Source organism: Hyla sarda, chromosome 6, assembly GCF_029499605.1.
Source record: "Hyla sarda isolate aHylSar1 chromosome 6, aHylSar1.hap1, whole genome shotgun sequence".
NCBI lineage: Eukaryota > Metazoa > Chordata > Amphibia > Anura > Hylidae > Hyla > Hyla sarda.
The window spans coordinates 254,352,667-254,496,845 of NC_079194.1; the positions used below are offsets into that span (position 1 = coordinate 254,352,667).

At 42.9% G+C, this 144,179-nt stretch overlaps 3 protein-coding genes across 13 annotated transcripts in view; all 3 read left to right on the top strand.

Moving 5' to 3' along the window:
* The first annotated feature begins 22,758 nt into the window (after positions 1-22,758).
* Positions 22,759-40,391, top strand: LOC130276935 (galectin-12-like). Of its 3 annotated transcripts, none has more exons than XM_056526967.1 (9): positions 22,759-22,824; positions 26,918-27,006; positions 31,226-31,439; positions 32,558-32,677; positions 32,865-32,903; positions 33,658-33,684; positions 33,862-33,953; positions 35,543-35,705; positions 39,232-40,391. In XM_056526967.1, the coding sequence occupies exons 1-9, from the start codon at positions 22,780-22,782 to the stop codon at positions 39,376-39,378; spliced, it is 936 nt and encodes a 311-aa protein (XP_056382942.1). In that variant the 5' UTR covers positions 22,759-22,779; the 3' UTR covers positions 39,379-40,391. The 3 variants fall into 3 exon arrangements, with proteins under 3 accessions (XP_056382942.1, XP_056382943.1, XP_056382941.1); XM_056526968.1 differs by having other exon boundaries at positions 22,790-22,844; XM_056526966.1 differs by lacking the exon at positions 22,759-22,824 and adding an exon at positions 25,776-26,057.
* A 2,758-nt stretch (positions 40,392-43,149) lies between these two features.
* Positions 43,150-113,029, top strand: LOC130276936 (phospholipase A and acyltransferase 2-like). Of its 9 annotated transcripts, none has more exons than XM_056526971.1 (7): positions 43,150-43,273; positions 43,885-43,938; positions 81,018-81,122; positions 105,538-105,589; positions 109,179-109,278; positions 111,475-111,731; positions 112,571-113,029. In XM_056526971.1, the coding sequence occupies exons 4-7, from the start codon at positions 105,578-105,580 to the stop codon at positions 112,679-112,681; spliced, it is 480 nt and encodes a 159-aa protein (XP_056382946.1). In that variant the 5' UTR covers positions 43,150-43,273; positions 43,885-43,938; positions 81,018-81,122; positions 105,538-105,577; the 3' UTR covers positions 112,682-113,029. The 9 variants fall into 9 exon arrangements, with proteins under 9 accessions (XP_056382946.1, XP_056382947.1, XP_056382948.1 ...); XM_056526972.1 differs by having other exon boundaries at positions 81,018-81,110; XM_056526973.1 differs by lacking the exon at positions 81,018-81,122 and adding an exon at positions 103,647-103,835.
* Positions 113,030-136,001: 22,972 nt separating this feature from the next.
* LOC130277735 (phospholipase A and acyltransferase 4-like) overlaps positions 136,002-144,179 on the top strand; it is a 22,454-nt gene continuing 14,276 nt past the window's right edge. The window contains exons 1-3 of the mRNA XM_056528469.1: positions 136,002-136,084; positions 137,523-137,575; positions 142,361-142,460. Coding sequence (XP_056384444.1) covers positions 137,564-137,575; positions 142,361-142,460 — 112 coding nt within the window. The 5' untranslated portion in view covers positions 136,002-136,084; positions 137,523-137,563. The remainder of the gene's footprint in view (positions 136,085-137,522; positions 137,576-142,360; positions 142,461-144,179) is intronic.

Here is a 144,179-nt window from a genome sequence, read left to right on the forward strand (position 1 = left end):
GAATAAAGATAAGGTGTTATTTTTACAAAAAAATGCACTGCGTTGAAACGGAAGCCCCCAAAATTTTCAAAATGAAATTTTTTCTTCAATTTTGTCGCACAATGATTTTTATTTTCCGTTTCACCGTGGATTTTTTGGTAAAATGCCTAATGTCAATGCAAAGTAGAATTGGTGGCGCAAAAAATAAGCCATCATATGGAATTTTATGTGTTATGATTTTTAGAAGGTGATGAGGAAAAAATGAAAATGCAAAAACGGGAAAACACTGAGTCCTTAAGGGGTTAAGCATCTGCTTCCAACTCCTGCTTTTTTAAACTTCTGTTTTTAAAACGTCACACTTAAATCCTCAGCCACACTTTAGTCCACAAGCCACAGATTTATCCACAAGCAGTCTCAACCAGAGCAGGGAGGACAGAAACCTCCCGTGGAGCAGAAGGGCTTTATATAATAGCTGCCTTAGTTAAAAGAAGTTCTATGGTTGGTGCATGCGCTGAACGCTGTTGTTTGTTGTCAAGGGGGTGGGGCCAATCAGCTAAATAGTCATGTTGGAGGTTCTCCAAGCAAGCCCATTCTTGCTTGAAAAGAAAAGGCTTGAGATAATGTATTCCTGCCTTAGGGATGGAAATCGAGAAAAAAAACTATTTTTTTATATATATATCAACTGGCTCCAGAAAGTTAAACAAATTTGTATATTACTTCTATTAAAAAATCTTAATCCTTTCAGTACTTATGAGCTTCTGAAGTTAAGGTTGTTCTTTTCTGTCCAAGTGCTCTCTGATGACACATGTCTTCGGAAACGCCCAGTTTAGAAGAGGTTTGCTATGGGGATTTGCTTCTAAACTGGGCGTTTCCCAAGACACGTGTCATCAGAGAGGACTTAGACCGAAAAGAACAACCTTAACTTCAGAAGCTCATAAGTACTGAAAGGATTAAGATTTTTTTAATAGAAGTAATTTACAAATCTGTTTAACTTTCTGGAGCCAGTTGATATATAAAAAAAAGTTTTTTCCTGGATAACCCCTTTAAGGACTATCAACCATGACTAGTTGAGAGTGGCTCCACCTCTATGACTATTAACATATATTCAGCATAAAGCACGTGCTACAATCAAAGGATTTCCTTTACTAGTGTGGCTTCTATTAATACTTATAAGGACATGTTTAGAAAGCTATTTCCTTACACATGGATATACTCTTATGTGATTGGCTCTTTTTATACCAACGGATAGAAAAATATGTTGTGTGAAGGACCTTATTGAGTTACATATTTACTTAGCGTCAGACGACAGCCACGTTGTCAGTGTAAACAGCTGAGTTAATAATCATAATGTGGCAAGTAATGACAGATGGGAATTCTGGAAGATCAGGTGTATAGAACTTCAGAATGTATTCTGCACACAGTACAGTACAGAGAATACTACTCATATACATCCTAACAGAAGAATAAGGGAGTATTCTGCACACAGTAGAGTACAGAGAATACTACTCATATACATCCTAACAGAAGAATAATGGAGTATTCTGCACACAGTACAGTACAGAGAATACTACTCATATACATTCTAACAGAAGAATAAGGGAGTATTCTGCACACAGTACAGTACAGAGAATATTACTCATATACATCCTAACAGAAGAATAAGGGAGTATTCTGCACACAGTACAGTACAGAGAATACTACTCATATACATCCTAACAGAAGAATAAGGGAGTATTCTGCACACAGTACAGTACAGAGAATACTACTCATATACATCCTAACAGAAGAATAAGGGAGTATTCTGCACACAGTACAGTGCAGAGAATACTACTCATATACATCCTAACAGACGAATAAGGGAGTATTCTGCACACAGTACAGTACAGAGAATATTACTCATATACATCCTAACAGACAAATAAGGGAGTATTCTGCACACAGTACAGTACAGAGAATACTACTCATATACATCCTAACAGAAGAATAATGGAGTATTCTGCACACAGTACAGTGCAGAGAATACTACTCATATACATCCTAACAGAAGAATAAGGGAGTATTCTGCACACAGTACAGTACAGAGAATATTACTCATATACATCCTAACAGAAGAATAAGGGAGTATTCTGCACACAGTACAGTACAGAGAATACTACTCATATACATCCTAACAGAAGAATAAGGGAGTATTCTGCACACAGTACAGTACAGAGAATACTACTCATATACATCCTAACAGAAGAATTAGGGAGTATTCTGCACACAGTACAGTGCAGAGAATACTACTCATATACATCCTAACAGACGAATAAGGGAGTATTCTGCACACAGTACAGTACAGAGAATATTACTCATATACGTCCTAACAGACGAATAAGGGAGTATTCTGCACACAGTACAGTACAGAGAATACTACTCATATACATCCTAACAGAAGAATAAGGGAGTATTCTGCACACAGTACAGTACAGAGAATACTACTCATATACATCCTAACAGAAGAATAAGGGAGTATTCTGCACACAGTACAGTACAGAGAATACTACTCATATACATCCTAACAGACGAATAAGGGAGTATTCTGCACACAGTACAGTACAGAGAATACTACTCATATACATCCTAACAGAAGAATAAGGGAGTATTCTGCACACAGTACAGTACTGAGAATATTACTCATATACATCCTAACAGAAGAATAAGGGAGTATTCTGCACACAGTACAGTGCAGAGAATACTACTCATATACATCCTAACAGAAGAATAAGGGAGTATTCTGCACACAGTACAGTACAGAGAATACTACTCATATACATCTTAACAGACGAATAAGGGAGTATTCTGCACACAGTACAGTACAGAGAATACTACTCATATACATCCTAACAGAAGAATAAGGGAGTATTCTGCACACAGTACAGTACTGAGAATATTACTCATATACATCCTAACAGAAGAATAAGGGAGTATTCTGCACACAGTACAGTACAGAGAATACTACTCATATACATCCTAACAGACGAATAAGGGAGTATTCTGCACACAGTACAGTACAGAGAATACTACTCATATACATCCTAACAGAAGAATAAGGGAGTATTCTGCACACAGTACAGTACAGAGAATACTACTCATATACATCCTAACAGAAGAATAATGGAGTATTCTGCACACAGTACAGTACAGAGAATACTACTCATATACATTCTAACAGAAGAATAAAGGAGTATTCTGCACACAGTACAGTACAGAGAATATTACTCATATACATCCTAACAGAAGAATAAGGGAGTATTCTGCACACAGTACAGTACAGAGAATACTACTCATATACATCCTAACAGAAGAATAAGGGAGTATTCTGCACACAGTACAGTACAGAGAATACTACTCATATACATCCTAACAGAAGAATAAGGGAGTATTCTGCACACAGTACAGTGCAGAGAATACTACTCATATACATCCTAACAGACGAATAAGGGAGTATTCTGCACACAGTACAGTACAGAGAATATTACTCATATACATCCTAACAGACGAATAAGGGAGTATTCTGCACACAGTACAGTACAGAGAATACTACTCATATACATCCTAACAGAAGAATAATGGAGTATTCTGCACACAGTACAGTGCAGAGAATACTACTCATATACATCCTAACAGAAGAATAAGGGAGTATTCTGCACACAGTACAGTACAGAGAATATTACTCATATACATCCTAACAGAAGAATAAGGGAGTATTCTGCACACAGTACAGTACAGAGAATACTACTCATATACATCCTAACAGAAGAATAAGGGAGTATTCTGCACACAGTACAGTACAGAGAATACTACTCATATACATCCTAACAGAAGAATTAGGGAGTATTCTGCACACAGTACAGTGCAGAGAATACTACTCATATACATCCTAACAGACGAATAAGGGAGTATTCTGCACACAGTACAGTACAGAGAATATTACTCATATACATCCTAACAGACGAATAAGGGAGTATTCTGCACACAGTACAGTACAGAGAATACTACTCATATACATCCTAACAGAAGAATAAGGGAGTATTCTGCACACAGTACAGTACAGAGAATACTACTCATATACATCCTAACAGAAGAATAAGGGAGTATTCTGCACACAGTACAGTACAGAGAATACTACTCATATACATCCTAACAGACGAATAAGGGAGTATTCTGCACACAGTACAGTACAGAGAATACTACTCATATACATCCTAACAGAAGAATAAGGGAGTATTCTGCACACAGTACAGTACTGAGAATATTACTCATATACATCCTAACAGAAGAATAAGGGAGTATTCTGCACACAGTACAGTGCAGAGAATACTACTCATATACATCCTAACAGAAGAATAAGGGAGTATTCTGCACACAGTACAGTACAGAGAATACTACTCATATACATCTTAACAGACGAATAAGGGAGTATTCTGCACACAGTACAGTACAGAGAATACTACTCATATACATCCTAACAGAAGAATAAGGGAGTATTCTGCACACAGTACAGTACTGAGAATATTACTCATATACATCCTAACAGAAGAATAAGGGAGTATTCTGCACACAGTACAGTACAGAGAATACTACTCATATACATCCTAACAGATGAATAAGGGAGTATTCTGCACACAGTACAGTACAGAGAATACTACTCATATACATCCTAACAGAAGAATAAGGGAGTATTCTGCACACAGTACAGTACAGAGAATACTACTCATATACATCCTAACAGAAGAATAAGGGAGTATTCTGCACACAGTACAGTACAGAGAATACTACTCATATACATCCTAACAGAAGAATAAGGGAGTATTCTGCACACAGTACAGTACAGAGAATACTACTCATATACATCCTAACAGAAGAATAAGGGAGTATTCTGCACACAGTACAGTACAGAGAATACTACTCATATACATCCTAACAGACGAATAAGGGAGTATTCTGCACACAGTACAGTACAGAGAATACTACTCATATACATCCTAATAGAAGAATAAGGGAGTATTCTGCACACAGTACAGTACAGAGAATACTACTCATATACATCCTAATAGAAGAATAAGGGAGTATTCTGCACACAGTACAGTACAGAGAATACTACTCATATACATCCTAACAGACGAATAAGGGAGTATTCTGCACACAGTACAGTACAGAGAATACTACTCATATACATCCTAACAGAAGAATAAGGGAGTATTCTGCACACAGTACAGTACAGAGAATACTACTCATATACATCCTAACAGAAGAATAAGGGAGTATTCTGCACACAGTACAGTTCAGAGAATACTACTCATATACATCCTAACAGACGAATAAGGGAGTATTCTGCACACAGTACAGTACAGAGAATACTACTCATATACATCCTAACAGAAGAATAAGGGAGTATTCTGCACACAGTACAGTACAGAGAATACTACTCATATACATCCTAACAGAAGAATAAGGGAGTATTCTGCACACAGTACAGTTCAGAGAATACTACTCATATACATCCTAATAGACGAATAAGGGAGTATTCTGCACACAGTACAGTACAGAGAATACTACTCATATACATCCTAACAGAAGAATAAGGGAGTATTCTGCACACAGTACAGTACAGAGAATACTACTCATATACATCCTAACAGAAGAATAATGGAGTATTCTGCACACAGTACAGTACAGAGAATACTACTCATATACATCCTAACAGAAGAATAAGGGAGTATTCTGCACACAGTACAGTACAGAGAATATTACTCATATACATCCTAAGAGAAGAATAAGGGAGTATTCTGCACACAGTACAGTACAGAGAATATTACTCATATACATCCTAAGAGAAGAATAAGTGAGTATTCTGCACACAGTACAGTACAGAGAATACTACTCATATACATCCTAACAGAAGAATAAGGGAGTATTCTGCACACAGTACAGTACAGAGAATATTACTCATATACATCCTAACAGAAGAATAAGGGAGTATTCTGCACACAGTACAGTACAGAGAATACTACTCATATACATCCTAACAGAAGAATAAGGGAGTATTCTGCACACAGTACTGTGCAGAGAATACTACTCATATACATCCTAACAGACGAATAAGGGAGTATTCTGCACACAGTACAGTACAGAGAATATTACTCATATACATCCTAACAGACGAATAAGGGAGTATTCTGCACACAGTACAGTACAGAGAATACTACTCATATACATCCTAACAGAAGAATAATGGAGTATTCTGCACACAGTACAGTACAGAGAATACTACTCATATACATCCTAACAGAAGAATAAGGGAGTATTCTGCACACAGTACAGTACAGAGAATATTACTCATATACATCCTAACAGAAGAATAAGGGAGTATTCTGCACACAGTACAGTACAGAGAATACTACTCATATACATCCTAACAGACGAATAAGGGAGTATTCTGCACACAGTACAGTACAGAGAATACTACTCATATACATCCTAACAGAAGAATAAGGGAGTATTCTGCACACAGTACAGTACAGAGAATACTACTCATATACATCCTAACAGAAGAATAAGGGAGTATTCTGCACACAGTACAGTTCAGAGAATACTACTCATATACATCCTAATAGACGAATAAGGGAGTATTCTGCACACAGTACAGTACAGAGAATACTACTCATATACATCCTAACAGAAGAATAAGGGAGTATTCTGCACACAGTACAGTACAGAGAATACTACTCATATACATCCTAACAGAAGAATAATGGAGTATTCTGCACACAGTACAGTACAGAGAATACTACTCATATACATCCTAACAGAAGAATAAGGGAGTATTCTGCACACAGTACAGTACAGAGAATATTACTCATATACATCCTAAGAGAAGAATAAGGGAGTATTCTGCACACAGTACAGTACAGAGAATATTACTCATATACATCCTAACAGAAGAATAAGGGAGTATTCTGCACACAGTACAGTACAGAGAATACTACTCATATACATCCTAACAGAAGAATAAGGGAGTATTCTGCACACAGTACAGTACAGAGAATATTACTCATATACATCCTAACAGAAGAATAAGGGAGTATTCTGCACACAGTACAGTACAGAGAATACTACTCATATACATCCTAACAGAAGAATAAGGGAGTATTCTGCACACAGTACTGTGCAGAGAATACTACTCATATACATCCTAACAGACGAATAAGGGAGTATTCTGCACACAGTACAGTACAGAGAATATTACTCATATACATCCTAACAGACGAATAAGGGAGTATTCTGCACACAGTACAGTACAGAGAATACTACTCATATACATCCTAACAGAAGAATAATGGAGTATTCTGCACACAGTACAGTACAGAGAATACTACTCATATACATCCTAACAGAAGAATAAGGGAGTATTCTGCACACAGTACAGTACAGAGAATATTACTCATATACATCCTAACAGAAGAATAAGGGAGTATTCTGCACACAGTACAGTACAGAGAATACTACTCATATACATCCTAACAGAAGAATAAGGGAGTATTCTGCACACAGTACAGTACAGAGAATACTACTCATATACATCCTAACAGAAGAATAAGGGAGTATTCTGCACACAGTACAGTGCAGAGAATACTACTCATATACATCCTAACAGACGAATAAGGGAGTATTCTGCACACAGTACAGTACAGAGAATATTACTCATATACATCCTAACAGACGAATAAGGGAGTATTCTGCACACAGTACAGTACAGAGAATACTACTCATATACATCCTAACAGAAGAATAAGGGAGTATTCTGCACACAGTACAGTACAGAGAATACTACTCATATACATCCTAACAGAAGAATAAGGGAGTATTCTGCACACAGTACAGTACAGAGAATACTACTCATATACATCCTAACAGACGAATAAGGGAGTATTCTGCACACAGTACAGTACAGAGAATACTACTCATATACATCCTAACAGAAGAATAAGGGAGTATTCTGCACACAGTACAGTACTGAGAATATTACTCATATACATCCTAACAGAAGAATAAGGGAGTATTCTGCACACAGTACAGTGCAGAGAATACTACTCATATACATCCTAACAGAAGAATAAGGGAGTATTCTGCACACAGTACAGTACAGAGAATACTACTCATATACATCTTAACAGACGAATAAGGGAGTATTCTGCACACAGTACAGTACAGAGAATACTACTCATATACATCCTAACAGAAGAATAAGGGAGTATTCTGCACACAGTACAGTACTGAGAATATTACTCATATACATCCTAACAGAAGAATAAGGGAGTATTCTGCACACAGTACAGTGCAGAGAATACTACTCATATACATCCTAACAGAAGAATAAGGGAGTATTCTGCACACAGTACAGTACAGAGAATACTACTCATATACATCCTAACAGAAGAATAAGGGAGTAATTCTGCACACAGTACAGTACAGAGAATACTACTCATATACATCCTAACAGAAGAATAAGGGAGTATTCTGCACACAGTACAGTACAGAGAATACTACTCATATACATCCTAACAGACGAATAAGGGAGTATTCTGCACACAGTACAGTACAGAGAATACTACTCATATACATCCTAATAGAAGAATAAGGGAGTATTCTGCACACAGTACAGTACAGAGAATACTACTCATATACATCCTAATAGAAGAATAAGGGAGTATTCTGCACACAGTACAGTACAGAGAATACTACTCATATACATCCTAACAGACGAATAAGGGAGTATTCTGCACACAGTACAGTACAGAGAATACTACTCATATACATCCTAACAGAAGAATAAGGGAGTATTCTGCACACAGTACAGTACAGAGAATACTACTCATATACATCCTAACAGAAGAATAAGGGAGTTTTCTGCACACAGTACAGTTCAGAGAATACTACTCATATACATCCTAACAGAAGAATAAGGGAGTATTCTGCACACAGTACAGTACAGAGAATACTACTCATATACATCCTAACAGAAGAATAAGGGAGTATTCTGCACACAGTACAGTACAGAGAATACTACTCATATACATCCTAACAGAAGAATAAGGGAGTATTCTGCACACAGTACAGATCAGAGAATACTACTCATATACATCCTAATAGACGAATAAGGGAGTATTCTGCACACAGTACAGTACAGAGAATACTACTCATATACATCCTAACAGAAGAATAAGGGAGTATTCTGCACACAGTACAGTACAGAGAATATTACTCATATACATCCTAACAGAAGAATAAGGGAGTATTCTGCACACAGTACAGTACAGAGAATACTACTCATATACATCCTAACAGAAGAATAAGGGAGTATTCTGCACACAGTACAGTACTGAGAATATTACTCATATACATCATAACAGAAGAATAAGGGAGTATTCTGCACACAGTACAGTACAGAGAATACTACTCATATACATCCTAACAGAAGAATAAGGGAGTATTCTGCACACAGTACAGTACAGAGAATACTACTCATATACATCCTAACAGTAGAATAAGGGAGTATTCTGCACACAGTACAGTACAGAGAATACTACTCATATACATCCTAACAGAAGAATAAGGGAGTATTCTGCACACAGTACAGTACAGAGAATACTACTCATATACATCCTAACAGAAGAATAAGGGAGTATTCTGCACACAGTACAGTTCAGAGAATACTACTCATATACATCCTAACAGACGAATAAGGGAGTATTATGCACACAGTACAGTACAGAGAATACTACTCATATACATCCTAACAGAAGAATAAGGGAGTATTCTGCACACAGTACAGTACAGAGAATACTACTCATATACATCCTAACAGAAGAATAAGGGAGTATTCTGCACACAGTACAGTACAGAGAATATTACTCATATACATCCTAACAGAAGAATAAGGGAGTATTCTGCACACAGTACAGTACAGAGAATACTACTCATATACATCCTAACAGAAGAATAAGGGAGTATTCTGCACACAGTACAGTACTGAGAATATTACTCATATACATCCTAACAGAAGAATAAGGGAGTATTCTGCACACAGTACAGTACAGAGAATACTACTCATATATATCCTAACAGAAGAATAAGGGAGTATTCTGCACACAGTACAGTACAGAGAATACTACTCATATACATCCTAACAGAAGAATAAGGTAGTATTCTGCACACAGTACAGTACAGAGAATACTACTCATATACATCCTAACAGAAGAATAAGGGAGTATTCTGCACACAGTACAGTACAGAGAATACTACTCATATACATCCTAACAGAAGAATAAGGGAGTATTCTGCACACAGTACAGTACAAAGAATACTATTCATATACATCCTAACAGAAGAATAAGGGAGTATTCTGCACACAGTACAGTACAGAGAATACTACTCATATACATCCTAACAGAAGAATAAGGGAGTATTCTGCACACAGTACAGTACAGAGAATACTACTCATATACATCCTAACAGAAGAATAAGGGAGTATTCTGCACACAGTACAGTACAGAGAATACTACTCATATATATCCTAACAGAAGAATAAGGGAGTATTCTGCACACAGTACAGTTCAGAGAATACTACTCATATACATCCTAACAGACGAATAAGGGAGTATTCTGCACACAGTACAGTACAGAGAATACTACTCATAAACATCCTAACAGAAGAATAAGGGAGTATTCTGCACACAGTACAGTACAGACAATATTACTCATATACATCCTAACAGAAGAATAAGGGAGTATTCTGCACACAGTACAGTACAGAGTATACTTCTCATATACATCCTAACAGAAGAATAAGGGAGTATTCTGCACACAGTACAGTTCAGAGAATACTACTCATATACATCCTAACAGAAGAAAAAGGGAGTATTCTGCACACAGTACAGTACAGAGAATACTACTCATATACATCCTAACAGAAGAATAAGGGAGTATTCTGCACACAGTACAGTACAGAGAATACTACTCATATACATCCTAACAGAAGAATAAGGGAGTATTCTGCACACAGTACAGTACAGAGAATACTACTCATATACATCCTAACAGAAGAATAAGGGAGTATTCTGCACACAGTACAGTACTGAGAATATTACTCATATACATCCTAACAGAAGAATAAGGGAGTATTCTGCACACAGTACAGTACAGAGAATATTACTCATATACATCCTAACAGAAGAATAAGGGAGTATTCTGCACACAGTACAGTACAGAGAATACTACTCATATATATCCTAACAGAAGAATAAGGGAGTATTCTGCACACAGTACAGTACAGAGAATACTACTCATATACATCCTAACAGAAGAATAAGGTAGTATTCTGCACACAGTACAGTACAGAGAATACTACTCATATACATCCTAACAGAAGAATAAGGGAGTATTCTGCACACAGTACAGTACAGAGAATACTACTCATATACATCCTAACAGACGAATAAGGGAGTATTCTGCACACAGTACAGTACAGAGAATACTACTCATATACATCCTAACAGAAGAATAAGGTAGTATTCTGCACACAGTACAGTACAGAGAATACTACTCATATACATCCTAACAGAAGAATAAGGGAGTATTCTGCACACAGTACAGTACAGAGAATACTACTCATATACATCCTAACAGAAGAATAAGGGAGTATTCTGCACACAGTACAGTACAGAGAATACTACTCATATACATCCTAACAGACGAATAAGGGAGTATTCTGCACACAGTACAGTACAGAGAATACTACTCATATACATCCTAATAGAAGAATAAGGGAGTATTCTGCACACAGTACAGTACAGAGAATACTACTCATATACATCCTAATAGAAGAATAAGGGAGTATTCTGCACACAGTACAGTACAGAGAATACTACTCATATACATCCTAACAGACGAATAAGGGAGTATTCTGCACACAGTACAGTACAGAGAATACTACTCATATACATCCTAACAGAAGAATAAGGGAGTATTCTGCACACAGTACAGTACAGAGAATACTACTCATATACATCCTAACAGAAGAATAAGGGAGTATTCTGCACACAGTACAGTTCAGAGAATACTACTCATATACATCCTAACAGACGAATAAGGGAGTATTCTGCACACAGTACAGTACAGAGAATACTACTTATATACATCCTAACAGAAGAATAAGGGAGTATTCTGCACACAGTACAGTACAGAGAATACTACTCATATACATCCTAACAGAAGAATAAGGGAGTATTCTGCACACAGTACAGTTCAGAGAATACTACTCATATACATCCTAATAGACGAATAAGGGAGTATTCTGCACACAGTACAGTACAGAGAATACTACTCATATACATCCTAACAGAAGAATAAGGGAGTATTCTGCACACAGTACAGTACAGAGAATACTACTCATATACATCCTAACAGAAGAATAATGGAGTATTCTGCACACAGTACAGTACAGAGAATACTACTCATATACATCCTAACAGAAGAATAAGGGAGTATTCTGCACACAGTACAGTACAGAGAATATTACTCATATACATCCTAAGAGAAGAATAAGGGAGTATTCTGCACACAGTACAGTACAGAGAATATTACTCATATACATCCTAACAGAAGAATAAGGGAGTATTCTGCACACAGTACAGTACAGAGAATACTACTCATATACATCCTAACAGAAGAATAAGGGAGTATTCTGCACACAGTACAGTACAGAGAATATTACTCATATACATCCTAACAGAAGAATAAGGGAGTATTCTGCACACAGTACAGTACAGAGAATACTACTCATATACATCCTAACAGAAGAATAAGGGAGTATTCTGCACACAGTACTGTGCAGAGAATACTACTCATATACATCCTAACAGACGAATAAGGGAGTATTCTGCACACAGTACAGTACAGAGAATATTACTCATATACATCCTAACAGACGAATAAGGGAGTATTCTGCACACAGTACAGTACAGAGAATACTACTCATATACATCCTAACAGAAGAATAATGGAGTATTCTGCACACAGTACAGTACAGAGAATACTACTCATATACATCCTAACAGAAGAATAAGGGAGTATTCTGCACACAGTACAGTACAGAGAATATTACTCATATACATCCTAACAGAAGAATAAGGGAGTATTCTGCACACAGTACAGTACAGAGAATACTACTCATATACATCCTAACAGAAGAATAAGGGAGTATTCTGCACACAGTACAGTACAGAGAATACTACTCATATACATCCTAACAGAAGAATAAGGGAGTATTCTGCACACAGTACAGTGCAGAGAATACTACTCATATACATCCTAACAGACGAATAAGGGAGTATTCTGCACACAGTACAGTACAGAGAATATTACTCATATACATCCTAACAGAAGAATAAGGGAGTATTCTGCACACAGTACAGTACAGAGAATATTACTCATATACATCCTAACAGACGAATAAGGGAGTATTCTGCACACAGTACAGTACAGAGAATACTACTCATATACATCCTAACAGAAGAATAAGGGAGTATTCTGCACACAGTACAGTACAGAGAATACTACTCATATACATCCTAACAGAAGAATAAGGGAGTATTCTGCACACAGTACAGTACAGAGAATACTACTCATATACATCCTAACAGACGAATAAGGGAGTATTCTGCACACAGTACAGTACAGAGAATACTACTCATATACATCCTAACAGAAGAATAAGGGAGTATTCTGCACACAGTACAGTACTGAGAATATTACTCATATACATCCTAACAGAAGAATAAGGGAGTATTCTGCACACAGTACAGTGCAGAGAATACTACTCATATACATCCTAACAGAAGAATAAGGGAGTATTCTGCACACAGTACAGTACAGAGAATACTACTCATATAAATCTTAACAGACGAATAAGGGAGTATTCTGCACACAGTACAGTACAGAGAATACTACTCATATACATCCTAACAGAAGAATAAGGGAGTATTCTGCACACAGTACAGTACTGAGAATATTACTCATATACATCCTAACAGAAGAATAAGGGAGTATTCTGCACACAGTACAGTGCAGAGAATACTACTCATATACATCCTAACAGAAGAATAAGGGAGTATTCTGCACACAGTACAGTACAGAGAATACTACTCATATACATCCTAACAGAAGAATAAGGGAGTATTCTGCACACAGTACAGTACAGAGAATACTACTCATATACATCCTAACAGAAGAATAAGGGAGTATTCTGCACACAGTACAGTACAGAGAATACTACTCATATACATCCTAACAGACGAATAAGGGAGTATTCTGCACACAGTACAGTACAGAGAATACTACTCATATACATCCTAATAGAAGAATAAGGGAGTATTCTGCACACAGTACAGTACAGAGAATACTACTCATATACATCCTAATAGAAGAATAAGGGAGTATTCTGCACACAGTACAGTACAGAGAATACTACTCATTTACATCCTAACAGACGAATAAGGGAGTATTCTGCACACAGTACAGTACAGAGAATACTACTCATATACATCCTAACAGAAGAATAAGGGAGTATTCTGCACACAGTACAGTACAGAGAATACTACTCATATACATCCTAACAGAAGAATAAGGGAGTATTCTGCACACAGTACAGTTCAGAGAATACTACTCATATACATCCTAACAGACGAATAAGGGAGTATTCTGCACACAGTACAGTACAGAGAATACTATCATATACATCCTAACAGAAGAATAAGGGAGTATTCTGCACACAGTACAGTACAGAGAATACTACTCATATACATCCTAACAGAAGAATAAGGGAGTATTCTGCACACAGTACAGTTCAGAGAATACTACTCATATACATCCTAATAGACGAATAAGGGAGTATTCTGCACACAGTACAGTACAGAGAATACTACTCATATACATCCTAACAGAAGAATAAGGGAGTATTCTGCACACAGTACAGTACAGAGAATATTACTCATATACATCCTAACAGAAGAATAAGGGAGTATTCTGCACACAGTACAGTACAGAGAATACTACTCATATACATCCTAACAGAAGAATAAGGGAGTATTCTGCACACAGTACAGTACTGAGAATATTACTCATATACATCATAACAGAAGAATAAGGGAGTATTCTGCACACAGTACAGTACAGAGAATACTACTCATATACATCCTAACAGAAGAATAAGGGAGTATTCTGCACACAGTACAGTACAGAGAATACTACTCATATACATCCTAACAGTAGAATAAGGGAGTATTCTGCACACAGTACAGTACAGAGAATACTACTCATATACATCCTAACAGAAGAATAAGGGAGTATTCTGCACACAGTACAGTACAGAGAATACTACTCATATACATCCTAACAGAAGAATAAGGGAGTATTCTGCACACAGTACAGTTCAGAGAATACTACTCATATACATCCTAACAGACGAATAAGGGAGTATTATGCACACAGTACAGTACAGAGAATACTACTCATATACATCCTAACAGAAGAATAAGGGAGTATTCTGCACACAGTACAGTACAGAGAATACTACTCATATACATCCTAACAGAAGAATAAGGGAGTATTCTGCACACAGTACAGTACAGAGAATATTACTCATATACATCCTAACAGAAGAATAAGGGAGTATTCTGCACACAGTACAGTACAGAGAATACTACTCATATACATCCTAACAGAAGAATAAGGGAGTATTCTGCACACAGTACAGTTTTGAGAATATTACTCATATACATCCTAACAGAAGAATAAGGGAGTATTCTGCACACAGTACAGTACAGAGAATACTACTCATATATATCCTAACAGAAGAATAAGGGAGTATTCTGCACACAGTACAGTACAGAGAATACTACTCATATACATCCTAACAGAAGAATAAGGTAGTATTCTGCACACAGTACAGTACAGAGAATACTACTCATATACATCCTAACAGAAGAATAAGGGAGTATTCTGCACACAGTACAGTACAGAGAATACTACTCATATACATCCTAACAGAAGAATAAGGGAGTATTCTGCACACAGTACAGTACAGAGAATACTATTCATATACATCCTAACAGAAGAATAAGGGAGTATTCTGCACACAGTACAGTACAGAGAATACTACTCATATACATCCTAACAGAAGAATAAGGGAGTATTCTGCACACAGTACAGTACAGAGAATACTACTCATATACATCCTAACAGAAGAATAAGGGAGTATTCTGCACACAGTACAGTACAGAGAATACTACTCATATATATCCTAACAGAAGAATAAGGGAGTATTCTGCACACAGTACAGTTCAGAGAATACTACTCATATACATCCTAACAGACGAATAAGGGAGTATTCTGCACACAGTACAGTACAGAGAATACTACTCATATACATCCTAACAGAAGAATAAGGGAGTATTCTGCACACAGTACAGTACAGAGAATATTACTCATATACATCCTAACAGAAGAATAAGGGAGTATTCTGCACACAGTACAGTACAGAGTATACTTCTCATATACATCCTAACAGAAGAATAAGGGAGTATTCTGCACACAGTACAGTTCAGAGAATACTACTCATATACATCCTAACAGAAGAATAAGGGAGTATTCTGCACACAGTACAGTACAGTACAGAGAATACTACTCATATACATCCTAACAGAAGAATAAGGGAGTATTCTGCACACAGTACAGTACAGAGAATACTACTCATATACATCCTAACAGAAGAATAAGGGAGTATTCTGCACACAGTACAGTACAGAGAATACTACTCATATACATCCTAACAGAAGAATAAGGGAGTATTCTGCACACAGTACAGTACTGAGAATATTACTCATATACATCCTAACAGAAGAATAAGGGAGTATTCTGCACACAGTACAGTACAGAGAATATTACTCATATACATCCTAACAGAAGAATAAGGGAGTATTCTGCACACAGTACAGTACAGAGAATACTACTCATATATATCCTAACAGAAGAATAAGGGAGTATTCTGCACACAGTACAGTACAGAGAATACTACTCATATACATCCTAACAGAAGAATAAGGTAGTATTCTGCACACAGTACAGTACAGAGAATACTACTCATATACATCCTAACAGAAGAATAAGGGAGTATTCTGCACACAGTACAGTACAGAGAATACTACTCATATACATCCTAACAGACGAATAAGGGAGTATTCTGCACACAGTACAGTACAGAGAATACTACTCATATACATCCTAACAGAAGAATAAGGTAGTATTCTGCACACAGTACAGTACAGAGAATACTACTCATATACATCCTAACAGAAGAATAAGGGAGTATTCTGCACACAGTACAGTACTGAGAATATTACTCATATACATCCTAACAGACGAATAAGGGAGTCATTTTTGTCCTGGTTTTTGCAGGGGTTTACATTTTTGCAAAATCTGCAGCAGTTTTACCATATCTACAAAGATCTCAGCAAAAATAAAAATGTGTTAAAGGAAACCTGTAACCAGATTTTACTCTGTTGTTGACATGTTATATAGAGTAAAATAAGGTCCTCCTTGGCACCACTCTGCTCCCTCTGCTCACTGAAGTCTTCCTTAACCCCAAAAGCCATTCATGCCCAAGGATAGCGTGGCTTCTAAGCCTGCGGCAGATTTTAATGTGCGGAGGGAGCAGAGTGCTGATGTCAGCAGTACTAATCATTAGTGTTGAGCGGCATAGGCCATATTCGAATTCGCGAATATTCGCGAATATATGGATGAATATTCGTCGCATATTCGTTATATGCTCGTTTTATTTTCGCATATGCGAATATTCACGTATGCGAAAATTAGCATATGTGAATATTAACAAATACAAAATTAGCACACGCGAAAATTCGCATATGCGAAAATTAGCATACGCTAATTTTCGCATATGCAAATTTGCGTATGCCAGTCTCACACAGTAGTATTACAGCCTTCTTTACACCACACAAGCTGGAAGCAGAGAGGGGTGATCACTGTGATGTGTACTGTGAAGAAAAAAACAAAAAAACAAAAAAAAAAAACGAATATTCGTAATTACGAATATATAGCGCTATATTTGCGAAATTCGCGAATTCGCGAATATGCGATATTCGCGAATAATATTCGAATTGCGAATATTCGCGAGCAACACTACTAATCATGCCTGAGTGGGAGTTTGCAGTCTGGAGCGCAGTACCTACATGAGGATGCCGCATTCCCGAGGACTACCCTATGGCACAATATATTTTCAGCACTTTAGTGGATGTCAAGGTGGACATTGGGACCTGGTAAGAAGCCCTAAATATCTAATCCAAAATGTTGGGGAAGAGCAGACATGTCAATTCAGGAAAAAAACTTTTTTTTAATATATATATCAACTGGCTCCAGAAAGTTAAACATATTTGTAAATTACTTCTATTAAAATTTTTTAATCCTTTCAGTACTTAAGGGCTGCTGAAGTTGAGTTGTTCTTTTCTGTCAAAGTGCTCTCTGATGACACCTGTCTCGGGAACTGTCCAGAGTAGAAGCAAATCCCCATAGCAAACCTCTTCTGCCAACGGGTGTCGGGGCATGCTGGGTGTTGTAGTTTTACAACATCTGGAGGTCCGCAAGTTGTAGACCACTGTTAGACGAAGTTGTACTCACATATCCCCACCGCTCCGGACCGTCACCGCTCGTCACCGCTGCCCGGGATGTCGCCGTCCATCACTGTCGCTCCGGTAAGGCCTCTGGTAAGGACTCCCCGGGATCCTTGTTCTCTGCCGCTACGCACCCCGCTCCTATTGGATGACGGGACTGCGTGCGCGGCAACGTGATGACGTCGATGGAGAGCGTAGATGATGCAGAGGATCCCGAAGAGGACGCGTCGGAGCCTCGAGGACAGGTAAGTGACCATCACCGGAGCTCACGGGGCACCGTAAACGGCTATCTAGCGGCAGCTGATGCAGTCAGCGCTGCCGGATAGCCGTTTATGCGATTGCCCCGACATAAAAAAGCATAGTATGTTTATGCTGCCTTCAACATGCGATGGCCTCTGAGAAGACATCGCATGTTGAAATTATCGTATGTCGGGGCCATCGTAGGTCGAGGGGTCACTGTACAGAGAAGAGAAGCCCTACACATGTGCAAGATAATGAATGCCAGAGGAAGGAGATAGTCAAAGAGTATAGGTATAGGTAAGGAGCACAGACACGCAGGCGACACTGCACATGTGTCAAAGGACTGCCTGGAGTAAGATAGATGCTCCGATGCGCAGGCACCTTGGCATGAGTTAAACAGTGCATGCGCCAGAATTCACTGTCCAGCACAGCGCAAGCGTCATCACAAGCGCAGAGCATGTGAGGGCAGTGATGCCGAATCCCATCACTAGCCACTGACGTGGCATGAGCAGATTGGAGGGGGACAGAACACAGGATAGGATGGGGTCAAGATAAGTTATATAAACAGTGGAGAAGAACGCCGACGCAGTAGCCTTATGTCCCTTTGAGAAAGCTAGTCTCTACTAGCGAAACATCAGGGCAGGCAAACTGATTGATTTTTAGCACAGCATTGTATTCTCAGATTGCTGGAGAGAAGCCCTTTCTATCATAACGCTCATTACATAGTGCAAAAGGCAGATAGAGGGCATGATCTCTAAGAGGGACATTTATCAATGTTTGCTTATGTATTCTTTTTTTTTAGTAATTTTTTCCTTACTTTTTTTTTGCTTATGTGTGACTTATTTATCAACTGGTTTCAGCCTGTTGATAATTTTCTTTCACGTAAGCAATTTTTCCTTTTTTACTTTGGTAGTAGCTTATTCTGCTCCATGTTTGAGCTGGAGTAAATTTAGTAAATTTTTAACCTTGTTACGACTTTTATTTGCGCAGTTGCGACTGTCGCAGTTGAGAAATACCCGACTAAAGCAAATCCATTTTAAAAAATTTACTACGTAAGCAAGTTTGAATTTTCTTGCTTTTCTTGTTCTTCATGTAAATTGTCGCACGAAAACACACGTAGTCGCAGTTGCGACAATTTTGAGACAAATATAGTAAAGAACACCTGACTAAACCCATTGATAAATGTCCATGTAAGTTGTCAAGCAATAGCACCATCTAGTGGGCTTAAAAGAAGTTGGGGACAATACACTGACTAATTTTTTTAATCTTTTTATATATAAAAAATAATCTGTGTGTGTTTATTTAGGAATTTACCTTTTTTAGTGATATAATAAAGATAAGTTTTAGGGGTGGGCCTTACACAAGGGATTTGCTCCCCAAGAGGAATGGGTTTGTCCCCCTTTTTGGGGATTGGTGAATGAATTAAAGGAAATATTGTCCAATTTTTTTAGGGGGGGATATCAAAACTAAGTAGAGGAAAAATGGCACAGTTACCCATAGCAATGTATCAGATGTCTTCTTTTAATATTCTGATATCTCAGGGACTCTACCCCAAACTCCATCATTAAAATGTAAACCTTGCTGTTAACCTTAGGCCGTGTTCACAGGGCAAACTTTCTGCATGTCAGCATCAATTCTGCATTGTCATTCATTTTGGCTTCAATTCCGCATCTGTCCAGCATTTACGGAATTGACGCAGGATTGATGCAGAATTTCTGGATACTTTTTGCATGATTCCGCAACACAGTAAAAAGGTGGCCTTTTTTAAAGCTAAGTTTAAATTCCACACAAATTTCACATGTAATCCGCACGCACCATTTTGCACCGAAATGTAATCCCCATTGACTTCAATAGGAATCCGCAGCTGAAGTCCAGAAAATTAAAAGACCAGACTTTTACTGAACACGGAAAGTGGGATTTCCGCATCAAACATTCCCCAAAAGAAATTCTGCTGTGTGAATGACCTTGCACACTCTGCTCCATGCTGGGAGCTGTAGTATCTGCATTAATAGACAGATTGCACTGAGTGTAACTTCTGACACCCCCTGCATGGAGCAGAGTGTACTCCATGTTGGGAGTAGTAGTACCTGCAGTTAAGGAAAGATCACAGTGGATCTCACTCCTGACACCCGCTGTGATCCTCTGTATAATTTATAGATGCGGGGGGGGGGGGGGCGCTCTTCTATGGTCTCCTGCACTGATGTATATATACTCATATTCATATTTCCCACAGAGAGCTGTGATTGGCTGGAACCATCTGGCCAATCACAGCTCTCTTCGGGAAATATGAATAGGTGTGTATATGTACTTCAGTGTAGGAGACCATAGAAGAGCAGCCAGACGCATCTATACCTTATACAGGAGGATCGCAAAGCGCAATCTGTCTATTAGTGCAGGTACTACTACACCCATCATAGAACAGTGTGTTCCATGCTGGGAGTAGTAGTACTACCTAAAAAAATTTAAAAAATAAAGAAAAAAGTGGAAAACACACACACTACATTTTTATTATTGTCGACTATATTTTTAGGTCCCTGTCCGCCCACATAAATTGATCCCTGTTTTAAAAATTAGTAAAAATGTTGTGATAAAAAAGATACACTTCGTTAGATACAATTTTTTCCTTCACTACTGTATCTTTTTTTTTCTTTTTTTTTCTTCTAATGGTACCCTACGAAATTTTATTAAAAAAGGTATCTCCATCACTTTTTTGGACCACTGAAGTCCAAAAAAGAATAAAAACCGCCTGCAAAAACGCCAAAGTTAAAACCCACATATCGTTTTTCTTAGCGTTTTTTTCACTCCAATAGACTTCTATGGGAGAAAAAAGCCACGATTTTGACGAAAAAATCGCCAGTGGCTCAACATGCTGTGGTTTTGGAAAACCGCCAAGGAGCTGAAAAACGCTAAAAAACAGGATGCCAAAAGGATAAAGAAAAAAAAACGCCAAGTGTAATAAGAATTTTGCGATTTCTCATTGATTTACAGCTAACATCTGGCAGCAGCGTTTTTTGGCCAAAAAAAATAAAACGCCTTGCGGCAGAGTTGGGGTTTTTATTGGCATTTATCCCCCCCCCCCCAAAAAAAAAAAAAAAAACAAGTAGAAACTTAACCTTGCAGCTAGAGATGAGCGAACTTACAGTAAATTCGATTAGTCACAAACTTCTCGGCTCGGCAGTTGATTACTTATCCTGCGTAAATTAGTTCAGCCTTCAGGTGCTCCGGTGGGCTGGAAAAAGTGAATACATTCCTAAGAAAGAGTCTCCTAGGACTGTATCCACCTTTTCCAGCCCACCGGAGCACCTGAAAGCTGAACTAATTTATGCAGGAAAAGTCATCAACTGCCGAGCCGAGAAGTTCGTGACGAATCGAATTTACTGTAAATTCGCTCATCTCTACTTGCAGCTATGCGATGGTGTCTGCAGCTCTTAGCAGCAGCAAACAGAACTGACAGATTCCCTTTAAGGCACTTTCCTATGACATAATTATCTTAGTCTTGAGACAGAGTTCTGCGTTCTAAAAGAAGTGTACAGTGTACAGTCAGATCTAGGCTTTTGCCTTTTTAATAGCCGTCTGCAGAATGAGATAAATTGGGCTTTTCTATTAAAATATGTAACCAATAGATCACAGCTTGTGCCTGCTGCTGAGTCTAGTTTGGAACGTTATCTACAAGTGTCCAGCAGGAGAAGTGTTAAGTAAGAAGAAAAAAAAAAAAAGGAGTGGTTTGCAAGTACTTCCCCATGTGTGACTCAACCATTGCTTGATACAAGAAGATATGGATCCACTCTCCCTGCTGTTACGGCCGCCTGTCTTCTATCCGGTGTGTACGGGATAATCCTGGTATTGTCTGCCATATGTCATGCGTGTCTCTAGAGCTAGACGTGTGCAACTAGTAACCGGTGGGAAGGGTTAATAGTCTATTGTCAGAAATGCATTGTTTGCCATTGATAAGAGCCATATAAAGGCCTAGACCAGTGGTCTTCAACCTGCGGACCTCCAGATGTTGCAAAACTACAACTCCCAGCATGCCCGCACAGGCAAGTGGTCTTCAACCTGCGGACCTCCAGATGTTGCAAAACTACAACTCCCAGCATGCCTGGACAGCCAACGGCTGTCCAGGGAGTTGTAGTTTTGCAACATCTGGAGGTCCGCAAGTTGAAGACCACTGGAAGATAACACTTACAATATCTTTAATACTATTTAGAGATGAGCGAACTTACAGTAAATTTGATTTGTCACGAACTTCTCGGCTCGGCAGTTGATGACTTTTCCTGCATAAATTAGTTCAGCTAAGTCATCAACTGCTGAGCCGAGAAGTTCGTGACAAATCGAATTTGCTGTAAGTTTGCTCATCTCTATCCCTGGGCAAAAATAAAAATGGGGCCCATGACCAAAGATCACCATGTTGAATTGTGTTGCATCTCAGCTGAAGGCCATAACACATATGCATTATAGGGTCCAAATCTAAGCTATATAGGGGAAGATTTATGAAAACCTGTGCAAAGAATAATAAAAATAAAAATAAACATATATGGTATCGTCGCGTGCGGAAATGTCCAAACTATAAAAATATATCGTTAATTAAACCGCACGGTCAATGGCGTTTTTGGTCATGAAAAAATGAATAAAAAGCGATCAATAAGTCAGATCAATACAATAATTGTACCGCTGAAAACTTCAGAACACGGTGCAAAAAATGAGCCCTCATATCGGCCCATACGCGGAAAAATAAAAAAAGTTATAGGGGTCAGAAATGACAATTTTAAACGTATAAATTTTCCTGCATGTAGTTATGATTTTTTCCAGAAGTACGACAAAATCAAACCTATATAAGTAGGGGATCATTATAATCGTATGGACCTAGAGAATAAAGATAAGGTGTCATTTTTACCCAAAAATGTACTAACTTAGAAACGTAAGCCCCCAAAAATGACAAAACAACATTTTTTTATTTTCAATAATTTTTTTTCCGTTTCACCGTAGATTTTTGGGCAAAATGACTGACGTCATTACAAAGTAGAATTGGTGGCGCTAAAAATAAGCCATCATATGGATTTTTAGGTGCAAAATTGAAAGAGTTATGATTTTTTAAAGTCAAGGAGCAAAAAACTAAAGTGCAAAAACGGAAAAAACCCCAGTCCTTAAGGGGTTAAACGTTTTTTAAGGCATACCAAGTGACCAAAAATACGCAATCTCAGACTTTGGAATTTTTTTACGTGTACGGCATTGACGTGTGGTTTAAATAACATTATATTTTTATAGTTCGGACATTTATGCACGCAGCGATACCACATATGTTCCTTTTTTATTTTTGTTTACATATTATTATTTATTTTAATGGGAAAAGAGGGGATTCAAACTTTTAATAAGGAAAGTGTTAAATCCTATTTATCTTTTATATATGTATATATTTTTTTTGTCCATAAGGGACTATTATATGCAATCCTTGGCTTGCATACACTGTTCAAGGCTATGCAATAGCATATTATTGATCAGTGTTATAGGTGCTCTGCTGCTCCAGCATGGAGCAGCAGAGCGACTTAAGCCAGGTAAGAAGCCTCCCACTTCCTCTCAGCTGGTCGGGACGCTGCTATTTCACTGCGGCGGTCCCGAACAGCCCACGGAGATAACCAGCAACTGTTTTCTCCCGTTTTAGATGCCGCAATCAACTTTGATCGTGGTGTATAAAGGGTTAATACCTGACATCAGCCCGATCGGGGATGTCCGGTATTAGCCATGGGTCCTGGCTGCTTATAGCAACCAGGACCTGCCGGGTATGAAGGGAGCCTACATGGCCATCTTTAACGCTGGGCAAAAGGGCAGCTGCACTGGGCCCTATCATTCCTGGGGATCCAAAGCAGCTAGCTCTTTACCCCTAGTGGTGTCTCCAGAGAGGTGCAAGAGGGGGCCAAGGCCCCCCCTACATCAGGCTATGCCCCCCCCCCAATGTAAATGTGCTTAACTAAATTGATGCAGCTCATCCAGCTAGCCGAACCGCCTGCAAGCTGTCACTCTGCCCTGCCATGTTTTGCAGCGGCAGTGAAGTGACAGGCACCAGGCCGGCCGGTCCAAGATGCTTTTGTGGTATGGGGTGTGATACAAGGCAGATGGAATTATCCTAGGGGCAAATGGCATTAACCCCTTGTATTCGTGACGCCAGGGCGTGGTTTATCCTCTATACAATCCAAAAGTATACCACTGGATCCTGGGCTAGGCACAGGGGCAATAATGACTCAGACGCCAAGTTAGGTAGCTTTACTGAGTGACAGATGGCACAGTCTATACAGTCAGGCCCACGGAGGTGACCATTGACTTCAGAGACCTCAAGGGCTTGCTGGGACTTGCAGTGGTTTTGGACAATCTAGTGCAGGCCACGTTGACTTGACAGTAGATGACAGTGACGGACTAAGCTGTGTCTTTAGCTTACTTGTAGCGTATGGCTGCAGACTTGACTTGAGGCCACCTATGACTCCAGACACACTCTTAGGCTCGACTGCACCTCAGCAAAGACTCAGGAACTAAGAGCAAGAAGAGACTCCTCCCAGGGCTTTTATGGGGGAGACTCTGGTGGGGTCCCATTGGTCACCCTTAAGTCACCTGGTCACTGATACTTCCTGGATAACAATCACATGACAACTGATGATCATACAGTATGTTAACCTTTCATAAAGATGCAACATTTTTATATACATAACTTAGGGGATAATATACAATTACAGTAGAACAGATGCAGGGGACACTGTGAGGAGGCTGCCTGACAGGGCAGCAAGGGTACAGGGTAACAACTTCCATACTAGGCCACCACACTTTAAACTATAAGCGTGTCTTACTGACGCGCCTATAGTTAAATGCGGCGCTCGGCTTATTGACATAGCGAAGAGCCATTGGCTCCTTGCCCTGTCAATCACTCTTGTGATTGCCTGCAATATGCAGAAAACCAACAAGACACCCGAGTGTTGTTCCTCTGCACTCCGGCATGCAAGTGACGTCATCATTATGTGCCGAAGTGCAAACTGGAGAAGACAGGAAGAGAGAAGAGGCTGCGGGAGGTTGGTGAGTGTGTTTTTTGTTGTGTTCTGTTATACTACCTAAAGGGGGCTTTGCAATACTACCTAAAGGGGGCTTCTGTTATACTACCTAAAAGGGGCTGATGTTAAACTACCTATAGGGTACAACTGTTTATACTACCTAAAGGGGGTTTCTATTATACTAACTAAAGGAGGCTGCTGTTGTACTAACTAAAAGGGGCTGCCACTAGTAACATCTAAAGGGGCTTCTGTTTATACTACCTGAAAGGGGCTTCTGTTTATACTACCTGAAAGGGGCTTCTGTTTATACTACCTGAAAGGGGCTTCTGTTTATACTACCTGAAAGGGGCTTTTGTTTATACTACCTACAGGGGGCTGCGGTTTATACGACTAAAGGGGACTGCTGTTTATACAGTACGAATAAAGGGGACTGCTGTTTATACAGTACAAATAAAGGGGACTGCTGTTACATGACCTAAAGATAATTGCTTGCCCAGGGTTCAATCAAAATTAAAGACTGCCCTGGGATATACGTAAATATACGCTCGTGGTCGTTAAGGGGTTAAAGGGGTACTACGAAGAAGTGCTTAGACCATTCTGTCCTATACTGATGATGTGCAGTGGCCCGCACAGTCCTCTTCATGTGAAGTCTGTACACTCAGTCCAGAATTATTTATGAGCCATAATGATTGTGGGGGTCCAGTAGTTAGACCACCCTCTCTCCCACTATTCAGAAGATTGTAGAATATATTTTAGACATATCGTATAACTATAAGTTACTATTCAGATTCCGGAAAGGAGGGTCAGTTTTATTGTACATCATCTGACACTGTGTTATATGTGCAATTGTGTTACTTCTCATCATTATTTTATGTGATTATACAGGTTGTGCCTTATATATGCACAATATATGGGGGTCTACGAAGTGGACGAATGATCCTTGTACAAGGAAGTGTCGGCAGCAATGCTTCTAGGTATGAAGCTTACTGTACTCATCTTCTGTTTATGGTTTTAACCTTTTGCAAACCCTGTTTTCTCGTCTTTGTATCCAGGGCATATAGCTATCTCTGACTTACATTAAATTATATTTATCTTACTAGAGACAGGACTTCCTTTTCCTTGTGAGGCTTCTTGGTTGGTCATATGATGACTCCTGAGCCTTGTGATCCTGCAGTGGCTGCGGCTTGAAGCCCAGGGAGAATCCTCACGTGAAAGACTGCATTCCATCTCCCTGGAGAAGAAGCCTACTTAGTTTCCTTTGTACATACAAGGTTTTTCAGGTTTAGGTCCTTAAAGCTGAATTGTTGTACAGTGGTCTCTCACGTTGCAATATTAATTGGTTACAGGACGACCATTGTATGTTTAAACCATTGTATGTTGAGACCATAACTCTATGGAAACCTGGCAATTGGTTCTAAAGCCCCAAAATGTCACCCAAAAATAGGAAAAAGTGAGGATTAAAAAAAAATAAGTAGATAACTAATACATATAAAGCAAATCCTAACATAAAAAAGTAAGAAAGATCTGCTGGGAGCTGTAAATCACTGTCTATGTAGAGGACAGGAGCTTCTTCAGGGTCCTGTACAGTACATGCAATGTCCTAAAAAAGTTAAATGGAGCCGCCCCCACCTGGTGTCCAAAGGAGCAGCTAACTGTAACTGTGGCATAGGTAAAGAGTAGTACAGAACATGTAATACCTCCCTGTACTGTAGGGGGCGCTACCAGACACCAGTCAGTGCATACGCTTCAGTAATACAGGGGTTTTACCAGTAAAATGCCCATTCTGATTGGTCAGTTCTTCCAGCCATTGACATGTTTCACAGATCTGGACTGTCCATAGCAGTGTATGGTCAGTCTGATTTCAAGCTACAATGGTCCAGAAAAGACCATGGTATGTTAAAACTATTGTATGTTGAGGCCATTGTAAGTTGAGGGGTCACTGTATAAGTGAAATGTTCTGCAACTTTCTGATATACTTTCTGTTTTAACTCTCTGTGATATTATGTCATAGTCAGGATGGTGTTAATTAGGGATGTCCTGATACCATTTTCTTAAGACAGAGTACCAATACATTTTTTAAAAAGTACTCCCCGATACCAATTACCAATACTTTTTAACTGTCATGTGACAGGGTTTTTTTTAAGTGGTAAAAAGGGGATGTTTTAAAAAGAAAATTATATATAATAAATATTTTTTTTTTACAAACCTTTTGAAAAGGGGTTAATTCTCATTTATTATTTTTTCTTTTTCCACATTTTTTCCCCACAATTTTTTACTCCCCATAGGGACTAAAGTTAAGTCCCCATTTAGTCCCCGATCTGTAGATTTCATACACTGATCAATGCTATGCCATTGTTATCAGCGCTCCTTTACAACTGCCTGCCATGGCTTGCTGCAGTATAGGAGCGATGATTGAACGGCCCAGAGCACGGTAAGGGACCTCCGGCCGGCCATTACTGATCGTGGTCATGTCAGACATTACCCCTTTATCGCAGCATCTAAAAGACCTGAAATTAAGTGCTGGTTAGCTTAGAGATCACCCCGATCCCGATCAGTATCTCTAAGCTAACCAGCACTTAATTTCAGGACTTTTAGATGCCGCGATAAATAGGTAATGTCTGACATGACCACGATCGGTGATGTTTGGCATTAGCCACAGGTCCCGGCACAGTGTACCTTCCTGATACCTGTTGGCAGGGGTCCCGTCGGCAGGGATCTCATTAGGTATTGGGGACATAAGTATAATTACTCGTGCAAATGTCCAGTATCTGTCCCAATACCGATACCAATATCGGTATTGGTACATCCCTAGTGTTAATGATTGATGACATAATAGTATATCCTGTTGAAGGGGTTAAAAAACATAAAGGTTTAAAATATTTTTTTAAAAAGGAAGCGGGAAAGAATGACTAGTATGAATAGATGATCCGAGGAACTCAAAGTATGTAAGAAAGTTGTAGAACTTCTAATTTGTATAGTGATTAAACTTTATCAACACAAAACTAGAAAACCTTTTAAATGGGTACTCTACCGCTAGACATCTTACCCCTTATCCTATCCTTTGGTACCCCTTTAAAGAAGCACTCCGGGAAATGTATTTTTGTTTATATTGCGAACATGTGCTATTATTAGAAACTAATGTAGCAGTTCTTGTGCATTCTTTGTGCTTACCTGTTTGAGCAGATATATCAGACGCTGGTTTTTAAGTATTGATTTGTATTTCCGCACTGAAATTTTTTTCTACTGCTGCCTCCGTTTCCCATGAAACCTCTGGCATTGCAGAGAGGGGAAGGGAGTCTTATCACTGCAGTTCATCGATACAGCTGCAGGTGAACTGATTAGTCCATATGTAGGTTGGCTCAGTCCACAGTTTGGGGTTTTATTTCACAATTAAGGTGTTTTATTTAAAGTAAGATTTGAAGTATTTAGGTTGCGTTCACACGTTGATGCATTTTTTTCAATGCTTTGACCGTGTTTTTACTGAGATTTTTTTCAAATCATGTTAAAAATGTATGACTTTACACCAATTTTAAAAAATCTTAGCAAAAACATGATCAAAACACTGTAACAATAGGTAAGCACAAGGCATGCACTACATTACAGTTGCAGTAAAATAGTGCCATTTTGCAGAAATTTCTGGAAAATATGGCAAAAACTAAGGAAAAAAACTGCTAAAAAAATGTGTGAACACAGCCTTGGGGGATGTGTAGAACTACTATATATTTCCTGATCCCATCCCACCAGCTAAGTGGGGAGGGGTCTGTGAGCAGAGAGAAGATTTTGTCTTACTGAGTAAGTCAGCTGACCCAGAATAGACCACTTTCTGTGACTTGTTAAGCACTGTCTTCTGATGGTCATAGTGGTGATCACATGACACAGCTGCAGTAATGAAAAATATTGATGCAGCTGTAGGAATAGTGGTGGTGAATTTGCATTGTATGTACCAAAACAAAACAAAACTGGAGTGCTGTTTCATATATTGAATATCCAGAACAGCAGAGTTAAAGGGGTATTCCAGGAAAAAACCTTTTTTTATATATCAACTGGCTCCAGAAAGTTAAACAGATTTGTAAATTACTTCTATTAAAAAATCTTAATCCTTTCTGTACTTATGAGCTTCTAAAGTTAAGGTTGTTCTTTTCTTTCTAAATCCTCTCTGATGACACCTGTCTCGGGGAAACGCCCAGTTTAGAAGAGGTTTGCTATGGGGATTTGGTTCTAAACTGGGCGTTTCCCGAGTCATCAGAGAGGATTTAGACAGAAAAGAAAAACCTTAAAGGGTACCTCTCATCAAATAAACTTTTGAGATATTTTAGATGAATTAATGAATGTTGAATAACTTTCCAATAGCATGTTAATGAAAAATATGCTTCTTTCTATTGTATTTTTCCCGATCAGTCCTGTCAGCAAGCATTTCTGACTCATGCTGGAGTCCTAAACACTCAGAGCTGCCAGCCTGCTTTGTTCATAGCCAAACAGGCTGTGAACAAAGCAGGCTGGCAGCTCTGAGTTTTCTCCTTTGTGAACAAAGCAGACTGGCAGCTCGTAGTGTTTAGGACTCCAGCATGAGTCTGAAATGCTTGCTGCCAGGACTGGTAGGGAGACCCCTAGTGGTCATTTCTTCAAAGTGGAAAATTAAATAGAAAGAAGCATATTTTTTAATAACATGCAATTGTAAAGTTATTCCGCATACATTAATCTATAATATATCAAAAGTTTTTTTTGATGAGAGGTACCCTTTAACTTCAGAAGCGCATAAGTACTGAAAGGATTAAGATTTTTTAATAGAAGCAATTTACAAATCTGTTTAACCTTCTGGAGCCAGTTGATATATAAAAAAAAGTTCTTTCCTGGAATACCCCTTTAATTTCCTCTAAAAAGTGCACCATCCCTGTCCTGTTTGTGTGTGAAACTACAACTTGGCTGCAGTAACGTCAATGAAACTGAATACCACCCAAAACCTGAGGACAGGTGTGCTGATGTTTTTTGAATGAAACCGCTCTGTTTTTCTATTCCTGGGTAACCCCTTTAAAGTTAATACAGGTCTATAAGGTAGAATGAATGTGGATGATAATTCCTGGCCCTCTGCAATGACCTTCAGTTGTTGCTGGACCCTATGCTGAGACGCCCCCATTTCTGACAATAGGCATCTTAGACTGTGATGTTTTTGTAAGATCTGCCTATGATTCACAGGTTCCAGATTGACTTTCAGTGCGGGTGCAGCTCTCTTCCTCGCTCTGATGTCGCCTTTCACTTCAATCCACGTTTCTCTTCTTCGGAAACACATGTAATCTGCAATACCCTGCGGAAGGACCAGTGGCTAGATGAGGTCAAGTTCTCAAGATTCCCACTAAGAAAAGGAGAATCTTTTGTGCTGATTTTCCTTTTTCTTGCTGATAAAGTAAAGGTAAGAAGCAGATGGGTTGTGATCTGGTGAAGATATAGAAAAGAGAAATAGCAGCCTCCATTGGGGGATTCATTTCCTCCAACACTATTCCTCATTTACTGTTTACAAACATACTGAATGTCAATATTTCTACTATACATTTTTTTCCTCCTCTCTCTTTCTTCTCCTGGGAAAGTTGGTGCTTTAGTTTTCCAGTGAACGTGAAGATATGCAGGGACATAGCTACAGGGGGTGCTTACAGGAAAGGAAGGGGGTAACCTTCCCAACAAGGATCCATCACCTAGATGACCATTAGTTCCCTCCATCACTTAAGTTCATTGCCATACATAGTAATGGACATGGCGAGTCGCTGTTGTTTCAACAATCTTTGCATACATTAAAATGCCTCTTTTTTTTTCATATTAGGCTCCTTTTCTGCAGCCCCTACCAAATCTCTTTTACTCTGAAAAACAGCTCAGTTTTAAAAGAAGAGACAGACTATTAGCTCACTGAGGGATCAAGTTACATACTTCCCATAGAAGTCAATAGGGGGCAGGGAACTATGGGAGGGCATCAGAGGCCAACAGGAAGACTGCATAAAATCTATAGGCGTTAATAATAGACACCAGATCTCATTCCAGGGCTTGATTGACAGCTTGGACTGCTCTTGCTGCTCAATAATGTCCTCCATGTTGCTGCATCTTAGGTAAGCAGAATCCCCTCTTCTGCATGTGCTCTATATGGGAGACCTCGTAGAGGCTAGGCTCCAACCACTAGTTCAGGGACAATAACAAATTTGAGATGGAGCCCACAAAGGGAAAAACTGATAAAAAATGTGATATTAAATGTATTTAATGGCCAGAAATACTGTTACGCCCTATGTACACAAATGTGAATTAGCCCACAGCTTTACTGTTTACCCCCAGACAGCAATAATTCACTAGGCCGAGCATTCTGCACCTGACCCAATGAATGTGAACTGAGTGGCTGGCATACGATTTATGACTTACTGCACGGATAGGATAGGAGCAGGGACTGTTCCTGCGCCTGTACTGATTGAATGGGATTTGTCTGTGTCTCTGTGACTCACTCCGGGAAAAGGGTTTTCTGGTGTAACTTGATTTTTTTTCCTAATATAGGTCAGCATTGGTGGACAGCATTTCCTGGATTTCCTGTATCGCCTTCCGCTCCATGATGTGGACACATTGGGGATTTATGGAGATGTCACTTTAAAGGAGATCTCGTTCCTGAACAGTAATGCAAGTTGGGATATTCTATTATACCATTACTTTCTAAACTTTGCCTAATTTTCTAAACTTTGTATTTGTATAAGGCTTTAATTTGTTGTAGTGTATATGATAGTGTGTGTGTGTATATATATAATATATATATATATATATATATAAATCTTATATCTATATATTTTTTTCTCTCTAATTACAATAGCCTTTTCAGGAGGCAATGACAGACTATCCATTGTGTCAGGTAATGTATAAGATTCTTACTATTTCAATACAATAAAATTCAGTAGTTGTTGCAATTTTTTCAGACTAGATGAAGCATACAATGTACAGTTAATAATCTCAATCTACAGTTTAAATAGCAGTTCTTTTTTTTTAGATATTCTTTAGAAAAAAAATTTAAGAGAATAAAGAACAAATATTTTTGCTTGTTCAAAATGTTTCTTAGTCTACATGCACATCAGCATTAGGCTCTGTTCATTGAGTGCATTGAAACAGCGGGACATGAGCCAAGGAACAAAATACGGCAACAAAATACGTCTCCGCTCAAACCCTGCAAAACAACGGACATCAAAAAGCCAACCAGAAAGACCCAATAATGTCAATGGAACCCATTGGTGTCTGTTGTGCAACTTGACAGGACTCATGAATGGATCTTTTGAACGGAGATGTATACAATGTCTATCTCTCTAGTGATAGGAGAAACGTCTGTCACGCCCCCTCTTACAGATATGAATGGAGGGGGTGTGGCAGGATAAGATGTCTAGGGGTGGAGTACCCCTTTTAAGCCTCAGTTTATTTTGCTAAACGTTCATGGGCCAGCTTTGGCTTTGGATTATTGAGCGGGGCCCTAATATTGATGTTACACAACAGGGGCCCTCTGCTGTCTGTGTTCACCCTTGCATACACTAAAAGGTCAATTGCTGTATCTTTTTATGCAATGTTGTGGAAAACTGAATATCAAATTTATTAATTTCAGTTATTGTGGTCTCTTTAAGCCTTTACATCGGGGACATGCAGGAGTGGTGAGTAATTATACATGTTCTGTATGTCATATTATATAGGGTTTTACATGGTAACACTGTGGTGTGCACTACTGACGTCACCTACTGCCATTTTGTGAGTGTGTGTTTGTGTGTGTGTGTGTGTGTGTATGTAATTTTTTTTTCTTACAAACACCTTTTATTTTTCCTTCCAAACAGTTGGTTCTTCCCCTGTCCGAGTCATTTCCCAAGGGTTTGTCAGAAGGTCACATGATCTTGGTTCGGGGTTTGGTGACTGCTCACCCATTACAGTTAGTTGACTATGACTTACTATTGTGTTTTCCATTATGTCACATGGATATCCCAAATTATTTTGCCAGTGCTTATGGGCATCACATGAAGCTTCTGTGTCACAATACAAAACCTGTAACAAGGCATTTCCCCATCTTCCATTTTAACATATGTGTCTACTGGGCCCAGCAAGCACCAAGGTTCTGCCTTTAGCTAACATAGGTTGTATTGTCAGCCAAGTGTATATGATCTTTGTAATATATATCTTCCTATTTTTCCATGATAACTGTATTCATTTTTTCCCCCGTGTGTAATACCTGGAAACCATCAGCATGCTGCTATTTACAGATTTGTATTTTATTTTTTATTATATATATATATATATATATATATATATATATATATATATATATATTTGTTTTTTATTTTAACATCCTTTTAAGTAGCGTGGATACAAAAAATACAGAAAACATCATTGTTTTGTTTTATTCGCTATAAAATAGCTGTATGTGTTCTGATCATGTGTGGTCAGGTTCAGTGGCTCCTTAATTTATCTACAACATGGGCATTTATATAGTTGAGGCTGAATTTCCACATAGTATTATGGTCAGTATTTTCACCAAAACCAGGATTGAGCCTACTTCAGGCACTGGAATAATGTATAAATAACTTTACAAAATGTTCTGTGGAAGTCTTGTTATAACGGTCTCTTGCACCTTTTAAGCAGATGAGTGAGGAGTTTTAATAGTTACCTTACAAACATAGACTAAGTGGAAAGTTTCTGGTGTGCTTTTCGCATGGTTAAAGGGGTACTCCGCCCCTAGACATCTTATCCCCTATCCAAAGGATAGGGGATAAGATGTCAGATCGCCGCAGTCCCGCTGCTGGTGACCCCCGGGATCTCCGCTGCGGCATCTGCGCTATCATTACTGCACAGAGCAAGTTCGCTCTGTGCGTAATGACGAGCGATACAGGGGCCGGAGCATCGTTACGTCATGGCTCCGCCCCTCATGACATCACGCCCCGTCCCCTTAATGCAAGTCTATGGCAGGGGGCATGACGACCGCCACGCCCCCTCCCATAGACTTGTATTGAAAGGGGCAGGTCGTGATGTCACGAGGGGCGGAGCCATGACGTAACGATACTCCGGCCCCTGTATTGCCCGTCATTACGTGCAGAGCGAACTGCGGTGCCGCAGCAGCGATCCCCGGGGGTCACCAGCCGCGGGACTGCGGCGATCTAGGGGCGGAGTACCCCTTTAAGTGGTTTGCTAGTTAAAATGCAGATAAGATACTAGAACAGTTCAACTAGATCTCTACTGTGAAGCCCGTTCACAATTTGACTTTTTGTGGTGTATTTTGAACTCCGTCCTAGTTTTTGATAAAAAATAATAATAATACTGACCAAAAGGAGCCCCAAAATACTTTGTGAGAACTAAGCCCTATAGTTTGGTGATGTTTTTTCTTTGGATGGGGCCACCCTTGAATAAAAAGTGTTAAGCAGGTGTATACCTGATGATAAATGTTTTTTTTATTTTATTATCTACATACTTGGAAACATGGGCCTTTTTTCATTAATATCTGATATCTTGTATCATGTTTTCTTATAGAATAATTTTCTCATTGAAATCTAAAAATACCACCCCTTTTAACCTGACTGCAAACTTCAAAGACCAATCTTTATGTTACAACTACAACATGGGTCAGTCATGGGCAGAGCCACAAAAAATCCAAACCCCTTTCTTTGTGTTCCATAAAGAGAGATATTTTGAGGTAAGTTCTTTGGCTATAAGATTGACATTAGGCAGCATGTGTTAGATTTAAAATAAGATCCATCACTATAGAAAATGAATAGGAGTAGTGTTTGGGATGTTATTTTATTGTTGCACAACTTATAATAGATATCTCAAATGCTAAAAACTGTAAGGAAACAGACACAAGCTGTGCACCACCTGATCTATTGTATGTATACACCACTTTTTTTTAAACTTTTTTTTTTTTTTTTTTTTTTGTGTATTGAATTTTAGGGACTAAAAAGCCACCAGTCCAGCCAAAATTTTCAAAAAGGCAACATTCTCTTTGATGGTTGTCAAGTGAAAGAAAAATATTTTAAAGGGTCAAGCTTTTTAAAAATAATACCTAGGCCTTTAAAAATAGGCACTTAAAAAATATAGGAATAATAATAGGGGATACCTCCCTTATCTACTTTAAGCATTAAAGAGTGGGTTTTCTCTGCCACATGACAATTGCACAGTCATTGTAGCTTCTCTTACAATGTTGCCCAGGTTCCTGCAACTTCCTGGCAATGTCTTTAACAAACAGGAGATGCCCATTCAACCAATCCCTGGCTGAGCAGGTGTCTTCTGCTTTGTCAAGACATTTGGCGCAAGGAAACAAGGGCATTATCAAAATGGCAGCAGTGGGAACTGGGTAGGTAAGTATCCGTTATATTTACAGACACCCTGACCCTTTTTTAAACAACTTTTTTTTTTTTTTTTTTGCTGAATACTCATCTAAAGGGGTATTTCAGATTAAAAAATAAAGAAATCAATCTTTGGTAGCCGGGGAAAAAACAAAAAACAAGGCTATACTTTCCTACACCGTCCTCACAGCTCCCATTCAGTTCCTTTTGGTCCCTGATCCCCTATCTTTTTGGTGCTAGACCTGCCCATTCAGCCAATCACTTGCCGCGATGAGACACCACTGTGGCCAATGATTGGCTGAACGGGCAGGCATTTATTGGGTCAGCCACAATTCTTTTCCTGCCTTGAACAGAATATAGGAGTACCAGCTCTGTGTCATATGCAGAGGAGGCTCTAGACTTTGTGAGGCCCTAGGCGAAACTTGAACATGAGGCCCTCACTGACGAGATGTCACAAGGTAGTGTGGGGTGGCAGCACCCGGGTCAAGGGACTGTATTGTGTAAAATACTGGGTGGCTGCTTGGATACAGGTATCAGAGATACCAAGTCACAGAGCGAGTTACTGCAGCGGCTCCAGATTTACATTTCTGTTTTGTTTATAAACCCTTTTTGCACTCAGTAAAAAGTAGTGAATCAAAAGGGAAAAAAAGGCTGGTCTATGAGGCACTGCTCTTATTGCAAGTAGAGACTAAGGACTCAGGTCAGCACAGGACAATAGGTTTTTATTCATAGCCAAAAGGGACTACGCATTTCGGCACCACTCTGGCACCTTCATCAGGTCCAATACCAGTTGCCCAAAGTGTAATAAAGATGCAATGAGTTTCTGGTCCATAGGTCCTGTGTGTTTCCTTGCGCTGCTGTGGTCTGGCATTAAGAGCAGCGCCTCATAGATCAGCCTTTTTTTCCTTTTGGTACACTACTATTGTCCATTGGCATCTGCCAGGAGCCCCGATACTGGTCAGAGTGAAGCAGCCACTACTCATTTTATACACCAACCTGCCATTAGGTGCAACTACCTCAAAGGTCAGTGTATCACTGTGGTGTGGTGGAGGGTGCACACCATTTTGATATATGTTACAAGGGAGCGCTTCCTTTCTTTTTCCTCTCTCTCCCATTCTTGTCTCACTCAGTAAAAATACTCTCTACTGGACTTTTGTGCCTTCGGCAATAAAAAAAGAATAGAAAAATAATACCTCAAAATCTATAAAGGCTTCATAAATCGCGTATCCTAATGACAGATGACTGAGATGTCACCCTGTTGCCAGAAAGTGTAACAGGAGTACTTACCACTGTGTGTCCGGTCTGCAGGGTGCTATGAGATGCAAAATGGAAGCAACAGAAACTGGACCTTAAGGGACCTCATAGTAACAGGCAGGGGCACTCCCTAAGGCTCTGCTGCCCCGTTATGTCTTCTCCTTCCTGACACTGCCCTGAAGAACCTCCCCTGTCCTGCTGCTCTTCAGCTGCAGCTGTACCCCCTTATATAGAGCCCTCTTCCTGTACCCCCTTATATAAAGCCTCTTCTCCTCCTGTACCCCCTTTTATAGAGCCCTCTTCTTCTCCTCCTGTCTCCCCTTATATAATGTCCTCTTCCTGTCCCCCTGTACCCCCTTATATAGTGCAATATTCTCCTTCTGTTCTAAAATACTTGTCCTCCTCCTACCCAATTATAAACCCCTCCTGTCCCCCTTACAGACTTCTTCTTACCCCTTAATAGTGGCCCTGCTCCCTTTAATATTACCTGTGTCCTACTTTCCCTTATTTCAGTCCCCCCGCTGTAATTGCCCTCTCACCTGCAGTTTGGTGTCCGCGCTCTCTGGTTCAGCAGCGCTCAGTCTTATCTCCGGAGCCGCCAGGGGTCCTCCTTCGTGCTAGAGTATCCTCCAGTGCAGGACTTCTAGTGCAGGCTGTGTGCGATGAGATGACGTCATTGTGTTTGGCCTGCACAGTAAGACCTGCAGAGCTGGGAGTAAAGGAGCAGGGATTCCTGTTCCCTGCTCCTGTACAAAATTGACTGGTGATGCGTAAATTGTGCACATCGCCAATTATTTTACTTTCTTAGGGGGCAAGCTAGGTGGCCATCAAGGCCTCTGCTAATGCAAGGCCTTAGGCGACCGCCTAACTCTCCTAATGGTAGAGCCGTCTCTGGTCATATGCATAATCTTCTACGCATTAACCTGTCAATTTTGCCTCCTAAAAACATAAATACAGCTAGGAAGTTGGTGCTAATACTGCACACTATTTTGGTGTTTTAAAGCAGACCTGTTAGCAGAAAAACCTGGGTGTAAATAAGCCCATGGCTAGAGGGAGACGGTTATCAGAATTCCAGGCATAGCTTTTATTATTTCTATAGGTTTTTTGTAATCATGCAAATGAGGCTCAACAGCCCAGGGGGCAAGAGTCCAGGTAAATTCAGCCTATCTCCTCTCTATTCAATGGCCATCAGTCAAATGGGGTAGGCAGGTGCAAGCGGGTTGGTGGGTGGTAATAAAAAGACATAAGCTGTTCCTACCTGGTCTCTTGCAACACTGGGGGTGGGGTTTCAAGCCTCATTTGCATATTCTCTAAAAAAACAACATCTCAGTGCTGAAGAGCACAATTGAAACATAAAAGGTATGCCTGGAATCCTTATAACTAGTCTATTTAGCCATGTCCAGATTTACACCACTGTTTTTCTGCTGACAGCTCTAAAGTTTGAAAGTATTTGTTTTCTAAAGATATATACACACACAAATAGAGACAGATATATCTCTATTATTATTTTTATTCTTTAACAACATTATTTAATACTTCTAAAACAATGTCTGGGTGTGGGAAAACACATTTCCGTGTAATAGCCTAATGTTCTAAATCATCCTTTTTCTCTTCTCTATCCAGGTTCTAGTCCTTATCGAGTCCGGCATGTTCAGACTTGCCATCAATGGGACCCCACTTGGGGACTTCTGCCCTCCTTCGCTAGATCTGAAATCCATCGATGAGTTCCAGATCAATGGTACCGCAATAATTTATTATGTAAAATGCTGATTGGAAGGAATTGGAGATTCTGTCCTTGGAAAGACACTTGATCAAGGAAAAATTGCACTTCAGCTTTGCAGAACTCTATGACTGCCCTCAGGTTTGACCGGCTTTTATCTCACAGCTATAAGAACAGCTTGGAACATCTTGATGGTTCTCATGAAGCTCAAACTGCTAAATATTTGCAACTAAGCAATGTATTGTGTACAAAGTTACTGGGCACCATTATATCAAAATCCCATGAAATCGCGTAACCCTGTGCTTTGTCAATGGTTTTCAGGACTCCCAATGTTATCGGGGCACAATTTCACCATGTGCCTTTCCAAAGGACGCAATAATTTTCTCACTATTTTCTTTTCTGATGCAAACTACATATCATTTATGAAATAGATATAAATATACATGTGCCAAATATGTGACTGCCATCTCTGAACCATAAACCTCAGTGCCTTGGACACATGGCTATTGTGATGTGATACTGTAAATTCATCCATTTGGCCCAGTATCTGCTGTAAAGATGATCCTAGAAGTATGATAGATATATTTTGTTTAGCATTACTTGGTCATCTCTCATGCAATGGGTAGAGGCAATAAGTCCTATATTTGTGGATAGACTTTTACAAGTGTATCAGCTAAGAAGCAGCTAAGTATTTTTTCTGCTTTGTCACACTGTCCCCAATTCCCAGTTAATCATTCTTAAGCTGCTCAGTGCTCCTTACAAAACAGAGCATTCTGCTTAACCCTTGCATGATAATACTTAAATTACTGGCAAAGCTAGTATAGCAATAATGTTCTGAACAGTTACATTTCAGTGTACCAGATCATGTTTTAGGTTATTGTCTACTTGTATTATGTTTACCTTCCTGACCTAACTATAACCTATAGGAAACGTGTTGCTGCCATATATTTGTGTTTACATTGATCATCTGATGCATTTTATACCTAGACATGGTGTTTGTACATTGATTCGAAGAAAATAAATGCATAGTCAAAAATGAGTTAAAATAAAGGTCATACTCAGATTACAGTTCTCTTTTAATTTACATTGCTATCAGAACAGTCTCCTGAACACAGCTGAGCAGTCTCATTCTTGTATCTGTCGTCACACAAGCCATACAGGGATGTTTCCTGTTTCATAACCTTCTTCTCTGTTAGTTGTAAAGTGTGTAGATCTCTGACTGTTTGCTACCGCCCTATTTCCCCTGCATACGTTGGCATGCTGGCAGCACAGTATGCCCACATATACTGTTAGGTACTCTCTTTGAGAATATACTGCAATTCTGCAGAACTCCAAAGCACGGCTTACAGTAGAATCTTAGGAATGGGTCTAACATAGTCATTAGCAGACTACATTTGGCCTAGTAAAAGAAATGGGCACAGCACAGGACCATAGCAGTATACATTGACATACTGCGAATGTATTCAATGAACATATGGACCTTAACAAGTGTGACCCTTTTAGGACACGTGATTTTCTATGAGTGAAAATGTCTTGCTTACATATGACAATAAAACCATTTTAACGCTTTGGAGGATTCTCTATGTTCCAGGTAATAGCTATAGAAAAGTAAAAATATGTACATAAAGCTCTGCTGCATCGGACAAAATTTTGGCTAGTGCAATACGACTAAGCAATGGTAAGAGGTTGTTCTCTTGATGTACCAAATGATGTATATATATTAATTTCTTTTACAGCACTATTTAAATGCAATATACTGGTTCTCTTCAGAGATGCCTAAATAACCAGAATATCTAATGAGATTAAGTACATAATGGATGTACTGGAAACAATAGGTCCTTACAACCTGTTAATAAACCTACATTGACTTGTGTCTAACCAATCGACAGGGTTCTATTCAGAAACAGCGGAATCCATATCTGTTTGAGTTCTTCTTTTAGAGTTGCTTGCTCAGTTTTCGCACCTGCCTTTCCCTGGCTTCGAATGCCACTTTAGTGTCCATTAGCTCATTGACCGAGCGTTTTATGTCAACCAGATCATGCTCTGCCTGGGAAAATCGTTCTACCAGGTCCCGGTTCTCATTCCTGAGATCCTCACACAGTTGTCTCACTTCATCACTCTGTTTTTGGCACCGTGCTCTCAGTGCCTCTGCCTCACTTAAAAGGGTCTCAACTGTGCGGACCACTCCTTCCAATTGTTCCCGAGACATCTCTGCAATGACAGATGAAATGGTGTAAAACGTCAAAAACTAAAGTTATAAAAACATGAATCCATGACATCCAGACAGTCCTGCATGGCTCATCCGATCAGCTCATAGCTACATTGACACTGTGCTGACCGCAGAGGAGGGTAAAGCTGCTTGGCACTAGTGATGAACGGCATATGCCATATTTGAGTTCGCGATGGACGAATATTTGTCCTATATTCGCGAAATTCGCATATTCACAGTTATTTTCGCTTTGCGAAAATGCACATGTGGATAACTATCTACCTATCTATCTATATTTATCTATCTATCCATCCATCTATCTCCTAATTCTTGGTCTATTCTTTGTCTATACAGAAGTGATAATGGGTCTCTGACAGTTTTCATTTAGAATATTGTCATGTCATATTCGTGAATATCGTCACTATCTACCTAGCTAATCTTAGTGACGATATTTACGAATATTCGCATATTCTCACATTCGCTAATACAGTAAATAGTATAGGAGCCTTCTTTAGACCACAAGCTGGAAGCAGGGATCACTGTGATGTGTTCAGTGTGAAAAAAAAATTGTGAATATTCGTAATTACAAATATGTAGCTCTATATTCGCCATATTTACAAATATGCGAAATTCACAATAAATATTCGAAATGCGAATATTCACGCTCAACACTACCTGGCACTATTCACGTCATTTCATTCTCTAATAACACTATTATTCAGATTCTAAAATCTCGGAAGAAATCTAGATGGAGAAGCTCTTTAATATTGAAACTGGACTATGGTTGTGTTTTGTCTTTGTTTTTTTATGATTTTATTTTTTAGCTCTAATTTTGTGGCTCCAAAAAGCTTTTTATTGGCCCACATTTTGATAATTTTTTTGTTTGTTTTTGGCCTGTATTTCTTAAAATTTATTGAACTGTAAAAAGATAGCCCAGAATTCTGTGTGAGAACATGGCCTAATAGTAAAAGTATAAAGAGTTTTTTGTGATGGTCCCTCAGCACAGAAAAGGAATTCATAGCAAAAGTGAGGATGCTAAAAAAAAAAAAAAAAAAAAAAAAAAAAAAAAAAAGATTACAGTACATGTTAAGGCCAGATGAAGCAGTTTGTGCGTTTATCTGGGATTTACAGACATTTGCAACCTGCAAAAAAACATTTTGTGCCAACCCAAACTGGCAGCAGCTGGGTTTTGTATAAGAAGATTGGTGTGTTGCACTTTTGAGTTTGTGTGTGTGTGTGTGTTTTTTCAATTTTTTTTTTTTTTTGGGAAAGTATTTTCTTTGTACTTTTTAGTATCTGAATCTGTTTATGAACCAAACTAGATGGCTCTTGCACCTATCTTAGATCAGTGTCCCACAACCTATGGCATTCCAGCTGTTGCAAAACTACATATTCCAGCCTGTCCTAAAAGTTAGGTGTGATGGAAGTTGCAGTTTAGCTAAAAATAGTCACAGATTAGTAACCATTCTTAGACACATGGGGGAGATTTATCAAAACCTGTCCAGAGGAAAAGTTGCTGAGTTGCCCATAGCAACCAATCAGATCGCTTCTTTCATTTTTGAAAAGGCCTGTGAAAAATGAAAGAAGCGATCTGATTGGTTGCTATGGGCAATTCAGCAACTTTTCCTCTGGACAGGTTTTGATAAATCTCCCCCATAGCATTTTGTGGAGCAGAAAAAGCAGTTTTTTATGGACACTGTCCTTTTCCCACATTGGACAACAACATGTTCTAAATGGTATGTGGTTGGCACTTCTATAGATTAATTGGTGCCCGAGAACGTCACCATTTTCAATAGGTCCTAAAATTTACATTACATTGGATTATCTATTTACCTATATATATATATCAATCTAATTCCTGAGTGCTCCATCGTAGAAGCAGAACAACTCAAATAACATCAGTACGGCTATGTTCACATGATGGAATTTCTGTGCTGAATTCCGCACAGAGGTTCCGCAGCAGCAGAGTCCCATTAATATCAATGGGATTCTGCCGCTCTATTCACATAGCAGAAATTCTGCGCTGGAGGCATTTAATGACACCCCCCCCCCCCTCAATTTACAGTGCGAACATTCATCTGTGTGAACATAGCCTAACCGTGCCCCACAGTTCCCATTGCACTCACTCTAATGCAGTCTTTTCCAAACAATGTGCCTCCAGCTGTTGCAAAACTACAACTACCAGCATGCACGGACAGCCACAGCTGTCCGTGCATGCTGGTAGTTGTAGTTTTGCAACAGCTGGAGGCACACTGTTTGGAAAACACTGCTTGAATGGATCCTACAGAATTCTGTTATAGCTGGACACTGCTTTATTTATCTATTTATTTCTGTATTTTTTTGATAGAATCTGTGATTGAGGCTCCTCTTGGAACCTGTCTCTGATAAAAACACAATTCAGGTTCAGGTTTGTGTTATTTATTGCTTCACTATAGTCTGTGCCATTGGCCAGTATAGAGCGGACCACTTCGTTTGCCAGGTGGTTGGGTACAATGAATCTTGTGACAGAAGTTTTGCATCTGAAATATCAGCAAAATTCTCTGAATTTATGCTTAATAGCAAATTTTGAAGATTTAGTTTCTTCAATAGAGACTCTTGAAAAGTAAGGCTAACATAGGACAATCACGAATATGTATAAAAACAATATTGTTCTCTGAATAAGAAAAAAAAAAATATTGTTGGCCGTAATGGCTAATCTCAACTCTTTAACTCAAATAACTAAGCCGATCAAATATCTTTTTAAAATGTGATATATAAAAATAGGAAAAACATGTCGACAATTGATCTGCTAATCTAATACATTGTCTGCTCAAGATGCTCAAAAAGAAAAAAAAACACTTGAGAAGACTGTTTAGCTGCATCTGTAACTTACTATGTAGGCTTTGAAACGCCATCTTCTTACTTGTAGTTCATTCACCATAGTGGTAGTCCAACTATTTTACAGATCAGCTGATGTAACCATTTATAGCTGCTATTGTTTTAGTGTAGTAAGGTTGTCTACCCCAGTTTGTAGTATGTAGCTATTGAGGCATAATGGGAGTTGTAGTTTTGCAATAGCTAAATGGTTGGGAAACACTGTATGGAATATTTGCTGTGTATGAAGGCTCAAGAGGTGTGAATGGGGGTGCTGGAGGAGCAGTTCATGCAGGTGGGGGATTTGTTTCGAAGGACTATTCCTAGAGATGCCACTACAGATGGACACATGCCACTACACCGGGAGCCTGGTTTGGTCACCTTAAAATAATTATTGTGGACTTGAGGATGGCGCACAATTGAGCCGAAATGCGCTGTCCTGTTGTTTACATCCTTGAAGAATAAAAAAATAGTGTTTCTGCAACCACCGACACAGCAGAGCTCGAAAGAGACCCTGTGTTTGCCATTTTTGTCCTATTGTTTTATATTACGTACCCTTCCGGGATGCGGATAGGGGGCAACGAGCAGCAGGCTAGATATACCTACCAATACTCTAAGCCTACCATAGAGCTGTGCCTAACCTACTGCACAACTGCTGAAGGTTCAGATGACACTAAAGTTGTGGTGGTTGACCTCTTTACTATATTTCTACATACTACATAAGGGAGTGCCCCGCATTTTTTTCTGTCTTTGTTTTCCATTCCTAGAGATGCAGGATCAATATTTACCCATTCATAGAGATGGTTGGTTGTAGATGATATCAAAGTTTGACAAAAAGTAAGAAAGTTGAAAGAAACTCACCGTAGAAGCGGCTACTCTGCTTCAGGTAGATGTTGAGTTGAGTTAATGGGTCCAGTGTTATTGGAGCTTAAGGTCCACTTAAATTTCTTGGCTACCAGTCTTCCAGGCTACTTTTCCTGTAATTTGTAGTTTCCTTGACCGTTCCTCCGATCCTGTGATGATGTCACTTCTCTCACGTCATCCAGTTGCTGTGACCTCTGTGTCCTGTCACGTCTTTTTCACTTTGATGACCATAACTCTACTATCCCTGTCTCTCTTCTTTTTGTCTCTGCCCTTTGTCACACTCTCCTTCTCTTTACTTTTGTCCTAATCTTCCCGTTAATCCCTTTCTATTCATCCCCCAATCCCGGTAGATCCCCAGCTGTTCCTTACGTAGGGATGATGGTCATACTTATCCTGCTCATGCCATCTTGTGCTTGCTACTTGCTTTTCTATCTCTTTGTGTTCAGAGGATTATGCTTCAGCTCATTCTTTGCCATACACAACTGTGTCACCAGGTTGACATGATATCTTGCTCAAGTCAATATACAATGTACACGATAAATGCATTTGTTTATATGGGATAGTTATTAATGTGCTATAAAAATAATCTGCTGTATACACATACACAGCACAAAAATAAAAATGTGCAAAATACAAAAAAATACCACATAGTATAAAAATACCACAGCATAAAAAGCTGTGAAAAACACAGACTGCCAGGCGTAACTATAAAATAGTTTTTTGCAAACAAATGCCTCATGCTCTAGATATGGTGTCTTTCTGTTGTTTTTCTCCATGAGATTCTCTATAGGACTTGAAAAATGAAGGAAAAACTTATGTACATGCTTTTCCCAATTCATTTTCCTGATAAGTGTGGAGACCTGACCAAAACTTTTACATGTTTCTGTAAGATGTCAAATTTTTTTTTTTAAATAAAAAAATAAATAAAAAGTAAAAAGTGCACTTTAGGGGAACCTGTTAGATTTTACTATATAAAACACATGGCAACAAATTATATATGGTAAAATTCTTCCTTACCATGTTTTGGAGACGTTCCTGCCCGCAGGGATGGGGAGGATATAAAGAAAATAGAAAATGTTCCCCACCTGCTCTGTAAGTAGTCCTCTGGGCAGGAAGCTATACTTACCCAGTCCCTCTGCTTCGGCTGTAAGCATGCCCCCTCAATGTGATTGACAGCTCGGCCATGGCCCGTGTCATCACTCTGCTTAGGGAGCAGAGCAGTGGCCCTGGCTGTCAATCAGCCGGAGAAGACCGACTAAGTGAGTCTACGTACAGGGCCGGTAGGGAAGACTTTCTAACTTTATATCCTCATCATCCCTGTGTGCAGAAATGTCTCCCAGGGATGGTGAGTAAGAAAATTTTACCATGTATAATGCGTAGCCAATCGGTGTATAGAGTAAAATCTCATGACAGGTTCCCTTTAAAGATGTCCATGTGATGTGACTAAGTAAATTTATTGGTTGTAGTTAAATACAGAATAGAAGTGAATTTACTTAGACTTGGGTGACGCCTGCACGTGTAACCTGCCATTCTTGTCCCCAGCAGGGTCATATTTATATCCTGTGTTTCCATTTGCACTGAGACTTAAAGGGGTACTACAGCGAAAAATTACTTATCCCCTATCCACATGATAGGGGATAAGTAGTTGATCGCGGGGGATCTGACCGATGGGCCCCCTCGCGATCACCTGGATGGGAACCTGGCATTCTCAGTGAGGAGCACGTGTCATTTACCGGTAGATGGTACGCGCTCCATTAATTTCTATGAGAGCACTGATGATGTCTGAGAACTGCACTCAGGTTTTTTCGGTGCTCTCATAGAATTAAATGCAGCGCATTCCAGCTGCAGAACTTGCTCCTCACTGAGTGCCAAGTCCCGTTCCGGTAATCACGGAGGGGGGGGGCCCTGTGGTCGGACCCCCCCACGATCAGCTACCGTATATACTCGAGTATAAGCCGAGACCCCTAATTTCAACCCAAAATCCCAGAAAAAGTTATTGACTCGAGTATAAGCCTAGGGTGGGAAATACATCATCCCCCCCTGTCATCATCCAGACCCGTCATTAACATCCTCATCATCATCACCGCCTGTCATCATCCAGACCCTCATCATCATCACCTGTCATCATCCCCTTGTCATCATCCCACACATCCCCCCTTCATCATCCCCTTGTCATCATCCCCACCCCCCTTCATCATCCCCTTGTCATCATCCCCACCCCCTTCATCATCCCCTTGTCATTATCCCCACCCCCCTTCATCATCCCCTTGTCATCATCCCACACACCCCCCTTCATCATCCCCTTGTCATCATCCCCACCCCCCTTCATCATCCTCTTGTCATCATCCCCACCCCCCTTCATCATCCCACACACCCCCTTCATCATCCTCTTCTCATCATCCGCCCTCAGTGGTCTTCAACCTGCGGACCTCCAGAGGTTTGAAAACTACAACTCCCAGCAAGGGAGTTGTAGTTTTGAAACCTCTGGAGGTCCGCAGGTTGAAGACCACTGCGGCCTTCAACATCATACAGCCCCCTCTCACCCCCCTTTAGTTCTGTACAGTACTCACCTCCGCTCGGCGCTGGTCCGGTCCTGCAGAACTGTCTGGTGAGGAGGTGGTATAGTGGTGGGATAGTGGTTCCGGGCTGCTATCTTTACCGGGGGCGCCTCTTCTCCGCGCTTCCGGCCCGGAATAGAGGCGTTGCCTTGACAATGGCGCAGAAGTACGTTGGCAATGAACGTACCTCTGCGTCGTTGTCAAGGCAACGTGACTATTCTGGGGCCGGGCCCGAAGCGTGGAGAAGAGGCGCCCCCGGTGAAGATAGCAGCCCGGAACCACTATCCCACCGGACCACCTCCTCACCGGACAGTCCTGCAGGACCGGACCAGCGCCGAGCGGAGGTGAGTACTGTACAGAACTAAAGGGGGGTGAGAGGGGGCTGGATGATGTCGAAGGCCGCGGTGGTCTTCAACCTGCGGACCTCCGGAGGTTTCAAAACTACAACTCCCAGCAAGCCCGGACAGCCGATGGCTGCCCGGGCTTGCTGGGAGTTGTAGTTTTGAAACCTCTGGAGGTCCGCAGGTTGAAGACCACTGCGGGTGGGGGAGTTCACTCGAGTATAAGCCGAGGGGGGTGTTTTCAGCACGAAAAATCGTGCTGAAAAACTCGGCTTATACTCGAGTATATACGGTACTTATTCCCTATCAAACCAACCTAATTTTCTTTTATGAAGATGTGCGCAGTGTTTTTGGATTTTGTGTTTTTGGATTTTGCTAAAGCGTTTGACACTGTCCCTTATAGAAGTCTCATAGGTAAAAAAAAGTCTTTAGGTTTAGAGATTTTAATTTGCAACTGGGTGGAAAACTTGCTTAAGGACCGTACCCAGAGAGTGGTGGTCAATGATTGCTACTATTATTGGTCCTCTGTTATTAGCACTGGGCCCGCTCTTGTGTCATTCATTTATTAATGATATAGAGAATGGTGTTAACAGCTCTGTTTCTATCTTTGCAGATGACACCAAGCTTTGTAGCACGGTACAGTCTATAGAGGATGTGTATAGGTTACAAGATGACTTGGATAGACTGTGTGTCTGGGCATTCATTTGGCATATGAGGTTCAATGTGCATTAATGTAAAGTCATCTGGGCATTAATAACCTGCATGCGACATGTGTCTTGGGGTGGCGTGTGGGGGGGGGCGTAAACTGGCAGAGTCACTGGTAGATAAGGATCTGGGTGTACTTGTAGATCATAGACTGCAGAATGCAATGTCAGGCAGCTGCTTCTAAGGCCGGCAGGATATTGTCATGTATCAAAAGAATAGCATCTATAAAAGGACAAAAATTATTTCTCGGGGGCGGCTCTCTCTGTTCTCAAGCAGTGGTAACAATCAAATACACTTTAGCTAGCATTCTTTTACTTACAATTTGTGAGTAGTAACAATGTACCACTCACAATCAATCACCAGCCACACAGTAAACCTCCCAGGTATTGTCTGGACCCGCTGCTATCCTCTTCAGGTATGGTGATTCACCTCCCGATATTCATGCAACAAACAGAAAAAAGGCAGAGAGCGGGTCTTTGTACTCTCTTACAAACACATCCACATTGCCAAAGACTCATATGTAGTTTTACTTACTTCACAGAGGGGAGTGCCGTTTCCACTACTCCCCTCTCGCCCGAGTAGCCTCACACAGGTGACAGACACTGGTTTGAGGCTACACTGGTGAGAGTGGAGTAGTGGAAGTAGTAGTATCAAAAGAAGTAGCATGTATCAAAAGAGGCATGGACTCGAGGGACAGGGACATAATACTACCCCTTTATAAAGCATTGAAACAGCCTCACCTGGAATATGCTGTTCAGTTTTGGGCACCAGTTCATAAAAGGGACATTATAGAGTTGGAAAGAGAACAGAGATGCGCAACTAAACTAATAAGGGACATGGAACATTTTAGCTATGAGAAAAGATTAAAATAATTCAATTTGTTTAGTCTTCAGAAGAGAAGTATGAGTGAGGATATGATCAACTTATTTAAGTATATAAATGGCCAATACAAAAAATATAATGAAAGACTGTTCCAGGTAAAAGCTCCTCAAAAGACATGGGGGCACTACCTCTGTCTGGAGAAGAAAAGGTTTAGTTCTTACCACAAGAACTGTTAATTTATGAAACAGTCTACCTCAGGAACTGGTCATACCAGGAACAGTTGAGGGCTTCAAAACAGGGTTAGATACATTCCTAGAACAATATAACATTAATGCGTATGCAGAAATATAGAATCCCTTCCCCCTTTATTCACCATACCCCTTCCCTTAATCTCCTTGGTCGAACTTGATGGACATATGTCTTTTTTTCAGCTGTACTAACTTTGTAATTATGTATTTTGTGTATGTAATTATGTAAGCCACCTAGATACAGTGACCAGAAGTCATGTGACTGGCAGCAATGTGGCCACTCTCTGGCACCTGTACACAATTTGAATGCAATCTTACCGTAGGATACTGATCACTTCCTCCGAAATGCCTTGCTGAATTAAGGTTGACCTTTTATGTTCCATTCTGTTAACCTCAGCCGTGTTAGGTCCTGATGGAACATTCATGACTGCAGAAGGAAGTTCCCAAAATGTTCCTTTTGATAGTGTCAATGCGACTTGAAACCACGTCCTGGGGGGCCAATGTGGGAGGACTACTATAGCTTTAATGTTCTCGCTCTGAATTTTCCTCAGTATATAGGATCAGTGAATATTGCATGGATAATGTGTATAGCCCGGAAAGATGGGTATTGCTAGGCAGTAGCCCCTCATGTTATATGGGTTAATCCTTGTTTAGGGGGAGGTATCACTATTTAGGAATGTTTTGGATTTTTTATGGCATTTTTGATATAATAAATGGGATATGACTTTTTATTATGGACATTAATGATCATGGCTAGGGTTGTAATTATTATTTTTTTGACAATGTATGCAATGTATGATCACAAATCTATCTAATGATTGATATAAACACGTTAAGCAGTGCTGTACACAAGAAGTGCCCCTTCCATTGAATCTTAAATGTTGTGACATGCCTCCAGTGTTACTACTTCCCTATAGTGGCTATCATTATGTCCATGGTTATGGTGCATGTTTTTATTTATCTGGCTCCCTCTATTGGCCATTGTCATATTAACACTTGTCATTTGAACAGCTCAATAGGTTTAGCTCCCTCTATTGGCCACTGCTATACTTATGCAGACAATCTGTTGAATATGATAATAGGTTTAGCTCCCTTTATTGGCATTTCGAGACGTCACAAAACACGTGTAGGGGCGAGGCAGGGAACACCAGGACTCAATCAGGTGAATATGAATGGTGATTCTTATATACAGCATTAGTGTATGGTAGCACATTGAGGACTTATCCCTTGAGGTGTCCATGTTGGTGTTTTGGGGTTTATGTATTTTAAGGGTGGGTAGTTTTTAGGAGTGGGTCCTTTTTTGTATTCTTTTTATTTTTTAATGATTTTCAATAAAGCTTGTTTTTCTTTCTAGGGCTTGAAAGGAATCTTCTTTTTATGAGGAAAGGAAGTGCCTTTCTCTTCCCTTTAAGGATTCCAATATTTCCTTAAAGGAGTATTCTGCCCCTAGACATCTTATCCCCTATCCAAAGGATAGGGGATAAGATGTCTGATTGCGGGGGTCCCACCGCTGGGGACCCCCATGAGCTCTCCTGCAGCACCCCATTCCTCAACTGCACTGAGCGAGGATCGCTCCGTGGCTGATGACGGGCGATACAGGGGACGGAGTATCATGACATCACGGCTCCAACGCCTCATGTCATCACACCACGCCCCCTCAATTCAAGTCTATGGGAGGGAGCATGACAGCACGTGATGTCATAATACTCCGACCCCTGTATCACCCGTCATCAGCCACGGAGCGATCCTTGTTCTGTGTAGCTGAGGAACGGGGTGCTGCAGGAGAGATTGTGGGGGTCCCCAGCTGCGGGACCCCAGGATCGAACATCTTATCCCCTATCCATTGGATAGAGGATAAGATGTCTAGGGGTGGAGTACCCCTTTAAGCTGAGATCCAAACAGAGAGGAAGGATGAAAAGGCAATGACACAAAGCTGTACTTGGCAGGGATGTCTCCATCCCACTGTTTTATCCAGCGCATCTATGGGAGCATCACAGAGGAAATCAGCAGTGGTTTTCATGATAGAGATGTTATCCATGATTTCCTCTCTCGAAACTCCCTCCTGCACATCCTGAGCAAGATGGGATAGCCAGATACGGAGTACCCTTGCAACCGGAAAAGAGGCTTTTGACACTTTGGCCGCTGAAGAGGTCTTCTTGCATAGAGAATTAGCTCTTCTTTCCAAGGGATCAGAAAGTCTGCATAATTCTTCAGATGGAAAAATATATTTTTTTCGCCAATTTGGCAGCAGCAATATCCAGTTTAGGTGGATTTTCCCAGTGAGAGCAGGTCACCTGATTTAGCTTATAAATAGATTAAAATTTTGCTTCAGGATCAATACGCTTTTCCAGTTTATCCCAATCCTTTTCCCGCCATTGCGAGATTAATTGGTGGGATGGAAATTCTTTAGTTTGACTGCAAGGGAAATAAAACAAGTGGTCTTTTGCAGGTTTAGAATACACATCTTTGACTCCAGCACCGCCTTAACTGCAGAAATAAGCTTAGGGATCTTATCCTTATGGAGAAGGTAAAGATCATCTGTATTCTCTTCCTCTACATCAGACAGGTTAATAGCACTTGAGGAACCTGACTGTTCTAGAGAGGCGCGGCAAACAGTAGTCTTGCTCTTCTTTTTACCTATCAAAGAAACCACAACTTTCTGGAAGGTAGAAGTTAGTTCTCCCTTGAACCAATTAAAGAACATCCCAGGCTCCATCTAGGCTGGCTGTTCAGGACATAAGCAGCTTGCTCATATGTTCTGATCCCAGAATTCTGGCAAGGGCCGGAAGCATTTCAAACAAGCAGTATGCTTTGGACTTTTTCTTCCTCTTTCCTCCAGGACTAAGCATCCTAGAGAGGAAAGGGAAGAACAATGATAAGTATCTACCATCACAATGAGAGAAAAGGAGAGAGAGAACATCACTATATCTGATACCTCCAGTGGATCTGCTGCCCTGGCAGAGTGTAGGCTCAGACTGTAGAATCCTGGCAAATTTAAATAGCCCATCAAAGAATCAGAACTGACCTTAGTTTCCAGTGCGCACGCATCCTCAGCGTTATCACACCGACGTCTCTGCAATGCAGCTCCGCTGTTAACCGAAATCTCCTAACGGCCGGCTGTAAGAAGGAGGACCAGACACACAATAGACATGGCTCCTAAACAAGTAAAAGAGATCCTGGCTCTTTTACTACCCTTCTGACATTCCTGAGGTAACCAAGGGTAGAGGGGAGGATGAGGGACCAGAAAAACTCTTGGTTTACAGCTACCCAAAACTTGGCCCCAGGGACCGAGCGAATGCCCAATTTAGAGGTTACTTGTCTCTGACATCTTCTTTCCAAGAAGAAAGAAAAAAATATGAGTTCTGGTGTTCTTGGGGTTTTTAAGGATTAGGAAGGGGCTGGATCTAATCAGTGTTAATTACTTGTCCCTGTGCTATTGCTTGTACTATCTTCCAGGTCTTCTATTCCAGGTTAATAAGGAAAACATTAACCAATTGTGTGCTGCCGCAGATGAACAGTAAATAATTTTTCCCATTATATATTTTTCATTATGGCTAATCAAGATGTTAGACAATCTTAAGGGTGATGATCCTAATCAACCTAAAAATTTTGAATACATTACTACAGATCATATTCAACATATGGTGGATTGTTTGGTCCAATCGGCCATCCGATCAGCAATTAATTCCATGCAGGAATCCATTACCAAATCAGTCTCATTGGCTTTATCTCAATCAGATCCTCATAAAAACACCTCAACATCTTCCTACTACCCCCTCATCTTCCACCTCTCATTTGGCCAAAGGCCTTAAAAGACCTAGGTCTTCCACCTGGAAGAGGGATTTCTGCACAGACATTCATGATTCCCCAAAGCATAAAAAAATGTATTCCTATAAGGGAAAATCATGATAATATTGACGGCTCACAAGCATCTGGAAGCCATTCTAAAGGTATTTTTCAATCACACCACAGACCCCTTGCCTGCTAGGAAGTTTATACTAAATGGGGAATAAAATCCTCTAAGAGGACGAAATCAGACTCCTACATTGACTCTTCTAGTCAATCTTCAGGAGGTTCAGATATTTCTGATCCTGAAGAGTGGAGATGATAACTGAGGAATATGAGGATGTTATCTCCACAACCGACAATTTAAATTCTGAATCTGTTGTTTTGGATAGCCAAGGAATACCCTATTTTGATCCTGATGAGATCAAACATCCTCGGTCTGACCAGTTATTTGTCGGCTAACATTAGAAAGCCTCTAGACAGAACCAATAGAAATAAACTAAAAACTGAGAAGCGAAGGCCAACATTAGCATTTAAAGCTGTCTGCATTCCTGATTTAGAACCAATCTTAGTAAAATATTTGCTAAAAACTGGGAAAAATCCCAAGAAAGGTCTGGACAGATCATTTCAGACAAATTTCTCGATTTGTTGGGCCCACTAACAAAAATGTTGTACATGACTGCACAGGCAGTATCATCTGGTCAACCCATTGTTGTTCAAATACACAGAAGTTGGATCCAATGAGCCATATGTATACTTGGCAATGTCAATGCAGCCTTATGCAGTGAATGTCGCCACTCTATTCGCAAAAGGCTTGATCCTCAAATAACTCACTTAGCCTCTTCAGAACCAACTACATCCCCAGATGGTCTGCTCTTCAGAGAACCATTCATAAAAGAGATAAGTAAATTTGTCGGCCTTTTCTTGTCATTAGACAAGGCCCAATCTTCATTAAATAGACATTTCACCAGAATGTTTCAAGAAAGGCTGGGAGAGGAAGGGCCCAATTTTCCAGCCGGTTTTCCAATCTTAGACACTACAATAGAGGGCCTACACAATCCGACAGGTCTACATTCCTAACAACCTCAACACCACCACCCCCTTTCTTCCCAACTCGAGGAAGACCTTGGAGATGGACAGGACAACACGGTTTTCCTAAGTCACGACCTTCTTCAGGTAAGACAGACACGCCTTCCTTTTTCCCACATACCATTGGGAGGAAGACTCATGTATTTTTCCCAGGTTTGGGCTATGATAACACTGTATGTAGATTTTGTATTCCCTCCAATCCAAACACATAGTTACATATAGTTACATAGTTAGTATGGTTGAAAAAAGACATACGTCCATCAAGTCCAACCAGGGAATTGAAGGGAAGGGTGTAAGGGGATAAGGGAAAGGGATGTAGTTTTATAATTCTGCATAAGCATTAATGTTATTTTGTTCCAGGAATGTATCTAACCCTGTTTTAAAGCTGTTAATTGTTCCTGCTGTGACCAGCTCCTGAGGTAGACCGTTCCATAAATTCACAGTCCTCACGGTAAAGAAGGCGTGTCGCCCCTTTAGACTAAACCTTTTCTTCTCCAGACGAAGGGAGTGCCCCCTCGTCCTTTGGGGGGGTTTAACCTGGAATAGTTTTTCTCCATATTTTTTGTATGGGCCATTTATATACTTATATACGTTTATCATATCCCCCCTTAAACGTCTTTTCTCAAGACTAAACAATTGTAACTCCTTTAATCGCTCCTCATAGCTAAGATGTTCCATGCCCCATATTAGTTTAGTTGTGCGTCTCTGCACCCTTTCCAACTCCGCGGTGTCCCTCTTATGAACAGGCGACCAAAACTGAACAGCATATTCCAGGTGAGGCAGTACCAATGCTTTATAAAGGGGGAGTATTATGTCCCTGTCCCTCGAGTCCATGCCTCTTTTGATACATGACAATATCCTGCCGGCCTTGGAAGCAGCAGCCTGACATTGCTTGCTATTCTGTAGTCTGTGATCTACAAGTAAACCGAGATCCTTCTCTACCAGTGACTCTGCTAGTTTAATCCCCCCTAAGACATACGACGCATGCAGGTTATTAGTACCCAGATGCATAACTTTACATTTATCCACATTGAACCTCATTTGCCAAGTGGATGCCCAGACACTTAGTCTATCCAAGTCATCTTGTAACCTATACACATCCTCTATAGACTGTACCGTGCTACAAAGCTTGGTGTCATCTGCAAAGATAGAAACAGAGCTGTTAATACCATCCTCTATATCATTGATAAATAAATTAAACAGCAGCGGGCCCAGTACTGAACCTTGGGGTACACCACTAATAACCGGGGACCAATCAGAGTACGAATCATTGACCACCACTCTCTGGGTACGATCCATGAGCCAGTGTTCAATCCAGTTACAAACTAAAGTTTCCAAGCCCAAGGACCTTAACTTACCTGTCAGACGTCTATGAGGGACAGTATCAAACGCTTTGGCAAAATCCAGAAACACTATATCCACAGCCATTCCTCTGTCAAGGCTTCTACTCACCTCTTCATAAAAGCAAATTAGATTGGTTTGACAACTTCTATCCTTAGTAAACCCATGCTGGCTATCACTTATAATACTACTATCCCTCATCTCCCTCATCCTTTCCAATTCTCTTCTCTAGACAAAAAACTGATATCCTCAGAAATCAGGGAATTGATTTCCAAGAAAACAATTGCTCCAGTTCTACTCCAAACCCAGGTTTTCTAAGCAATTTATTTTTAGTAAAAAAGGAAAGATGGCGGGCACAGACCATCAATAAACTTAAAAGTACTCAACAATTTAATTACATATCTTTACTTCAGAATGGAAGGGAATTGTCTTTTAAAGCATAGCTGTCAGATCACGCTAAAAAAATAAAACTGTTATATGTTGCTCAGTATCTGATCCTGATCATGTACATATCATTTTTATGTGTCTATGACCTATATTTCTCTCAGAATTAGCTTTATTTCTGAATTACCTCAATGTTGTCAACCAGAAGCAGGGGGGCGGGTCCCTTTCTTCTCCTTAGGGGATAACCACTCCCCCTCCCTCCCTCTCCTCCGTCACTGGTCTCCAGAGTGAGCATCTGTAACCCTTTCCTTTCTGGTTTTATGCTATACATACACACTGTGTGCTTACAGCTTTTGCAAAACTACAGCTCCCAGCATGCCCACACATCCTTTGAGTTGTTGTTTTGCAACAGCTGGAGGCATATGATTGTTAAAACTCAGATTTACTGCAGTGTTGCTGCAGGTTGTGTTCCTCCTACTGTTACAAAACTACAACTCCCAGCAAGCCCACACATCATTTGGCTGTGCAGGAATGCTTGGAGTTGTAGTTTTGCAACAGCTGGAGGCATATGATTGTAGTCCCCCTGTATTAGATACACACACACACACACACACACACACACACACATTGACTTCATTTATTCATACACATGCACATTACCTAGACAACAAAGATTTACACACATATATACATGTAGGGACACTTACTTTTTAAACAAAAAATCCTCCATTAAGTCCCCATCTTAAGTCACTAGATTCATTCATCATCTGCTCACAGGCAGCAGTGTACTCCCCCTTCTCCTCACACGAGGAGACTGTGAAGTAAACACAGACCGTGAGGGAGCCGATGACGGCAGCTTTAGATCTGCAGACCTGTCAATCATGAAGTGGCTCCATGAAGTAGGTGATGACGAGTGGACACAGCCAGGCTGGTATGTATCCCAGGAGGCAGGGAGGCAATTTTTTGACTGGCTTTTTCAGTATGAAAGCAATTGTAAAACCTATAGGTTTTGCATGCTTTACAATATATCAAAAGTTTTTATATCTGACAGTGCCCATTTAAGAGATCTTTTACTTTAAGAAGATTGGCTAATAAAGAAAGATCTCAATGATGCTTACCTTGCAGTTCCCATACACCCATCTTCTCTACCCTTTCTCCAATACATTTGGGTAAATAAGAAATGGCAATTTACCTGCCTTCCATTCGGTCTTTCCTCAGCTCCATGTTGTTTGGCAAAACTCATGAAACCAGTGGTTTCTGCCTTACGAAGCCATGGTGTCCATCTTATCATTTATCTAGACAATATTCTCATTATTGCACAATCATTTCCTCTTATTCAACTCCACATGCAATGGACTCTGTCTTTAAATTCGTTCTTACCCCTTCAAGAAAAATAAAATTTTTGGGTTTTATGGTAAACACCCAATCTGCCATCCTTCTGTAAGTCTACCTTCCAGGAAACTGAAAATGATTCAGAAGGAAATTTGTTCTATTCTGAACAAACAATATCTTTAAGGACAATTGCTCGCATTGTAGGGTTATTATCAGCCTCAGTCCAAGCAATTTTTCCTGCTCCCCTGCTCTTCAACATTTTAAAATCAAAAACCTGAGAGAAGGTTTGGGATATTCAGACGAGATTACTCTCTCCTCAGACTCCAAAGAAGATCTTCTTTGGTGGCTTCACCATATTCAAGCTTGGAATGGGAAAACTATTTTCAATTTCAAACCAGATTTTGTCATAGAATCCGATGCAAGTCTTCTTGGATGGGGCACTCGGTGTGGTTCCCGTTCCACAAGAGGGAAATGGTCCAAAAACTAATATAATCTACATATCAACTGTTTAGAACTATTAGCGGGCTCTTTTGCCCTCAAGAGTTTAGCAAAAAACTAATTGCATTGCTATGTTTTATTGCGAATGGACAACATTTCAGCGGTTCAATACATCAATCAAAGTTTTTTTGCCATTTTGTGCCTAGACAGGAACATCATTTTGAAAGTGGAATATCTTCCTGGCATCACCAATTCCATAACAGATTGGAATTCCCGTTTTCTTGTTGATGCCAGCGATTGGAAACTAGATTCAACCATTTTCCATTGGATCAATTGCCTTTGGGGTCCTCTTTATCTAGACCTTTTGGCATTATGGCTGAATCGTCAACTTCCTTCTTTTTTCAGTTGGCATCCCGATCCTGAATATCTGGGCATCAACGCTTTTGTTCAGAACTGGCCAACGTAAAAATCTGTATGCGTTTCCTCCTTTTTCTATGATACCCATGGTTCTACTTCAAATATTCTCAAAGAACACACTTTGGTGGGCTCAATCTATATAGAAATACATAATATGGGTGCTACCAATGTTTATGTTTAGTGATGACTGAATCGAATCTTAAAAATCCGAATTCGTTACGAATTTCAGGAAGAATTCGCTTCATAAACTCCATTTAGTGCGGTCCACGCCCCAGGGCATCTAAAATGGTGGATCCACATGTGAGGACATGGGGCAAGGAATCCTGGGATGGTGGGAACAAGGGTAGGCGGGATGACCCTGAATCACATGCAGCATGCAGCCTATCAGCAGCCAGCCACCCTGTGGTGTCACAGCCCTATATAATCGGCAGCCATCTTGTGGCCAGTCACATCAGTGTTCTATTACAGAGAGAGAGGGACAGACAGCAGTGTGTGTTGCACAGAAAAGCATTTTTACAGCAGCGATTCACCTCCCAGTCACATCAGCATTCTATTGCAGAGAGGGACAGAGAGCAGTGTGTTGCACAGAAAAGCTTTTTAACAGCAGCAATTCACCTCAAGCCCAAATCCAGCCTAGAAGCACTGATAGGGAAGGGAATGAGATTGAGAGAGAGTGCAGTTTTGGTGTAGTACACAGCGACTGTGTGCTGCAGCACTGGTGTGTACAACAACTGTAGTACCTGCGTGGAAGATGATATGGGCCATACCAGGGAGCGAAGTCTAAGGTGCCGCTGGACTTGCTGCATCAGGCGGCACCCAGGTTGCTACCCCTGGTACGACTCGTCCACACAGGTTGCTGAGATGTAACACAGAAGGGATATGGCAGCTCGATGTCAGGATAGCAGAAGGTCAGGGCAGGCGGCACAGGTGCGATGTCAGGAATGTAACAGGAGGTCAATAGGCAGCCAGCACAGGAGCAAGGTCAGGTCACAGAAGAGAAGGTCAGAACACGGCAGAGCAAACACAGTAACACTTCCTCTAAGTCTCTAGGCAAACAAAGATCCGGCAAGGAGTGGTGGGAGGTGCAGATACTTAGAAAGGAGGTATAGGTGATACTGATAATTAACTGTCCCTTTAAAATGCATAGCGCTGGCGCGCGCGCACCATGAGGGTCGGGGATGAGTGTGCCGGCGATGAGCATGCAGGAAGGAACCGGATACAGCGTGGGGTAAGGAAATGCCCGGGACTCGCATGCGGGCGCGTCCCGCACAGTGAGTTCTGGAGCCGCAGGTGACAGGAGGAGGAGAGCATGCGCTGTCCGAATGAGTGACTGGAGCACTGCCCAGAACAGTACCCCCCCCCCCCCTTCCCCTTAGGTCTCCCGCTCCCGGTCTTCCAGAGGAACTCACAGTCCAGAATATTCTCCAACGGCTCCCAAGATCTCTCTTCCGGGCCAAATAATCTCCCCAAAAAGTATTGTTTCCCCCTCACGGTTTTAGTAGCTAAGATCTCCTTGACCTGTAGATGTCCAAAGAACCAGAAAAAGGCATGAAAACAAGATTCTTCTGCGAGAACCAATTGATCACAAGAGGCTTGAGAAGAGAAACATGAAAAGAATTTGAATGCGCAGAGAAGAAGGCAGACGAAGTTTATAGGAGACCGGATTAATTCTTTGCAACACCTAAAATGGACCAAGGAAACGAGGACCCAACTTGTAGCTGGGAATCTTGAAACGGATATATTTGGAGGACAACCAAAACCTGTGACCAGGAGAGAAGGACAGAGGAGGTGTTCTCTTCTTATCTGCCTGGGATTTCATACGAGAGGAGGCTTGAAACTGAGAATGCCGAGTCTGTTGCCAAATGGAGGTAAAGTCCCAAACTAGCTCATCAACAGCTGAACGCCAGAGGAGATTTGAAGAGGAAGAGGAGAACGAAGATGTTGACCATAGACAATAAAGAGCGGTGAAGACCCGGTAGACTCAGAATCCTTATGATTGTAAGAGAACTCGGTCCAAGGTAGAAGGTCGACCCAATCGTCCTGTTGAGCTGAGACAAAATGACGGAGATAGCTTCCCAGGATTTGATTCACTCTCTCCACCTGAACGTTGATCTGAGGTTGGTAGGCAGAGGAAAAGTCCAAATAGATGTTAAGATGAGAACAGAGAGCATGCCAGAACTTGGAAACGAACTGCACTCCACGACCCGGAACTGTGGGATTCGGAAGGCCATGAAGGCTAAAAATATGCTGAAGAAAATGTTTCGCCAGCTGTGGAGCAGATGGAAGACCTGGTAATGAAATGAAATGAGCCATCTTGGAGAATCGATTGACCACCACCCAGATGACCATATAATTACAGGAAGGTAGCAGATCAGTAATAAAGTCCATAGCTATGTGAGACCAAGGGGTTTCCAGAATGGGCAAAGGCAGTAAGAGACTCGCAGCTTTCTGTCATGTAGTTTTGTCGCGGGCACAGGTAACACAGAAACGGACAAAGTCTGTGACATTGTGTTCAAGGTGAGGCCACCAGTAATGCCGAGAGGTAAGTTGAATGGACTTTCGCACTCCAAGGTGACCAGCCAGCAAAGAAGAATGTCCCCAAATCAAGACTCAGTTTAGCAGGCACAAAAGAATTCCCAGGATGGACTTGCTGAAGATTGGCAGGAGCAGCAGAAATCAATTGCTTAGGAGGAATAATATGCCTTGGTATTGAGTCCAATCCTACCACATCAGAAGACCTAGAAAGAGCATTGGTTCTGATGTTTTTGTTTGCAGGGCGGAAATGGAAAAGAAAAGAGACCATCTAGTCTCCCGAGGGTTCAGTGGCTGAGCTGACTGAAGATATAGGAGATTCTTATGATCTGAATAGATGTTGACCGGGTGAGAAGAACCTTCTAATAAATGTCGCCACTCTTCCAAGGAAAATTTAATTGCAAGGAGTTCCCGATCTCCAATAGAGTAGTTTCTCTCTGCAGGTGAGAAATTCTTGGAGAAGAACCCACAGGTTGCGATCTTACCCTTGGAGTTTTTCTGAGTTAAAATGGCCCCCTGCGTCTACTTCCAAAGCAAATGGTTTTTCTGCATCTGGTCTTGAAAGGACGGGTGCAGAGGCAAATGCAGACTTCAAGCGAGGCCAAGTCTTGGGGTTACAGTTCTTCTTAGTGAGAGCCACAATCAGGGCAACCAAGCAAGAAAGATGTGGGATGAACTGACGATAATAATGGCCCCCTGCGTCTACTTCCAAAGCAAAGGGTTTTTCTGCATCTGGTCTTGAAAGGACGGGTGCAGAGGCAAATGCAGACTTCAAGCGAGGCCAAGTCTTGGGGTTACAGTTCTTCTTAGTGAGAGCCACAATCAGGGCAACCAAGGAAGAAAAATGTGGGATGAACTGACGATAATAATTCACAAATCCCAAAAAGCATTGAATAGCCCGTAGACCAGTAGGAATAGGCCAATCTAAAACCACAGTCAGCTTGTCAGGATCCATCTGGAGGCCTTGATGAGAAACAATGTACCCAAGGAATAGAAGACTAGATCTCTCAAATAGGCATTTTTCCAAAAGATGATTCTCCCGAAGGTGCTGTGGGACCTGACGGACATGTGAGCGATGCTCCTACAAATTGGGTGAGAAGATCAAAATGTCATCAAGGTATACAACAACACACGTGTAGAGAAAATCTCGGTAGATATCATTGACAAATTCTTGGAGGACAGCTGGGGCATTATAGAGTCCAAAAGGCATCAAGAGACACTTGAAGTGTCCATCTCAGGTATTAAAGGCCGTCTTCCATTCGTCTTCCTCGCGGATACAAATTAGGTTATATGCTCCCCGCAAATCCAACTTGGAGAAGACCTTGGAACCCCTTAGACCATCAAAAAGCTCAGAAAGTATAGGAAGTGGATAGCAATTTTTAATTGTGATCTTGTTTAGTCTCCTGTAGTCAATACAAGGATAGAGAGAATCATCCTTCTTCCCTACAAAGAAGAAATTAGCTCTGGCTGGAGAGGAGGACTTTTGGATAAATCCCTTTTGGAGATACTCTTGGATATATTTTGCTATGGCTTGTGCCTTAGGAACCGATAATGGATAGATTCTTCCTTGGGAGGCGTGGTTCCAGGCTGTAAGTCAATAGGACAGTCCTAGGGACGATGTGGTGGAAGACTCCCACTTGCATGATGAGAGGTTCTGTATGGAAAAGTACCTTACAGTTCAGCTTTTCTCCATTAACAGAGTAAATATACAAGGGATTAGCAAGCCTAGTCAATGGAATACGATGTTTTTGGACCAGGGAGGCATCAATAAAATCTCCAGCGGAACCAGAGTCCAAAAAGGCAGAAGCGGAGAAAGAAGTCTTCGCAGGAGTAAAAACTTGAACTGGCAAAGTCAAACGAGAAGAGGTAGTATTCACACCTAGGGACGCCTCTCCACGTGTCCAAGGTGCGAGCATTTCCCGGACGCTGAGGACGTATAGTACAGTCTTTGAGGAAGTGCTCCGGACTGGCACAATATGGACACAAATTCCCATTGCGTCGATGGGATCATTCCAGCTGTGTTAGGGGAAAACAATCCACTTGCATAGCCTCTTTGGCAGGAGGCAAATAAAACTAGAGGTGGACATTGTAACACGGATGCCAGACGAGGAAATCGCCGAGTATGGACAGGTATGAAGGATCTTGTGCAACGAGAGCATCCTTGATTCTACTGGACAATCCTTTTTTAAATGTAGCACAAGAGTGCGGAATTGAACCGCGTAGTCGCCAACGGAGGAATTTCCTTGGCAGAGGTTCAAATGAGCCGTCTGGGCCGAGGAGGCTCATGCGGGTTCTTCAAATACACTGCCGGACTTCAGCTATGAAGGCCGACATGTTTGAGGAGACCGGGTCATTACGATCCCAGAGAGGTGTAGCCCAGGCTGGGGCTTTTCCGGACAATAGACTGACAACAAACGCCACTTTAGCTCACTCCGTCGAGAACTGATCAGCCATGAGCTCCAAATGCATAGAGCACTGTGTAATGAAGCCTCTACACAACTTAGGATCTCCTTCATACTTCATGGGCAAGGATAAACAAAGCTTGGATCTGGAAGGAGCAGCAGGTACAGGAGGAGAAACAGGAGCAGGTTGTGGCTGCTGTTGCTGTTGTTGCTGCTAGGCGGCAAGAAGTTGTTGCATCATGGCAGACAATTGGTTCAGTTGTTGCGCCTGACGAGCTAACTGCTGAGACTGTTGAGACACGATGGTGGAAAGGTCCGAGACATCAGGCAGAGGCACCCCAGCGAGATTCAGATTTTACTGTGACACTCACGGTAGTGGTGGATCCGCTGTACCTGCATGGAATATGACGTGGCCCGTGCCAGAGAGGGGAGTCTAAGGTGCCGCTGGTTTTCACCAGGACCCGCCGCAAAGCGGGATGGACTTGCTGCGCCAGGCGGCACCCAGGTCGCTACCACTGGTATGACTGGTCCACATAGGTTTAAAAAATTGAAAAATAGCAGTCCTACTAGGCTAGGAAGAAAATTTAGCAACACAGGTTGCTGAGATGTAGCGTAGCACAGAAGGGATATGGCAACTCGATGTCAGGGCAGGCGGCACAGGAGCATAGTCAGGAACGTGGCAGGAGGTCAATAGGCAGCAAAGGAGCAAGGTCAGGTCAAGGAACAGAAGGTCAGAACATGGCAGGGAAAACACAATAACGCTTCCTCTAAGTCTCTAGGCAAACAAAGATCCGGCAAGGAGTGGTGGGAGGTGCAGATACTTAAAAAGGAGGAACAAGTGACACTAATAATTAAGAGCACACTGGCCCATTAAATCGCATAGCGTCGGCGCGCCCTAAGGGACGGGTATGCACGCACTGGTGATGCACATGCAGAGAGGAACCGGAGATAGCCTAGGTTAAGGAGATGCCCGGGACTTGCATGCACAGCGTGTCCCGGAGCTGAAGGTGACAGGAGGAGGGGAGCGCTCACGGTCAGAATGAGTTACCAGAGCGCTGCCTGTAACAAAAAGCTAATGTTAGCAGAGCACTAAAAGCGTATTGTCCTCTATTAAGTGTAACCTGTTCGCACATCTAAGTGGTGTACCATTTTGTTCCTGCTAAAGTCTTAAAGGCCTAGATACTGTGAAAGGCCAGCCAAAAATACACACCTGCTGATGTTGTAGACATATACTGTTTTAAGCATACTGGAGCGTATTGTCCTCCCCTTATAAGTGCCTACCACATACGTATATCTAAGTGGTGTACCATTTTGTTCCTTTTAAAGTCTTAAGTGCCTAGATACTGTGAAAGGCCAGCCAAAAGTACACACCTGCTGGTGTTTCAGACAAATACTGTTTTAAGCATAATGGAGCATATTGTACTCCCCTCATATGCGCACTAAGTATGTCAGGCAGAGAAGTGTCAAAACGTGCACAGAGGAGTGGCAGAGGCCTAAATTCTTCAGGCCGAAGTTGGAGCAGATTAGGGGCAAGTTACAGCAGGAGTCGCAGCAAGAGGCCTGAGCTCCCGGTATCAGCTAGCAGTCATGTCTCGACGAGCAACCCATGTGCTTTCATAGATTGGTTAACACGGTCATCCACTTCATCACAAGTGACATCTGACACCCCAGTCAGTCGGGGGGTTCCTCAGACATAACCCTCAGTTGGCATGGCCCGGGAGCAGTCCCTGTCCTCCCATTGCTTCTGTCCTATGCTGTTCCCTCCCCCACAGAAGAATCTCATGCTGTGGGTTCAGCTCCACTTTAGTGAGGACAATATACTAGAGGACAGTCAGCAGCTACTGCCCAGCCAAGAAGTGGAGGAGACATCCGCTGTTTCCTCCGCTATGTGGGCAAGAAGTGACGAGGAGAGTGGCGTGGGAGGTGGTGTTGCCAGCGTTCAGGCTCCTGAAGCAGACAATGTTGAGGAACCTGAGGAAGACATCAGTGACGTGCAGACACAACTCGATGATGATGAAGCCGATCGCACTTGGGATCTGGGTGCAGAAGGGCCTTCATCATCATCAGGAGAAGAGGGTTGCAGGTTGCCCCTGCGGCAGCAGCTGAGCCAGCAAGGTGGTAGCATGGTTGGCAGTCAGCATGGTGGCAGAAGTGAAAAGTCTGGAGCCAAACGTGCCTTGGGTAGACCACCTGCTCTGCGGCAGCCTACCCTCCTGGGAGGTAGTGGAACAGGAGTTCCTGGAGGCAGCAGTAGCAGTCAATCAGTGCGGACTGTTGTTGGGAAAATCAGCTACTCAGCAGTGTGGCAGTTTTTCATCGAGCATCCGGAGGATGTTAACCTGGCCACATGCAAGATGTGTCAGCAAAAGGTAAAGCATGGCTAAGGTCCCAAAGTTGGCACCATGCCCATCTTCTGTCACTCCAGATGTTCCTGCTCCTCCTACTTCAAGTCAGTCATTCCGCCAGCAATCCTTTGGCGAAGCCATGTCCAAGAGACAACAGTATGCGCCCACTCATCCAATGGCACAGAAGCTGAATGTGCTCCTGTCCAAGTTACTGGTGCTGCAGTCCCTCCCTTTTCAAGTGGTGGACTCTGCACCTTTCAGAGAATCGATGGCTTGTGCCGAGCCGAGGCGGAGAGTGCCAAGCCGTCATTTCTTTGCGAAGAAGGCAGTACCAGCTCTGCACAATTTTGTGGAACAGGAGGTGGGCCAGTCCTTGTTCCTGTCGATGTGTACTAAAGTGCACAGCATCGCTGACATGTGGAGCTGTAACTACGGTCAGGGACAATACATGTCCTTTATGGCCCACTGGGTAAAAATGGTTCCTCGACAGCTTCAACACCAACTGGGCAGGTCACAGGACTCCCGCCTCAACACTCTTAGGCCTTTGGTCCTGTGACAGTGTGTGACTCCGCCTCCTCATCCTCCACCGTGTTTTCAGCCTCCACTGCACGGACAAGTCTCAGTGCCCCTCCAGCATACCAGGTGTGCAGGGCACGGCGGTGTCACGCTGTGCTTCACATGGTTTGCCTTGGCGAACGGAGTCACACTGGGGAGGAACGGCTAAAAGTCTTTCATCAAGAAATTGAATCATGGCTTACTCCACGAAAACTGGAAATGGGAACCATGGTGACCAACAACAGTAAGAACACCTTGTCTGTGCTGCGACAAGGAAGCGTGAGACATGCGCCCAGCATGGGACACGTGTTCAATCCAGTTTCAAGTGGTTCCTGAAGTGTTCCCCCATCTGCAAGACATCCTAACAATGGGAAGGAAACTTTGCATGCACTTCAGCCACTCGTACACCGCAAAGCACACCCTCCTTGAGCTGCAGAGTCAGAATGGTATCCCCCAACATAGTCTGATTTGCGACATTTCCACACGTTGGAATTGCACCCTGCATATGTTGGACTAACTATACGAACAGAGAAAAGCCATCACTGATTTGTTGATGATCCAAGCGGATAGGGGGACTCCCTTTTAATTTCAACCAGTGGCAGCTCAAACGTGACACCTGCCATTTGCTCAGGCCCTTTGAGGAAGCCACATTATTAGAAATTCGCCAGGATTATGGGATGAACGACATCATTCTACTGTTTCATTTAATACAACATGTGTTGGAAACAATGGCTGGTCAAGGCACTGGAGATGTGGCGCCTATATCTCACGACCACATGAGCCCTGCGGGGGCTGAACTGGAAGAGGGGGAGGAGCACAGTGGAGCACAGTTTATATTTCGCGAGATGGGCAGTTTTCTAGTCATCTGGAGAGGAGGAGCCGGAGCAGCCAGAGGAGCTAGAGGGTTATGAGGAAGGCGAGACAGAGGACCCAGACACACCGTGGCAGTATGCAGTGGAAATGGAGGCAGGGAGTCTCTCCGAGTCACTTGCACAAATGGCAAAATGCATGCTCACTTGCTTGCGTAGTGACGACTGAATGGTCACCATTCGGCAGTGGGATGACTTCTGGCTCTCCACCTTATTGGACCCTCGCTACTGGCCCAAAATGGGGCCTTTTTTACACCCACTGAGAGGGAGGACAAACTGACCTACTACAGAGACATCCTACGTAGTCAGTTGGCCGATGCCTATCTGCGCCATCTTCCATCCTCTCGCAGGTCTGACTCAGGCGGCCCTCTGTGCTCACCTTCCACTGCCATAGCTGCTGGGGAGGGGTGGGGTGGCAGGAGCAGTACCAGCTCCATCAGCAGCAGCCTGAGTCTACAGTCGCTGATGAGTAGCTTTCTTCACAGGCATAGTGAAGCAACTCATCTGCAGTAGGTAGATCTGGAGCAGGACCTGAACCAGCAGGTGGTGACATACCTTGACATGCCCATCCAAACATACCTTGAAGATCCGCTGGACTTCTGGGCAGCCAAACTTGATTTGTGGCCACAACTAGCAGAGTTTGCCCTGGAAAAGCTGTCCTACCCGGCCAGTAGTGTGCCATCAGAGCGGGTGTTTAGTGCGACAGGGGCCATAGTAACCCCAAGGAGAACTTGTCTGTCCACGAAAAATGTGGAGAGACTAACCTTTGTGAAGATGAATCAGGCATGGATCAGCCGGAATTTCCACCCACCAATGCCTGATGCATCAGAGTACAGGGTGGGCCATTTATACACCTTAATAAAATGGGAATGGTTGGTGATATTAACTTCCTGTTTGTAGCACATTAGTATATGTGAGGTGGGGAAACTTTTCAACATGGGTGGTGACCATGGCGGCCATTTTGAAGTCGGATATTTTGAATCCAACTTTTGTTTTTTCAATAGGAAGAGGGTCATGTGACACATGAAACTTATTGCGAATTTCACAAGAAAAACAATGATGTGCTTGGTTTTAACGTAACTTTATTCTTTCATGAGTTATTTATAAGTTTCTGACCACTTATAAAATGTGTTCAATGTGCTGCCCATTGTGTTGGATTGTTAATGTAACCCTCTTCTCCCACTCTTCACACACTAATAGCAACACCGCAGGAGAAATTCTAGCACAGGCTTCCAGTATCCGTAGTTTCAGGTGCTGCAGAATGGGCAAAACAAAAATTGGAACAGGACCCTCAGTTTACGCAAAAGATTTTGCTCAGTGATGAGGCAAACTTTTATGTGAATGGTGAAGTTAACAAACAAAACCACCGCTATTGGTCTGCCACTAACCCACATTGGATAGATCCCTCCAAGACTGTTGGAATACAAAATGTGATGGTATGGTGTGGTATATGGGGTACAAAGATAGTGGGGTCATTCTTCATCAATGGAAACCTCAAGGCCACTGGATATGCGAAATTGCTACATGATGATGTGTTTCCCTCTTTATGCACTGAAGCTGGCACGTTCCCTGAGTTTTTCCAGGAAGATGGTGCACCACCACATGGTCCGAGCATTCCTAGATGAACAGTTTCCTGGAAAGTGGATTGGTCATCGTGGGCCCGTTGAATGGCCCCCAAGGTCTCCAGATCTGACCCCCTTAGACTTTTATCTTTGGGGTCATCTGAAGGCAATTGTCTATGCTGTGAAGATACGAGATGTTCAGCACCTGAAACTACGGATACTGGAAGCCTGTGCTAGCATTTCTCCTGTGGTGTTGCTATCAGTGTAACGTATTGTCCATTGTAGCAGGTGGAGGTAAAAACTAATTAGGGGCGGCCCCACACAGGAACCAATTGAACACATTTTATAAGTGGTCAGAAACTTTATAAGTGGTCAGAAACTAAAAGGGGCGGCCCCACACAGGAACCAATTGAACACATTTTATAAGTGGTCAGAAACTTGTAAATAACTCATGAAAGAATAAAGTTACATTAAAACCAAGCACATCATTGTTTTTCTTGTGAAATTCCCAATAAGTTTGATGTGTCACATGACCCTCTTCCTATTGAAAAAACAAAAGTTGGATTCAAAATGGCCAAGTTAATATCACCAACCATTCCCATTTTATTAAGGTGTATCCATATAAATGGCCCGCCCTGTAGACTGGCCATGGTGCCATACCAACACTTCACAATTATGGATAGTGCAAAACATGTCTAAGGTGCTGGTCCCCAGTTACAGACATTCCTCGCCATCAGATCACAAGTAAGTATTGAGGATATGCATTAGCTAAAACGTAACTTTTCTTAGGATAAAATATACGTACTGAATTAAAAAAAAAAATCAAACAAAAGGAAAGATGTGCAAAAAACACCATGTGCCACCTATACCACCAAGCATTGATGTGATGCAAAGACCTCTAAAAGGTGGAAGGGAACAACGTATCGTCCGTTGTAACCGGTGGGGGTAAAAACTTCCCCTGTAAAGCCCTACTCTCTCATTATTAATTCCCTTCTTTGCAAGTGTTACTCGCCCTAAAAAGGACGGCCCCACACAGGAACCTTTCCCAATTTCCCCCTACAAACACTGCCATTTCCCAGGGTTTTTAGGTAAAAATAGGGAGAGTTTCCTGTGTGGGTCCACCCTTTTTAGGATGAGTAACACTTTCCAAGAAGGGAATTAATAGGGTGAGAGTAAGGCCTTACAGGGGAAGTTTTTACCTCCACCTGCTACAATGGACAATACGTTGTTCCCTTCCACCATTTTGAAGAAAGTGTTACTTGTCTGTAAAGGGGCGGCCCCACACAGGAACCAATCCCTGTTTCCACATAAAAACCCTAGGAAATGGCAGTGTTTGTAGGGGGAAATAGGTAGAGGTTCCTGTGTGGGGCCGCACTTTTTAGGGTGAGTAACACTTGCCAAGAAGGGAATTAATAATGCAAGAGAAGGGCCTTACAGGGGAAGTGTTTACCCCCTCCAGTTACAATGGACCATACGTTGTTCCCTTCCACCTTTTAGAGGTCTTTGCATCACATCAATACTTGGTGGTATAGGTGGCACATGGTGTTTTTTGCACACCTTTCCCTTGGTTTGATAAAAAAAAAAAATTGGGGCCATATATTCTATCCTAAGCATATTATTAAAAGTGAAGTTTTACGTAATGCATATCCTCAATGCACACTAACATTTTTACAAAAGAGACCGTTTTCTTCTGCCTACCTGCCTCAGCTACTATTCTGATCCTGCCGCCTGCCTGATGCCACACATCTGATGCCCAGTTCTCCTTTTTTCACCCACCTTCGTCACTGGGTACTGGTATTGCCACCCATCGCACCAGGACTCCTGATACTGCTGCTGCCACCTCCAGGCTGTCTCATTCTGCCACCATATGTTTTTTCGTGCTGATGCCACCTCCAGGCTGTCTCATTCTTCCACCATATGTTCTCCTCATACTTCCGCCACCTCCAGGCTGTGTCATACAGCCACTATGTGGTCTCGTCATGCTTCTGCCACCTCCAAGCTGTCTCATTCTGCCACCATATGTTCTCCTCATGCTGATGCCAGCTTCAGGCTGTCTCATTCAGCCACAATATGTTCTCCTCAAGCTGTCGCAAACTTCAGGCTTTGTCATTCAGCCACTATATGCTGCTGCCAACTCCAGGCTGTGTCATTCAGCCACTATGCCATCTCCAGGCTGTGTCATTCAGCAACTATATAGTCTCCTCATGCTTTAGCCACCTTCAGGCTGTGTCATCCAACCACTATGTGGTCTCGTCATGCTTCTACCACCTCCAGGCTGTCTCATTCTGCCACCATATGTTCTCCTCATGCTGATGCCAGCTTCAGGCTGTCTCATTCAGCCACAATATGTTCTCCTCAAGCTGTCGCAAACTCCAGGCTTTGTCATTCAGCCACTATATGCTGCTGCCAACTCCAGGCTGTGTCATTTAGCCACTATGCCAACTCCAGGCTGTGTCATTCAGCAACTATATAGTCTCCTCATGCTTCAGCCACCTTCAGGCTGTGTCATTCAGCCACTGTATGGTCTCCTCATGCTGCCTCCAACTCCAGGCTGTTTCATTCCTCCACTATATGGTCTCCTCATGTTTCCGCTACCTCCAGGCTGTATCATTCAGCCACTATGTGGTCTCCTCATGCTGCTGCCAATGCCAGACTGTGTCATTCAGCCACTATATGCTGCCGCCAACTCTAAGCTGTGTCATTCAGCCCCTATATGTTCTCCTCATGCTGCCGCAACTTCCATGCTCTGTCATTCAGCCACTATATGGTCTCCTCATGCTGCCGCCAACTTCAGGCTGTGTCATTCAGCCACTATATGGTCTCCTCATGTTTCAGCCACCTCCAGGCTGTGTCATTCAGCCACTATGTGGTCTCCTCATTCAGCCACTATACGTTCTCCTTATGCTGCCGCCACCTCCCCGCTGTGTCATTCAGCCACTATTTAGTCTCCTCATGCTGCCACAAACCCAATGCTGTGTCATTCAGCCACTATATGGTCTCTTCATGCTGCCGCCACCTCCAGGCTGTGTCATTCAGCCACTATGCCAACTCCAGGCTGTGTCATTCAGCAACTATATAGTCTCCTCATGCTTCAGCCACCTTCAGGCTGTGTCATTCAGCCACTGTATGGTCTCCTCATGCTGCCTCCAACTCCAGGCTGTTTCATTCCTCATCTATATGGTCTCCTCATGCTTCCGCTACCTCCAGGCTGTATCATTCAGCCACTATGTGGTCTCCTCATGCTGCCGCCAACGCCAGACTGTGTCATTCAGCCACTATATGTTGCCGCCAACTCTAAGCTGTGTCATTCAGCCCCTATATGTTCTCCTCATGCTGCCGCAACTTCCATGCTGTGTCATTCAGCCACTATATGGTCTCCTCATGCTGCCGCAAACTTCAGGCTGTGTCATTCAGCCACTATATGGTCTTCTCATGTTTCAGCCACCTCCAGGCTGTGTCATTCAGCCACTATGTGGTCTCCTCATTCAGCCACTATACGTTCTCCTTATGCTGCCGCCACCTCCCCGCTGTGTCATTCAGCCACTATTTAGTCTCCTCATGCTGCCACAAACCCAAGTCTGTGTCATTCAGCCACTATATGGTCTCTTCATGCTGCCGCCACCTCCACGCTGTGTCATGCAGCCAATATATGGTCTCCTCATGCTGCCGCCAACTTCAGGCTGTGTCATTCAGCCACTATATGGTCTCCTCATGTTTCAGCCACCTCCAGGCTGTGTCATTCAGCCACTGTATGGTCTCCTCATGCTGCCTCCAACTCCAGGCTGTTTTATTCCTCCATTATATGGTCTCCTCATGCTTCCGCTACCTCCAGGCTGTGTCATTCAGCCACTATGTGGTCTCCTCATGCTGCCGCCAACGCCAGACTGTGTCATTCAGCCACTATATGCTGCCGCCAACTCTAAGCTGTGTCATTCAGCCCCTATATGTTCTCCTCATGCTGCCGCAACTTTCATGCTGTGTCATTCAGCCACTATATGGTCTCCTCATGCTGCCGCCAACTTCAGGCTGTGTCATTCAGCCACTATATGGTCTCCTCATGTTTCAGCCACCTCCAGGCTGTGTCATTCAGCCACTATGTGGTCTCCTCATTCAGCCACTATACGTTCTCCTTATGCTGCCGCCACCTCCCCGCTGTGTCATTCAGCCACTATTTAGTCTCCTCATGCTGCCACAAACACAAGGCTGTGTCATTCAGCCACTATATGGTCTCTTCATGCTGCCGCCACCTCCAGGCTGTGTCATTCAGCCACTATGCCAACTCCAGGCTGTGTCATTCAGCAACTATATAGTCTCCTCATGCTTCAGCCACCTTCAGGCTGTGTCATTCAGCCACTGTTTGGTCTCCTCATGCTGCCTCCAACTCCAGGCTGTTTCATTCCTCCACTATATGGTCTCCTCATGCTTCCGCTACCTCCAGGCTGTATCATTCAGCCACTATGTGGTCTCCTCATGCTGCCGCCAACGCCAGACTGTGTCATTCAGCCACTATATGTTGCCGCCAACTCTAAGCTGTGTCATTCAGCCCCTATATGTTCTCCTCATGCTGCCGCAACTTCCATGCTGTGTCATTCAGCCACTATATGGTCTCCTCATGCTGCCGCAAACTTCCGGCTGTGTCATTCAGCCACTATATGGTCTCCTCATGTTTCAGCCACCTCCAGGCTGTGTCATTCAGCCACTATGTGGTCTCCTCATTCAGCCACTATACGTTCTCCTTATGCTGCCGCCACCTCCCCGCTGTGTCATTCAGCCACTATTTAGTCTCCTCATGCTGCCACAAACCCAAGGCTGTGTCATTCAGCCACTATATGGTCTCTTCATGCTGCCGCCACCTCCAGGCTGTGTCATTCAGCCACTATGCCAACTCCAGGCTGTGTCATTCAGCAACTATATAGTCTCCTCATGCTTCAGCCACCTTCAGGCTGTGTCATTCAGCCACTGTATGGTCTCCTCATGCTGCCTCCAACTCCAGGCTGTTTCATTCCTCCACTATATGGTCTCCTCATGCTTCCGCTACCTCCAGGCTGTATCATTCAGCCACTATGTGGTCTCCTCATGCTGCCGCCAACGCCAGACTGTGTCATTCAGCCACTATATGTTGCCGCCAACTCTAAGCTGTGTCATTCAGCCCCTATATGTTCTCCTCATGCTGCCGCAACTTCCATGCTGTGTCATTCAGCCACTATATGGTCTCCTCATGCTGCCGCAAACTTCCGGCTGTGTCATTCAGCCACTATATGGTCTCCTCATGTTTCAGCCACCTCCAGGCTGTGTCATTCAGCCACTATGTGGTCTCCTCATTCAGCCACTATACGTTCTCCTTATGCTGCCGCCACCTCCCCGCTGTGTCATTCAGCCACTATTTAGTCTCCTCATGCTGCCACAAACCCAAGGCTGTGTCATTCAGCCACTATATGGTCTCTTCATGCTGCCGCCACCTCCACGCTGTGTCATGCAGCCACTATATGGTCTCCTCATGCTGACAAAATGTCCATGCTGTGTCATTCAGCCACTATATGGTCTCCTCATGCTGCCGCCACCTCCACGCTTTGTCATTCAGCCACTATATGGTCTCCTCATACTGATGCCACCTCCAGGCTCTGTCATTGTGCTGCTCTTCGACAGTGATTGTCACGATGCCGGCTGGCAGGTAGTGGATCCTCTGTGCCAGAGAGGGATTGGCGTGGACCGTGCTAGAGGATCGGTTCTAAGTCACTACTGGTTTTCACCAGAGCCCGCCGCAAAGCGGGATGGTCTTGCTGCGGCGGTAGTGACCAGGTCGTATCCCCTAGCAACGGCTCAACCTCTCTGGCTGCCGAAGATAGGCGCGGTACAAGGGAGTAGACAGAAGCAAGGTCGGACGTAGCAGAAGGTCGGGGCAGGCAGCAAGGATCGTAGTCAGGGGCAACGGCAGGAGGTCTGGAACACAGGCTAGGAACACACAAGGAAACGCTTTCACTGGCACTAAGGCAACAAGATCCGGCGAGGGAGTGAAGGGGAAGTGAGGAGATATAGGGAAGTGCACAGGTGTAAACACTAATTGGAACCACTGCGCCAATCAGCGGCGCAGTGGCCCTTTAAATCGCAAAGACCCGGCGCGCGCGCGCCCTAGGGAGCGGGGCCGCGCGCGCCGGGACAGAACTGACGGAGAGCGAGTCAGGTACGGGAGCCGGGGTGCGCATCGCGAGCGGGCGCTACCCGCATCGCGAATCGCATCCCGGCCAGAGGCGGTATCGCAGCGCCCCGGGTCCGTGGAACCGACCGGAGCGCTGCAGTGAGAGGAGTGTAGCGAGCGCTCCGGGGAGGAGCGGGGACCCGGAGCGCTCGGCGTAACAGTACCCCCCCCCTTGGGTCTCCCCCTCTTCTTGGAGCCTGAGAACCTGAGGACCAGACTTTTGTCCAGGATATTGTCCTCAGGTTCCCAGGACCTCTCTTCAGGACCACAACCCTCCCAATCCACTAAAAAGAAGGTTTTCCCTCTGACCTTTTTAGATGCTAAAATTTCTTTGACGGAGAAGATGTCCGAGGAGCCGGAGACAGGAGTGGGGGGAACAGATTTGGGAGAGAAACGGTTAATGATAAGTGGTTTAAGAAGAGAAACATGAAAGGCATTAGGAATACGAAGAGAAGGAGGAAGAAGAAGTTTGTAAGAGACAGGATTAATCTGGCGCAAAATCTTGAAAGGACCAAGATAGCGTGGTCCCAACTTATAGCTAGGGACACGGAAGCGGACATATTTGGCGGAGAGCCATACCTTGTCTCCAGGGGAAAAAATGGGAGGAGCTCTTCTTTTCTTATCCGCGAATCTCTTCATGCGTGAAGAAGCCTGTAAGAGAGAATTTTGGGTCTCTCTCCATATGATGGAAAGATCACGAGAAATTTCATCCACAGCGGGCAGACCAGAGGGCAAGGGGGTAGGGAGGGGGGGAAGAGGGTGACGGCCGTACACCACGAAAAACGGGGATTTGGAGGAAGATTCAGAGATTCTGAAATTATACGAGAATTCGGCCCAAGGTAGAAGATCTGCCCAGTCATCCTGGCGGGAGGAAACAAAATGTCGTAAATAGTCACCCAAGATCTGGTTAATTCTTTCTACTTGTCCATTGGATTGAGGATGGTATGCAGAAGAAAAATTTAATTTAATCTTGAGTTGTTTACAGAGAGCCCTCCAGAATTTAGACACAAATTGGACGCCTCTATCCGAGACGATCTGCGTAGGCAACCCGTGAAGACGAAAAATGTGTACAAAAAATTGTTTAGCCAACTGAGGCGCTGAAGGAAGACCAGGAAGAGGGATGAAATGTGCCATTTTGGAGAATCGATCAACGACCACCCAAATAACAGTGTTGCCATGGGATGGGGGTAAGTCAGTAATAAAATCCATACCAATCAGAGACCAAGGTTGTTCGGGAACAGGCAGAGGAAGAAGAAAACCAGCGGGCTTCTGGCGAGGAGTCTTATCCCGGGCACAGATAGTGCAGGCTCGCACAAAGTCCACCACATCAGTCTCTAGAGTCGGCCACCAATAGAAGCGAGAGATGAGTTGCACAGATTTCTTGATGCCCGCATGACCTGCGAGATGGGAGGAGTGACCCCATTTGAGGATTCCGAGGCGTTGGCGTGGAGAAACAAAGGTCTTTCCTGGAGGAGTTTGCCTGATGGAGGCTGGAGAAGTGGAAATCAGGCAGTCAGGAGGAATGATGTGTTGAGGAGAGAGTTCAATTTCAGAAGCATCTGAGGAACGAGAGAGAGCATCGGCCCTAATGTTCTTATCAGCAGGCCGAAAGTGAATTTCAAAATTAAATCGGGCAAAGAACAGAGACCACCTGGCCTGACGAGGATTCAGCCGTTGGGCAGACTCGAGGTATGAGAGGTTCTTGTGATCGGTGTAAATAATAACTGGAAATCTTGATCCCTCCAGCAGATGCCTCCATTCCTCAAGTGCTAATTTAATGGCTAGAAGCTCTCGATCCCCGATGGAGTAGTTCCTCTCCGCCGGAGAGAAGGTCCTAGAAAAAAAACCACAAGTAACAGCATGCCCGGAAGAGTTTTTTTGTAGAAGGACAGCTCCAGCTCCCACTGAGGAGGCATCAACCTCCAATAGGAAGGGTTTAGATGGGTCAGGTCTGGAGAGCACGGGAGCCGAAGAAAAGGCAGACTTGAGTCGTTTAAAGGCGTCTTCCGCTTGAGGAGACCAAGACTTGGGATCGGCATTTTTTTTGGTTAAAGCCACAATAGGAGCCACAATGGTAGAAAAATGTGGAATAAATTGCCTGTAATAATTGGCGAACCCCAAAAAACGTTGGATGGCACGGAGTCCGGAGGGGCGTGGCCAATCTAAGACGGCAGAGAGTTTATCTGGATCCATTTGTAGTCCCTGGCCAGAGACCAAGTATCCTAGAAAAGGAAGAGATTGGCATTCAAACAGACATTTCTCAATTTTAGCATAGAGTTGATTGTCACGAAGTCTCTGAAGAACCATACGGACATGCTGGCGGTGTTCTTCTAGATTGGCCGAAAAAATTAGGATATCATCAAGATATACAACAACACAGGAGTATAACAGATCACGAAAAATTTCATTAACAAAGTCTTGGAAGACAGCAGGGGCGTTGCACAGGCCAAAGGGCATGACCAGATACTCAAAGTGTCCATCTCTGGTGTTAAATGCTGTTTTCCACTCATCCCCCTCTCTGATGCGGATGAGGTTATAGGCGCCTCTTAAGTCCAATTTAGTAAAGATGTGGGCACCTTGGAGGCGATCAAAGAGTTCAGAGATGAGGGGTAAGGGGTAGCGGTTCTTAACCGTGATTTTATTAAGTCCGCGGTAGTCAATGCAAGGACGTAGAGAGCCATCTTTTTTGGACACAAAGAAAAATCCGGCTCCGGCAGGAGAGGAGGATTTACGGATAAAGCCCTTTTTTAGATTCTCCTGGACGTATTCAGACATGGCAAGAGTCTCTGGGGCAGAGAGAGGATAAATTCTGCCCCGGGGTGGAGTAGTGCCCGGGAGGAGGTCGATAGGACAATCATAAGGCCTGTGAGGAGGTAGAGTCTCCGCTTGTTTTTTGCAGAAAACATCCGCGAAGTCCATATAGGCCTTAGGGAGACCGGTTACTGGAGGAAGCAGAGAGTTACGGCAAGGGTTACTGGGAACCGGTTTTAGACAGTCCTTGGAACAAGAGGGCCCCCAACTCTTGATCTCCCCAGTGGACCAATCCAGGGTTGGGGAATGAAGTTGAAGCCAGGGAAGTCCAAGGAGAATTTCCGAGGTGCAATTGGGGAGGACCAAAAGTTCAATCCTCTCGTGATGAGATCCGATGCTCATTAGAAGGGGCTCCGTGCGGAAACGTATGGAACAGTCCAATCTTTCATTGTTTATACAATTGATGTAAAGGGGTCTGGTGAGACTGGTCACTGGGATGTTGAACCTGTTGACGAGAGAGGCCAAAATAAAATTTCCTGCAGATCCAGAGTCCAAGAAGGCCACAGAAGAGAAGGAGAAGGCAGAGGCAGACATCCGCACAGGCACAGTAAGACGTGGAGAAGCAGAGTGGACATCAAGGATTGTCTCACCTTTGTGCGGAGTCAGGGTACGTCTTTCCAGGCGGGGAGGGCGGATAGGACAATCCCTCAGGAAGTGTTCGGTACTAGCACAGTACAGGCAGAGGTTCTCCATGCGGCGTCGTGTCCTCTCTTGAGATGTCAGGCGAGACCGGTCGACCTGCATAGCCTCCACGGCGGGAGGCACAGGAACAGATTGCAGGGAACCAGAGGAGAGAGGAGCCGAGGAGAAGAAACGCCTCGTGCGAACAGAGTCCATATCTTGGCGGAGCTCCTGACGCCTTTCGGAAAAACGCATGTCAATGCGAGTGGCTAGGTGAATAAGTTCATGAAGATTAGCAGGCATTTCTCGTGCGGCCAGAACATCTTTAATGTTGCTGGATAGGCCTTTTTTAAAGGTCGCGCAGAGGGCCTCATTGTTCCAGGATAATTCAGAAGCAAGAGTACGGAATTGTACGGCATACTCGCCAACGGAAGAATTACCCTGGACCAGGTTCAACAGGGCAGTCTCAGCAGAAGAGGCTCGGGCAGGTTCCTCAAAGACACTTCGAATTTCCGAGAAGAAGGAGTGTACAGAGGCAGTGACGGGGTCATTGCGGTCCCAGAGCGGTGTGGCCCAAGCCAGGGCTTTTCCAGACAGCAGGCTGACTACGAAAGCCACCTTAGACCTTTCAGTGGGGAACTGGTCCGACATCATCTCCAAGTGTAATGAACATTGGGAAAGGAAGCCACGGCAAAACTTAGAGTCCCCATCAAATTTATCCGGCAAGGATAGTCGTAGTCCAGAAGCGGCCACTCGCTGCGGGGGAGGTACAGGAGCTGGCGGAGGAGATGGTTGCTGGAGCTGTGGTAGTAACTGTTGTAGCATAACAGTCAGTTGAGACAGCTGTTGGCCTTGTTGCGCAATCTGTTGTGACTGCTGGGCGACCACCGTGGTGAGGTCAGCGACAACTGGCAGAGGAACTTCAGCGGGATCCATGGCCGGATCTACTGTCACGATGCCGGCTGGCAGGTAGTGGATCCTCTGTGCCAGAGAGGGATTGGCGTGGACCGTGCTAGAGGATCGGTTCTAAGTCACTACTGGTTTTCACCAGAGCCCGCCGCAAAGCGGGATGGTCTTGCTGCGGCGGTAGTGACCAGGTCGTATCCCCTAGCAACGGCTCAACCTCTCTGGCTGCCGAAGATAGGCGCGGTACAAGGGAGTAGACAGAAGCAAGGTCGGACGTAGCAGAAGGTCGGGGCAGGCAGCAAGGATCGTAGTCAGGGGCAACGGCAGGAGGTCTGGAACACAGGCTAGGAACACACAAGGAAACGCTTTCACTGGCACTAAGGCAACAAGATCCGGCGAGGGAGTGAAGGGGAAGTGAGGAGATATAGGGAAGTGCACAGGTGTAAACACTAATTGGAACCACTGCGCCAATCAGCGGCGCAGTGGCCCTTTAAATCGCAAAGACCCGGCGCGCGCGCGCCCTAGGGAGCGGGGCCGCGCGCGCCGGGACAGAACTGACGGAGAGCGAGTCAGGTACGGGAGCCGGGGTGCGCATCGCGAGCGGGCGCTACCCGCATCGCGAATCGCATCCCGGCCAGAGGCGGTATCGCAGCGCCCCGGGTCCGTGGAACCGACCGGAGCGCTGCAGTGAGAGGAGTGTAGCGAGCGCTCCGGGGAGGAGCGGGGACCCGGAGCGCTCGGCGTAACAGTGATTCTAATAGCGACGCCTCTGATCTACATGTTATACTGACTAACAGTATTATTTTACTAACCCAGCACACACCCTATGCGTGTTACAGCAAGGCAAAGTGTTCCACACCCTATTATGCCTCTTTGTAGGCCAGAAATAGCAGTTTTTAATAGCGATTAGCCGCAAATAAATTTGGACCGTACCAAATTTTTCTGAAAATTCGCTGAATCGGCTGAATCTAATTTTTCAAAAATTCGCTCAACTCTACTCACCATGATAAATTATGTGTGGTTCGCTGTTTAAAATCTTATGAACAAAAGACTGCTCTTTTATGATCCCCATCTTCCTCTCAGCTACTTATTTCTTACTGTAATCCTCATCTACCAGTCTTTTCTGCCACTCTAGCAAGGTGAATCTAACATTCTATGAGTTTAGCTGGGATTGACATCAACAGATTCAGTGCTGATTCCTCCAGAGGAGCAATGTCTACTAAAAGCGAGAGGTTCCCTTGAAGATATCCTTAAAACGGCTAATTGGTCTTCTGAGTGTACCTTCAAAACTTTTTATTTCAGACCTGAATCTCATGTTTCTATGCTTCTTATTTAACAATTAAACAGTTTACATATTTTCATTTATCATTACCCATTTTAGCTTTAAAATTGTCTTACATAAAATTTGAGATTTTCCTAGCTATGGATTTTATTAAGACAGCAAGCGAATATTATTCCCCCCGTGTATTCCCAACCCTTAATATCTGTTTTGCTTTTTTACAGCGCTTTAGTAATTCTACGAAGATTTACTTCTTTAAGTTCTCATCGTTGTTTCTGCAAGTTTAGAATCTGTTTTACAAAACGATGGACTGGACTGTATCCTGATTGGTAGATCACACTAGATATTCGCATGTTTGGTTGAATTTAAAACATTTTTGTTAACTATTTCGCTGTTGAATGAAAGTAGTAAAAAAGGTTGCATAATATTCCCCTCCTGTCTTACAAATCCATATTTTCCATCACCATAGCTAGAAAAATCTTTTTGTGTTTTTTTGTCATTTTGTTTGCAGGTTGCACCACCCTTGGCCTAAACATCTCTGTATAAGTCCTTCTTCCCACACACTATACACACCACACATAGGGCAATATATCCAAAGTATACAGTATACAAGCAGAGGTGGAATAGGACCTGTAAAGAGGATTTTTTAATACGGTAGTAAGACATGTTCACATGTTGTAGCTCCTGTTGTTTTTTGGTTGCAGTTTTGTCACGTCTTCCGAAATCTTTGTAAAATTCTAATTTCAGCAAAACTTTAATGGTACTGTGACAGAACCATAATGGAATATATATGTGAACATAGGCCAAGGAGTCATCTACATAACTGTAGATTACTAACAACATATGATAATCTTCACATCTTTACATATTTCTGGTGAATTATATACACACACAGGGACAGAGGCATAACTTGTAGCTTTTGAGCCCCATGTGCCAATTATGATCCTGGTCTCTTATGGGACAGATATGCCTTTGGGCCCTCTTAGGCACCAGGGCCCCAGTGTGACTGCTACATCTGCACCCCCTATAGTTACGCCCCTGCACTGGGGAAAATATATCAAATTTGTCTGAAAAATAAACTGTCTCTGTTGCCCATAGCAACCAATGTGAGCTTAGTTTTCATTTTTTCAGAGCAGTTTAAGAAAATAAAAGGTGAGCTTGGATTGGTTGCTAGGGGCAATAAGGACCATTTTTCTTTTAGACACTTTCGATACACCCCCCTCCCTTCCCCTGTATATTATAGCTAGATATGTCTGAGCTGCTTATTGGTTCAAGTAAAAAGGTGATGAGCCTGGCATGTGATGGACAGCTGTGCACTAGGAGCTATAGACAGTAGATGAGTTTTGCTCCAATGCATAGGGTTCCCTGGACACATTTTTTATGGCAGCGGGCATACGATGAGCTAGAGAATCAATGGGGTGCTCCTGGGCTTAGCTGCTATGTACCCATCTACATTAGCATACTAACCAGCAGTATCCTGACATAATATTATCTTCACTACTATCTATGTCCAAATGTGGGTGCAGTATGTAAAAATATGGGTTCAGTGGGGGACATTTATCAATGTTGGCTAGAGATGTCGAACTTTTGAAAAATTCAATTAGGCTGATTTGCCGAATTTTTTGTAAAAATTTGGTTTGATCCGAATTTATTAGCAGCGTATCTATATTAAAAATGGCTATTTCTGGACTACAGAGAGCCTCAATAGGGATGTAGAAAACATTGGAGTGTGCTGGGGTAGTGAAATAATACTGTTATTCAGAATTACATGCAGATTACCGGCATCGCCTTTAAAATCACTGCTGCAGAGCGGCACAATGACAGAGCCTGGAGGTGGCATCATTATGAGGAGACCATATAGTGGCTGTATGACACAGCGTGGAGGTGTTAGCAGCATGAGGAGACCATATAGTGGCTAAATGACACAGCGTGGAGGTGTTGGAAGCATGAGGAGACCATATAGTGGCTGAATGACACAGCTTGGATGAGGCTGAAGCATGAGGACACCATATAGTGGCTAAATGACACAGCGTGGAGGTTTTGGCAGCATGAGGAGACCATATAGTGGCTGAAAGACACAGCGTGGAGGTGTTGGCAGCATGATGAGACAATATACTGGCTGAATGACATAGCTTGGATGTGACTGAAGCATGAGGAGACCATATAGTGGCTGAATGACACAGCATGGAGGTGTTGGCAGCATGAGGAGACCATATAGTGGCTAAATGACACAACGTGGAGGTGTTGGAAGCATGAGGAGACCATATAGTGGCTGAATGACACAGCTTGGATGAGGCTGAAGCATGAGGACACCATATAGTGGCTAAATGACACAGCGTGGAGGTTTTGGCAGCATGAGGAGACCATATAGTGGCTGAAAGACACAGCGTGGAGGTGTTGGCAGCATGAGGAGACCATATACTGGCTGAATGACTAAGCTTGGATGTGACTGAAGCATGAGGAGACCATATAGTGGCTGAATGACACAGCATGGAGGTGTTGGCAACATGAGGAGAGCATATAGTGGCTAAATGACACAGCGTGGAGGTTTTGGCAGCATGAGGAGAACATATAGTGGCTGAATGACACAGTGTGGAGATGTTGGCAGCAAGAAGAGACCATATAGTTACTGAATGACACAGCCTGGAGCTGGCAGGAGCAAGAGTAGACACTAGGGCTTCACAATCCCTAAGATTAAAAGATGAATTTTGAAATTAAAATTTAAGATTTATGGCAGCTATTGCTACTATAAAATTTTTTTAGGCCCAGGCCCAGCAGCATCAGTAAACCATATGTTGGCTGAATGACACAGCCTGGATGTGGCTGAAGCATGAGGAGACCATATAGTGTCTGAGTGGCACAGCCTGGAGGTAGCTGAAGCATGAGGAGTCCATATAGTGTCTGAATGGAACAGCCTGGAGGTAGCTGAAGCATGAGGAGACCATATAGTGGCTGATAGGCACAGCCTGGAGTTTGTGGCAGCATGAAGAGACCATATAGTGGCTGAATGGCACAGCCTGGAGGTGACTGAAGCATGAGGAGACCATATAGTGGCTGAATGGCACAGCCTGGAGGTGGCCGAAGCATGAGGAGACCATATAAAGGCTGAATTGCACAGCCTGAAGTTGGCTGAAGCATGAGGAGACCATATAGTGGCTGAATGGCACAAGCCCAGTTTGTGGCAGCATGAAGAGACCATATAGTGGCTTAAAGGGTTTATCCAGGAAAAAACTTTTTTTTATATATCAACTGGCTCCAGAAAGTTAAACAGATTTGTAAATTACTTCTATTAAAAAATCTTAATCCTTTCAATACTTTTGAGCTTCTGAAGTTAAGGTTGTTCTTTTCTGTCTAAGTGTTTTCTGATGACTCGTGTCTCGGGAAACGCCCAGTTTAGAAGCAAATCCCCATAGCAAACCTCTTCTAAACTGGGCGTTTCCCGAGACGCGTGTCATCAGAGAGCACTTAGACAGAAAAGAACAACCTTAACTTCAGAAGCTCATAAGTACTGAAAGGATTAAGATTTTTGGATAGAAGTAATTTACTAATCTGTTTAACTTTCTGGAGCCAGTTGATATATAAAAAAAAGTTTTTTCCTGGAATACCCCTTTAATGTCCCAGGCTTAGCAGCAACACTAAAGCATGTAGTTTCTGAATGACACAGACTAGAGCTGGCAGCAGTATGAGTACACAAGAGGGCTTTACAACCCCTAAGATTAAATGATGAATTTTGACATTTCCATTGAAGATGTATGGTACCTAGGGCTACCATAAACATATATAGGTAATGTCCTAGGCCCAGCAACATCACTAAACCATGTAGTTGCTGAATGGCACAGACTAGAGCTGGCTGAAGCATCAGTAAACCATATATTGGATGAGTGGCACAGCCTGGAGGTGGCTGAAGCATCTGTAAACCATATATTGGATGAATGACACAGCCTCGAGGTGGCTGAAGCATCTGTAAACCATATAAATGGATGAATGAAACAGCCTGGATGTGTTGGCAACATGAGGAGACCATATAGTGGCTGAATGACACAATGTGGAGTTGTTGGCAGCATGAGGAGACCATATAGTGGCTGAATGACACAATGTGGAGTTGTTGGCAGCATGAGGAGACCATATAGTGGCTGAATGACACAGCGTGGAGGTGTTTTCAGCATGAGGAGACCATATAGTGGCTGAATGACACAGCCTGGAGCTGGCAGCAGAATGAGTAGACACTAGGGCTTCACAATCCCTAAGATTAAAACATGATTTTTGAAATTTAAATTGAAGATTTATGGTTGCTAGTGCTTCCATATAAATGTTTAGGCCCAGGCCCAGCAGCCTCAGTAAACTATATATTGTCTGAATGACACAGCCTGGAGGTGGCAGCAGCAGCATCAGGAGTCCTGAAAGTGACCTGGTGACAGAGTGGTGCGGTGTGTGTCAATACCAGTACCCGGTGACGAAGGTGTGGGAAAAAAGGTCTGAGGCGGAGGAATGTTTGTAACTGGGGAGCAGCACCTTAAATATGTTTGGCACTATCCATATTTGTGAAGTGTTTGGTTGGCACCATGGTCAATCTACTCTGATCCATCAGGCATTGGTGGTTGGAAATCCTGGCTGATCCATGCCTGATTCATCTTCACAAAGGTCAGACTCTCCAGATTTTTCATGGACAGACAAGTTCTCCTTGAGGTGACTATGGCCCCAGGGTCGGTTTTAGGCTCAGCGTGGCCGTAGGCAAAATCAAAAGAGGGGCCCCAAAAGTTGTAATAGTGCACTAACCAGATTTGCACATTTTTGGTCACTTCAAATACCATAAAAAATATCTAAAAAGCAATTGAAAAGTCCCATCAAAACAAAAATGGTACTGATTAAAACTACAAATCAAAGCGCAAAAAATTGCCCTCATACATCCCCATATACAGAAAAATAAAAGAGTTATAGGGATCAGAATAGTACGATTTTATATTTTTGTATCGTTCCCCATTAGGTTGACAGTATAGTTCCCCCACATTAGGTTGGCAGTATAGTTCCCCCACATTAGGTTGGCTGTATAGTCCCCCCACATTAGGTTGGCAGTACAGTTCCCCCACATTAGGTGCAGTACAGTTCCCCCTCATTAGGTTGGCTTTATAGTCCCCCCACATTAGGTTGGCAGTACAGTTCCCCCACATTAGGTGCAGTACAGTTCCCCCACATTAGGTTGGCTGTATAGTTCCCCCACATTAGGTGCAGTACAGTCCCCCACATATTAGGCGCAGTATAGCTCCCCACATTAGGTGTAGTATAGCTCCCCACATTAGGTGCAGTACGGTTCCACCACATAAGGTGCAGTACAGTTCCCCCACATTAGGTGCAGTACAGTTCCCCCACATTAGGTGCAGTACAGTTCCTCACACTAGGTGCAGTACAGTTCCCCCACATTAGGTGCAGTACAGTTCCCCCACATTAGGTGCAGTACAGTTCCCCCACATTTGGTGCTGTACAGGTTCCCCACATTAGGTGCAGTATAGTTCCCAGGGCTTGATTGGGTGTGCCCAGGCACAGTCGGCACACCCCATGCGCACACTTATGCTGAGCAGCCGGCAGGGGGCCCCCTGGGAGCCCTAGGCAAAGGCCTGGTTCACTCCGACATAACGCCGGCCCTGCCCCGCCGCACAAAACATCCGCTCTGATGGCACATTACTGGCTAAGCAGGACCTTTTCAAGCTCAAACTCTGCTAGTTGCAGCCAAAAATCAAGTTTGGCTGCCCAAAAGTCCAGCGGATCTTCAAGGTGAGTTGGCATGGACATGTCAAGGTATGCCGCTACCTGCTGGTTTAGGTCATGCTCCATGTCTACCTGCTGCTGATGAGTTTCTTCACTATGCGGGTAAAAAAAGCTACTCATCAGCGACTGTAGGCTGCTGCTGATGGAGCTGGTACTGATCCTGCCTAGCAGTTCCTCCCCTGTAATACTCCGTTCGCCAAGGCAAACCATGTGAACAACAGCGTGACACCGCTGTGCCCTGCACACATGGTATGCTGAAGGGCCACTGAGACTTGTCTGGGCAGTGGAGGCTGAGGACACGGTGGAGGGTGAGAAGATGGAGTCACACACTGTCACAGGACCAATGGCCTGAGAGCGTGGAGGGGGAAGCGACGTGACCTGTCCAAGTTGGTGATGTGGCTGTGCAGGAACCACATTCACCCAGTGAGCCGAAAAGGACATGTATTGTCCTTGACCATACTAACAGCTCCAGACGTCGGTGCTGCCGTGCACTTTGGTACAAACTTTCTTCACAAAGAAATGACTGCTTGGCACTCTTCACCTAGGCTGGCACAAGGTGCAGAGTCCACCACTTGAAAAGGGAGGGACTGCAGCACCAGCAACTTGGACAGGAGCACATTCAGCTTCTGCGCCATTGGATGAGTGGGCGCATACTGTTATCTCTTGGGCAGGGCTTCACCGATGGATTGTTGGCGGAGTGGCTGACAAAGAAGGAGGAGCAGGAGCATCTGGTGGTGGAGCCTTGGCTGGCTGAAGAGCGGGAGCGGCTTGCCACTGGGTCATGCAGGAGGCTGGACCACTACATTGGAGCCATGGTCCTCCCAGGCCGCTTTATGGTGCAACATATGTTGATACAGGGCCGTGGTACCAACATTGGGACCCTGGCCATACTTCACCTTCTGCAGACATATCTTGCATGTGGCTATGTGAACCTCCTCCGGATGCTTGATGAAAAGCTGCCACACCACCAAGTAGCTGATTTTCCCAACAACAGTACACACTAATTGACTGCTACTTCCGCCGTCTCCAGGAATCCCTGCTCCACTACCTCCCGGGAAGCAGGTGGTCTCCCCCGGCACGTTTGGCTCCAGAATTTCCACTTCTGCCACCATGCTGACTGCCAACCATGCTACCACCTTGCTGGCTAAGCTGCTGCCTCACGGGCAACCTGACACTCTCTTCTCCTGATGATGATGAAGCCCCTTCTGCACCCGGCTCCCAATTGCGATTGGCTTCATCATCATCAACAAGTGTCTGCACGTCACTGATGTTCTCCTCAGGTTCCTCAACAGTGTCTGCTTCAGGACCCTGAACCCTGGCAACACCTCCTCCCACGTCACTCTGCTCATCACTACTTGCCCGCCTAGCAGATGTCTACTCCACTTCTTAGCTGGGCAGTAGCTGATGTCTGTCCTCTATTAGGTCATCCTCACTGAATAGTGGAGCTGAACCCACAGCATAAGATTCTTCTTAGAGGAGGGAACAGCATAGGACAGAGGCAATGGGAGGACAGGGACTGCTCCCGGGCCATGCCAACTGAGGGTTGTGTTTGAGGAAACCACCGACAACCCCCATTGTCTGGGGGTATCAGATGTCACTTGTGATGAAGTGTATGACCGTATTAACCAATCACAACCCCTAGCTGATACCGGGAGCTCAGGCCTCTTGCTGCGACTCCTGCTGCCATTCACCCCTAGTCTGCTGCAATCTCTCTGCCTGATGAATTTAGGCCTCTGCCACTCCTCTGTGCACGTCCTTGCACTTCTCTGCCTGACATACTTAGTGTGTATATGAGTAGAGTACAATATGCTTCACTACGCTTGAAACAATATTTGTCTAGAACAGCTGCAGGTGTGTACTTTTAACTGTCCTTTCACATTATCTAGGCCCTTGACAGATTAGCAGGTCCAAAATAGTACACTACTTAGATGCACGTATGTGGTGTGCACTTATGAGGGCAGAAAAATGTGGTACAGTATGCTTAAAAAAACGTATTTTAGTTAAACACCAGCCGGTGATTACTTTTGCCTGGACTTTCACAGTATCTAGGCCCTTGACTGATTAACAGGTTTAAAATAGTACACTACTTAGATGTAGGTATGTGGTATGCACTTAAGAGGGCAGAAAATGCGCTACATTACGCTTAATAAATGTATTGGAGTAAAACACCAGCCGGTGATTACTTTTGGCTCTCCTTTGAAAGTATGTAGGCCCTTGACAGATTAACAGGCACAAAATAGTGCACCACTTAGATGTAGGTTTGTGGTAGGCACTTATGAGGGCAGAAAAATGTGCTACTGTACACTTAAAAACTCTGTATTTTTGTAAAACACCAGCCGGTGAATAATTTTGCCTGAACTTTCACAGTATCTAGGCCCTTTACAGATTAACATGTACAAAATAGTACACTACTTAGATGTACGTATGTGGTATGCACTTATGAGCGCAGAAAAAGGCAGTACAGTCCGCTTAAATTTTTTTTTTAGAAAAACACCATCCAGTGATTACTTTTTCCTGGACTTTCACAGTATGTAGGCCCACGACAGATTACCAGGTAACAAATAGTACACTACTTAGATGTACGTATGTGGTATGAACTTATGAGGGCAGAAAAATGTGGTACAGTACACTTAAAAAATATATATTTTTGCACAACACCAGCAGTACACAACAGTGCAGCAGCAAAAAAAAAAAAAAAGCTGTGTACTAAACACAAAATTGCACTCTGTCACAGACTATTAGGAATGGACTACTGGGTATTATACCGTCTACAGACTAGTATAACTGTCAGATGATTTTTTGTGGAACAAAGACACTGAATTGCGCTGAAAAATTATTCCTGCCTCCTCTGCTAAGGTTTATGAAGTTGATGCAGCTTGTTGAAATGTATGAGGCAACACACTGAAGAAAGTGACCGGGAGGTTAATGCTTGCAGCTGCAGTAAAAAACCTTTTCAGTGAAAAAAAAACATACACATAGCGATGTCTGTCCTATCTGTTTGCAGTGGAAAGAATGATATGATGAGCCGCAAGATGGCTGCCGATTATATAGGGCTGTGACATCACAGGGGTGACTGGCTGCTGATAGGCTGCATCCTGCATGTGATTAAGGGTCATACCGCCTACTTCCCTTCCTGCCTTGCCTTCCCCCATGTACTGACAGGTGGATCCGCCATTTTAGATGTCCTGGAGCTTGGACTACAGTAAATGGAGTTTAATGAAGCAATTCACACGATTGAATTGCGGCGATATTCGCATTAGTTGCGAATCGAATATTTCCTGACATTTGTAACAAATTCAGGTTTGTCAGCTTCGATTCGCTCATCTCTAATGTTGGCGTAAAGTAGTGTAAGATTTTACCCCTGTTGCTTGGTGTATTGTTTGCACAGTTGCTCAAAATTTACTGAAAAGGCGCACGGGACTTGATCAATTTTTCTCAATTATAGAAACCAGTGAGCTGCAGAGATTGGTTTAAGCTTTGTGCTCTGGCATCTGACACTTTTGTACGTGTCCTATTAGGTGGTGTAGGTTTGTGCAAAAAAAAATAAAACACTTCTTAATTTAATTTGTGCAAATAATAAATACAGCTCCACTGCAAAAAGTGGTGTATGATGCTCCAAACAGTAGACAACTTTGAAAGATGTTCTTCTGAAAATTGTGCAAAAAATGCAATTGCGCAGAAAAAAGCTATTGCACAAAATTTGCTGTGACATTTTGAACATTGAAGTGCTGTAAAACCAATGATAAATGTCCCCCAGTGTGTCCAAATATGGGTGAAGTATTTCCAATTGTGGGTGCAGTGTGTCTAAAAATATGGATGTAGTTTGTCTGAATGTGGGTGCAGTGTGTCCAAATGCGGGTGTTATATCCTTTTATACCTAGACCGGAAACCATGACAAGGGGACATCATCTATGTTTATAGGAAGAAGGTTTCACCATCATCACAGAGATGTCTGACTCAATAAACAAGTTGAAGGGATCCGGATGTTTTTCTGGAAAAAATTAAATATAACAGGTCATGGATCCTAGATTTATAGGTATAGAAAGTTTATCCAGGGATTTATTCTGATCGCCATATTGGACTCGGGAAGGAATTTTTCCTCTGTCATGGGGCAACTAGCATCAGCCTTTAGGGGAAGTGGGGGAGGGGGGGGGGGCATTTACCTTCCTCTGGATCATAACAGTAGGATTTTAGGTTGAACTTGATGGACTCTTGTCTTTTTCCAACCTTACAAACTATAGTCTGAGCACCAACAGGCTGACCGCCCTAGCCCTCCACCCCCACCCTTTCTCCCTCTAAAGCAATGCTGGCAGCACTCATACATGTATTTCCCAAAGATAACCTCTGAATAAGATGCTGAGCATGTGCACTCAACTTTGGTCAACCATGGCCTGTTCTGAGTTGAACCTTTTATGTGAAACTGCTGTATGGTCTCGCCCACCATGCTGCAGCTCAGTTTTGACACAGACTTGGCAGGGTCTTGTGCACTAAGCAGTGAGAGTCAGGTTTCTATATCGTTGTATTTATTTACTTACTTATTTATGCATCTATATACATACATAATAGGGGAGATATATCAAAACCTGTCCAGAGGAAAAGTTGCCCAGTTGCCCATAGCAACCAATCAGATCGCTTCTTTAATTTTTCAGAGGCTTTTTCAAAAATGAAAGAAACGATCTGATTGGTTGCTATTTTTCCACTGTACAGGTTTTGATAAATCTTCCCTATTGTGTGCACAGACAACCACTTTTGTATAAACACAAAGCACATTAAAGGGGTACTCCGGTGGAAAACAAATATTTTCAAATCAACTGGTGCCAGAAAGTTATACAGATTTGTAAATTACTTCTATTTAAAAATCCTAATCCTTCTCGTATCTATCAGCTGCTGTATAGTACAGAGGAAATTATAGCTGGATCAGACAGAGGGGAAGAAGCTATAGTTATATTTGATAGCTTATTTATTTAGAAATCAGTTTTATTCCCGTTTCTCTGTTGTAAGATGGACACAGTTTCCTACAATGTAAATTATCTCTTTTACAGTAAGTGCTGTAGTGTGACCTCAATACCACTAGATGGCTCCCAATCACTATTGTTTGCGTCTTATCACACTTTATCAGATAGAGGGACCAAAAGCCAGAACTATTACTATTGATTAATGCAGTTCTTTTTCCAAACAGTGGGGGGTATGCATGAAAAGTGGGTGAGGGGAACGTCTTTTTACTCCATTAATTCTCGTGTTGGAAACTGTGTACCTGCACAAATTTTTTTACACGGCGCAGGGCATGTGATAAATCTGGTGCTGATCACATTTCTCTGCGACTTTTTGCGCAAATTTTTAACGTGTGCGACAAATGTGTGACTTGTTAATAATGTTGTCCACAGTCAATTTCTAAGCCAACTGAGGACTAGTGTAGAATCGCGCCTAAATAAGCGTAGTTGCGCCAAAATATGCAACAAACTGAGAAGTTGCAAATCATACATTTCTCACCACTACATGATTTTAACTGAAATGTTCTACAAGGTTTGGCGCAAAATATTGTCGCAAAAAGCAACTGTACCTAAAAATAGAGACAAATTACAGGCAAAATAATGGAGTAATGGACGTTTTATACATACTCCTCAGGGTGCCTCCAGCTGTTGCAAAACTACAACACCCAGCATGCCTGGACAGCCGAAGTAGATTTTTTTCCACAAAGAAACAAATAAAACAAGACAGCCAAATAGATCAGATTTCATATTATATACTCTCATACGATCAGAGTAGGTAGATCAAAATAATAAACCCAGTAGTGTGACAGTTGAGCTGGTTACACTGAAAACTGACATACAGTGGGGATCAAAAGTTTGGGCACCCCAGGTAAAAATTTGTATTAATGTGCATAAAGAAGCCAAGGAAAGATGGAAAAGTCTCCAAAAGGCATCAAATTACAGATTAGACATTCTTATAATATGTCAACAAAAGTTAGATTTTATTTCCATCATTTACACTTTCAAAATAACAGAAAAAAAAAAATGGCGTCTGCAAAAGTTTGGGCACCCTGCTGAATTTATAGCATGCACTGCCCTCTTTGAAAAGCTGAGACCTGCCATTGTCATGGATTGTTCTCAATCATCATCTGGGAAGACCAGGTGATGTCAATCTCAAAGGTTTTAAATGCCCAGACTCATCTGACCTTGCCCCAACAATCAGCACCATGGGTTCTTCCAAGCAGTTTTCTAGAAATCTGAAACTGAAAATAGTTGACGCTCACAAAGCTGGAGAAGGCTATAAGAAAATAGCAAAACGTTTTCAGATGTCAATATCCTCTGTTCGGAATGTAATTAAGAAATGGCAGCCATTAGGAACAGTGGAAGTTAAAACAAGATCTGGAAGACCAAGAAAAATATCAGACAGAACAGCTCGCAGGATTGTGAGAAAAATTATTCAAAACCCACGTTTGACTGCACAATCCCTCCAGAAAGATCTGGCAGACACTGGAGTTGTGGTACACTATTCCACTATAGAGAGATACTTGTACAAATATGGTCTTCATGGAAGGGTGATCAGAAGAAAACCTCTTCTACGTCCTCACCACAAAAATCAGCGTTTGAACTTTGCAAATGAACATATAGACAAGCCTGAAGCATTTTGGAAACAAGTTCTGTGGACCGAAGAGGTAAAAATTGAACTTTTTGGCTAGAATGAGCAAAGGTACATTTGGAGAAGAAGGGGAACAGAATTTAATGAAAAGAACCTCTGTCCAACTGTTGAGCATGGGGGTGGATCAATCATGCTTTGGGGTTGTATTGCAGCCAGCGGCACAGGAAACATCTCACGAGTAGAAGGAAAAATGGATTCAATAAAATTTCAGCAAATTTTGGATGCTAACTTGATGCCATCAGTGAAAAAGCTATAGTTAAAGAGAGGATGGCTTCTACAAATGGATAATGATCCTAAACACACCTCGAAATCCACGAGGGATTACATCAAGAGGCGTAAACTGAAGGTTTTGCCATGGCCTTCACAATCTCCTGACCTCAACATAATTGAAAATCTATGGATAGGCCTTAAAAGAGCAGTGCGTGACAGACAGCCCAGAAATCACAAAGAATTGGAAGACTTTTGTAAGGAAGAATGGGCAAAGATACCTCAAACAAGAATTGAAAGACTCTTGGCTGGCTACAAAAAGCGTTTACAAGCTGTAATACTTGCCAAAGGGGGGCAGTACAAGATATTAACTCTGCAGGGTGCCCAAACTGTAGCAGACGCCATTTTTTTTTTCTATTTTGAAAGTGTGAATGATGGAAATAAAATCTAACTTTTGTTGACATATTATAAGAATGTCTAATCTGTAATTTGATGCCTTTTGGAGATTTTTCCATCTTTCCTTGGCTTCTTTATGCACATTAATGAAAAAGATTTACCTGTGGTGCCCAAACTTTTTATTCCCACTGTGTATATATATATATATATATATATATATATATATATATATATATGTACAGTACAGACCAAAAGTTTGGACACACCAAAGTTTGGACACACTATATATATATAAACAAACAACAAAAAACGTGGTCTCAAATGGCTGGAAGTGCTCAACCCCAAATGCGGTTGTGCATTTATACTGGGGGAGCAGATCCTGCCCTTGTAGTCCGTTGCTAAGGGCGATCCCCAGCCTAAAAATGCATACAATGGAGGATGCCTGCAGCGGACTACAAGTGCCACAATAGAATCCTACACCAGATAAACGGTGTGGATATGTAACAATTAGAATACAATACAGGAATATCGGTGCACTACTGTGGTAGATGTAAACAATACATTGGCTATCCCTCAACACTGATGTTAAAATTGAGACATTCGCCAGTGTATCCTTATATGAAGGACACACCAGAGCCCGCACACCAACGCCAAGGTTTCTCAATTTGGTGCGAGACCTAACGCTAGTCCTACCTGTGCTTGATAAACAGAACAGGGGCCAGTGGGCAATTACGGCAGCATTCGGCTGGCTCACAACTTCCTTCCAGATACCCTCCAGTGTTACTACGCACACATGCAATGGGAGGAGGGAGGCAAGCTGCAAGCCCCACCTGAGTTGGCTATTATGGGTGCCTGGCCTCACAGGTGCTACCTTAATGCTGCCTGGTAGATATTCAAGGCGCATTAATGTTGGAGTTTACACACCTCCAAATTTAAAATTTAAACAAACAACAAAAAACGTGGTCTCAAATGGCTGGAAGTGCTCAACCCCAAATGCGGTTGTGCATTTATACTGGGGGAGCAGATCCTGCCCTTGTAGTCCGTTGCTAAGGGCGATCCCCAGCATAAAAATGCATACAATGGAGGATGCCTGCAGCGGAATACAAGTGCCACAATAGAATCCTACACCAGATAAACGGTGTGGATATGTAACAATTAGAATACAATACAAGAATATGGGTGCACTACTGTGGTAGATGTAAACAATACATTGGCTATCCCTCAACACTGATGTTAAAATTGAGACATAAGGATACACTGGCGAATGTCTCAATTTTAACATCAGTGTTGAGGGATAGCCAATGTATTGTTTACATCTACCACAGTAGTGCACCGATATTCTTGTATTGTATTCTAATTGTTACATATCCACACCGTTTATCTGGTGTAGGATTCTATTGTGGCACTTGTAGTCCGCTGCAGGCATCCTCCATTGTATGCATTTTTATACTGGGGATCGCCCTTAGCAACGGACTACAAGGGCAGGATCTGCTCCCCCAGTATAAATGCACAACCGCATTTGGGGTTGAGCACCTCCAGCCATTTGAGACCACGTTTTTTGTTGTTTGTTTAAATTTTATATTTGGAGGTGTGTAAACTCCAAAATTAATGCGCCTTGAATATCTACAAGGCAGCATTAAGGTAGCACCTGTGAGGCCAGGCACCCATATTAGCCAACTCAGGTGGGGCTTGCAGCTTGCCTCCCTCCTCCCATTGCATGTGTGCTCAGTCACGCTGGAGGGTATCTGGGAGGAAGTTGTGAGTCAACCGAATGCTGCCGTAATTGCCCACTGGCCCCTGTTCTGTTTATCAAGCACAGGTAGGACTAGCGTTAGGTCTCGCACCAAATTGAGAAACCTTGGCGTTGGTGTGCGGGCTCTGGTGTGTCCTTCATATAAGGATACACTGGCGAATGTCTCAATTTTAACATCAGTGTTGAGGGATAGCCAATGTATTGTTTACATCTACCACAGTAGTGCACCCATATTCTTGTATTGTATTCTAATTGTTACATATCCACACCGTTTATCTGGTGTAGGATTCTATTGTGGCACTTGTAGTCCGCTGCAGGCATCCTCCATTGTATGCATTTTTATGCTGGGGATCGCCCTTAGCAACGGACTACAAGGGCAGGATCTGCTCCCCCAGTATAAATGCACAACCGCATTTGGGGTTGAGCACTTCCAGCCATTTGAGACCACGTTTTTTGTTGTTTGTTTAAATTTTAAATTTGGAGGTGTGTAAACTCCAACATTAATGCGCCTTGAATATCTACCAGGCAGCATTAAGGTAGCACCTGTGAGGCCAGGCACCCATAATAGCCAACTCAGGTGGGGCTTGCAGCTTGCCTCCCTCCTCCCATTGCATGTGTGCGTAGTAACACTGGAGGGTATCTGGAAGGAAGTTGTGAGCCAGCCGAATGCTGCCGTAATTGCCCACTGGCCCCTGTTCTGTTTATCAAGCACAGGTAGGACTAGCGTTAGGTCTCGCACCAAATTGAGAAACCTTGGCGTTGGTGTGCGGGCTCTGGTGTGTCCTTCATATAAGGATACACTGGCGAATGTCTCAATTTTAACATCAGTGTTGAGGGATAGCCAATGTATTGTTTACATCTACCACAGTAGTGCACCCATATTCTTGTATTGTGTATATATATATATATATATATACTAGGGATCGACCGATATCGTTTTTTTAGGGCCGATACCGATAATCGGTGCAGGTTAGGGCCGATAGCCGATAACTTATACCGGAATATCGGTATAAGTTATCGGCTATTTAACCCCCTGCGACACCGCTGCAGATCATTGATTTAAAGCGGGCGCTTTAAATCAATGATCTGCAGTGGCTTTTGCGGAGCCATAGGCCGCCGCCGCCACCACCCGCTTCTCTCCCCTTACCTGTCAGGGTGATCCGGACCATCCATCCATCGTTCCTGTAGCGTCCGGGGGCGTTCCGGGTGGAGGGTGGTCCGGTCCGGGCTGTCCTTCTTCTCCGGCGGTCATCTTCTCCACTCCGGGCAGGCTCCGGCCTAGTACGCTGCATAGACGTCGCTGCGCAGTGACGCCCGTGCGCAGCGACGCACCTGACGTCACGGCGTAGCGGCGTCTATGCAGCGTACTAGGCCGGAGCCTGCCCGGAGTGGAGAAGAAGACCGTGGGAGAAGAAGGACAGCCCGGACCGGACCACCCTCCACCCGGAACGCCCCCGGACGCTACAGGAACGATGGATGGATGGCCCGGACCAACCCCATTACGGGTAAGTTTAATTTTTTTATTAACTGGGAGGGTGGGGGAGGGGCCCGACCGGTATAGCGGTATGGGAAAAAATCCATACCGGTATACCGCCTAGCATCACGGTGGGGGGTGCGGTGGGTCGGCGGTCGCGGTGCGGCGGGTCGAGGGGGTGGCGGTAGCGGTGCGGGGGGCGGGGCATTATCGGCTTATCGGCAAGATAATTGCCGATACCGATAATGCCCAAAATCGTGATTATCGGCCGATAATATCGGCCATACCGATAATCGGTCGATCCCTAATATATACAGTACAGACCAAAAGTTTGGACACACCATATATATATATATATATATATATATATATAGGCAATGAAGGCGACCGCAGTACTCCAAATCAATGTGCAAAAAAGGTTTATTCCAGGGTTAATACAGGCAACGTTTCTGTGGCCTCACACCACCATTTTCAAGCAACAACTGTGATTCATGGAGCCTTAAATAGTTACACACATGAAAGGGCTCATCATACATAATTAACAGTGAGTAATTTCATATAAATGGTATACATAATAAAAAAATTTGAAACAGTGATACAATATAAGATGCCAGAACGACAATATACATAAGTGTTAAAGTGCATCACCAAAAAAGTGACCATAGTGCATTAAAAACACATATTCCCATAATGGAAATCAAGAAAATCAGGTGGTATGAATAAAAAGAAATATAGAGGCGGGGCTTACCGCACAGAGGGTTGACAGTAAACAATAAACGCCATACAATAATGTAAGGCGGCGTGCAGCGGCGTCCACGCTGCTCCCAGTTCCGGGATGGTGTCACCGGCCAATCACAGCATCAGCTGACGTGCAGCTCACGTGAGTCGCGCGTAGTTCGCGCATGCGCGGCAAGAAATCGGAGTCCCGTGCATCCATATATGAAGAGGGCATAAGCATAATGTTAACTGCTAGTTTATAGCATACGGGCACGAGTAAATATACACATACATAGTGAGGTCCAAAGAGGTATGAAAAGAATAATAAACAACACGGGTGAATGAAAGGAAAAATTAAAATAAATAAATCAGTCTCCTTACCCCGTCACTTGCCTGCTACGCCACCATCTACCAGGACTGGGAGAGGAGGCAGAAGAGTCCTATCTCATGGCGGTGTAAAACATCACCTAATGAGACAAGATGGTCATGCTGCAACATCATGGGGCCACATATTGCTGTATGGAGAGTGCTGCACTCGTATATAACAGTCATTCAGTGGGAAAGACAGCCACAATTCAATGGAGTAAAATAAATATTATAAAGTTTATTGGACTATAATGTGTAAACAGTAGTGCATGACAGCGGATATGTCTGAGATTGCCCGGTGCACCAACTCATATTTGGGGAAAAAAAGGGGGATCTGAGAAAAATGAAAAAAAGAAAAAAAAGGAGCTGAGAGACACATATGAAACATTAGAATTGGACGCAAAATATCTTGCATGTTCTCCTCTGTGAGATGGCGCCCGCCATTGTTCCAATAAATATTCTAAAAAAAGAATAAAAAAAGGAAAAAATCTGTAAAATAATATCAATAATATCAAAATCACTGCAAATAGTCAAATTCAATGGGGACACAGTCAGAATAAACTCACAATTTACGCTGTATAAATCTGCGGTGTGACCGTAAATTCAACATTTAAACCTTTTGGTTGCAAATACTGGAGCTCATGTATCCACCTGAGCTCCCTCTTTTTTAAAAGGCTAATGCGATCCCCTCCACGTTTTGGAGGAGGGATATGGTCAATTAGGATACATTTAAGATCTTGCTAATTATGGTTAGCATCCACAAAATGTTTAGCCACGGGAAGGTCCGTACATTTTTTCCGAATACTGAATCTATGTTGATTTATCCTGGTCTTAAAATCCCATGTGGTCTCCCCCACATAGAGGAGACAACATGGACAGACCAGGACGTACACAACGAAATCTGAGGTGCAGGTTAAATAATGTTTAATTCTGTAGATTTTACCTGTATCTGGATGTGTGAAATTAGGGCCCTTAATCATATATTTGCAATTGACGCATTGTCGACAGGGGTTTGAGCCCCGGCCGGCAACGCTAAGATATCTTTGTGGATTAGGTTTCAGAGACACGTCAGATTTTACCAACTTGTCTCTGAGATTTGTACCTCGTCTGTATGATAATAGAGGGCGAATTTGGAATTCAGAAATATCTGGAAAACTCTTTTGTAAAATACCCCAGTGTTTATTAAGTATTGAAGCAATCTCTTTAGACTGGCCACTATATGTGGACACAAACGGGATACGAGGATTCATTTTTTTTGGCTCGTTAGTAGAAGTTTGTAGTAAGTCTTGTCTGTTTAGGGCTAGAACACGAGATCTGCCCTCATCTAATAATTTTTGAGGGTAGCCTCGTTGTGTAAAGTTATGGATCATCTTATCCAATGCAGGTTCGAGCTTCTCCTCCACCCCGATGATGCGTTTTGCCCGCAGCATATGGCTGGTGGGCAAAGATCGCACCATCGGGCGGGGGTGACAGCTGGAGAAATGTAAAATAGAATTACAATCCGTTTCTTTCACATACAGTTCTGTAACAAGATGATCAGCATCAATCCTGACCAATGTGTCCAGGAATGATACTTCCCTCTCGGATGCATGTAGCGTAAATTTAATGTTAGGATTTAGTGTATTCAAATAAGCATGAAAGGACTGACCCCCCCCCCCCCCCTACACACACACACTGACCCCCACACACACACACACTGGCACACACAGACTCATGCACACACACTGACCACCACCACCACCCCCCTTACACACACACACTGACCCCCCCACACACACACTGGCACACACAGACTCATACACACACACACTGACCCCCACACACACACACTGGCACACACAGACTTATACACACACACTGACCACCCCCACTGACCCCCCCCCCTTTACACACACACTGACCCCCACACACACACACTGGCACACACAGACTCATACACACACACTGACCACCCCCACACTGACCCCCCCCCCCCCCTTACACACACACTGACCCCCACACTGGCACACACAGACTCATACACACACACTGACCACCCCCACACTGACCCCCCCCCCCTCCTTACACACACACTGACCCCCACACACACACACTGGCACACATAGACTCATACAGTCACTGACCACCCCCCCCCCCCTTACACACACACTGACCCCCACACACACACACACTGGCACACACAGACTCATACACACACACACACTGACCACACACACACTGACCCCCCCCCCCCCCCCCCTAACAAGCACACACACTGACCCCCCACACACACACACACTGGCACACACAGACTCATACACACACACTGAGCACCCCCACACTGCCCCCCCCCCCCTTACACACACACACACTGGCACACACAGACTCATACACACACACTGACCACCCCCACACTGACCCCCCCCCCCCCTTACACAGACACACAGACTCACACACACTGACCACCCACACCCCACACACACACTGGCACACACAGACTCTCACACACACACACACACACACACACTGACCAGCCCCACCCCACACACACTGGCACACACAGACTCACACACACACACACACTGACCACCCCCACCCCACAAACACACACTGGCACACATAGACTCACACACACACACTGACCACCCCCACCCCACACACACACACTGGCACACACACACATAGACACATGGCAACACTTACCTGGCATAGGCTTCGCTTCTCCTCTCCGGCGGTGGCCCACGAGTCCTCTCTGGCGCCAGTCCTCTCCGACGGCATCCTCCTTGGTGGGTCTACGGAGTGACGTCACTAGCGCAATGTCTCTCAGCAGGACCGGGCTGCCGCCGCAACTGTGAGGAGGTAATCGAGCGCTATTGGATCGGGCGCATCAGACAACGAGGGGGGGGAGTGTTACAGTGGTGCTACGGGACAGGGGCGAGCGCATTGGACGACAGGGGGTTTGGGGGTGCTACGGGATAGGGGCGGGTGGCAGCTGAAGTGCTTTTGGACACACGGCATGGGCGGCGCAACAAAGCATAAAAAAAAAAAGTCCTTGATTTTTCCACCCCCTGGTCCTTGCGCTCTTAAGCGACCGCTTGGTCTGCCTAATGCAAGTGCCGGGCCTGACCATATCCCTCCTCCAAAACGTGGAGGGGATCACATTAGCCTTTTAAAAAAAGAGGGAGATCAGGTGGATACATGAGCTCCAGTCTCTGCGACCAAAGGGTTTAAATGTTGAATTTACGGTCACAGCGATTTATACAGTGTAAATTGTGACAGTTTGTTCTGACTGTGTCCCCATTGAATTTGACTATTTGTAGTGATTTTGATATTATTGATATTGTTTTACTGATTTTTTCCTTTTTTATTCTTTTTTTAGAATATTTATTGGAACAATGGCGGGCGCCATCTCACAGAGGAGAACATGCAAGATTTTTTGCGTCCAATACTAATGTTTCATATGTGTCTATCTTCTCCTTTTTTTTTCATTTTTTCATTTTTCTCAGATCCCCCTTTTTTCCCCCAAATATGAGTTGGTGCACCGGGCAATCACAGACATATCCGCTGTCATGCACTACTGTTTACACATTATGGTCCAATAAACTTTATAATATTTATTTTACTCCATTGAATTGTGGCTGTCTTTCCCACTGAATGACTGTTATATACGAGTGCAGCACTCTCCATACAGCAATATGTGGCCCCATGATGTTGCAGCATGACCATCTTGTCTCATTAGGTGATGTTTTGCACCGCCATGAGATAGGACTCTTCTGCCTCCTCTCCCAGTCCTGGGAGATGGTGGCAAAGCATGCAAGTGACAGGGTAAGGAGATATTGTGCTGAGATGCTTGGATACGAGTGTCATGGGATCAAGACCAGGCTTATCACTTTATTATGATTTATTTATTTTAATTTTTCCTTTCATTCACCCGTGTTGTTTATTATTCTTTTCATACCTCTTTTGAACCTCGCTATGTATCTGTATATTTACTCGTGCCAGTATGCTGTAAACTAGCAGTTAACACTATGCTTATGCCCTCTTCATATATGGATGCACGGGACTGCGATTTCTTGCCGCGCATGCGCGACTCACGTGAACTGCACGTCAGCTGATGCTGTGATTGGCCGGTGACACCATCCCGTAACTGGGAGCAGCGTGGACGCCGCTGCACGCCACCATACATTATTGTATGGCGTTTATTGTTTACTTTCAACCCTCTGTGTGCTAAGCCCCGCCTCTATGTTTCTTTTTATTCATACCACCTGATTTTCTTGATTTCCATTATGGGAATATGTGTTATTAATGCACTATGGTCTCTTTTTTGGTGATGCACTTTAACACTTATGTATATTGTCGTTCTGGCATCTTATATTGTATCACTGTTTCAAATTTTTTATTATGTATACCATTTATATGAAATTACTCACTGTTAATTATGTATGATGAGCCCTTTCATGTGTGTAACTATTTAAGGCTTCATGAATCACAGATATAGCTTGAAAATGGTGGTGTGAGGCCACAGAAACGTTGCCTGTATTAACCCTGGAATAAACCTTTTTTGCACATTGATTTGGAGTACTGCGGTCGCCTTCATTGCCTATATAGCACTTTGGACCTAGGACCGGGGTCCCTGAGACTGACTGCACCCATTCACAATCGGCTTGGGAGTGCTGCTCTTCAACATATATATATATATTTATATGTATATATATATATATATATATATATATATATATATATGTACAGTACAGACCAAAAGTTTGGACACACCAAAATTTTCTTTATTTTCATGACTATGAAAATTGTAGATTCACACTAAAGGCATTAAAACTATGAATTAACACATGTGGAATTATATATATACCAAAAAAGTGTGAAACAACTGAAAATATGTCATATTATAGGTTCTTCAAAGTAGCCACCTTTTGCTTTGATTACTGCTTTGCACACTCATTCTCTTGAAGAGCTTCAAGAGGTAGTCACCTGAAATGGTCTTCCAACAGTCTTGAAGGAGTTCCCAGAGATGCTTAGCACTTGTTGGCCCTTTTTACCTTCACTCTGCAGTTCAGCTCACCACAAAACATCTCGATTGGGTTCAGGTCCGGTGACTGTGGAGGCCAGGTCATCTGGCGCAGCACCCCATCACTCTCCTTCTTGGTCAGATAGCTCTTACACAGCCTGGAGGTGTGTTTGAGGTCATTGTCCTGTTGAAAAATAAATGATGGTCCAACTAAACGCAAACCGGATGGAATAGCATTCCGCTGCAAGATGCTGTGGTAGCCATGCTGGTTCAGTATGCCTTCAATTATGAATAAATCCCCAACAGTGTCACCAGCAAAGCACCCCCACACCATCATACCTCCTCCTCCACACCAGCACACCTGTGAAGTGAAAACCATTTCAGGTGACTACCTCTTGAAGCTCAACAAGAGAATGCCAAGAGTGTGCAAAGCAGTATTCAAAGCAAAAGATCTATGTCAGACCATAATTTTAATTAATAAAATTATTTGTTATACATTCTCATAAGTGACTCCATGTTTTCTTGCATGTAAGGCTACTGAAGAAGACTGCTGGGGATAACAGCGAGATACAGGTTGTGGTTTTCTTGGTCTTTATTGTGAAAAAACAGCAAGCATGCTATAGAACTTTCCAGCCGGGAGGCACATAGCGGATGTTATTGGAACAGTACTACTGACTTTTGCTTACAACTCTGGGCACTGGCAGATTCTGCTATAACTCACAGTAAGATCCCTGACAGTCTCTTGCACAGTAGTGTTGTAGGAGCGTCCACAAGGCCTCTTGAACAAATAGTCTCGGTAACATTTTTCATGGACGTCTTGTTCTTAGATAAGTGTGTAGCATGTGAAGTGTTTCCTGGAGCCTTGTTTAGCACTTGGCCTCTCCTGGTCTAGTGACTTCCCATGCTCCTGAGTCTCTCACATCTGATGAGACTCCTCCACTTTACACCCCTGCCTGTCACATTGTCTGCCAGCGTTTTACCCTTCTAAGTTGTTCATTCTGCCTTTTTTTATGGTCTTGCCACAGGATCTCGCTGTGAACCCAGGTATCATTACAATCCAGGTACCATGTCCATTGTCCACATATTAGCTTGGACAGCAGTATTAGGCTAAGTTCACATCTGAAATAAAGCTCTGTTCAGGGAGCTCTGCTGCAGAATCCATTTAAATACTAGACAAAAAAATATTGCAAGTAATTGTTTGTCCACTCAAATCCTACAAAATAAACAGACAACAGATGGAAACCCCACGGACCCCATTTAAGTGCAACAGACCATCCAGCTCCGTTTTTCTGCAGCAAAGGGACTCCGGCGCAGATGTGAATGATGGCTCAAATCGAACAAAATATTAACTGTTTAGCACAGTATTACATTATATAATATGTAGCATATGATGACAGGTATTCAGGTAACGCACACGGATAATAAACAATGACAATAAGGGAACACCAGCATTACTTGTGGGGACCCCCATATTCTATGGCACATAGATCATGAGGTCTCACAATAAGGGAAACCCAACATTACTCATCGGAGCCCTCATATTCTGAGACTATATTCACACGTGGTTATTTTAAGCTTATAAAAACTGGTAAGGTGATGCATTAGGTTTGCAGGTTGAACTTGCTTAAGTTTCGGTTTCCAACATATCTGCTGGAAATGACTGCTGAAAGGAAAGCAAAACTTAAGATAAATGGATAAGCAGCAATAAAAGCCTCACAGGCGGCGATACACCTTGCAGCCGATTCGCTCTGTGCCGTGGTAAGTTCTGCATGCTGATGTTAAGAGTTTGTACAAAGAATGACAATGCTACATAGATAATAATGATAACACACTGTTTATGCTACATATGCAGTAATACACTTTTCTTTTTTATTTTTTTACTGTTTTCTATGAAAATGCATGGAACATATTGATCAGCAATTCTATGAAGTCTATTGGATTTGAAAGGGATGCTCATTTTTTATTGCATACACTTTCATCAGATTACTATGTTTTCTTCACCCTGCTTCATACCTGCTTATATATATTTTTTGTTTTGTTTAATTGCTGCCATGTATAAAAGCCTGTTGGAAAATGCGCTAACAGGTGCCTGCGTATATTTATGTGGTCCTTAAAAGGTTAAACATGCATTGGTTGTTTGTTGTTTGGATTCATGTAGTTACAAAATGCCCCTCAAAAACCATCATTGTGAACAAGCCAAGGTTGGATTCGCGCAGCTATTTTTGATGCAAGTTTGTGAGTCAACCAAAAGAGTTTGTCCACCTGACTCTCCCACTGAGGGTCACAAAATTCAGTGCACATGTTGCAAAAGCAACCACATTGAGATGCAAAAAATATGTGCGCAAGGACGTTATAACAATGCATGTCAAATAGGTGCATAAATATAATCCAAACATGCAATAGTTATTTTTCAATATCCTGTAGATCCATAACTGTGTGAAGAAAATAGCTGACTGTCCCGAACATGTCGTTGCAGGTAAGTTATGTCTTTTTTTTTATACCATGTATATTAAAATTCAGACTAAGGGTAAGGACACATTTTTTTTACCAATATTTGAGACTAGGGGGAGTAATGTTTCTCCTTGAGGAGACCACCAAACTGGCGTATGGAGTTTTACAAGCCAGTCTTGCAATGCTCCATTGGAAAATAATATGCAAAGCAGCTTATTTCCAAAAATAAAGAACGTGATCTACAATCTTCTCTTACAATCAATGTCCGACTTTTAAAGAGCCTTAAAGGGAAAATGTCAGCAGGGTCACCCACACTAACCTAAATATACAAGTAGATTGTGCGGGTGGCCCTGTTTCTAATACTTCTTACAGGGTGAAAATCAGTGCAGGAGATATTCATCTTGTTGCTAGTATGGTATTTTTTCTTAACTGCAATGGAGGCGGGCACTGCTGTTGTATGAGCTATTTTTTTCTCCTGCCTGCTCCTGCGATAATCCTGCTCCCTTTTACAGACAACTCCACCCCCTTCATGGACCTGCTAAGGAAGAGAGATGAATGTTTCTGAAGGGGGCAGAGTTATTGGCAGAAGGGGGCGGGGTTATCAGCAGAAGGCAGTGGGGTATCTGCTAGAACGGGCTACAGAAAGCTTTACACATATAGCAGCAGCCCCCCTCTAGTGCAGATAAGAATAAAATAGCATACTTGCTACAAGATTAATATCTCCTGAATGGCTGAACCGTTTTTCACCATGTGAGAAGCATTAGAAACAGAGTCACCCGCAAAGAGAGGGAGTAACCCACAGCAGTTTTGTCCCTGTAGAGCAGAGGGCTGGCCAGCTAGTGAGAGGCTTTCATTGTGGGACTGGGGAGTAGTTTGGACCAAAAGTCAAGATAAGACCACCAAGGTTTTGCAAATCAGCTGCATTTTTGCTGTGATTTTATCACATGTAGCAGCAAAACTATGATAAAACCACAGAATAATAATAATAATGAATTTGTAAAGTCTTCAGACTCTTCCACTTGTTTCACATTTTTTTATGTTGTGGTCTTGTGCTAAAATATATAGAAAATCAAGTTTTATCCCCATTATTCTGCTCTCGATATCTCATTATGACAAAGAGAAACAAAATATTTGCAAATAGCAATCTTTGCCAATATATTGAAAAGGAAAAATAAAACTATTGCAATGACATAAGTATTTAGACCCTTTATTCAGTACCTAGTTGAAGCCCCTTTGCTAGTGATTACAGCCTCCAGTCTTCTTTTGGATAATGCTATACATCTGGGATTTTTTGCCATTCTTCTCTGCAGATCCTCTTAATCTCTGTCAGGTTGGATGGGGACCATTAGTAGAAGCCATTTTCACACCTCTCAAGAGATCTCCAATTGGGTTCAAGCCAGAGCTTTGACTAGACCACTTAAGGACATTCACAGAGTTGTCCTTACGCCACTCTTGTGTTGTCTTGGCTTTGTGCTTGGGGTCAACAGGGGAGATTTATCAAAAACTGTACAGAGAAAAAGTTGAACAATTGCTCATAGCAACCAATCAGATCCCTTGTTTTATCTTGAAATGGACCTCTGGAAAATAAAAGAAGCAAGCTGATTGGTTGCTATTGGCAACTAGTCAACTTTTTCTCTGCACAAGTTTTGATCAATCTCCCCCATTGTCTTGTTGGAAGGGAAACAAAATAGAACTCTGGATTAAGTCTCCCTGTCTGAGCCACTGAAAACTACTCCCCATAGCATGATGCTGCCACCACCATCCTTCACTGCACAGATGGTATTCGGCAGGTGATAAGCAGTGCCTGGTTTCCTCCAGACATAATGCTTAAAAGGACAAAAGGTTTATCTTGATTTCATTAGACCAGAGAATCTTCTCAAAGTCTGTTTAGTCCTTAAAGGGGTACTCTGTCCCTAGTCATCTTATAACCCATCCAAAGGATAGGGGATAAGATGTCTGATCGTTGGGGTCCCGCCACTGGGGACTCCCGCAATCTCTCCTGCAGCACCCACTTGTCACCAACTTCATGGAGCGACGATCGCTCCATGTCTGATGACTCATGATACAGGGGCCAGAGTATTATTACCTCATGGCTCCGCCCCCTTGTGACATCCCACCCCGCCCCCTAAATGCAAGTCTATGGGACGGCCACCACGCCCCCTCCCATAGACTTGCATTGAGGGAGTGGGGTGTGAGGTCATGGCTCCGGCCCCTCGTAACATCATGCCCTACCAGCCCCTGTATGGTGAGTAATCAGCACGGAGTGATCTTCACTCCATGAGGGTGGTGACAAGTTAGTGCTGCAGGAGAGATTGCAGGGGTCCCCAGCGGCGGGACCCCCTCGATCGGACATCTTATGTTCTATCCTTTTGATAGGGGATAAGATGTCTAGGGCCAGAGTACCCCTTTGAGGTTCTTTTTTGCAAACTCCAGAATGGCTTTCATGGTTCTGTTACTAAGGCTTCCTTCTGCCCAGATTGGTGGAGGGCTGCAGTGATGATTGACCTTCTGGAAGTTTCTCCTATCTGCACGTAGGATCTTTGGTGCTCAGCCAGAGAAACCATTGGGTTATTGGTCACCTCTCTTACCAAGGCTCTTCTTCCCTGATTTCTTAGTTTGATAGGGCGGACAGCTTTAAGAAGAATCGTGGGTATGCTTCGGAGACGAAACACAGGATTAACTGGCGCTGGATGGACCAACAAAGAGGTATGTAGCAACGATAGTTTAATGGACCGGCATGCTGATCTATTAAACTATCCTTGCTACATACCTCTCTGTTTATCCTTTGCATTCGGGCAGGAAGGCTACAAGAAGACCCCTTGTACTTAACACCTTTTTCCCTTGTGGTGTATAAGTTGCAAAACAATTTGGGGTAAGCGCAAATCACACTAAGCAATTCCCAAGGTCTTGTTAGCTTAGGCTATGGAGCGCTCTTCTTTTTATTTTTAGCTTTAGGAAGAGTCCTGTTTGTTCAAACCTTTATTTAAGAATTATGGAGGACATTGCGCTCTTGGGATCTCTCAGTGCAGCAGAAATGTTTTTGTACCCTTCTCCAGATCTGTGCCTCCACACAATCCTGTGTTTAAGTTTAACAGACCGTTCCGTATTAGTAAAGGGTTTGAAGACTTATGTCCATGCAAAAGTTTTGTTTTTCCTTTCTAATACATTTGCAAATATTTCTAAAATTCTGTTTTCATATCATTTACATGGGATTTGAGTGCAGATTGATATGAGAAAACCTGACACCTCAGGCTTGTATCCACCTTGAATCATAATATTATCTGTATTGTAGTATCATGTGGATATTGGCCCAAATTTACTTAGGCTACTGTCATCTTTGTTGTGCCAAAATCTGATGTATGTTTTAAAGCATGTATGACGTAGATTGCAACTCTATTACAAGCTTTACATCTTCTTGCACTGTTTCTGAAAAAGTGGCATGGCATAGACAAAGTTCTAAAATTGGATTCATTTACTGATCCCTACAACACATTTCTGGTGAAAATGAAACCTTGAAGAAGGTGGTGTAAGCCCCCAAAAAGCCACAAAAGGTGTGTGAAAAGGAGAAATGTTAAGTCTTAATAAGAAACATGCCCTCTTATTTTCCCTAACAGGGTCCTCACCCAGAATATGGAGACTTAATTGAATTCTTCCGCCCTGTTTATACACATTGGGGTGTATATGTTGGAAATGGATATGTTGTTCATTTATCAGGTAAGAGTACTATTGTTGATATAGTTTTAACACTATTTGGAATGTATTTTAACTATACCTCGATATGAAAGTTAATGTAAAATGGAACATATATAATATAGATTTTAACAATGTTTTTAAGAAGTATAATTGGGCTGTAAATGTATGGTGGATGGTGGTATGGGGTTAACCAATTATGAAATAAAAAGCCTCTTTAACTTTTGCAACCTCCCAAGATGCTAAGTTAAACTTTCCAATAATAAAGCATTTATGCACTTTTAATTAACTTTTCGGGACAAGCTTTTTTGTGTTTGTACATGAGTGCACTATTTCTGGCCATTATACAACCTGTCCATGGCACTTTACATCAGTATTTCCTGTACACATCCTCTATATAACACCCTCAAAAGCAGCAGAAGCATGAAGGATATTACGGAGCAGTACTAAACAGTGTACAGTGGGGATCAAAAGTTTGGGCACCCCAGGTAAAAAATTTGTATTAATGTGCATAAAGAAGCCAAGGAAAGATGGAAAAATTTCCAAAAGGCATCAAATTACAGATTAGACATTCTTATAATATGTCAACACAAGTTAGATTTTATTTCCATCATTTACACTTTCAAAATAACAGAAAACAAAAAAATGGCATCTGCAACAGTTTGGGCACCCTGCAGAGTTAATATCTTGTACTGCCCCCTTTGGCAAGTATCACAGCTTGTAAACACTTTTTGTTTCCAGCCAAGAGTCTTTCAATTCTTGTTTGAGGTATCTTTGCCCATTCTTCCTGACAAAAGTCTTCCAGTTCTTTGAGATTTCTGGGCTGTCTGTCACGCACTGCTCTTTTCATCTATCCATAGATTTTCAATTATGTGAAGGCCATGTCAAAACCTTCAATTTACGCCTCTTGATGTAATCCCATTTGGATTTCGAGGTGTGTTTCGGATCATTAGCCATTTGTAGAAGCCATCCTCTCTAACTGCTTTTTCATAGATGGCATCAAGTTAGCATCCAAAATTTTCTGAAATTTTATTGAATCCATTTTTCCTTCTACTCGTGAGATGTTCCCTGTGCCACTGGCTGCAATACAACCCCAAAGCATGATTGATCCACCCCCATGCTTAACAGTTGGACAGAGGTTCTTTTCATTAAATTCTGTTCCCCTTCTTCTCCAAACGTACCTTTGCTCATTCCGGCCAAAAAGTTCAATTTTAATCTCATCGGTCCACAGAACTTGTTTCAAAAATGCATCAGGCTTGTCTATATGTTAATTTGCAAAGTTCAAATGCAGATTTTTGTGGTGAGGATGTAGAAGAGGTTTTCTTCTGATGACTCTTCCATGAAGACCATATTTGTACAAGTATCTCTTTATAGTGGAATAGTGTACCAAAACTCCAGTGTCTGACAGATCTTTCTGGAGGGATTGTGCAGTCAAACATGGGTTTTGAATTGTTTTTCTCACAATCCTGCGAGCTGTTCTGTCTGATATTTTTCTTGGTCTTCCAGATCTTTCTTTAACTTCCACTGTTCCTGATGACTGCCATTTCTTAATTACATTCCGGATATTGACATCTGAAAACGTTTTGCTATCTTCTTATAGCCTTCTCCAGCTTTGTGAGCATCAACTATTTCAGTTTCAGATTTCTAGACAACTGCTTAGAAGAACCCATGGTGCTGATTGTTGGGGCAAGGTTAGATGAGTCTGGGCATTTAAAACCTTTGAGATTGACATCAACCTTTGATGATTGAGAGCAATCCATGACACTGGCAGGTCTCAGCTTTGTAAAGGGGGCAGTGCATGCTATAAATTCTGCAGGGTGCCCAAACTTTTGCAGACGCCATTTTTTTGTTTTCTGTTATTTTGAAAGTGTAAATGATGGAAATAAAATCTAACTTTTGTTGACATATTATAAGAATGTCTAATCTGTAATTTGATGCCTTTTTGAGATTTTTCCATCTTTTCTTGGCTTCTTTATGCACATTAATACAAATTTTTACCTGGGGTGCCCAAACTTTTGATCCTGACTGTAAGCTGTAAATCAAGCTCTAGGGTGCGATATAAATCCGTGTGCATATCTCTTCTTCTATCTCTTACTCTCTAGCTGCCTCTTCCTCCACTCTTCATCATTTAAGGTGAAAAAAATCTTGTCTAAAAATGTATCTAATATAATGCCTCATATTGAAACTACAATAATAGAATAATTGTTTTTGTACATTTAGATCTTGATGGGTTATCCAGTTTATACTCAGCATTTGGATGCGTCATTGTCAAGAAAGAGCCTCTGTGGCTTGTTGCTAATGGTGACATCTACAGAGTTAATAACAAAGACGGCAAGAACAGAAAACCCTATCCACCTAAAATAATAGTAAAGAGAGCTCTGGAAGAAGTTGGGGAGCTAAAGGAATACAGCCTGACAAGTTACAATTGTGAACACTTTGCTACAAAACTAAGATATGGCACTGGCTTCTCTGATCAGGTATTGTGTAGACTTAAGGCCCGATATTACATTGCCTGACACTGAACAGTGAAAGGATTAGAAAGAGAGGAAGTTAAAGGCTTCTGCATCTTGACTTGGTATAAGACTGTTTTAAAAGCTACTAATACAGTGACTGTGTGAGCTGGGTGTGCATTTTAACCCTTAGAGGACATGCAACCTACATGAACGTCACTGTGCCCTGGTATCGATCACGTGGTGATCGGAACTGGCTGGCTGCTGTTTTTACCAGCCAGGACCTCAAGTATAATGGCGGACATTGATTCGCTGATGTCCACCATTTACCCTTCAATACTGATCACAACAACTGAAGTATCTGCAGGGTTTTGGGGTACTCATTGAACCACCTGAAGCCTGATTGCGGGGATGAGAGGAGTAAAGATGGCAGCGCAGCTCACCTGCTCCTGGCCAGCTTCTGGTATCTGATAAGTTGTGACCAACCAACCAAAAGCCCAATACACAAACCTATAAAATTGTTCAAGTACAGTCTTTGTCTATCAGGGCACGATGGGAGTTGTAGTTCTGCTAGAGTTGAAGAGTATTGCAGTAAGGAATGCAACAGCTGAGACTGATTGGTGACTGAAAATAAAAGCTAATCAATAAATGATCTGTATCACTAAATGGTGACATAATAAAAAATGTATGGCTCTTTTGAATGGTGGGATTAAAAAAAGGCCCAAATAGGCTTGGTTAGCCTGGTAATTAAGGACAATAAGAAATGACACAAACTGAACTTGGGAAACTAAAAAAGGGAATAGAACATTGATAGAACATGTGGACCCAGTAATTAAAACATGAAACGTTCTCTCTATTCTCTGTAGGTGAGGGATGCAGCGATCTGTACAGCTGGAGCCACTGCTGCTCTAGTTCTTGCAGGTGTTGTTGCTGGCGCAATCTATTGCATCGAAAAGGATAAAAGACAAAGAGAGTAAAATGGAAATGGAAATAAACCATATACAGTACATGAAGGAAACACCGACTGATAACATGCTCATACCGTGAATTTTGCAAAACTTCTACTGAAATCCAAGAAGAAGAAAATGTTGCTGTAGTATTCAAGATCACAACACCTTGGGGCTGCTTGAGGGAAGGTGTCACACTGCTTTTGTGGTAGATTGCCAGTATCTGATGTATCTGATTATTAAAACCAATATAAATGTATCTGGTAGATAATACCAATACTGATGTATCTGATTAATAAAACCAATACTGATGTATCTTCTTAATAAATCCAATACAGATGTATCTTATTAATAAAACCAATACTGATGTATCTTCTTAATAAATCCAATACAGATGTATCTTATTAATAAAACCAATACTGATGTATCTTCTTAATAAATCCAATACAGATGTATCTTATTAATAAAACCAATACTGATGTATCTGATTAATAAAACCAATACTGATGTATCTTCTTAATAAATCCAATACTGATGTATCTGATTAATAAAACTAATACTGATATATCTTATTAATAAATCCAATACTGATGTATCTGATTAATAAATCCAATGCAGATGTATCTTATTAACAAAACCAATACTGATATTTCTGATTAATAAAACCAATACTGATGTATCTGATTAATAAAACCAATACTGATGTATCTGATTAATAAAACCAATACTGATGTATCTGATTAATAAAACCACTACTGATGTATCTGATTAAGAAAACTAATACTGATGTGTCTTATTAATAAATCCAATACTGTAGTATCTGATTAATAAATCCAATGCAGATGTATCTTATTAACAAAACCAATACTGATATTTCTGATTAATAAAACCAATACTGATGTATCTGATTAATAAAACCAATACTGATATTTCTGATTGATAAAACCAATACAGATGTATCTGAATAATAAAACCAATACTGACGTATATATCTGATTAATATTAATGTATCTGATTAATAATTATGTATATGCATGTATGATACTGTAATTGTATACTGTAATTGCCCTGGTCCAATCTATAACTTGCCTCCTCATAGAAGCTGATCAGATTAGTCTGACAGGACCGATCTCGCATAAACCCATGTTGTTGCTGTGTTAGAAGATTATTTTCATTAAGATATAACAGCTCTCAGAAAACCTCTAAAAGTCTGTATATTTTATCACATTAATGAAGAGACAGCTGGCTGGCACTGCTAGCCTTTCCAACTCCAACCCCAGCAGCTCCTTACTCTCCAGAAGCTTTCCTTCTTTTTAGACACATGTTGAGCTCAGCTTTTTGAATACAACAGACCACCAATGTCCAAAATACAAAAGAATCAAAGTGCACCAAAAACCTCCAACTTCCTCCCGTGGAACAAAAATGGGTGCTGCCTTTCAAGATTACCCACAGTAGGAGAAAAAGTAAAAAAAAAAATTATTTATTTTTCAAGTGCATAACAAAATACAAAGAACACCATCTAAAATACTGATCATAAGGATCACACGATGCACCAATTAGTGATGTCATCACAGCACATGTTGATAGGACATCCTATGACATACTACAATAAGGTAAAACATACCGTTAGCACATTACATGCATTAGTATTACATGGTTACACATATAATATATAAACCCATATCACATAAAAAAAAATACATTAACATTACATGTCAATTACCTATACCATAGTTCTTTCTATAGTTTCATTCAGACCTTTCGGTACTAGCGTGTTACTCTTGTAGATTTACTCTTGTAGGCTTTGAAATCTATCTGAATACACTGGAATGGGTTCGATGATGGATAAACTGAGAACTTCTAAATTGCTCCCATTAATCAGACACACATGATGGGAAATGCCGTGCTTCATGAATTTAACCTTAATGTTGTGGCAGTGCTTATTCATACGCTGGCACACTGTTTGAACAGTTGGTACAACGTATTGAAGACCGCACACACATGACAACAAATAGATGACATATTGTGAAGCACAAGTTAAAACTTTCTTAATTGGGAAAATCTCACCAGTAGAAAAAGATTGAAAAGTGTTATTAATGGACACAAGGATCCACAAACAACAAAGGCAACAACCAGATCCACATCTAATGGTACCTGTAGCTGTACCCACAGTAGTGATAGTGTTATCTGATCTAAGGTTCCTCAACCTACTGGGGGACTAAAACCTGTGTTTTGTTGTTTGTCTCCAAAACAATCAAAGTGGTCCTCAACAGGTCTCTTGCTTCATCTTAACTTTATTCGATACAAGGTATATTAAGCGGGTTGCCTCAGCTGACAATTGTTTTGTGCTATCCTATCCAGCACTTCAACAAAACCCCCCCTTCCTATCTGATCCTCCCCCACTAAGTATAATACTTATAGGTGATGTCAGAGAATGTAAGGATCCTTCAAGACACATATGCTCAAAACAAGTGAAATAAACAAATATATAAAAGGGCACTGTCAGATAGAAAAACTTTTTATATGTTGTACATCTTGGGAAAACAATAGTTTTTCTAAAATACTTCTTTATAAAAATTTTATTTAAAGAAAACTGCCTTTGAAAATCCCACCACTAGGGGGTCCCCATACCTCCTAGGACACTGATGAGTCCCACAGCAGCACGAGGGTGTCCAAGGGTCATGGACAAAAGATGGCTGATTGACAAGACTGCAGGAGGAACACAACCTGTAGCAACATTGCTGTAACACAGAGTTTTACCAAACATGTGCATCCAGTTGTTGCAAAACTACAACTCCTAGCAAGCCTGGACAGTCAAAGGATGTCTGGGCATGCTGGGAGTTGTAGTTTTGCAAAAGCTGTAGGCACACAACTGTAGGCAACACTGCTGCAAAAAAAGAGTTATTCAAACACAAGTCCCAGCACTACAGGACTGCCAAAGGATGATACACAAGAGTGACATAGGAAGTTGTAAGTTATACACTCACCATATTGTCTTTGGTGGTAGAGTACAGGCAATCTCCAATAATCAGTGTGTGTGTGTGTGTGTGTGCGTGTGTGTGTGTGTGTACAGCATAAAACCAAAGAGGAAAGGGTTAGGGTTTTATTTTCACGCGAAATTTGCGCGGAATTGCACACGGAATTGCATGCGGAAATGGGGGAGAAAGAACTGAAGGGTTTTTCAGCCATTTCTGCACAAATTCCGCGCAAATTCCGTGCAAAAACGATGTGGAGCGGAATTTTTCAACCTTATGAACTATGTTACTATGTTACTATGTTAACCCTTTAAGTGTTTTACAGGAATAGCTGCAAAGTGAAGAAGAAAATTCAAAATCTTCATTTTTTACACTCGCATGTTCTTGTAGACCCAGTTTTTGAATTTTTACAAGGGGTAAAAAGAGAGAAATCACCCTAAAATTTGTAACCCAATTTCTCTCAAATAAGGGAATACTTAATATGTGGATGTTAAGTGCTCTGTGGGTGCACTAGAGGGCTAAGAAGGGAAGGAGTGACAATGGGATTTTGAAGAGTACGTTTTTCTGAAATGGTTTTTGCCAAATTCTAGATTTTTACAAGGGGTAATGGGAGAAAATGCCCCCCAAAATTTGTAACTCCATGTGTGAACATCAAGTGCTCTGCTGGCACACTACAATGCTCAGAAGAGAAGGAGCGCCATTGAGCTTTTGGAGAGAGAATTTGGTTGGAATAGAAGGTGGGGGACATGTGCGTTTACAAAGCCCCCCGTGGTGCCAGAACAGTGGACCCCCACCCCCCACATGTGACCCCATTTTGGAAACTACATCCCTCACAGAATTTAATAAGGGGTGCAGTGAGTATTTGACAAATTTTTGGAACAGTGTTTTGTGAAAATAAAAATTGTAATTTTTCATTTTCACGGACCACTGTTACAAAAATCTGTCAGACACATGTGGGGCATAAATGCTCCTGTACCCCTTATTAGATTACGTGAGGGGTGTAGTTTCCAAAATGGGATCACATGTGGGGCGGGCCATTGTTCTGCACTATGGGGGCTTTGTAAACACACGTGGCCTTCAATTCCGGACACATTTTCTCTCCAAAAGCCCAATGGTGCTTCTCCTCTTCTGAGCATTGTAGTTCGCCCGCAGAGCACTTTGCATCCACATATGGGGTATGTTCTTACTCAGAAGAAATGGGGTTAAAATTTTTGGGGGGCTTTTTTCCCTATTTTCCCTTGTGAAAGTTAACGAAAGTTCGTCAAAGTTCTTGGAGTGTTAAGACTCACTATACACCTTGATACATTCCGTGAGGAGTGTAGTTTCCAAAATGGGGTCACATGTGGGTATTTATTTTTTTGCGTTTTTGTCAGAACCGCTGTAAAATCAGCCACCTCTGTACAAATCACCAATTTAGGCCTCAAATGTGCATAGTGCGCTCTCACTCCTGAGCCTTGTTGTGCATCCGCAGAGCATTTTACGCCCACATATGGGGTATTTTTGTACTCAGAAGAAATTGCATTACAAATTTTTAGGGGTCTTTTTTTTCCTTTTACCTCTAGTGAAGATAAAAAGTATGGGGCAACACCAGCATGTTAGTGTTAACATTTTTATTTTTTTACACTAACACGCTGGTGTAGACCCCAAGTTTTCCTTTTCAAAAGAGGTAAAAGGAGAAAAAGCCCCCAAAATGTGCAACACAATTGCTCCGAGTACGGAAATACCCCATATGTGGCCCTAAACTGTTTCCTTGAAAACTCCAATGCCATGCCAAGCGCATTTGAGGACTAAATTAGGGATTGCATAGGGGTGGACATTGGGGTATTCTACGCCAGTGATTCCCAAACAGGGTGCCTCTCCCTGTTGCTAAACTCCCAGCATGCCTGGACAGTCAGTGGCTGTCCGGAAATCCTGCAAGTTGCTATTTTGCAACAGCTGGAGGCTCTGTTTTGGAAACACTGCCGTACGATACTTTTTCATTTTTATTGGGGTGTAAGTGGGTGTATATGTTGTGTTTACCCTTTATTATGTGTTAGTGGAGTGGAGTGTTTTTAGGGTACATTCACACGGGCGGGTTTACGGTGCGTTTCCTACTAGGAGTTTGCGCTGCGGTGGAAAATTTGCCGCAGCTCAAACTAGAAGCAGGAAACTCACTCACACTACCCTGTACATTCACATGGGGGGGGGGGGAGGGGCAAACCCCCAGCTGTTGCAAAACTACAACTCCCAGCATGTGCTGATTGCCTAAGGGCATGCTGGTAGATGTAGTTATGCAACAGCTAGAGGTACGCAACTACCACTCCCAGCATGGCAAGACAGCCATTTGCTGTTCATGCATGCTGGGAGTTTTAGTTTGTAAGATTTAGAGGGCCAAAGTTTAGAAACCACCACACAGTGATCTCCAAACTGTGGCCCTCCAGATGTTGCAAAACTAAAAATCCCAGCATGCCCAGACAGCAAACTGCTGTGTGTGCATGCTGGGAGTTGTAATTTTTGCAAGATCTAGAGGGCCACAATTTAGAGACCAATGCAAATGGTACCCCTCTAAATCCTGCAAAACTATATTGTTATACTGTATAGTGGTCTCCATACTGTAGCCCTCCAGATGTTGCTAGGCAACAACTCACCGGCATCCGTAGGATCGCCGCACCAGGGAGCTGCACGTCATCACCGCCTGCCATCGCCCGCCGCCTGCTGCCGCCGATCGCCGCCGGCAGCGCTTCCTGCAGTGCTTACAGGTGGGTGCTGCATGCTAGATTGTGGGGGTCCCCAGCAGGGCCGGAGTACCCCTTTAAGGACTCAGAAACGGGGTGTACGGGTACGCCCTGCATCCTTAAGTGGTTAAAACTAATAAAACTTTTCATGAAAGGAAGACTAAATATTAAAGGAACACTCCAGGTAAATCTGTGTCATGCATAGTACAGGTCCTAATAGAGGGGCCTGGGTTCTTTGCATCTCAAGCTGCCCCCTCAGGATAACACAAGAATATCAGTTTTCCCAGAATTGTCAGCTCAGGTAATTTTTTGTATATTTATTTCTCACATGACTTTCTTATTTACTAAGGGTTTATATCTCACAACTATATATCTACTGTATATATATAAAACTCAACGTGTGTGTGGATGTGTATGTATGTGTGTGTATGTGTGTGTGTATATGTGTGTATGTGTGGGGGTGTGTTTTCCAGCATCACTTCCAAACGTCTGGAGATATTTAAAACTTGGCACACATGTTACTTATATGTCAACAACAAACATAGGATAGATAAATTAACCCTTACCCACCCCCATTTGCGACAGTCGGGGTTTTTGTTTAAAGTCCCATGCAAGTCTATAGGAAATGTATGTTCCAGCATAACTTCCAAGTGGCTGGAGATATTTTGATGACCTTTAGTACACAGGTTACAATTATGTCAAATAAAAATCTATGATAGTAAAATTAACCCTAATCTACACCCTTACGTTAAAGGGGTACAAAAACTTTTCTTTTTAAATCAATTGGTGTCAGAAAGTTAAACAGATTTGTAAATTATGAATTCAGGTAGAAAACAGACATGGTGCACATCTACAATCTTGCACAATGATCTAATTGCTTCTCAGCATAGTTTCAAAAACTAACAGGTTGTTAGTATATACGTTTTGATCAAAAAGTAAAAAGCCCACTCGTCACGTCAAGGCCACCTATTTAGAGTGGGTCCCTAACATCCCTAGCATAAAATGGCGTAGCACTGGGCGGCGACCACCACCGCCGCGACACCAGTGCCCACAGAGGGAACGACCCACTGGCAGAGCGGCACCAGTGTGAACAAGATGTTACAGCACACTTACCATGTGCTCCCAGTCAGACTGGGAGGCTGTCAGGAAAGAAAAGGCCCATGTGTAGCTAACTACTACTTTTATAGGGTTGGGCTGAGGGGGTGCAGACAACATGTTCAAACAAAAAAAATGTAAATTTGTAAATTACTTCTATTAAAAAAATCTTAACACTTCCAGTACTTATCAGCTGCTTTATACTACAGAGGAAGTTATTTTCTTTTAAAATTTCCTTTCAGTCTGACCACAGTGCTCCCTGCTGACACCTCTGTCCATTTCAGGTACTGTCTGGAGCAGGATAGGTTTGCTATGGGGATTTTCTTCCACTCTGGACAGTTCCTAAAATAGACAGAGGTGTCAGCAGAGAGCACTGTGGTCAGACAGAAAGGAAATTCAAAAAGAAAAGAACTTCCTCTTTGGTATACAGCAGCTGATAAGTACTGGAAGCGTTAAGATTTTTTAATTGAAGTAATTTGCAAATCTGTTTAACTTTCTGACACCAGTTGATTTAAAAGAAACATTTTCCAGTGGAGTACCCCTTAAAGGATGGGGTCCCATGCAAGTAACATCTTAAAGGAGAACTCCAGACCATAATAATTGTCCCCCATAGTGCCGGCAGTAAAAAAATAAAGATGTACATACCTTCCTCCGCTCCCCCGGGGTCTCCAGTAACCGACTCCGGTCTCCGCCGCAATCCACTTCCTGGTTGCCGGTGGTTGGATGAATCAGCCAATCACCAGCCACAGCGCAGTCCGACTCGGCCGGCGATAGGCTGAGCGGCAGTGTGACGGTGTAGTGAAGAATTATGTGTCCTGAAGCGTTTTCACACTGCCGCTCAGCCTATCGCCGGCCGAGTCGGACAGCGCTGCGGCTGGTGATTGGCTGATTCATCCAACCACCGGCAACCAGGAAGTGGATTGCGGCGGAGACCGGAGCCGGTTACCGGAAGCCCCGGGGGAGCGGAGGAAGGTATGTACATCTTTATTTTTTTACTGCCAGGGCCTATGGGGACAATTTTTATGGTCTGGAGTTCTCCTTTAAGTCTCATGCAAGTATATAGGATTTCAGTACCTTACTCCAAGCTCTGCTTTGCATGTCAGTGAGTGCATCAGTCCAGCAACACCTCTTGCACATGCCACACCCATCCTGCAAAGCCACACTCACAATTTAAGCCACACCCCTTTTATTTTCTACCCTTTTTGTGCATTGGTCTGGCCTGCAAGTCATACCCACTTCCGCAAAATCACGCCTCCTTCTATTTTCGGCCTACAATCTCATTAACACAACTCAACCCACCTGAGGATGGGATATAAGGATGACATATGAGGACGGGATATGAGGTGGGGATATGAGGATGGGATATGAAGACGGGATATGAGGACAGGATATGAGGTCGGGATATGAGGACGGGATATGAGGTCGGGATCAGGATATGAAGACAGGATATGAGGACAGGATATGAGGTCGGGATTTGAGGTGGGCATATGAGAACGGGATATGAGGTTGGGATATGAGGACGGGATATGATGTCGGGATATGAGGTCGGGATATGAGGTCGGGAGATGAGATTGGGAGATGAGTTCAGGATATAAGATTGGGATATGAGGATGGGATATGAGGTCGGGATATGAGGACGGGATATGAGGTCAGGATATTAGGTCGGGATATGAGGACAGGATATGAGGTTGGGATGTGAGGAGGGGATATGAGGACAAGATATGAGGATGGGATATGAGGTTGGGATATGAGGAGGGGATATGAGGATGGGATATGAAGTCGGGAAATGAGGACAGGATATGAGGTCAGGATATGAGGTTGGGGTATGAGGACAGGATATGTGGATGGGATATAAGGACAAGGATGGGATATAAGAACAAGATGTATGCCAAATTAGTAAATCTTGTGGAAAAACAGTGTAATAAAAACCAAATAGTACAAGCTATGAGCACAAGTCCTATTTATTAGAAAGGGACCAGTGCACAGAACTAGCTGGGCATCTTTTAGTTGCCTTGGCGACTGTACTGCCCAGAGTGGGCCTTCATTCTTTCATGTCCGCATTGAACAGGCAGGAGATCAGCATTACAGTCTCAATAATGTTTAAATGATTAAAACATTAAACCCCAAAAATGTATACATTTTGGGCTAAAATAAACAGACCCATTAAAACCTGCTTAAGGGTGGGTTCACACTAAGTTTTCTCCCATACGGGAGCGCATACGGCAGGGGGGAGCTAAAAGCTCGCGCTCCCGTATGTCACCGTCTGCGCTCCCGTATGTCAACCACTGTTTTAGGTCCGGTTGTAAAAGCGCATACGGCGCAAAAATGAGCCGACCGGACCGAACGTTTCACTCCGGTCGGCTCATTGAAATGAATGACATACGGGAGCGCATACGGTGACATACGGGAGCGTGAGCTTTTAGCTCCCCCCTGCCGTATGCGCTCCCGTATGGGAGAAAACGTAGTGTGAACCCACCCTAAGAGAAAGAAAGATGGTGCTCACCACATACCGTTGCATTTTCTTATTTTATTTAGACACATGGGCCTAAGATACAAATGGTCGACAGGCCGTTTCACACCGTCCGAAGTGCTTACATCAGAGGTCACGAATAAGCACCCTGGGCGGTGTGAATCGGCCGTCAGCCATTTGTATCTTAGACCCATGCTGTCTGAATAAAACAAGAAAATGCAACGCTATGTAGTAAGTGCCATCTTTCTTTCTCTTAGGACTAATTTTACAGTACTATAAGCAATTGAGCACCACTGAAGACTAGCAGTTTAATTGGGACAGAGGAGTGTGACACTGCCTGGTTGGAAAACGCACTGTGTGTAGAGGCAGCACCTCTCCCGTGCACCGACAGTCCCTTGTGCCTCCGCAAGCTCCCGGTCATTGACCGGTATGTTCAGAGCGGCAGCCTCTCTGCCTCACCACCGCCCGCGCTTCCAGCGCAACCACCATGCAGCCCCAGCAATATGGCCACTGCTGGAAGTACGCAGCAGCCAGCAGCGCCGGGACCCCAGCCACTGCCACCACTGTCCTCCTCTGTGCATCAGATGGACAATAGAAGTCCACCTGTCTGCTGACAGCTTATCCCAGCCTGTCAGCTCTTTTCAGGGGACTCAGATACCAGGCCCCACAGCCTCTTAGACCCTGCTTAACCCTGCACCTACTGAGCCTTTGGTGCACATTGATTATCAAAAACTAGCTGCAGAAGTGGTGCTCAGAATAACCCCTAATGTCCAGCATGTAGCGGAGGAAGTCCTTAAAGCAACATTACAGAATAAAAAGTTCGAGGTGAAGAGAAATACTGGGCATCTCCCTGAGGTGGAACAGAGGGTGTCTCATATTGAAGATGGAGTCGTCCTTACAGAAAGGAGTCTTAAAGCTACAGAACTTGAACTGGCCAGAGTAAATGATAAGCTTGAGGACCTGGAAAAAAGATCCTGGCGCAACAATTTGCGCATTGTGGTTGTTAAAGACAAGGTTCTCAGGTAGGTCCCGTTCACAAAAGCGCTGTAAGTCAGGGGAGGTGACTGACTCACCTCCCCTGACTTACAGTGCTTTTGTGAACGGGACCTACCTAAGAACCTTGGACTCTCTCACCCTTGCCGGGTGGAACGGGCCCAAAGAATTGGACCGAGGCCTCCTGCCTCCTCATCAGGTACACCTGCAGCCCTAGCCCACCACCCTCGCCAGGTTATACTGAAGCTCCTGGACTTTAATGATAAGGTGAAAATTCTACAGGCTTATAGGCGCTTGTCCCAACCACTGGTGATACACGACATGCGCCTCCTACTCTTCGAAGATTTTTCTGTGGAAGTGGCAAAATGCAGGAGAGCTTTTAGAACAATCTGTACCGCACTTTTCAAAGCTAAATACCGATTTCAACTACAATACCCGACTGTTCTTTGGGTGTTCCATGCAGATGGGACTGTTTCTGTCCACAACACTCCAGAGGCTACAGCCTCTTTCCTGGATCAACTCCTGAATATATCCTCTGGGCGATCCTCCCGCTCAACGCCACACAGAAGATCTCGCTCACCTAGAGATGTCTGCCACTCCAGATCACCCACGAGAGGCCCAGCTTGCTCACCTAATCAGAGGGACCAACGCCGCTGACAATGCTCCCCAGGACATGGCTACAGCAGTGACTGCCACTCCTCTCCAGACTGAGGTTCCTTACTGAGGTGCATCTATCTATCTCATATCTCCTACCTGAACAATTGATGTATGGGGGGGGGCCTTGCACAGGGGCTCAATGCTGTCTGTGTCCGCCACTGTAACCAGCGATGTTATTATTCTCCAAAAATGCATCCAGACCTCTTTTGAACTCTTTTACAGAGTTCACCATAACCATCTCCTCAGGCAGAGAATTCCACAGTCTCACTGCTCTTACAGTAAAGAACCCCCGTCTGTGCTGGTGTAGAAACCTTCTTTCCTCAAGACGTAGAGGATGCCCCCTTGTTATAGATACAGTCCTGGGTATAAATAGATGATGGGAGAGATCTCTGTACTGTCCCCTGATATATTTATACATAGTTATTAGGTCTCCCCTAAGCCTTCTTTTTTCTAAACTAAATAACCCCAATTCTGATAATCTTTCTGGGTACTGTAGTCAGGGGTGTACCTAGAGCATTTGGCACACGGGGGCGGACCCTTTGTTTGCCCCCCCCCCCCCCACACACACACACACACACATGCACCCCCCTTAATTACACCCCCTCCCTCCCCTCCCCCCAGGGGCGGACTGACAACACTCGGGGCCCCCGGACCAAAAAAAAGGCAAGGGCCCCTGCTAGGCTCTGCAGCTTGTCAATCTTCTGCCACACTCCTATTCCACCCAAATCCCACACACAATAAATTAAAATTTATATATGTAAGAAACACTTTAACGTAGGTAAATTTCCATGACCAATAATACTGGTATACAAGGAGTAAATATATACCACCACACAATAACTGGATAATACTGCCATACTGTACTGAATAAAACCACTATACACAGACCAGTATACTATACTGGATCTGTATACAATATAAGTGATTATATACAGGACCTTATGGCGGTAGATATCAGCTGTACACAGGATGTATATACCATATAAGTGATTACAGTTACATTTTGGGACTCACAATTATGTCTTTTTCTGATCAGCGGCGTCCTCTTTCTTTTTCTTCTCTGTCCGGATAAGACCGCCATGTGGATCTCTCAACATCTGCAGGAAAAACATGTCAGACTCTGCATTTTTTCAGTGCCCTCCCCTCCTATACACAATCTGCCAATCTATAGGCCCACAAACTGTAATAATGCCCTCCTTGGTGTCCTGCACAGTAAAAGGGCAGGTAGGTAGGTAGCCAGGTAACCCCCTCTTTCCCATAGGTATATGCTGAGTTACACCCCCCCCCTCTTTCCCATAGGTATATGCAGAGCTACCCCCCCTCTTTCCCATAGGTATATGCAGAGCCACCCCCCTCTTTCTCATAAGTATATGCAGAGCTACACCCGCCCCCCCCCTCTTTCCCATATGTATATGCGGAGCTACACCCCCACTTCCCCATAGGTCATATACCTATGGGGAAGGGGGGGTGTAGCTCCGCATATACATATGGGAAAGAGGGGGGGTGTAGCTCTGCATATACTTATGGGAAAGAGGGGGTAGCTCTGCATATACCTATGGGGAATAGGGGGTGGGGGTGTAGCTCTGCATATACCTATGCAGAGCTACACTCCCCCCCTCTTCCCCATAGGTATATGCAGAGCTACACCCCACCCTCTATACATCTATATAATAATAAAATAATAAATGTAAAAAAAGTGGTTCTGTTTCACAGTGATCTCACCAGCAGAATAGTGAGTACAGCTCTGGAGTATAATACAATACTCTGGGTCCTAAGGCAGTGTTTGCCAACCCAGGCGCCTCCAGCTATTGCAAAACTACAACTCCCAGCATGCCTAGACAGCCAAAGGCTCTCTGGGCATGCTGGCAGCTGGTTGGGAAATACTGGGTTAGGCCTTAAGGCAGTGTTTGCCAACCCGGGCGCCTCCAGCTGTTGCAAAACTACAACTGCCAGCATGCCTGGAGAGCCTTTGGCTTTCCGGGCATGCTGGCAGTTGTAGTTTTGTAACAGCTGGAGGTACCCTGGTTGGGAAACACTGGGTTAGGCCCTAAGGCAGTGTTTGCCAATCCGGGTGCGTTCAGCTGTTGCAAAACTACAACTTCCAGCATGCCCAGACAACCAAAGGCTCTCCGGGCATACTGGCAGTTGTAGTTTTGAAACAGCTGGAGGCACCCGGGTTGGGAAACACTGGGTTAGGCCCTAAGGTAGTGTTTGTCAACCCAGGCACCTCCAGCTGTTGCAAAACTACAACTCACAGCATGCCCGGACAGCCAAAGGGGTTGAAGGGGGGAGGTAGAAGGGGGGCAGGCAGGTGGGGGGGTTACCTATATGGTGGTGGGTGATGGGAGGGAGGCCATGCAGGTGGGGAGGGGGGGGTTACCTGTACAGACACAGTAGCGGGAGGCCTGGCGCTGCAACATTCTGCGGGAACAGACAAAACTGCTGGAGGGCGCGTGCTCATCTCCAGCGCGCTCCTCTCTGCCGGCAAAGTGTAAAAAAAATAAAATAAAAAAATTAAAATTAATTTTGCGGGTCAGTCCATCCCTGGCACACCCCTTGAGAGTGGCACCCGGGGCGGGCCGCCCCCGCGCCCCCCCCCCCTAGGTACACCACTGACTGTAGTCCTCCCATTCCCCGTATTACCCTGGTATCCCATCTTTGAACCCTCTGAAGCTCCACAATATCTATCTTGTACACTGGTGCCCAGTACTGTACACAGTATTCTATGTGTGGTCTGACTAGTGACCTGTACAGCGGTAGAATTATTTCCTTGTCGTGGGCATCTACGAAACCCCATTGATGCACCCCATGATTTTATTAGCCTTTGCAGTAGCTGCCGGACACTGGTCAGTACAGCTAAATGTATTATTAACTATGACTCCCAAGTCCTTTTCCAAGTCAGTCGTCCCAAGTGTTCTCCCATTCTCATTTGTAACAGTGCACTGTCCTCTATTGTGTTAACCACTTTACAGAGTTTAGTATCATCTGCACAGATTGCTACTTTACTATTCAACCCCTTGTGGCAGTGTGGCAAGGAAAGGGTGTATTTCCTTGGCTCACCCTGCAGAAGCTCTCATCTGCTTCTTAAGTAATGAGGCAGGAGGGAAGGGAGGTGTATATGAGATGGAGACTCAGTCTAATGTGGGCTCTTCCTAGGAGACAGCATGTGGGCTGTAGGGAAGAGACAGAGCCTGCTGAGGAGTACACAGCCCGAGCTATGAGGGGCTCAAAGAGAGTGATATGAATTGTGAATAGAAGATTGCAGGGGACATATGTTTAACCGGCTGAGGGAAGCTCAGTGGTTGTTAGTCAGGACAAGCTGATCTGTTTAGTCAGTGACCAGACGGTCTAGGATTTGGTTTTGTTCCTGCTTTATGTTTATTTCTTTCCCTGCAACCTGTCTAATAAAACTGGCAAGGTGCCAGATTTGCATTATAAGCGTTTGTTTGCTGGTTTATTGAGAAGAAATGCATCCTGTGGTGTGGTCCAGGACGATCCCAGAGCTAATCCCCAAGACGGATCGTCACATTTTGGTGGAGGATGCGGGCACGCCGTTTGTAAGGGCAACCAACGGGCGAGTTGGAGAGGAGCTGTTGCTAGGAGCAACCCCTGCAAGATTGCAAGTCGGAGGAGCCCAGCAGAGGAGTTCAAGCCCAGTTTGGTGTCTGTGGAGGAGCGTTGCTAGGGGCAACGGATCGAGATTTTTTTTTTTTTCAAGAAAATGGGACAACCTCGAAAGGCTGTTGCTGGGAGCAACCGACGTGGGCCACAACCGGTGGTTGCCAAGATGAAGCCGAGGTCCCGTGAGTTGTCGGTGGGCGGAATCCCACTGTGGGTGGACTTGGATTGTTGCCAGACTGTATCTTGGATTATGCCAGAAATAATTTCCTTTGTGAAGTCCCGCCCGGAGCCCGGTAAGACTGTTCAAATTACCTTTGATACATGTTTTGGGACAGTAAGCCATATGATGGAGGTATGTGCGGAACTTACAGTGGAAATTGTACTGGGCAGAGACTTTCCGTATTTCTGGCAGCTGTGGGATGCTGATAGTGAGCCAGAGAATCCGCACACAAAGGTTCCGGAAGGAGTGAGGAATGGGGGGTCTCTACTGGACTGTGTGAATGGTGCTGTATATTGTGAACCCATGCAGGCTGATAATGTTTTTCTTGAAACACTTATGTTAATGTGTTCTGATGTAAAGAGTTCTATTCCCACCTCTCGCAGGACAAAAGAAGACCTGTGTGAGCTGGAAATAGAATGTAAAAAGATGATGGTTTTGTTAGATCCAAAATGTGTAATAAGTCTGGTAAAGACCAGCGGCAGAAAGCCAGACCCCGCTATAGTGTCTATACAAGCCGGTATTTGGGGTTATAAAACAGTTAATGTGTGTATTTCTACTCCCTATGGTACCATAAGTCACAAGGTTGCAATAGAGCCTACCTTAGAGTATGAAGTAGTGCTGGGGAAGGATTTTCCGTTTTTTCAGCAGTTGTGGGAAGATAGTCAGGTGACTAGAGCAGGAACACCTGATAGCAGTGGCGTTGCTAGGGTTGGTGTCACCTGGTGCGGTAGAAAATGGTGTCACCCCCATACCTACCACCTCCCCCCAGTAAGTTTTTAGCCTGTTGTGACAGACACCACTGTTGTAGCGCATTGTGAGAAATTCCAGTATAATAATCAGATATACCAGTTTCCACAGAATGGGAAAGTGTTAAAGAAGTTTTCACCATTGAAATATACAGCTCCCAGAATTACCTACTTAAGGTACTTAAAGGGGTACTCCACAGGAAAACATTTACTTTTATATCAACTGGTGCCAGAAAGTTAAACAGATTTTTAAATTACTTCTATTTAAAATCTTAATACTTACAGTACTTATAAGCTGGTGTATGCTCCACAGGAAGTTGTGTAGTTCTTTCCAGTCTGACCACAGTGCTATTTGTTGACACCTCTGTCCATGTCAGGAACTGTCCAGAGCGGGATAGGTTTGCTATGGGGATTTGCTCCTACTCTGGACAGTTCTTGACATGGACAGAGGTGTCAGCACAGAGCACTGTGGTCAGACAGAAAATAAATTAAAAAAGAAAATAACTTCCTGTGAATCGCTTATACAGCAGCTAATAAGTACTGGAAGGATTAAGACTTTTAAATAGAAGTAATTTACAAATCTGTTTAACTTTGTAGCACCAGCTGATTTAAAATTTTTTTTTCCAGTAGAGTACCCCTTTGAGCAGTGGTGAGGTTATGCTGGGAGTTGTAGTTTCACTGACCTTACTGTAGAACTGACAAGTGACTACAGCTCTGATGTAGAGAGGAGAATGTACAATGACATCAGTGACTACAGGTGACATCTTCTCTATAGTGAGGAGAATACACAATGATATCAGTGACTACAGGTGACGTCTTCTCTATAGTGAGGAGAATGTACAATGGAATCAGTGACTACAGGTGACATCTTCTCTATAGTGAGGAGAATACACAATGATATCAGTGACTACAGGTGACGTCTTCTCTATAGTGAGGAGAATGTACAATGATATCAGTGACTACAGGTGTCGTCTTCTCTATAGTGAGGAGAAAACACAATGATATCAGTGATTACAGGTGACGTCTTCTCTATAGTGAGGAGAATACACAATGATATCAGTGATTACAGGTGACATCTTCTCTATAGTGAGGAGAATACACAATGATATCAGTGACTACAGGTGACGTCTTCTCTATAGTGAGGAGACTGTACAATGATATCAGTGACTACAGGTGACGTCTTCTCTATAGTCTTTCCTTATCTAATTCAGATGGTACATACCGCCAGGACTTGTTCCAGCTAAAACTTCTCTCTGCAGAATGTGACGCCCAGACGTCTCCTCACTATGTCAGCGCATTCTCATCCTCTATATGAAAACAATTATTATTATAAACCTGACAGACACTGTATCTTCTAAATATAATACTACTATACACTATACTCTTTGATTATAAACCTTCCATACACTGTACCCTGAATATAATACTACCACACACTGTACATTCTGAATATAATACCAACACATACTGTACCCTCTGAATATAAATCTGCCACATACTGTACCCCTGAATATAATACCGCCACACACTGTACCCACTGAATATAATACTACCACATACTGTACCCTCTGAATATAATACTACCACAAACTGCGCCCTCTGAATATAAATCTGCCACATACTGTACCCTCTGAATATAATACTACCACAAACTACGCCCTCTGAATATAACGTTGCCATACAGTGCACTCTCTGAATATAATACCACAACCGCAGTAACACCCCTCAACATCCATTAGCTGATGCTATTACGACGGGAGGGGGGTATTGGTGGTGTTGCTAGTGGATGATGGGGGTGCTACTACTGGGGGGGGGTGTTGCTGGAGGATGATGAGGGTGCTACTAGCCATTCCCCCTGGCAGTATCATCCCCATCATCCATCGTCAGGATCATCCTCCTGGCAGGAGCACCCCCATCATCCACCATCAGGATCTGTTGATGGAGGTTCTGCTTGGGGGGGGGGGGTGTTGCTGGTGGATGATGAGGGTGCTACTGCCAGGGGGGGAGCATTAGGTAGGCAGCAGTTCCCCCACATTAGGTAGGTCGCAGTTTCCCCACATTAGGTAGCATCTATTCCCCACATTAGGCAGCATAGATTCCCCACATTTGGTACCAGTTCCCCCACATTAGGTAGGTACCAGTTACCCCACATTAGGTAGCAATTTTCCCACATTAGGTAGCACAGATTCCCCACATTAGGTAGCAATTTCCCCACATTAGGTAGCACAGATTCCCCACATAAGGTAGCAATTTCCCCACATTAGGTAGCACAGATTCCCCACATTAGGTAGCAATTTCCCCACATTAGGTAGCACAGATTCCCCACATAAGGTAGCATAGACTCCCCACACTTGGTAGAAGTTTCCCCACAATAGGCCGCAGGTTCCCTTGCAGGTTCCCCACAATGGGTCAAAGTCTCCCCACAATAGATCGCTATATAGATCGTTATACCACCACCCCCCCCCCCCCCCACACACACACACACAAAAAAAAAAAACACATACAACACAGAGAGACACACACACAAACGCACACACACGGTCAGAGAGACACACTCACAGACAGACAGACACACACACACACAGTCACACACACACAGTCACACATACACACAGAGTCTCACACATACAAACATAGATAGAGACAGACAGAGAGAGAGACATACACATTCACCCATCAGCGCAGCGCTCCTTCTCACCGGGCGCCGGGCGAGTGACGTAACTGACGTCCTCCTGCGCGGCCATGCGGTGTGACGTCAGACCGGCGCAGACGTGGGAGCGGAGGCCGGGCACAATGCTGGCGAAGGTGAGGGGGGGGTGTGTGATGACGGACGGGCACACTGTGCAGGTGAAAGAGGGGGGTTGCTGATCGACGGGCGCACAGCACACACAGCGCGGGGGGGGGGGGGGTGCTGAAAGATGGGAGGCCGGTCGGGCACAGATGAGGGGGGGGGGGGTGTCTGTGTAGCTGGGGAGGAGGGGTGGGGCAGGAGTGGCCGCAACGCCACTGCCTGATAGGCTCACAACACTTGGTTTTCACCACATAGCAGGGGACAGTAACTCAGCAAAGGCTGAGGACGGGGAGTGTCAGCAGACCCTAGGTATATCTCAGGTGGGAGTGTGCCAGACCACTAGGGGAGCTGAAGAACAGTCCACGAGTCAAGATAAAGAGGTGACTGGAATAGAAGCTACGGAGATGGCTGCGGAAAAACCAAAACTCCGGAAGAGAGTACCAGTGGAGCTGGGGGCTGCACTTACAGTCACATACAGAGTCCTAAGTGAAGGAGACTGTGACAAGACAAAAGAAAAGTCTGCCAAGAAGCCGAGAGACAGTTCAGAGGAACTGATCAGGAATCTCCCTGACTCGCTGATGCCAAGAGCCATTGAAGTTGTTGCTAGGGGCAACAAACTTACCGCCAAGGGATTGCCGGTCCGACGGGAGTGTTAAGCGAGAGTCTCCAGAGTTGCCAACGTGGTGGGAGAGGAAGAGTGCCAGGTGTCGGTGGCACCTGTTGATGATGATAACAAGGCACAAGTGTCCGCAACCCCGAAAAAGGGGGAGACTTCATCTAGAGATGGAGAAGAGCTGGGTCGAGTGTATGACAGAGGACCAGAGGATGTCTCAAGGTCTAACAGCGAGAGTGAGGAGACCGCTGTCAGTAAAAGTTCTCGGAAAAGACGAGCTGGCCTTGGGAAAAAACTGGAGCAGATCCAGAATCTGGAAGAAACCCTGCAGATGGTTTCTGTGAAGTTGTTGGAGAAAGAAAAAGAGGTACATCGCTTGACAGAGGAGAAGGATAAATCACTTGCTGACTTTAAGAAAGAGCAAGAAGCGAGGCTTCAGCTGGAAAAAATAATGGAGCACCACAGAAGTGAGTTTGTGGCTCTGCAGGATGAACTGTCCCGCTCCCAGGGTCTTGTGACCAGCAAGGAGAGTGAAGTGCAGAGTCTGGCCAAGCGGATGTCATTCCAGGAAGAAGAAGTGAGTCTTCTACATGGTGCATATAAGGCTCTGCAGAGTGATCACAAGGCTAGCCTGGTAGCCATGGAAAAAATTGAAAAAGAGAAGAATGAAATGAAGATGGAAGTTGATGATCTTGCCATTAATCTGGAGAGTGTCTCTAAAGCTAAGAGACAACTTGAGGAGGAAGTCAAGGTGAAGACTGCCCTTGCACATGCTCTTCAATCTGCTCGTCATGACAATGACTTGCTCCGTGAGCAGTATGAGGAGGCCCTGGAACAAATTGAGACTCTGCAACATGAAAACAAGAACTTGCAACAGGAGATCTCAGATTTATCTGAACAGATTGGTGAGAGTGGAAAATCTATCAATGAGGTGAAGTCCTGTAAGAAGTCCCCTGAAGCTAGGACTGAACTGAAACCTGGTGGGAAATCCTCTGAAGTGGAGACTAAGGAGAAGAGAGGTGGGAAATCCTCTGAACCTGAGCAGACCAAAAATTCTGAAGGTAATGCTGAGGCAGAGAAATCCTCTGAAGCAGAAGCTAAACCAGAGTCAACCTCAAAAGCTGTGAGTAAAGAGAATGGCACAACTGACGCTACAGGTGAAGAGAAGAGTAAGCCTGAAGAAGCTGCAGTTGTAGAAGCTGATTCTACACAAGAATCTGAAGGAGCCAAAGACTCTGAAGCCAAACCTGAGGAAGCTGGTGCCCCTGAAGAGAAAGCTGGAAGGGATGAGGTGAAACCATGTGAGAAAACCACTGAAGTCAAGACTGAGGTGAAACCAGGTGGAAAGTCCTCTAATGTTGAAAATGAGATGGACCTGGGTCGGAGGTCCTCTGAAGCTACAGAGAACAAGACAGTGGTTGGTGAAGCCACTGAGGCCGAAAGATTCTCTGAAGCAGAGGCAGAGGTCCGGCAAGCCAGAAGAAGACAAAGGTTAGAAGCATCGGTCCCCTCACTCCTTAATTTCAAGAACCCTGCCCACACCAGGGTAAAGAACCTAGTACTGGAGAGGTGTGACCGAGAGACTTGGAAGAAAAAAGTCAAGGACTTCAGAGACTGTGGGACAAAAGCTGTCCAAGAGAAAGGAAAGGCAGATGGTTTCTGCCTTTCAAATACATGTGCTCCTTCCCGGTGGTCTGAGCAAAGGGGGGGGGGGGGATATGTGGCAGTGTGGCAAGGAAAGGGTGTATTTCCTTGGCTCACCCTGCAGAAGCTCTCACCTGCTTCTTAAGTAATGAGGCAGGATGGAAGGGAGGTGTATATGAGATGGAGACTCAGTCTAATGTGGGCTCTTCCTAGGAGACAGCATGTGGGCTGTAGGGAAGAGACAGAGCCTGCTGAGGAGTACACAGCCCGAGCTATGAGGGGCTCAAAGAGAGTGATATGAATTGTGAATAGAAGGTTGCAGGGGACATATGTTTAACCGGCTAAGGGAAGCTCAGCGGTTGTTAGTCCGGACAAGCTGATCTGTTTAGTCAGTGACCAGACGGTCTAGGATTTTGTTTTGTTCCTGCTTTTTGTTTATTTCTTTCCCTGCAACCTGTCTAATAAAACTGGCAAGGTGCCAGATTTGCATTATAAGCGTTTGTTTGCTGGTTTATTGAGAAGAAACGCATCCTGTGGCGTGGTCCAGGACGATCCCAGAGCTAATCCCCAAGACGGATCGTCACACCCTCTAAAAGGTCATTAATGAATATATTAAATAGAACAGGACCCAAAACTGACCCCTGTGGTACCCCACTAGTAACAGTCACCCAATCAGAAAAAGTACCATTAATAACCACCCTCTGTTTCCTATCACTGAGCCAGTTACTTACCCACTTACATACATTCTCCCCCAGCCCAATCCCTCTCATTTTATGCACCAACCGTTTATGTGGCCCCGTATCAAATGCTTTGGAAAAATCCAGATACGCGACATCCAGCGATTTCCCCCTGGTCCAGTCTGGAGCTCACCTCCTCATAAATGCTGATCAGGTTAGTTTGACAGGACCGATCCCTCATAAAGCCATGCTGATATGGGTTCATACATTTATTTTTATCAACACACTCCAAAATAGCATCCCTTAGAAAACCCTCAAGCAATTTACATACAAGGTTAAACTAACAGGTCTATAATTCCCTGGGTCACCTTTTGAGCCCTTTTTAAATATTGGCACCACATTTGCCATGCGCCAGTCCTAGGGAACAGTCCCTGTAACTATAGAGTTCCTGAATATTAACCTCTTAAGGACTCAGGGCGTACCTGTACGCCCTGAGCCCGGTCCCGGTGTGAAAAACGGGGTCACGCCGTGACCCCGCATCACACCGGGTCGGTCCCAGCTGCTAACGATAGCCGGGACCCTGGGCTAACAGCGTGCGGCACCGATCGTTGTGCCGCGCGCTGTTAACCCTTCAGACGCGGCGATCAAAGTTGACCGCTGCGTCTGAAAGCAAAAGTAAACGCTTCCCGGCAGCTCAGTCGGGCTGATCGGGACATCGCAACGAAATCGCGATGTTCCTATCAGCTGGGACGCAGGCGGAGGTCTCCTTACCTGTCTCCGCGGCGTCCGATTGTCGATTGATTGCTCAAAGCCTGAGCTACAGGCTTGAGCAATCAAGCCCCTATCTCACTGATCCGTGCAAAGCTATGGCTTTGCAGGGATCAGCATAGGAGATCAGTATGTGCATTGTTATAGGTCCCTATGGGAGCTATAACACTGCAAAAAAAAAAGTGAAAAAAAAAAAGTTAACAAAGATCATTTAACCACTTCCCTAATAAAAGTTTAAATCACCCCCTTTTCCCATAAAAAAAAACTGTATAAATAAAAATTAACATATGTGGTATCGCCACGTGCGTAAATGTCGGAACTATAAAATTATATCATTAATTAAACCGCACGGTCAATGGCGTACGTGAAAAAAATTCCAAAATCCAAAATAGCGTATTTTTGGTCACTTTTTATATCATAAAAAAATGAATAAAAAGCGATCAAAAAGTCCGATCAACACAAAAAGTGTACCAATAAAAACTTCAGAACACAGCGCCAAAAATTAGCCCTAATACCGGCCTGTACGCGGAAAAATAAAAAGGTTACAGGGGTCAGAAGATAACCATTTTAAACGTATACATTTTCCGGCATGCAGTTATGATTTTTTTCAGAAGGGCGACAAAATCAAAATTATATAAGTAGGCGATCATTTTAACCGTATGGACCTACAGAATAAAGATAAGGTGTCATTTTGACCAAACAATGCACTGCGTAGAAACGGAAGCCCTCAAAAATTACAAAATTTAATTTTTTCTTCAAATTTTATCAAGATTTTATTTTTCCATTTTGCCGTGGATATTTTGGTAAAATGACTAATGTCACTGCGAAGTAGAATTGGTGGCACAAAAAATAAGCCATCATATGGATTTTTTAGGTGCAAAATTTAAAGAATTAGGATTTTTAGAAGGTGATGAGGAAAAAATGAAAATGCAAAAACGGAAAAACACTGAGTCCTTAAGGGGTTATAAATAGGGGTCTGTCTATTACATTACTTAATTCCTTTAGAACACGGGGGTGAATTACATCTGGGCCTGGTGATTTGTCTATTTTTATTTTTTGTAGGTGGCACTGTACTTCTTCCTGGGTTAGACTTGTACTGGGGACTTTACCTTATCTCACTGTATTTCACCTGGCAATTCTTTTTCCTCAGTGAATACAGTGGAGAAGAATTTGTTTAATATATTTGCTTTTTCCTGATCCCCGTCTATAATTTCTTTCTCATTTTTTAAAGGGCCAACACTTTCATTTTTGACCTTTTTGCTATTTATATAGTTAAAGAACAGTGTTGTACTTGATCCAGTAAGTATATGGTTAATATCCGCACATACTGTGTACTTTGACTTTTCCTGCCACGGAAACCAGAAGTCTTTTCATAAAACGAAAGTGAAAAGCTCAACAAGAATCTCCAGGCTGAGTTAGGAGCGGAGCTGTAGAAGAACCAGCTGTAGTGTAAGTAGGATATATAAAGTCTATAGGATTATACTGTAATATTCACAATAGTTCATCATATTATGCTTCTTTGTAATGCTTTATTCTTTTCTCTATCTCTCACCTTTTTTTTTTTTCCTACCTGGCACTCTCTCTCCGTTCTAGGTGAAGGTTTCTTCTCATCTGCACTTTATGCCTTTGTTCTCTCTTTTAAGATATGTTGGAAGTTTAGTATAAAGAATATAACAAGTATCAGTACAATAGGCCGATCTCTTCTAAATGAGAAATATTTCTAATAAGGGCATTTTGTATTCCTATTGAAGAGCCACACCAGGGGTCAAGTCCTGGGAAAAAAAAAAAAGTGGGGGGACTCACCCAAGATTTCCACTGAAGGACTCCTGCTAATGGGAGCAGTGTTCCTGTGTGGAAAAAGTGCAGGAACTCAGTTCCCACGCATTCCTGCAGGACTTGAGCCCTGTGGCACACCATATAGCTTAAAGAAAACAGCTTCACATATGTGAGACTCTCAAAAATTATTCTTTTTATAAGGACATTTCTATTACGAATGCTAAAAACATAGTTTAGGAAGAACAACTCAGCACATATTTTCAGATACTGTTAAAGGGGTACTCTGGTGAACACCTTTTTTCTTTTAAATCAACTGGTGGCAGAAAGTTAAACATATTTGAAAATTACTTCTATTAAAAAAGCTTAATCCTTCCTGTACTTATTAGCTGCTGAATACTACAGAGGAAATTCTTTTCTTTTTGGAATGCTCTCTGATGACATCACGAGCACAGTTCTCTCTGCTGACATTATTATAATAATAATAATAATAATGCTTTATTTATTGTTGTCCTAAGTGGGATTTGAACCCAAGCCACCATGCTGCCCTCAACATACATCTGCTATGCATTTGCTATGCATGGTTGCTAAAATGGACAGAGATGTCAGCAGAGAGCACTGTGCTCGTGATGTCATCAGTGTTCCAAAAAGAAAGGAATTTCCTCTGTAGCATTCAGCAGCTAATAAGTACTGGAAGGATTAAGATTTTTTAATAGAAGTCATTTACAAATAGGTTTAACTTTCTGCCACCAGTTGATTTAAAAGAAAAAAGATTTTCACCGGAGTACCCCTTTAAGCAGACGAGGGGTCAATTTAAAGGTGTTCCCCATCTACATCTGCTGTCACCTGAATGGGAGTGGCTGTCCTGATCTGTATCGCCATATTGCCTGCAGAGAATTTTATCTTGTGTGTAAAGGTTACCATGGTAGAGCAATTTCTTTAGTCTTCTGCCTGTAAATAGTAAAAGCAGTAAAGTGTTGATAATATGAAAGCATGATAATAAAAGTATTGTATACATCTAATACATCATGATGACCAGGGATCACATTTTATAAATATAGTGGCAGAATAGAAGTGTGTAGTCTCCAAGTGATATCATTGTATATTTTTACAGGTGAATTTCTAGACGGCAGGAATAGATATAATATAGGAATCATGCCATTAGAGGTAAGTGTAGATTACAGGTCTATGTCAGTGTCATATAAAGACATGAGAACTATTGAAAAACAAAGTTTAACCACAAAAATTGTTTTTCAAGTTTGATTTCTGCCTGCTACATCTATATGAGTGTTTTCCACACAGTGTGCCTCCAGCTGTTGCAAAACTACAACTCCCAGCACGCCATGCTGGAAGTTGTAGTTTTGCAACAACTGGAGGCACACTGTGTGGAAAACACTGATCTCTGTGGTGCCTCTAAAAAATGTTGGCTGAAATGTCTCCTTAAATGTCAGATACAGTCCCCTTAACAGTCACAGCACCACAATGTTCTTAAAGTGTCCCTGTCATTTAAAAAATAAAAGTTAACATGTCACAGAGAAATGTTAAAGTTTTGATCGGTTTGGGTCTTAATGCTGAGACCCCCCCACCGTTCAGGAGAATGAGTAGGGATAAGCGCACAAGTGCATGGGCCGGCGAGACAAAGATTATTGAGAGCCAGGGAGTGAAGTACTCTACTCTGCCCTTCTCCCCGCAAATGTTTCCAATTGGTGGGATGCTGAGACCCCGACTGATCAAAACTTTTGACATGCCTCTGTAATATGTAATTAGTATTATTTTATTTATTTTTATGATAGGGACAGTTTAAAGGAGTTACTCCACCAATCACACTTATAATATAAGATAGGATAGAGGATAACTGTATGATTGTGGGGCTCTGACCACTAGGACCCCCACTGATCTTGAAAACGGGGTCCTAAGTCTCCAGTTGGAATAGAGCAGCAGTCACATGTGCACACTTATTCACTGTCTATGAGGGCTGCCGAAGATGGCTGAGCACTGTATCCTCAGCAGTCCCATAGACTGTGAATAGAGCGGCAGTGCGTATGCACGTCACCTCCTCATTTTAAAGGGAGGTTCAGGAAACACCCCCTTCTCAATGCTCACGAGTAGTGATGAGCGGCATTGCCCATATTCGAATTTGCAATATTTCGCGAATATATAGATGAATATTCCTCCTATATTCGCATATTTCGCGTATTCGTTATATTCGCATATTCGAGAAAGGAAACAGTGAGGGGGTGGGCAACTTTACTATTGGTTGCTAGGGATGTTGTTGATAACCTCTGACAAGTGTATTTGGATCATTCTAATTGGCCCACAAGTGAAATGAAGGAATATGCGAATATGTACATAAAATATATTCAATAAATAGAATATTCGCGATTTCGAATATATAGCGAATATATTCGCAATATTCGCGAATTTGTGAATTTGCGATATTCGCGATTAAAATTCAAAATGCAAATATTCGCGCCCAACACTACTCATGAGTCACGTTAGTCATGAGGGGGGATCATACGCTTATTCCTTATCCTAAGTGTTATTGATGGAATTGGAACTGGAACAGCATTTTACTAACTTTCTGTGTGACCGCCTGTTGCCTCAAGCCCCTTTCCCTGCTATACATATAGTATAGACGGCGAAAATTTTTAATTATTAAATTTACACCTCACTCTACAAGAAGGGTGGGGCTTGGCGCTAAGTGGGCGTGAAAGGGGGCATGGCCTCCCGAAACACCAGATTTGATATATTTTACACTACAGAGGTAGCGAAAACTGTAGCTGAAATCCATGCAAGCTTTGAGCTAGTGTAGATTTCAGAATCACGGTGCACGGGCTACTTCACTGCCTGATTTGTTAAGAGATGTTTGCATCGTAATAAATCATGCAAAGCGGAAGTCAACAGAATTTATTATAAAATGCCGGTCTCAAGAAATTCCTATGTTTTTGAACCATATTTTACAGTCAAAGATTGTACAGTCTGTTTTTTTATTTTTTTAAACCTACAAAAAAAAATGCACATGAAACTATCATAATATGCAAAATACAATTGTCATCAGTTCACACACATGATAAAATCATACAAGTACATTAAAAGAACAAACAGCAACAGAAAGAGGGGCTCACGTGGTATTCCCAGGCAAAATAACCTGATACAGATATCAAACAATGTATAACACAGATGGCTTAGCAAGGTTATATTACTTACATACCCTCTGGTAGTTAGGAAGTAAAAAAAAATGTGATGGCACTAAACTACTGTAATAAGAATATAAAGTTATATACAGAAAGGAAAATTGAGCCATAACTACTGATAAGAAAATAACTTTATTTTTATCCTTTAAAAATTCACAACTGTAACTAATACATATATATAAAGCTTTAAATAATCCCAGCACAGATTTTTCCTCCCCATGTGCATCACCTTACATTCATCAGTGTTAAACCACGTCTGCCACTTCCCAGCCCAAACCTCCAACCTATCCAGATCCATTTGTAACAGTGCACTGTCCTCTATTGTGTTTACCGCTTTACAGAGTTTAGTATCATATGCAAAGATTGCTACTTTACTATTCAACCCCTCTAAAACGTCATTAATGAATATATTAAATAGAACAGGGCCCAAAACTGACCCATTGTGGTACCCCACTAGTAACAGTCACCCAATCAGAATAAGTACCATTAATAACCACCCTCTGTTTCCTATCACTGAACCAGTTACTTACCCACTTACACACATTCTCCCCCAGCCCAATCCTTCTCATTTTATGCACCAATCTTTTATGTGGCACCGAATCAAATGCTTGGGAAAAATCCAGATATACGACATCCTGCGATTCCCCATATTCGCATATGTGAATATTCGCATATTCGAGAAAGGAAACAGTGAGGGGGTGGGCAACTTTACTATTGGTTGCTAGGCATGTTGTTGATAACCTCTGACAAGTGTATTTGGATCATTCTAATTGGCCCACAAGTGAAAAGAAGGAATATGCGAATATTCACATATACAAATATGTGCATATGCGAATATTCACATATGCTAATATTCACATAAAATATATTCAATAAATAGAATATTCGCAATTTCGAATATATAGCGAATATATTCGCAATATTTGCGAATTTATGAATTTGCGATATTCGCGATTAAAATTCAAAATGTGAATATTCGCGCCCAACACTACTCATGAGTCACGTTAGTCATTAGGGGGGATCATACGCTTATTCCTTATCCTAAGTGTTATTGATGGAATTGGAATTGGAACAGCATTTTACTAATTTTCTGTGTGACCGCCTGTTGCCTTAAGCCCCTTAAAAGAACAAACAGCAACAGAAAGAGGGGCTCACGTGGTATTCCCGGGCAATATAACCTGATACAGATATCAAACAATGTATAACACAGATGGCTTAGCAAGGTTATATTACTTACACACCCTCTGGTAGTTAGGAAGTAAAAAAAAATGTGATGGCACTAAACTACTGTAATAAGAATATAAAGTTATATACAGAAAGGAAAATTGAGCCATAACTACTGATAAGAAAATAACTTTACTTTTATCCTTTAAAAATTCACAACTGTAACTAATACCTATATATATATATGTATATATATATATATATATATATATATATATATATATATATATATATATAGCTTACATTAAAACCCAAATCAATGAGTGTGGACAGATAAAAAAAAAATCCAAAAAAACATAAAGTGCGTAATTTGGCAGTCCCATGTGCATTTTTTTCTTGTAGGTTATTTTTTTAATTTTTTTAATTTTTTGGTACAATGGGACAAATATTCCTGTGTTACCTAGGGATTACTTAATGGGTGAGGCATATACATAACCCCAATATGGTGGTACTTTAGCTATTGCAAAATAAAGGGATTGTTTTTTTCTTTAGGCAAAACTAAACTCTGAAACGTCTCCTTTAGCTTTATGGACATTTATGTTTGGAAGTCCCAAATAAATGAAGTGCTGGCTGTTCATGTACAGTGTGTGCAGTTCATTCCAGGGGACATTTCACCTCCATTCTATGAATTCCAGCAGCTGGGGGTTAAAGGGGTACTCCGGTGGAAAACTTTTTTTTTTTTCAATCAACTGGTGCCAGAAAGTTAAACAGATTTGTAAATTACTTAAATTTAAAAATCTTAATCATTCCAGTACTTATTAGCTGCTGAATACTACAGAGGAAATTATTTTCTTTTCGGAACACAGAGCTCTCTGCTGATATCATGACCACAGTGCTCTCTGCTGACACCTCTGTCCATTTTAAGAACTGTCCAGAGTAAGAGAAAATCCCCATAGAAAACATATGCTGCTCTGGACAGTTCCTAAAATGGACAGAGATGTCAGCAGAGAGCACCGTGGTCATGATGTCAGCAGAAAGCACTGTATTCCAAAAATAAAAAAATTTCCTCTGTAGTATTCAGCAGCTAATAAGTACTGGAAGAATTAAGATTTTTTATTAGAAGTAATTTACAAATCTGTTTAACCTTTTGGCACCAATTGATTTAAAAAAAAAAAAAAAAAGCTTTCTGCCGGAGTACCCCTTTAACATATTATCCCTATACTGTGGAAAGGGTATAACTCGCTGAAGTGGGAATACACCTTTAAATATTACATGGGAATAAAATAAATAAATCATAACAATATCATATAGTTATAAATGCTTTGTAATATCACACGTTGGGGGCAAATAAAACACAATAAAATAGACAGGCAGGGAGGAGGGTGATGCGGCTGTAATATCTTTGTCTCCAAGTAACTCAGTGAAACAGCTTGAGGTGGAGCAGCAGAGCGTAGACACCTGATTGGTTCAGAGTTCTGTGCACAGCAGTAACTTCACACCAGGAGGAGCCTGTCCACATAGCATCTGTAGAAAGAGAGAAACCAATAGAAGTGCTTTAAATTCTAAATAACATATTATGTGCTGTTTTTTAAAGGGTCCTTCACCACAGCCAGGTGACTTGATTGAATTTATACGAACCCTTTACCAGCACTGGGGAGTGTATGTTGGAAAGGGGAATGTTGTGCACTTAACAGGTAAGATGGTATGACATTAGAGTGATTATAGCTATCTCATGCCACGTTCCCACGAGACCAAAACCACAACCCCATGCACTCACCAATGGCTGTGCATTGTTGCTGAGATTGTAGGCAACATCGTGCAGCGTTTAATGAACGCACGGGGGCATGTCTTTGGCACAATGCGTTCACCAGCATATGGGAACATGGCCTAGGGGTGTGTCACCTGTTCAGATTTTTATTTACAATTGTTGACTACAAAGCTAGGAAAGGCTAGGTTTCCACTTTGTTTTTTTCTTTTTTACACCTAAAAAAAACTCCAGCAAAAACGCCAGAAAAACTGGTGTTTTTCTTGGTGTGTGGAAACAACCAATTTTATACCCTGTGGCAGTTTTGTCACTATCTTCAGGTACCACTCTGTTGGTCGGATGATGAGCGCCCGGTCCACAGAGTGTAAGGAGGTGAGGAGTGATGTATAGCATCACTACTCACCTCCCCCAGCCGTATAGTATACAGGGGTAAATAGTGTACATGTGTATACTATACAGGAGCCGGGAATCCTGTCACCAGACTGACAGGACTCCCTGCTCCTATATCCCCTTTGGGCAGTATACAGTATATACAGCTATCTATAGATAGCTGTATATAGTGTATACAGAACACAAGGTCCACTTACCTTCCTTGCTCCCAGTCCCCGTCAGGTCTGTGTAGCTCCGCCCCTAGTGATGACGTCATTAGGGGCAGAGTTACAGACAAGAGGCTGAGTGGTAAGTATGAGGCTCTGTTCACATTGTACGTTTTGTCAGTGTCTTCCCAGACAGGGAGGCTCCAGCTGTTGCTAAACTACAACTCCCAGAATTTTGTGTTTCTTTTTTCTTCTGGTTTAAGATCCGTCTATGCAGAGGATTGCGGTGGATTTGGTGGATTACGGTAACTTTTTTTAAAAATAAAATGGTTAACGTGGGTTTGTGGGGGAGTGTTTTTAAAATAAAATAATTTTTCCAATGCCTCGCGTTTTTTTTTTTAATAGAATTTTTAGTATTATTGACGGAATCCATTACTAAGCTGGGGCTTAGTATTAGCCCCAAAAACAGCTAGCGCTAACCCCCAATTATTACCCCAGTACCCACCGCCACAGGGGTGCCGGGAAGAGCTGGTATCAACAGGCCCGGAGTGTCAAAAATGGTGCTCCTGGGCCTAGGCGGTAACAGGCTGGCGTTATTTAGGCTGGGAAGGGCAAATAAAAATGGTCCTCACCCACCCTGGTAACGTCAGGCTGTTGCTGCTTTGCTGGTATCTGGCTGAGAAAAAAAAATATGGGGAACCCCATATTTTTTCCATAAATAAATAAAAACACATAGGGTTCCTTGTAATTTTTTTCTCAGCCAGATACCTATCCAAACAACAACAGCCTGACATTGCCAGGGTGGGGGAGGACCATTGTTACTGGCCCTCCCCAGCCTCAATAACGCCAGCTTGGTACCACCTAGGCCCAATAGCACCATTTTTGGCGCTCCGGGCCTGTTGGTGCCGGCTCTTCCCGGCACCCCTGTGGCGGTGGGTACCGGGGTAATAATTGAGGGTTAGCGCTAGCTGTTTTTGTGGCTAACGCTAAGCCCTGGCTTAGTAATGGACTCCGTCAATAGATGACTTCCAGTACTAAGCCTGAAAATTCAATTTAAAAAACACATTAGAAAAATTATTTTATTTTAAAAAACACTCCCCCACAAGCCCTCG

What these genes read in the sequence shown, in the direction of transcription:
- LOC130276936 (XM_056526974.1), top strand. An exon ending in ATATGTTGTTCATTTATCAG is followed by an intron (nt 109,279 to 111,474) that starts GTAAGAGTACTA and finishes TTGTACATTTAG; the next exon opens with ATCTTGATGGGTTATCCAGT. An exon ending in GCACTGGCTTCTCTGATCAG is followed by an intron (nt 111,732 to 112,570) that starts GTATTGTGTAGA and finishes TATTCTCTGTAG; the next exon opens with GTGAGGGATGCAGCGATCTG.
- LOC130276935 (XM_056526966.1), top strand. Translation starts at nt 25,932, where the DNA reads ATGCAGAAAACCAACAAGACACCCGAGTGTTGTTCCTCTGCACTCCGG. An exon ending in GTCGGCAGCAATGCTTCTAG is followed by an intron (nt 27,007 to 31,225) that starts GTATGAAGCTTA and finishes TATGATTCACAG; the next exon opens with GTTCCAGATTGACTTTCAGT. An exon ending in ATCGGGGACATGCAGGAGTG is followed by an intron (nt 33,685 to 33,861) that starts GTGAGTAATTAT and finishes CCTTCCAAACAG; the next exon opens with TTGGTTCTTCCCCTGTCCGA.